The sequence below is a fragment of the Amblyomma americanum genome, chromosome 5, assembly GCF_052857255.1.
Source record: "Amblyomma americanum isolate KBUSLIRL-KWMA chromosome 5, ASM5285725v1, whole genome shotgun sequence".
Classification (NCBI taxonomy): domain Eukaryota; kingdom Metazoa; phylum Arthropoda; class Arachnida; order Ixodida; family Ixodidae; genus Amblyomma; species Amblyomma americanum.
In genome coordinates this window covers 150,202,233-150,346,052 of record NC_135501.1, presented here as the reverse complement: position 1 = coordinate 150,346,052, position 143,820 = coordinate 150,202,233, and the positions used below count along the sequence as shown (strand labels likewise).

Below are 143,820 nucleotides of genomic sequence, written 5' to 3'. Positions count from 1 at the left end.
AGCAAAAGATCCTCGGTCCGTGGCCACAGCAGTCGACTGCCCTCAAGGCATACAAGGCACTCTGCCTACTTGAGAGCGACTGCGATTGAGTGACAAATTGTGACAGCGTTGTGCGTGTGTGTGTGTGTTATGAGTTTTTCCCTTCTCTCTTCCTCCTTTTAGCCCCCTAATCCCTCTTCCCCAGTGCAGGATAGCCAACCAGAACCCCTTTCTTTTTAACATCCCTGTCTTTCCCTCCTCCTCTTTATATCTCTATTTTAATCTCATCCGCCCACGTAACCTTCTCCCGCCCCCTGCTACGCTTGCCTTCTTTTGGAATCCACTCCGTTACCCTTAAGGACCAGCGGTTATCTTGCCTTCGCATTACATGCCCTGCCCAAGCCCATTTCTTTATCTTGATTTCGACTAGGATGTCATCAACCCACGTTTGTTCCCTCACCCGCTCTGCCCGCTTCCGGTCTCTTAACGTTACACCTATCATTTTTCTTTCCATGGCTCGCTGCGTTGTCCTCAACTTAAGCTGAACTCTTTTCGTTAGCCTCCACGTTTCTGCCCCGTAGGTGAGTACCGGTAAGATACAGCTGTTGTACACTTTTCTCTTGAAGGAAATCAAAATATAGAGGCAATTCCGATCCGGTTGTTCGACCGCAGTGACTGGCTATGACGGGCAGTTGGTACTGACTGTTTGGAAAAGAGTATCTGTCCAAAATGCTGCAAACTGCCAGACGTCGAGCAGCATCGAGCAGGCGATAAAAGTCATCTTGTTGACCGGATTATTCGCATGACATATTTGGATTAGACACACTGTCACCTTGACGATTCTCAAGGCTCCAAATTCGCACATGCACCTCCTTTTGGCTATCAGATAAAGCGTGGAAAGTACACTGTGCTAAGCTTCTGCATCGGGCGCCGCGGTGGTTCAGTGGTTACGGTGGTCTGCAGCTGCTGACCCGAAATACGCGGGTTCGATCACGGACGCGACAGTCGCATTTCGATGGAGGCAAAATTCCAGAGGCCCATGCAGTGTTCGATGTCAGTGCATGTTAAAGATCCAGAGGTGGTCGAAATTTCCGGAGAACTGCACTTCGGCGTCCCTCATAGCCTGAGTTGCTTTGGGACATTAAACCACATTAACCTAAGCTCCTGCATCGCATTCGTTGTACTATTGTGGGCAACAGTAAGAGACGCCCCCCTTCCCCCCCCCCCCCCCCCCGTCCAAGTTCCCGACCCATGCCTCTCTGCATGGCGGTTCCACCTGACAAAGCACTTCTAGTTTCGAGAAGGGCTCACTACGCAGGTCTCGACACCAGACTTGCTTTGTCAGGTGGCGCCCCCAAGCAGAGCGACAGCGATTGGAAGTTGGAGGGGAACTGGAAGTCTGTTACTTTTGCCGGCGAAAGTATACGCACTGCTAAAATTTTCAGCACAGCAGCAGGTGCGAACTGGTTGCGGATGGGGCGAGGTAGGGGGGGGGGGGGGTACAGATAGGGGGTACAGCGTGTTGGATCTTGAAAGTGCAGAGGGGTCTTGCTCCAGTGCTTTTTTGTTATAGTTGGTTTCCCTTTAGACCACATTGAAGCTTGGAGCGTGTAGATGGGAAAAAATTCGGTAGGGACACTTAGGACTTCATCCGTGTGGGAATGCGAACGCATCACTGTCCCCGGGTGCATTGATGCATTGATACCCACTTGAAAAAAGATGCAGCGCAAAAGATACGAGCACGGGAGGTAGACACGACAAAGACGAATGCTGCTAACAACTGGCTTTATTTTCCGTAACAGTTATCAATATATGGGTGTACACATCGCATGCCCACACGACACTAGGGCGGCTCTTGGCTTCTTGACAGAAAAAAAGGGGGAAAAATAAAAGGGCGAAATTTGATTACATATCTGCAATCGCAAAAAGAATCAGTATCAAAAAGTAAAATCTGCGCAAAAAAAGGAAAGGGGGGGGGAACACGCAATGAAAATGAGCCTACAGAAAACGCCTAAAGAAAAAACAGGCACGCACGAAAGAGGCGGTGTTATGCTTACAGAAAACTTTCAAGAAAAGCGTGCTCGGAGGAGAACAAATTTATTGCCAAGTCGACAGAAGCGAAGGGGCAGGGCATGCAAAGATATGCTTTGCACCAATCCCATATCGCACTGACCGGCACGTCATCGCACGACAACGAGTATATCAACTATACTGGAGTGTGCGGCCGCCACAAGGCCACCGCAGTCTACAGAATGCCGACGGATAAAGACAGCAATGGAAAGCTCTGCGCGCCTAAACCCAGAGACGGAGACCAGTTGGGACGAAAGGCGCCAACTGCCGTTCGCGTCAAGCACCCTGTACCAGTAGATCTGAAAAAGGTCCTCATGTCGCTTCCAGACGAAGTCCTAATTGTCATACTCGGTCTTCTAGACTGGCACCACAGGATGAACATGCAGTCAGTGTGCAGGCGGCTGAAGGAGCTTGTGAGCGACGGCCCTTGGTTGCGCAGAGCACGCTTCACGCTTAACGACCTGCCGACCGTCTTCACGACCGTAATGTTGCAACTGCGGCCTGAAGCCATCAGCGAGCTGGACGTCAGCCACTACGTGCTCGCCAACTCCCAAAGGCTGGCGGAAGGGATTAGTCTCTGCAGGAACATCGTCGTGTTGCGCTGCGTTCACAACCGTCTCCTTCCCTCGATTCTGTTTCGACTGCTCCGAGACAACCTGCCAAGACTAGAGAGCCTGTACTGGTCACTGCTAGAAGAACCGCTCGATGCATTCCCTCTGCCCCCGATGGCGCTGAAGAACTGCAGCAGTGCAAATGTTCAGCCGTGCCTGCGACTCTAACGCGAATGTACGTTGAAGCGATCTCCGAACCCGCTAGCATCGAGTTTGTCGAAAATGCACTGCAGCATTGTCACGGGCTCCGGTTCCTCCATTTCCACGAGCGAGACGGCACGGTCTCTGAAGTAGCACGCAGGATTCTCGCCGCATACGGAGTTGGAACGCGCAAAAACTTCCACGAGATTACGTTCACCAGCGAATACCTGCCGAACTACGAGAAGCTGCATGCGTACCTTTCCGCGGTGAAAGGGAACCTTCTAACAGACTTCAGCGGGTGCGTCGAGGTGTACAAAAATGTCACTCTGAAACTGAGCAATGGACCTAGCTTCAACTGCATCACTCTCGCCGAACTGGATTCGACCACCGGCATCAAGAGCCACAAGCAGCTGACGGTCTTCATTGCAGAACTCGGGAAGGAAACGATTTCTCGCCTTATTAAGGCAACGCGCGGTAGGACATGCCGCCATCTGAAGGCCCTTACGCTCATCTCGCTGCTCGACACAGGGTACATGTTTAGGCACGATAACGTCCAGAACCAGGCTACCCTATGCAACTTCATCAGATCATGCGTTGCCTTGACAGAGTTGAACCTCACGAGGTTTCATTTCACCGAGGACTTCAACTGCTGTTCCGTGATCGCCACTGGAGGCCTCGACAACCTCCGGTCCCTGGCTCTAGTTGCTTGCGCACTTTGCAATCCAACAGGCCTGCAATTGCTCAGTCAAGCGCCTTTCAAGCTGCGAGAGCTGGACATCCGTCCTACCCTTAACCAACCAGGTGCCAAGGTGGAGTGCGACGTCTGTGAACGCCAGAGCACCTGCGACGACACCTCGCTTGCTTCCCTCCGTCTTCTTCGGCACCTGACGCGTCTGACACTGTACGAACTTGATCATACCCGCACGCTGGACTTCTTGGTCGGCTGTGGCTCGCTCCAGGAACTTCGACTCCGGAACATGGGCATGTGGCTGCCCGGCTGCCACCAGGACATGTCACCCATCGCCGACTTCTGGATGCAGCTTCGCACACTCGTGCTGCAGAGTTTCTTCGACCCCATAGACTTCACCTTCCTCAATAACGTTCCCGTGGCTTCGAACCTCACACACATGTGCGTGGGAATAGTGGTCAAAAAGTCTTCCGCGGAAGCCCTCACAAGCAAGCTCGCGCTGGCCTGCCCAATCGCATGCATCATTCACCTCCACAGAATGAGCTTAGCGTCAAACCTGCGGCAAGCCGCTCACTATGTTTACTCCCGGTTACATCGAGGAGACAACATAATTGGTGATACGATCAAGTTCGGCATTTCTCCGCTGGATAGGATCAGGCTGTGTGCTTTCGGTGACTGCATCGGGGCAGCCAAGCAGTACGGGATCAAGTAATACGATCGCCTTTGGCGTGATACGGAATGCGGCCCTGGTATTTTTCATCCAGCATGTGAATGTGAGCCGTGGCTACATGCACCTATCAGGCCACCAAAAAGCAAGTGCGCGTAATTTCAAACAGATGGAACGCTCAACAGAGGAGGAGGCTTTCAACTTGCGTCAAACACGCTGTGCGCGCCACTTTTCACATTCTGGTTCATCCGAAGACAATGACAAACCTTTGTAGTGATATACGCGGGAGCAATTGGACTGCATACAATGGAAGTAATCAAGTTTTACATCAGTACTGCCTTTCATACCTGTTGTTTACTTGGGGCATGGCAAAACTGATAGTTTTATGTGTAAGGCACTTTTATGTCGTAGCCTTGATCATTTTCACGTGTTGCATTTTAAACTGACGACTACTGATTATGTCAGTGGATAAGCGGCATGTCATTGCACCTCGGTAATGTGATGGAATTGTGTCATGAGGTCTTGCACTATGCTGCGTTTTTAACGCTTTTACCCGCTAACGAGAGGTAATAAAATGTCTTCAAATGCGAGAGAATTTGTTGTCTATTTGTGGCGTGTACAGACGCTATCACCAGAGCGCTTCCGCACGAAAATGACTATTCGAAAAAAAAATCGCTGTCACTGCTGCTCGAACCCAGCCGCTCTGTGTGCGAAGCGGGCGCGCAACGATTACAGCCACGAAGGGTTTTCGTTTTTTTTTATTGCTTACGAATAGTGCCGGAAAGAAAAATCTGAGTATGCTCAAGCCATAAAACACCAGGCTGTGTACGAGCCCACCATACGCCACAAAGCGTCGTTGGTTCATGCATGCTAGAGAGGCACGCAGTGAACGCGTTGTGGTGTGTACGAAGGTAAAGTGTGTTGGGGATGTGTACTGGTGTTAGACAACTATTACTTGAAAAAAAAAAGAAAGTTGTTGACGTTTAAACGCAAATGGTGTCCGATGTTTCCATTGCAACAGGCCGCAGTGCTCTCCAGTTTTTGTACCCCGGCTTAGGTAGTGAAATCTCTTCCGCATTGCGAAAAGCAAGAGTTGCGGTAGCATAGAAAGAAAATTGATTCCATAATACTCCTTTCGATGGTACATCTGCCATTGCTTTGACACTGTGCGAAAAGGCGCAACATAGCCCGAGCACGTCACAACAAAGACTGGACGGGTGCAGGTAAATTAAATTGGCTGACTGCACCTTTTTCCGCAACGGAAACCGTGCGCACACGCGCACACAGAAGGCAAAACGAATGTCATCGTGTAAAGAGGCCCAAATAAAATTGAGCAAAGAGAAACCATTCCATTCTGCGCTTATTCAGAGGCATTTCATTTTTTTTTTACCAAAGGCAGGTCAACAGTCAAAGCCGTATCTGTTTTTTTGGTCGCCAAAGCAGGTTGTGCGAAAGTACCCCTGGGAGCAAAAGTTTCCGGGACGCGATTTCTGGGGAAAATGTTTGTTGCAGATCGACCTCGTTACCCAGTCGCCTGATATTGTGAAGAGAGGATGGTGCATTTAGGCCTGTAATGCCTTCATACCATATCAGGCGACTGGGTGTAGCGAGGTGGATCTACAATAAATATATTTTCTAGAACTCACGTCTCAGAAACTTTTGTCTTCAGTAGTAACTGACAAGGAGCGATTCCTTCTCGCTGCTTATAATTATGCTTTCCAGGTTCTCAAGAGGAAGGGCAGGTCTGACCGGAGTAATCCCTCAACCAGACGCGTCCACATGGCTTAGTGCCTGCAGAAGTGGCAGGAACGATCTTGATGTATTCTGAGCAGCAGTTTAGAATCGCGTTATAGCTCATCTTGGCAATGCCTTTACGCAGCACAGCCACATCTTCACCGAAGGGTTCAACTACTCAAGAAACCTCTTTTCATGGTTTATGTGCCTTCAACAACCCATGCCTTTTCTCACCGGCGGCAGGGGAAGACTTCCTCTACGACAGCTTAGCTTGACGGCATTATAGAAACTGTTTCCTATATCCTGCGCCAAACCCCCGACCGATGGGTTATGTTTACCGCCTCCAAAGCACCCCTGCAGATCCTGTCCTACCTACTGAAGAACGCCAATCAGCCTATTTCCCTTGATGTCGGGTATTTACATCATTTGGCAATTGTCACATGCCATGCACTGCACAACATTTCAGTGCATACCAGCACACTGTGGCATTCTGGCCACTGAAAAAAATACACATTTACTACCGAGAACTCTTGTGAAATTTCACCGCTGTGACACATTTCACCGCTGGGACATATTGCTTTGCAGTCATCAACTATTCGCTTCTTTGGATCAGCGTCATCTGATGCAACCGTTGCATACAGCTACTTCTTTACAGAAGTGTTCGCACTATTGCTCCTTGCAAGCTACTCTAAAAACACTGCCGACCATGATGTAACGGAATTCTAGAGTAATGCTAAGAACATCACCTTATTGTTGCCACTGCTACTGCATGCACTGAGTAATGTTGCCAAGTCGGGTTTAGAAATTACTTCACTCACCGAAAAGGAAGCACGGCTCGAAGTTGTGGTGCTAACGAAACCTTCCTTCTTGGGAACTGCGCAGAATAAGCAGCAAGCTAAAATCATTCCCGTTGGCGTACTTTGATGCAACTTTCTGCGGGCGGTACAGAAACAGATCCAGTGCTGAGTCGTGAACTGCCCTTCGTCATGCATATAAAAAATTCCTCGGTGTCATTGTATGCGATATATGATGACTTCCTGTTGCTCAGTATCCTCAGGGTATTTTTCCACCGCGATATTCGTTTTCCCTTCTGGGTCCGCATCCGGCCACGGTTGCGGTTGAGAAAACGTGTGCAGTCAATCAATTTAGTTTCTCTAAGTCAGTGCAGTCGTTTGTGTGCTGTGTTCTGAGTCGACTTGAGTAGAGGTGTTGAATTCTACAGGTGGGATTAGCCTTGCTTATTCTGCCGCCTCTGTTATTGTTTACTTTAAATGAGTAGCACGTGAAGTAGCATCGCAAGGCACAGAAAATAATCAATTTTTCTCTTTCTGTCCCACTGTAACTCTGACTTCACGCCACGCGCACAAAATTCCACTGCGACGCTGGGTTATAAATAGAGTTTTATTTGTTCGTGTCAGGAGACAAAATCCTGAAACAGGACAATGCTAGATTTGGTCCAACAAGGTTCCATCAGATAACAAATGTCTAATGACATGACGCTTATCCACTTTTATAATCAGTACTTGTCAAAGTCAAAAATTTGATAAAACCCGTCGAGATCACGGCTGCGCCATGTAGTCTGCCACAAAATTGCGTTACACGCAAAACCGGTAGATATACCATACTACAAGTATGAAACCTTATTAAAGGCGGTGCTGATGTGAAAGTCAATTCCTTCCATTGTATGCAGTCATGATTTTCACCCATGTGCTTCGCGACAAGGGTTCGTCACTGTCTTCGATGTTGAGCCCGAAGCGGGTCAACCATAGTTTGCAGTGTTGTGCGGACGACGTACTCTAGGCGGAAATTTTGAGCCACGTTGAGTGATGTTAAGCCTAACACTTGCTCCTCGCTACGCACACTTGTTTTTCGGTGTACCGGAGGGTACATGTAATTAAAACACTTTCACGCGAGGAAGAGAAAAGGACCAACACAGCATTTGACATCACGCCACGAACGGTGGCGTTACTTGATGCTGTATTGCTTGGCGGCCCCGATGCACTACAAACAAGTTCACTACCAGGCATTGCCTGCTGAAGTAATACACAGCTCTTTCGTATCTATTTCTGCGTTGTCCCCTCGTTCGAACAGTGTATCGAGAGCGGAAATGTCCATCAGGTCTGTCTCTGGATCCCACACGTGTAGGTGAATGACGGCCGCGGCGGGTGCAGAATGGCTCAAGATTAGTTATGTTCTAAAAATTATGTTCTAAGGTAACAAACAATGAGAATAGCGCCCTCATAAACTGGTCCAACACTGTACTTTGCGCGGACTGCGAATGTGCTGGTGTTATTTCCCTCGTGGGGAAGATGTTATTATCAAGACACGGCTTTGCCCTGGGAGCAACCTTTTATCCTGAGAGGCAGCAACATTGTCATAACTGATGAGATAGATAAACTTAGTGTGATAGTGAAGAAATTACTTTTTCATTGAGCAGCCCCGCCAGCGCTGTAGATATCCGCTGGCACATAAATTTCGGCAGAGAAGACTGCTTACGTGCGGGAATTTGAAAGCATTACTGTCTCTGGGTGCATTGACACCCACCCACACACACACACAACCGACACATACACCCGCGCGTATGACACCACCCGCAACACTGTACGACGAAATGTTGCATTATAATTTTGATACAAAATTGTTTTTTTAGAAAAGGGAATGGCGCAGTAACTGTCTCACATCTCGCTGGACAATTAAAGGTGTATCTGTCATCGGTAGGAATCTCTGTCGCAAGCTAGCCTCCATCTTAACTACTACTTGTAAGCGTTATGCAGCGAGAATTTATATGACACGAACCAGGACGTTGTACGACGAACGGTTGCTTCACAGTTCTGCTACGAATGTTGTCGGGAAAACTGGCGCCACATTGACGTGAGTCAATTGGGTGTATATGTACAAGAATGACATGTATATGATTGTCTGAATTGCCGGTGCTCGGCTTGCTGTCAGCTTCAAATGACCACTTGATGAAGTCACGTGATTTTTTTGCCATCGCTGATATTTTCTGTACCATCTTCGAGTTCACACACCAAGACATGCACGCCGCCAGCTTTTCTCGTAATTGGACTCGTAATGCTATAGCGTTAAAACTTGACTGAAGCTTAACGTGGTACCCTTAAATGCATTACATGATCATTAGAGATCCCTCCTGCGCAAATACTCCTTTCCTTTAGCTTAAGCTACACGAACGCCTTTCAGCGATGTATCCGTGGGGCGCCCGTGTTGCGACACAAAAGGCAGCGGTTCCGTTTCCGCTTGTCTAATGTTTTCTTTACGGCGAAAGTGTTTTAAAACGTGTCGCGCTCACAGCTGGCGGGCAGTCGCTCATGCGGCTATTGGCACAGTGTCGTATAGCGGTTAAGCTGTACCTTCCAATTGCCATAACCCCACCCATGTTTGCTATATCCCATTCCCATATCCCACCCCAAGCTGCTACTTCCTTGGGGAGATCAGGGGAGTCCCCGGGCCCGCTCCTCCGCCTGTGGGTCGCTTTAGTAGCCATTCCCATATTGATTTCTTTCTACCTTCGGGTGGCAAAATCCCAATTGCCCAAGGGCCGCACCTTTTATATTACTATTGGAATTATACTTTAGTCGTTCGGGAGAGGCTTGTTTTTCTTATTCATTTTTACGCCTCAGTCAATACTATGTACGCCGCTACCACCACGGCAAGCGGCTGTTTCAAACACAGCCACCGGTGGAGCGCTTCTGAGACCCAGCTTGCTCTTCCCAAGCTCTCGTAACGCTTATTTCTGCGCACATAGTTCTTAGGGAGATTGTCTCTCTTGACCTGGCCTTAGCAACAGAAGGTCACATGGCCTCTCGCGACATATTTATTTTAACTGACGCCTGCCACTGAAGGTAGATTGCCTGCAGCCCTTCGGGCAGGTTGCCACTTGCCCACCCTGGAAGGTGACCTACTTTCTTTTCCATGACACGGACGGATGGAAGTCGGATTTCCTAAAGGACGAGACCACTACTGCTATCGATTTAAAATGGCGGCGACGATGTCAATGAGAGTGCCTCAACCCAACCACTTTTTGACGCGATAGCATTAACGATGCCGTACAGTGGACTACTCGGTGTCGGCGTCGGTGGGCCGAAAAAAGCAGGTGTGCCACGTGCCACCAATGTCAGGTGACCTTACGATGCCATCACAATCAGCCCACCGTGGCTGGTGACGACCTACCCGCCGTGCAAGGTGCCAGTTTATGATTGCTGGAGAGAGGTCACTTCACCCTACGTCGTCATCACAACCTGGCAACCAAGGGAGGTGGCAACCTGCTCACTGGGTTGTGAGCTGCCTGCCTAGCGTGGGTGGTGGAAATGAAAAGAATTAAAAAAATTCAGTGCACGTGTCATCTGCCCGCCGTGCCGCTGCGCATGAGCCTTCAGGGAACCTCGGAAGAGCGAGCTGGGTCTCGCAAGCCCAATCAGTAGCTGCGTTTGAAACAGCCACCTACCGGGGATGTGATGCATTAAACATTCACTTGACTGACCCATCATCTTAGATATGGGGGGCGCGAACGCTAAACGCCCTAGAAAGCGGTGCTTTCACAGCTAAACCGTTCCTGTTCTCCTTAATGGTTTGGTTGGAATGCGAAGGGATGACGCAGGGCAGCACTTTCGACCACATAGGGTTCTTTAACGTGCCCTGACGTCGCATAATACAGGGCCTCTGGAATTTCGCCTCCATCGAAATTCGACCGCCGCGGCCGTCATCGAACCCACGTTTTCAGGTCAGCAGCCAAGCGCCACAACCAATGAGCAGCCATCGCGGCGGCTGTTCTGTTTATAGCTTCATTCTAACATAGAAGGGTAATTTCATTGCTGTCCTGTCGCCTTGCTCTGTGTTCTAGTGCAGGCCAAAAAAGTTAATAACTGCTTATTGGTGTCTCCGTTACAAGCAGACGTTGATTGGCTGGATTGAAGCACGTTATGGCAGAGAGGACGCAGCCCAGATTTATTAGCGTCGCAGATTTTAACGGCAACTGCCTGGTGACAAAGCCATCGTCAACGGCCATAAAGTGCTAACGTGATGAGAGCAGAGAGGAAACGACAATGAGTCAGTTACAACATGACGTCACCCCCTACGCTTCTATTGTTCTAAGAAGAGAAAGCGATAACTGTAGGAGCAAAGCGTCAGAACTGTTCGCTTGCTTAACGGTCCTTCGATGATTGTCGGCAGAAGGACGCTATCGCCGATAGAAGTTTTGCAGTGTAAGCTGTTCGATCCCGACCCCGTCGTCAAATATCAAGGTCCGTGACCTGTTTTCAGCGGTCACGTGAGCCTCACGGGTCATGTCCCCAATAAACATCATACACATGAAACCACACAGTTACACGTACATGGCTCCTTTAACTGCTGTGCATCGGCAGTCAGATCGCCACGTAGCTCGCAAATCTTCCCGGTCCAGGCATGCCGCGGTGTAGTCACGCCGACTGTATGCTGCTTGGCACTGCATCACGCTCAGGAAGTCATGCTCCGCCACCAGGAGGACCTAACGCGGCCTGTGCAGAACGCGAGCCTGATCGCCACGGGCCAGAACGAGCTGCAGAGGACGTGGCGCTTCTACAAGTCCTGAGAGGACGTCATGGAGACAGGTACTGACAACGTGGCCACCGTGGTGAGCGTGCTGGACGACGCCGGCATCCGCTGGCCCAAGCCGTCAATCGCCGTCGTGAACGTCCTGCGCGCCATGGTGGTGCTCGCGACTCAGGTGGGCTGGCCCTGCATATTCGAGTTCGCTGTCCTCGATGACGTCGCCAGGAACAAACCGGTAAGGCAAAGGCATCCACGACGAAATCGACTTCTTTTTATTTCACAGGGACACGTTTTTAATTCGTTTAGCAAAAACACTGCAGACGAGTTGATCTTAGTCAAGGGAATAACTCATTGACGTCTACGTGCTAGTCATAATGGGAAGATTCTGTGAAAACTGTATGGCTTACATTTGTAGTCGTACATGTGAGTTCCTCCTACTCCGCCTAGCAGGATTTTCCTGGGGCTGTGGTGCTGATTGGTTAAGCCTCGCCGTTCCATCTGCTAGCCCTCCAGGTTAGCTTAGTTGCGGGAGCGACAGAGTGTCATAGGCATTGGTCCTACAAGAAAGCCTTATAGCCTCCCTCACTCGACGTATGAATGAGCTCATGTGGTGGTTACTCTGTAATTAATACTCTCAGGATGTTCAACTTTTGCACAACCAATCCGTAGCCCTGTACTGATGGATGTGTATAGCCCGGTATGTATTGGCAAACATGTCCAGCAAAAGATATCGAGCCTGTACGGAAAATTCCAGCAGAAAACTTGCTTTACAGTCGGACTCGCGGGCTCCTCTAAGCTACACTCGTGGTAAATGGGGTTAAATATAGCGAGTGTGCCCTGTTCTAACTCGGTTGCGACATTTGGGGCGAAAGTCTCATCCTCAATGTACACTCGGCAGCGACTTGGAGTCGGTGTACAGACATCCTCTTGGCCCCAAAGCCCATCCTGGAGTTGATGTTCTCAGTGCCCCAAAGCTCACCCTGGAGTTTGCGACGTCTGTGGTAATCCAGGAAGCTCTATAAAAGCTACGCATTTATAAGAGGACGTAACCATTTGACTGTACAGGACAGCCAGCCGTTTCTCTGGCGCTGCAGCCAGGACATTGCTATAGCGATCCAGGCAAAGACGCAGTCATATATCGCCCAAAGACCTCAATGTGCAGATATCGCCAAAGATCCATAAAATCAGAATCGGGAACTCAGAATCATAAATTTATTTCAACATCACACGGTGCGCATGCAATGCTGCAGGCGCAGGTAAAAAGTCTTCTGGAAGCTTGACAAGACCTACACCCTACTCAAATGCAAACAGCATATTCATCTATTTAAATACGCTATCGAAAATCGGTTTCAGGCATCAAATTCGCCATCACTGCCAATGGTGGATAGTGGCGAGTGGTCAAGCGCACCTAGCTTTCGCCCTTTGCTCTCGTTCAAGAATGTGTACTTTGTGGGAGATCTGTATATTTAGCTCTTTTTAGGGGCAGCCAGTGAATGTGTGCTGGTTGCACATTGGGGGTTTACAGCAATTATTCTGGCCATCTAAGTACAATCACGATTGGTGTGCTCGCAGGTCAAGGTAAACCCGTCGCCGCTCACCAAGACCATGCCGCAGCGTCGATGGCGGCTGCTACAGGACAAGACCGCCTACAGCCAGTACTTCGATATGCTGGTCCCCAACTTCAGGCGCGACTCACACTCCAGAAGCGAGCTCACTTTCGACGAGACGATGACCATCAAGGCCCGCACTTGAATGTGACTGCCTTCGAGAAGAAAGCCGGAGAGTTGGTGCGACACTGGGGCGATTTGAGGCCTACTTCTGCTAGTGCTACCAGCGGCTGTTTCTCTACAACCGTTGCTACTACAATTAGTACTAGTAGTACTAGTGATAGTACTACTACTAAAATTACTTCTGCTATACACTAATACGCAGCTGAGGGGGAAGCACAAGGACTGTACTCAGAAGAACAAGCATATCTGCAACCTGAGTCCCTTTCCGTGGTGTCCTTTCCACGGGAGACAGCTTGTTCCACACGGAGCTGCGCACATAAAGAAAAACGCTTGTCAAGAGATTAGCATACTCAAATCTCCAGCTGTCTTACATGACCTCTTAGTGTCCGATTCGATATTTCCTACGAAAAACAGTAACAGCGAAGCTTGTGATGGAGGTCAAATTGAAGATGTGGTTTCGAAATATTATAGAGAGCTGCACTCAAATGTCGGCCAATCAGGTTTCACGCGTAATCTCTTGCCGTGCACAGTTTGTCTCGTGTTGAACAAAGCCGGCTGTGTATATAAAAATAATGTATGTTTTTCTATCTTACAGACCCACAATGGGATCGAGTAAGGAGGCAAGATCCACTTACCTCTATCCCAGCGAGACTATTGACCATCGCTAGACCGCTAACCATAGATGGGAACACCATTTTCAAACGCTTCCGCGCCGTTCCTGAACATGCTACGCCATAAGCCGTGAAGGTAGAAAACTGAGCAGTGTATCTTTTGTTAGTCGGTCTTTCTCAAGCGTAAGGGTGACTTATGAACCGCTAGTGAAACAGCGGGGCTTAGAGGTTGAGAATGTCCGCCTCCTCTCAAGTGGCATGCACCCTGAAACATCCCGATTTAGCTCCACCCTCAGTACTTTGTGGCGACGATCAAGGCAGGAGTCACTATAAGGACGCTGCCTCATCATCCGACCTTAGTTCAGAGGGCGACGAAGAAGCGAGGAATAGGCTCAGAACATCGGTGGCTGCCTCAATTAGTATCTTATTTGGACCCGCTTTCATCGACTACGCGGATGTTTTGAAAAGGTTACTGACATTAAAGATATTATGTCTCATCGGCTGGGTTATCACATTATTTGGGCAGGATTTGATTCCGCCTTCCTTGCGAAGGGTTCGCCCGACTGTTCCTCCCAGTGATGGGCCGAAATATATGGTAATTTTTATATAAATGTCGAATGACGCTATGGTAGCAAAGAAATAATTTTCTTTCATTTTATTATTGTCATTGAAAAAACATGAGTATTAATAAAAATTAGTGTGCCATCTCTGCTCTATTACTGTCTCTGAAAGCTTATGGCGTGTTGGTACCTGCTCTTAAACTAGGATGCCGTATCTAGTTTTAACAAACAAGAACACTGGGCGACAAATGCACGGTTCATCCCAGAAAACACAGCACAGAAACGGGCGACCTCATTCCAGCATTAGAAGTCGCATTTAACAGCAATGCCAGCGTCCGTCCATCCGTATCACCAAACACTGGAAAACGTTTAACGCATGGTTAAACCTATTGATACGAGCCAAAGCTGATAAAAATGGTTGCACATGGTTTCCGGGCACGCGCCTCATATGTGGCTAGACAGCGGCCGAGCGCCAGCTAAGCATCTGTTATACCCGCGCTAGTCACGAGGTATACAACAGCTGTATTTTGCCAGTGCTCACCTATGAAGCAGAAACTAACGAAAACAGTGCAGCTTAAGTTAAGGACAACGCAGCAAGCTAAGGAAAGCAAAATGATAGGTGTAGTGTCGTGAGACCGGAAGCGGGCGGAGTGGTTGTGAGAACAAACGCGGGTTAATGACATCCTAGTCAAAATAAAGAGGAATAAATGGGCTTGGGCAGGGCATGTAATGCGAAGGCACGATAATCGCTGATCCTTAAGGGAACCGGAGAGGATTTCAAGAGAAGGCAAGCATAGCAAGGGGGAACGAAAGTTAAGATCCAAGAAGTTTGCGGAAATACAGTGACAGCAGCTGGCGAAGGACAGGGTTAATTAGACAGACGTGGGAAAGGCTTTTGCCCTGTAGTGGGCGTAGTGAGACTGATGACGATAATAGGTAAGACTAAGTGATTCCCGCGGTACTTGAGCAGGATGTACGGTTACAAAACTTGGATGACGATGTGTATGTCCACAGCGGGGCGGTTCTTCCGGCACGTCTAAGAAGTGGACCAGCAGGTGGCGATGCCTGGCATTGAATAGCTTAACTTATTAAAACCCGAAACATTACTTAGACTGAGCAAACTTGCACGAAAGGTCTAAGATTTACTAACAAAGCAGTCGGTCATAACATGGGGCGCTCAACATCTACCGAGCAAAGGCCCCATGCTGCGGACGGAAGGTGTTATTTACTCTCTCCCGCCATTGTCCCTAAAAAAACTGCTGTGTTCGTTTGCCTAGGATCCCGGAAACCCTTTTGGTAGCCAATTGGAAATCCGTTTGTTGGAGCCAGTAAAAATTTCTTTAAAATTTTAGCAGCCAATAGTACGCCGGTGCTCACGAGATTGCTTACTCGCCAGCACCGCGCGATTTTCGTGAAGACGCACGCATTACCGTTTGTAACTAGGCACCCAGACACAAATAGACCAGATGGACAACCGAACCGAAGCACAACAGAAAAACGACAACCGTCGGCTCCGCTTTGCAGCCCGAATGCGAACTTTCAAGCTCATGCCTCTTTTGGTGAGCGGCTGCGCGTCTTTCTAGCTGTTTACCAGTTACAATATTCGAACGGCTCAGGGGAACAGCCCGCACAACACGTCCTTACAAGTAGGCAAAGGAACAGGGCTCTCCTAGCCGCGTTGAGGTGCAAGCACAACGGCGCACGAACTCGACTGTGGGATATTGCCGCAGTCCCGCCGCAGAGACTGGAAAGCATTCCCCTTCTCGCCTGTTGGTTCGCAAAATTGGCGCGCGACATCTGCGGAACTCGCTACGCGACACCATGTTGCCCCCGGCAGCGAAGCGGGTTTCCCTTCCTACACAAACATAGGAAATCGGACGTCAGCCCAGGCGGAGTGCTCGACTCGCGAGACGAGGGGATGCAAGCGTTAGAGGATGGGGAGCGTTTCGCAGAAGTTCAGAGCTCATAAGGGCGCCGCTGTTAACAACGCTTTCCGAAACAGAGTCCAAAATACAAAGCGTGACATGCAATTGAATAGAAGAGAAATGAACTCACGGCTGCTGATGCCGTTTTCACGGACGCAGAATACGCCGCAGGTCGACCCGCAAGGCGACGTTCACCCGCCTTCTAAAGCGAACAAATATTCCGACGCGACTGTTGGAGCATCATGTGACGGTCATGGAGGATCACGGGAAAATTAGTTCAACACATAGCCTTGTCACATGGTGCAACTTGTCACATGCATGGTGGACGAGCGGTAGTTTCTAGCTGACCGCTTGCTGATGCTACTGGCGAGTAAACTCAACTTCTGGCCTGGGGCGCTGCGAAGTCTGGCAACATAGTGTTCCTGTATATGCTCTCGCAGGGAGCAGAGTTCCGCGTCTGTTTTCCCTTGCCGCTCCGTACGCCATTCGCCGAGAGGCGATAACATGATTTTCGTGACGTCAAGTTTTCAACCTTCCGTGGGGAAACTGATTTCACAGGCGCAGTGTCGGGCGACCCCTTGTCAGCTCGACGCCTGATGTGAGGCCACGCTGTGGGCTGCATTTCGCAGATTTTTCGTGGACACCTGTGGCGTCGGGTTTGGGGTTCTGCTGCGGTAGTGAGCGACGCAGTCGTCAGCTGTGACTGCGTGCAGTGCGCCGAACTGCACCAACCACACTGAAAACGGCAAAGCGTTTTACGAACTGTCATTTGGAAGGTCGGCGGCTGAAGTGCGTCGGCGATTGAAATGGCTTTTGAGGATTGGCCGCCTTAAGCGCGACCAAATATTGGAATTTAATAATTGATATGAAAAGATAATGCCTCTTAATAAAAATTAGAAAGGCTAATAATATCAAAGTGAAAGAGCACTTTCAAGGTCCCTTGAAGATTCGTCATTTCACTGCATTTAGCAACGGGATACATTGTGTAAAATGTTTTACGCAAGCAATTGAGTTTGAAATTTTTCGTTAGGCCAGACTCGCCTGTTCAATGCATTGGTGTTGCTTTAGTGTGCTTGCCTGCAACAAACTACAGAACCATTTTAATGTGGTTGTAGGGAGTTGCGTTTTCATATTTTCGGTGTATAATTCGCACAGAACACGCGGCGGTGCTAGTTGTGAAAAAAGTAATTCATCGCTATACTCTTTTTTTTCTTAAGACGAGCACGCGGACGAAAGACGGGACAGATGCTGTCCCATCATGAACGGGACTGCTTGCTCATCTGAAATTACTTGTTCCAAAAAAAAAATAGCAGGCCGTTACTAGTATTTTTCGTGAATTTGCGGCGGCTGCGTTTTTATGGAGGAAAAACGCTAAGGCGCCCGTGTGCTGTGCGATGTCAGTGCACGTTAAAGATCCCCAGGTGGTCGAAATTATTCCGGAGTCCTCCACTACGGCACCTATTTCTTCCTTTTTTCTTTCACTCCCTCCTTTATCCCTTCCCTTACGGCGCGGTTCAGGTGTCCAACGATATGAGACAGATACTGCGCCATTTCCTTTCCCCAAAAACCAATTATTATTATTATTATTATTATTATTATTACTGCGATTTGCTGTTAACCTAAAAGAACGACCTGCTGGGCAAGTTGGCAACGGTACATCTTTTTGCTTACAGGCGCGAAAACATACAACACAAGGTAGAAAGACGGGACGGAGCGCCACTCACAGCTGATTTATTTGAAGGCAACACGGACAAATATATACCATCGTACAAGGAACCAAGGAATGCTATCATCTTTAAAGTTGATATGATAGCGAACGAGTGAAAAAATTGTTCTATGCCTTATACAGAGATATGGAAGTGTCGCTGACGCCCATGCTTCCTTTCTATGCAATAAAAAAAGCTTCTATTAATTCCCTGGTTTTAGTATCTTTGCTTTTTGATAGAATTCGCGCACCGGAAAAACAGCGCTCACAAGAGCGTGACGGGCAGGACCTTATATGCTTAGGCATATTTGGGCCTTCTTTATCTTGCTCTACGTTTCTTTCGTGTTCCGTGATTCGCTCGTTAGCGTAGCGTCCTGTTTGCCTACATAGGAGCGGCCGCAGGAGAGGCTTCATGAAAACGTAACTCTTTATTCGATTAGCGATGGCAGCAGACGAGCATACCAACGCTAGGTTAGTCTAGGTAGCGGAAGGAAGAAAGCCGCTCTTCCCAGCCGGGTAGCCTTTTTTTGTAGCCACCGTCGGTGACGCATGCCTCGGTTGAGGCAGCGGTAGCGCTGTGTTTTATCGGTAACGCAGTAGAGCGTGTGGCCGTGTTACGCTGGGCCGGATGATAACAAGGCGGAGGCTGCGCGGAAATGTGCACAATGTGTGTTGCCACATCACCCCCCCCCCCCTTCCCCGTGGAGTGGAGAGCCCTCAGGGCTTGTAAAAATCTGTTTAGTGTGCCCGATGTCCACAGCGTGTAGTGACAGAAGCAGGCGGCGATGCCCGGTGTCGTGGATGGATGCCTGTGGGTACACTGGTATTTCCTGGTTTGGCGGAATCGTTGTAGGCTGGTTTCAGCCGGTCAGTAGAGACGCGGACGTCATTCCCGTTAACGCGCAGGGTGAAGGTTTTGTCGTCGCGATGGAGAACTGAGTAGGGTCCGCTGTAAGGTGGCTGGAAAGGCCTGCGAACGGTGTAGTCGCGGAGAAATATGTGGTGCACGTTGCCAGATCTTTGAAGAAGGGGCAGTCTTACAGCGGTGAGCTGCACGTGACAGGCGGAGGGCAGCGATGGTGCGTCGGAGCCGAGCGACGAAATCGGTAGGATCTGAACGTCGTGGTGGTGGATGACGGTGCAGCAAGAAATTAGCCTGGGAGACGGAGTGGTTCCCCGCAGACAAGCTCTGCGGGTGTAGGCTGGATGTCCGGCTTGAAGGTGGCGCGAAGACCTAGGGCGACGGCTGGGATGGTTTCGAGCCAGGTTGAGGCTCGATCATCCCGTTGGCGCAGTTGTGGTTGCTGATGGTTCTCGAGCGCTCGAACCCGATGGACAGCCCGAGGAGCCTGAAAAGGTGCGATTCGAACTGTCGTCCCCGGTCGGTGGTGACACGGCGAGGGGGCCCGAAGTGAGCAATCCAGCCGGCGAAGGCCGAGGCGACATCTTCCGCGGCCCATGCCTCAGGCCGTCGAGTATACCGATCGATGGCGGTGATGGATGGCGATGATCCATGGCGATCGATGGCAGTAGCGATAGGCTCCACCTAAGGTTAACGTTCCTATGATATTAAAGTGTACGTGTTGAAACCGACCAGAGGGCTGGGAGAATGCTCCGAGCCGCGAATTAATATGCCTGGTGACTTTAGCGCGCTGGCATTGAATGCAGGAGCGCGCCCAGATGTGGAAATTGCGCTGCATGCAGTGCCAGACATAGCGGTCGGCCACGAGGCGTGTATGGCGGGATGGCTGAGATTATGTTGAAGAGGCCACGGCGATGGGAAAGGGGCATGTAAGGCCTGTTTCGTGCTGTTGACATGTCGCAGTAAAAAGTCGTCGATCCAGGTATGGGGACTTGTTGCAGCTGTAGTGAGGATCCGCCCTTAAGAAGTTATCGCAGTTCCGACATCCGTAGTCTGAGGCTCGGCGAGGACGTCAGCTGTTATCTGCGAAGAGCTGCTAGCTGCCACCCGTGAAAGCGCGTCGGCGACCCCGTTGTCCTCGCTGACATGTTGAATGTCGGTGGTAAACTGGGCAATTGAAAACTAAACATTTTGAACAATTTGCCTGTCTGGTTCTATTTGAAGACGTAATAAACTTGACATCTCGAACCAAAAATTTTTTAAATTTTAACCCAAGGTTTCCAAGCCGACTCGGCTCCTTCATCAGGGGTGACTGAGAGGTGATGAACGGGCTACCTGTCCGGAATGGTGCGGGCGTTGAGGGCACGGTAGTCCCTACAAGGCCGTCACTCCTGATGAAGGAGCCGAGTCGGCTTCGAAACTTTGGATTAAAATTAAAACAATTTTTTGGTTGGAGATGTGCAGTTTAGAAACTGGGCTGGTTTCGCTGAACCGGCGGGAGTTTGTCGCGCCGTTGAGAGAAGGCGTAGGTTTATGGTCGGTGTAGATAGAGCAGGTCCGTGCTTCGAGAATGTGGCAAAAGTGTTGAACTGCTTCGTATATCGCCAGAAGTTCTCTGTGGTAAGCTGGCAAACTCTACGGGGCGGGGGCCGTGGTTTTATTGGTGGAACTGGCCGCAGGAGGGGGTCGTTTTCCGAGCTGAGAATATCTTGGAGAAAAACGCCAAGGGATGCCTGGTGTTGTCTATGCGTTGCATAAGGGCGGCGCCGACGGCGAAGTTAGAGGCATCCGTGAAGAGCCCCAAAGGAGCGTCTAGCGTGGGATGGGAGAAAAGTGTGGCGGTGCAGAGAGCAGCTTTGCATACTTTGAAAAGTTCCGTTAAAGCCGGTGTCCACGTGACGGGTTGGTTTCCTCGTTAACCAGCCAAGGCATCATGGAGAGGTGCCTGGTAGTCGGCTGCGTGCGGCAAGAAACGCCTGTAAATGTTCAGCCTGCCGAGAAAACGGCGAAGGTATTTAACAGTGGTGGGTTGGGGGTAATTTTGCTGGTCTGAGATGTGTGGAGGCAAAGGCCGAGTTCCCTCTGACGAAACTTCTTGGCCGCGGAATTTGACAACTGAAGCGCAGAGCGTACTTTTTGGGACATTGACGAGTAGGCCATGGTCATCGAGGCGTTGGAAAAGTAAAAAGTAGACGAAGGTGCGTGTTGTTACGTTTCGCCTACGGCGCGCGGTATAGCCGGCGCGGATGCAACGGACGCCGGGGCTTCGTTCAAAGTGGCGGTCATTTTGGGCCCGTTCAGTGCTGCCGTAACGCCTCCCGCCAAGCGCGTCCAGGTAGGTTTCAATGCCACGTGTCGTCGTGTGTGCGTGTGTGTGTGTGTGCATGTTGGTGCCCACGCTTGTCAAAGCGCGGCAGCCGGGGAGAGGAGCTCCCCAACTGGGGGGCGAGGAGGTCTGACCGGCGCCGGCCCGGCGGACGCGCCCGTCACGTCTGTACATGTCCGTGCGTCGCCGTCTCGTGCGACTCATCCCAAGCCGTTCCTTCTTGCCCTCGACTCCGAGGGTATAAAAGGCAGCTGCGCCGGACGCCAAGGAAGGACTTCGATTTCTTCCTTCGAGTAACGTGGTCGCCCTGACCGGCTGCTCTTTTGCGATGCCAGAATAAACAAGTTGTTCTGTTGACAGTCGACTCATCCTTTGCCGGGACCTTTGGATGTTTCCAGCTTTGCCCCAGGCCGCCAGGCCAACGCTACCCTTGGGGCTTGCAACCCATTTGCAACAACTGGTTGCCAGCGGTGAGATCCCGACAACGGAGGCCAGCAGCGAAGATATGCGGTCAACTGTATGCTGAGCAGCACAACGATCATCCGGGAGCAGTGCAACGAGCCCTGTGTGATGACTGGTTGCCTGCAGCGGAACGACTGCGCTGAATTCTTGGCTGCGAGGTTTGGTGAGTGCGGGACTTTCTTCTTCTGAGTTTTGCCAGGCTTTTGTTAGTGTCAGAAACAGAGCTGGTAATTGTGGTTGTCGTTGCTGCCGGGTTAGTTTGCGGCAAGACAATAGTAGGCAGTAGAGAAAGCAGCATTCGGAGCAGCCATGGATTTGAAGTCGTTGCGCAAACCGAAATTGCTGGAGCTTGCAAGAGAGTTGGGTCTGGATGTCTCAGACAAACTCAGAAAACCAGAACTGCTAAGGGCTATTCTTGAGTTGGAGGCTGAGGATGACGAGCTGTCGGAATGCCTTGAGACCATTGAGGAGAGGGAGCAAAAAGAGAAAGACGAGCGCGAACGTAAAGAACAAAAAGAGAAAGACGAGCGCGAACGTAAAGAACAAAAAGAAAAAGAGAAAGACGAGCGCGAACGTAAAGAACAAAAAGAGAAAGAGGAGCGCGAACGTAAAGAGCAAAAAGAGAAAGAAGAGCGCGACCGTCAACACGCTTTGGAAATGAAGCGTCTCGAGGTAGAGATGGAACGCGCTCGTAATGGAAGTCAGGCACACGGTGCAGGAGAGCGGGTATCGTTCAAAATGACTGACCTGATGCGGCCGTTTAAGCTTGGAGAGGACATTGGTTTGTTCCTGGTTAACTTTCAGCGAACGTGCGAGAAGCAGGGGTTCTCTCGGGAAACGTGGCCACAGCGCTTGCTCACTTTGTTACCCGGCGAGGCGGCCGACGTAGTCGCTCGCTTGAAGAGAGAGGAGGCAGAGGATTTCGACCAAGTGAAATCGAGTCTGCTAAAAAAGTACAGGCTGTCAGCGGAGGCGTTCCGTCGGAAGTTTCGGGAAAATGAAAAAGGCAGAAGCGAGTCATATACAGAGTTTGCCTACAGGCTTATGTCAAACATGCAGGAGTGGCTCAAAGAAGAGAAAGCGTTTGGTGAACACGAGAAAATTCTGCAGTGTTTCGGGCTAGAACAGTTTTATAGTCGGTTACCTGAGAACGTGCGGTACTGGGTCTTGGATAGGCCAGACGTTAGTACAGTGGCTAAAGCCGCCGAGCTAGCCGAGGAGTTTGTGACGCGTCGGGCTCGCGGAGCTAAGGACGGTCAAAAGGGTGAATTTGGCTCCAAGTCTGAGAGGCCGAAGTTCACACCCATGAGAGCAAGGGGGGACACACGTAGTGCGGATGCGAGTGAAAGCAGTCCGACCGAACGTAAGGAGACGGCGGCAGCCGAAGCCGAACGCAGAAAGGGGTTCGAGACGAGGCAAGCGCGCGTGTGTTATACGTGCCAGAAGCCGGGCCACTTTTCGGCGCAGTGTCCAGAAACAAAAACAAAAGTCGTGTTTTTGTCATTATGCAGCACTGACGAGAACATGAAGCTTCTCGAGCCTTACATACGAGACTTCCTCGTGAACGGGAAAGAGTGCCGAGTGCTTCGTGATTCCGCAGCTACAATGGATGTAGTTCACCCCTCTTACGTAGAACCCGATATGTTCACGGGCGAGTGCGCATGGATCAAGCAAGCCGTGGAAGCTCACAGCGTGTGTCTGCCCGTAGCAAAAGTGCTTATTGAAGGACCTTTCGGAGCAATTGAGACGGAGGCCGCAGTGTCATCTATGCTGCCCCCCCCCCCCAGTACCCGTACCTATTTTCGAACAGGTCCGATCACCTCCTGCGCGAGAAGGGGCTTTTGTTTGGTGAGGCTAGCGTTCAGGCCTTAACCAGATCGAGAGTTCGGGAGCTCGCTGCAAAGGCGGTAGTTGCGGGGCCGACGTGTCGAACAATGAGAAAGGGTCGGAGGCGCAGCAAGCTGATACTCAGAGCACGTCCGAACTGAATAAAATTGAGCCTGTAGCGTTGAAGGCACCAGGTACTGGAGAGGAAATGCCCGACACGGGAAAGTTAGAAGAGCTATCTGCAGATTTGCTCATCGCGCCTACGTCCGATGGACTTAATAGGTTGCTAAAAGTCAGCCGGTCGGCTTTGATAGCCGAGCAAAAAAAGGATGGCAGCCTAGAAAACATGCGCTGCAATGTCAAGGAAGGTATCGCCAAGAAAAATGCTCGTTTTGTGGAAAGAGGTGGGGTCCTGTACCGGAAGTATCTAGACCGCAGAGGAGTGGAGTTCGATCAGCTGATCGTGCCTCAGTGTTACCGTCAGGATCTGTTGCGCTTGTCGCATGGCGGTTCGTGGTCCGGACACCTAGGAGTTAAGAAGACTAAGGACCGTCTCTTGCAAGAGTACTATTGGCCAGGGTGTTTTCGTGACGCAGAACACTTTGTGAGGACATGTGACACCTGTCAGCGGGTTGGCAAACCAGGGGACAAATCGAGGGCGCCGTTGAAGTTGGTACCTATCATTACGGAGCCTTTTAGACGGCTCGTTATTGATACAGTGGGACCTCTGCCGGTAACAGCCACAGGGTACAGACACATTTTGACTGTGATCTGCCCAGCGACAAAGTTCCCTGAAGCAGTGCCGCTTAAAGAACTCAGCTCAGTTGAGATAGTCAATGCACTACTGTCCATATTTGCGCGAGTTGGTTTTCCTGCGGAAATCCAGTCAGATCAGGGCACAGTGTTTACTAGCGCTTTGACGACAGCCTTTCTCGAAAGGTGTGGGGTAAAGCTGTTACACAGCTCAGTGTACCACCCACAGTCGAATTCCGTTGAGAAGCTCCACTCCGTCATGAAGCGCGTGTTGAGAGCATTGTGTTTTGAGCAACAAAGTGATTGGGAGCTGTGTCTGCCTGGGGTTATGTTTGCATCAAGGACCGCGCCGCATGCGGCTACGGGGTTTTCGCCAGCTGAGCTGGTGTACGGTCGCTCGCTGCGGTCTCCGCTTCGCATGCTTCGAGACTCGTGGGAAGGCAGGGGCGACGACCCAGTCGTGGTCGAGTACGTTCTTAGTCTCCTCGAACGCTTAAGAAGGGCACAGGAGTTGTCAGGTGAAGCAATGGCAAAGGCCCAGCAGAGGGCCAAGGTTTATTATGATCGGACAGCCAGGGCCCGTCGTTTTGAGGTGGGCGATGAGGTAATGATATTGCGCACATCGCTAAAAAACAAACTCGACGTGCAGTGGGAGGGCCCAGCACGGATTGTTCAAAAACTGTCGGATATTAACTACGTGGTGAGTCTGCCAGGAAAACGGAAAGCACAGCAAGTTTACCACTGTAATCTGCTCAAACCCTATAAACAACGGGAAGCAGTGGTGTGTATGATGGTAAACGTTCCCGAAGAGCTTCCGATCGAGCTTCCGGGACTAGGCTCAGTGACGAACAGGGAAGACACTGCTCAGGTCATTAGTGACTTAATCATTAAAGCACCGCTGTCGGCTGAGCAGAAAACCGAACTACACCAACTCTTACAAGAGTTTCAAGGTCAGTTCTCTGAGAGGCCTGGTAGGACTTCTGTCCTTACTCATGATATAGAACTTACCTCCCCAGAGCCAGTACGATCCAAGGCGTACCGGGTGTCACCCCGCCAGCGCGATATTATGGAGGCTGAGGTAAAGAAAATGCTACAGCTCGGTGTTATTGAGGCGGGTGAGAGTGATTATACCTCCCCTTTGATTTTAGTTGAGGTACCGGGCAAGGAACCTCGTCCTTGCGTCGACTACCGCAGGCTTAATTCCATCACTAAGGATAAAATTTATCCGATCCCTAACATCGAGGAGCGCCTTGAGAAAGTTAGTAGCGCTCAGTTTATTTCCACCCTAGATCTTGTCAGGGGTTATTGGCAGGTTCCACTTACAGAAGAGGCTAGTAGGTATGCGGCGTTCATTTCACCAATGGGAACATTCCGTCCTTAAGTTTTGAGTTTTGGTTTGAAGAACGCGCCATACTGCTTTTCAAGCCTCATGGACAAAGTGTTGCGGGGACAGGAAGAATTCGCTTTACCGTATTTAGACGACGTAGCGATATTCTCCGCATCCTGGTCTGAGCATATGGCGCACTTGCGGGCAGTGCTAACCCGCCTGCGCGAAGCGGGCTTGACAGTCAAGGCTCCCAAGTGCGAATTAGCACAGGCCGAGGTTGTATACCTCGGTCACGTGATTGGACAGGGTCGTCGCCGCCCCTCTGAAATAAAGGTGGCCGCTGTGCGAGACTTCCCGCAACCGCGCACGAAGACCGATATTCGGTCGTTCTTAGGTGTCGCCGGCTACTATCAGAGGTACATCCCCCGGTACTCCGATATCGCGGCTCCCCTGACGGATGCTCTAAGAAAAACAGAGCCCCAAACAGTCGTCTGGAGCGAGACAAAGGAAAGAACTTTTAGCGCCCTAAAGAGCGCCCTAACAAGCCAACCTGTGCTACGATCGCCAGACTACACAAAAGGGTTCGTTGTTCAGTGCGATGCCAGTGAGCGAGGCATGGGCGTTGTACTGTGCCAACGGGAAAATGAAGAAGTGGAACACCCCGTCCTGTATGCTAGTCGTAAGCTGACCTGTCGTGAGCAGGCGTACAGCGCCACCGAGAAAGAGTGTGCGTGTCTCGTGTGGGCCGTTCAGAAATTGTCATGCTACCTAGCCGGCTCGAGGTTTGTCATTGAGACGGATCACTGCCCTCTCCAATGGCTGCAGACCATCTCTCCCAAAAATGGCCGCCTCCTGCGCTGGAGCCTCGCTTTGCAACAATATTCCTTTGAGGTGCGTTACTAAAAGGGGAGTCTCAACGGTAACGCCGATGGCTTAAGTCGAAGCCCCTAACGTGGGAATCCACCTCAAAGTTGTTTGTTACTGATGTTTTCTTCCTGAGGCAGGATTTTTAACATATTGCTTTTGTTTAGTGTTTCAATGTGATTATGTGCTTTCTAGTGCAATTTTCCAATTTGTGGACGCATTCTGAGTGCTGCTTGACTACTGTAAGGAACTAGGCAGTAGTATAAAAGGGGAAAGAGCCTGGCAGAGCTTAGTGAGGGTTGTCTCGTGCTTGCTGACTGAGCGGTTGCGTTTCGGCGTAGTTCTAACGCTTGCTGGGAACGAGCACAAAAATGGCAACTCTCCCGAAGTCACTTTGCAGTGTCCTGTGTGATCCTGAACCTGAGAACGAGGCCTTCTCTGTGCGCTGCGCTCAAGCAACGTCGAGGGACGACCGGTTTTGATTACGAGCGTCATCGAGCGACATCCCTCCGGACAGCGGATGCAGTCCCCTGACCATCGGGATCTCCTTCTCCCGGCGGGGCGGTCTGTAACGTTTCGCCTACGACGCGCGGTATAGCCGGCGCGGATGCAACGGACGCCGGGGCTTCGTTCAAAGTGGCGGTCATTTTGGGCCCGTTCAGTGCTGCCGTAACGCATCCCGCCAAGCGCGTCCAGGCAGGTTTCAATGCCACGTGTCGTCGTGTGTGTGTGTGTGTGCATGTTGGTGCCCACGCTTGTCAAAGCGCGGCAGCCGGGGAGAGGAGCTCCCCAACTGGGGGGCGAGGAGGTCTGACCGGCGCCGGCCCGGCGGACGCGCCCGTCACGTCTGTACATGTCCGTGCGTCGCCGTCTCGTGCGACGCATCCCAAGCCGTTCCTTTTTGCCCTCGACTCCGAGGGTATAAAAGGCAGCTGCGCCGGACGCCAAGGAAGGACTTCGATTTCTTCCTACGAGTAACGTGGTCGCCCTGACCGGCTGCTCTTTTGCGATGCCAGAATAAACAAGTTGTTCTGTTGCCAGTCGACTCATCCTTTGCCGGGACCTTCGGATGTTTCCAGCTTTGCCCCAGGCCGCCAGGCCAACGCTACCCTTGGGGCTTGCAACCCATTTGCAACAGTGTGGTGTTCGTCGCCGTTACGGGAAAAGACCAATATGTCGTCAAGATAGATGAAGCAGAAGTCGATGCCGCGGACTATTTCATCGATGAACCGTTGAAAGGTTTGTCCAGCGTTCCTCAGGCCAAAGCTCATGAAGGAAAACTCTAACAAGCCTAAAGGGTTACGTAATGACTGCAGTTTTCGGGACGGCGTCTGAATTGACATCTCGCCTCGTTTTGGTTCTTTTCTGTGAGGTTTTGATTGGTAATAAATATGTTCTCCCCGATCAACCGCGGCTGACACGATTGAGAAGTGCCCGGGCCGCACCCCGTGATCACGCGCGCCGACCAAGGCGGGCCTTGTTCTTTGTGGGAACAAATGAACAACACTCTGGCTGACACAGTGGCATTTATTGCTGCTGAAGCAATAACGCCAGCTAGGAGCAAAATACACGAATGGATCGAGGTCATCCGACTCAACAGCACGGTTACAAGAGAATGTTCGCCCACACTAGGGCAAGCGAGAAACACCGAAGCCGGAAGGGACGAGATGCTGGAGGGGGTTCCGAACACGACGCCTCGGCCTGATAGAGAAGAGCCCGCGCCGAGCAGTCGATGCGCGTCGAGTTCCCGAGCCGAAGATCGAGCGCGATGCGCGGCGTGCACGCGCAGCAATCACGCCGTTCGTGGCGCTTGTTTCACTGCGACGCCGGCGCCCTTCCTTGTTAGTTAGAAATTCGGGAGGGCCCATCGCGGGAACCAAACCAAAGGGGACGAATACCCTCAGTTAATATGTGGATACACCTGCGGCTTGCGACAAACATTTAAGGTATTCCAATATTTATATTCAAGAAGGGCAGGAAGAGGCGAGGGAAATAGCTGGGTGTTACAGCAGGAATATGCTACAACAGGATGGTGTTGCATTATTTGAAAAAAAAAATAACCCTTCTCTCCTTTCGGACAAAGTAGTGTCGGTGAGAGGTGGATCCGCGGCCCCGTGTGGTAGCATATATGCATGCAGCTGTGGGCTTCTAGTTTTCCCCCTCTGCGCCGTCAGTGAGGCTGACATGCTCACGGTGTCTACTCTTTCCTCCTTTCATTCGCTTCTAAACAGAGTGGATGTGACCAGACACGAGCGGATCGACCCACACGGGCGAGCACCCTTTCGTGTGCCCCATCTGCCAGCAAGCACATCTCGGCTACGGGAGGTGGTGGGTTCGACTCCTGCTGCCGGCCGGTTACCCACCGGTTTCCTCAAAATGGGTACAAGCCATTCGTCGGCCTGGTGCTTGGCTCCTCAGGGTGCATGGCTTGGAAAAGGAGGCCGCGCCTTCAAATCCCAACACTGTGTGAGGCCGAGTTCAAGGCACTCCTGCGTACTCTGCACTCAGCTGGTCCACTTGAGGGAGATGCCGCACGAGTGCCCGGAGTGCGGACAACGCTTCAGTCTAGCCCATCACCTGGCGCTTCACAGCAGGGTGCAACACCCTGTGGACGGTTGGGCTGCATCCCACCTGTGTCCCCGCTGCGGAAAAGGGTTCACATCCAGAGGGGAGACCTCGACCTCGACAGGCACCTGGTGACGCAAATGGGGGAGAGGCCCCATGCCTGCTCAAGTGACTGGGTGATGCCGTGAGACATGAGAGGGCGGTGCACCGCCGCCAGCACCAGCTGCACTTCCCGCACTGCGAGAGGGTGCTTGGACATGGCATATATGAGACGGCACGTGCGCGCATTGCACGGCTCCACTGGGGAAAAAAATTAAAAACTGTGAAAAAAATTAAAACGAACAAGGTGAAGCCAAGGCAGTCATCCTTAGGGAGCGCTCCTCGTGTGTCCTGTCTTGTTTTTTCGTGCAATTTTAACATCTGTGAAGAATTGCACAAACCAGAATGTGTTTTTATGGCAGAAAGACACCACACGAAGAAACGAACTTGACAGTAGAGAGCGCTAACTAACAACTCAGTTTTTATTGACAGATCGCTTCCTTTTATGCAGCAGCTGCTCGTATCAACAAAGTGAAAGAAAAGAATTCACTCCAGTCCTCCTCAAGGGATGACGGGATCTCATTTGATCTGATATGTCCGTGTGTGAATTGTTTTCTTTCACTTTGCTGATACGAGTAGCTGCTGTATAAAAACAAGAGATCTGTCAATAGAACCCGAGTTGTTAGAGCTCTGTCCTGTCAAGTTCGTTTCTTCCTGTGCTGTCTATCTGCACTCAAAACAAATTCGACTCAAGCACCAACTAGCCTGCAAACACGTTCTCGCAAGTTATAACTAGCCCCACAGCAAGCCTAACTCGTCCTATGCAATTGTTGGGGAACAATTAAGAATAATTTGCACCCCACAGCAAGCCTAACTCGTCCTATGCAATTGTTGGGGAACAATTAAGAATAATTTGCAGAACGCTGAGGACCTACGACTAAAGCAAGCGGTTTTGCTATCTCTCGATCGACAGGGTCGATATGCATGCGAGGGCAAAATAATAGTTTTCTTTTGAACGCTTTAATTGGGCAAATTCAGCAAAAACTAAACAATAAATTTTCCGTGACGAATTCATATGTTCATATACGGATGCACTAAAGCAGGCAAAAAAATGCACTGGCCTGAGGTGCAGTGATGACCAGAGGAACATTGCGTGTGACGTACGCTAGGTGGAGACTTCATTACTCACCGATACTTCACAGAAATTACTCCATGATTTTGCGGAATGCTGTTGCCATTGTTGTCGCAGCCAGCAAAAAAAAAATAATGCAAAAAAACAGCGCGAACAAACGGGTACTAGACGAAGAATACACAGGAACAAGCGCTGACTCTCAACTAAAGTTTTTTCACAGGAAGCACACTTATAAAAGGAAACAGAAAAACGAAAAAAACACAAAATCAGAACGCATGTGTTACTATGTGATGTCCAGATATGCAACCTCACAGTCACGCAGGAGCAGGGATGGTTGGCTGACACATAATCTTGGTTTCTTTGTCATGTTATACGCCTCGATAATTTCCCTGGTCAACTGGTCGGGGTGTTTGTACAAAATGTCAGTAAAATGCAAGGACGGAAAACATGATTGACACTCTCGGCAATGATCAACTAGATTAGTGGAGCGATTAGATTCTAATGAATTGAGATGTTCTCCGAGTCGTGTGTTAATACAACGTCCCGTTTGCCCAATGTATATCTGACCACAGGATAGGGGGATTTTATAAACTACCCCTTTGGAGCACGGCACAAAACTTTTAGCGTGCTTAACACCACAGGACGTTACAGATTTCTTGGGGTTGCGGGACTTATTTTCTACTGCTGAACAAATTTTACTGAGCTTATTCGGGGCCGATTGTTCGCGCTGTTTTTTTGCATTATGTATCACCAACTCGCCCGCTTATCTATCCTGTTGAAAAAAAAAAACGAAAAACAGATGGAGGACGCTTGAGGTTTGCCTTTAAGAGTGGAACGCGATAGCGTTATCGCACCCCGTTTGCACCGCCAACTCATTCGCTCGGCATGCTCTTGAGTCACACAATGACGCACCTTGAAGGCGGTCGCAGGGCCTACGCCCCCATGGTCCTCTATCTCGCATGGGAGCACCATGCAGACGCATGACTCCTCGCCAGCAGCTATGAAGCCCAGCGAGAGCAAATGTAATTGTCTGCTTTTTAAATATACCTCTTTTACCTCTTTAATAATCCCCTAGTGGTGTGGTCTAGGTACTCACCCACTGTAAGACTGCTACAGCACATTTACTTTTAACTACTTATCATACAAACCCAGATGCGCAAAAAGAAAAAGATTGGTTATCAGGAAATGAAAGGTGTGGTAACTGCATAACTTGGTGGACACCTAAACTGTGCTGTGAGGGAAGGGAGGGAGATGGTAGCAAATAAAGAAAAAAGAAGACCTAGTCGAGACCACCGGGGGATCTTGAACACCCCTGACATCGCAGAGCACAAGGGTACCGTTTGCATTTCGCCACCATCGAGACGCGGCTGTGTTGAACCGACCCTGTACTGTGGCGCAGTAGCCGAGCGCCCTACCTACTGAGCCACTGCGGCGGGTGCTCAAAAAGGCATCCGTGTGCTGTGTGAAGTCGGTTCTCTTTTCGACCACCAGGAGGTATTATTTCAGAGCCCCCCATTACAGCACCTCTTTCTTCTTTTACTTCCTGCGTGCGGTTGAGAAGTATGGACAGTTACTGCAACTTTAATTTCTTCAAATCAAATTTTCATTTTCAGAAGCGCAGATGACGTCCTAGACACATTTCGAAGTGTTTCATGGCGTCTTATAGCTGGGCGTCAACGAAGGTTGCGTGATGCTCAAGGCATGGGTGTAGGCCTGAGGTGGTCACCTCAGTGGAGGAAAAAGTTGCGCAACAAAGGTAGCAGGAAACGCGTGCCTGGGGTGATCACGTGATGCAGGACAGACCTGCCTCGGTTTCGGGGCACCTTAACATACACAGCTCTAGCGGCAGAAAAGCCAGCCCTGAGTGGACGAATGACCGCAAACTGCAGCTTAATTCTTTTCCCGATGGCGTCGACCTCGTAGCTGCTGTTTCCGTGCTTCTCCAGCTATTGTAATTTTCCATCTTCCTTATCAGTTTAACGCTCGCAGATACTCGGCACTGAGCGCTGCCGCCGTATCCATGAGAAGGAACCAGTTCAATTAAGACAGAAAGAGAGGCCTATGCCAACGGCCGCCTTATCTATCTGCACACGAAGGCGAGAAGGCGGACTAACACATCGCTAAGGCTAAAGAAAAAAAAACGGCGGGGGCTCGCCATGCATCAAGCAATGAAAGCAGCGATAGATATGAGCAGCGCGGGAAATATAGGCGGATGAACTGGGTGACCCGTAAAGCACTAGAAGCGGCGGGGAACGTGTTCAGCGCTGTTTAGCAGGAAGAGAAACTGTTCAGGGCGGCGGCTCCTAAAGCTGCGGAAGCAGCCAGGGTGGGCATATATGCGCGCTGCCCACGTCGAAGACTACAAGAAAATTAAGGCAGCGGTTTGTCCAGAATCCGAATGACCTGGTCGACACCAGAGTCTGGCTAGCGCCATCTATAGGGCATCCTAGAATGTGTTACGCCATTTCCTGCAAAGCATTTCATCTTGACGACGAGACGTACTACGAATTTTTTAACCACTACCTCGCCTGTACAGGTCCCATGCACTCCAATTCATCATAATGTTCCTGCCACTATGCAGCAAACATAGCCATGTTCTATGATGGAGCCGTCTGCAGCCATCTGGACACTACAGTTCCTGGCATATATCTGTAAGGGAAAGCGTAACAAATTGCAAACTACTACCCGAAGGGCATACGACGAGTTATAAGTGTTAGCTGGTACACGAAATGATTAACGCATTACATACACAACGGCGACTGTGTTTACATATTGCAACAGTTTGAAGAATGCTTTATGGTTTGTCAAATCTGCAGGCACGAACTTGGAGTATTTTGTCGCACAGCACGCTTACGGGCATGCCCCGCTCTGAGGGCCGGCATTCATACTATGTCCTTCCCGCCTCACGTTTTTATTGTGACTGAAATCCAGCTTTCTCACAATATTTCGTCGTTAGCAATGCAAAATCTTTTTTGTCAGGATAAGTGGCGATCGGCATTTGTGATAACTTTGAAGTTTTTTAACAGGAGACCACACAGCAGATCTAGTATGCTGGAAATGCAGTGAGGTATGAATCTCAAAATGTTTCGGGTGAGCCCCAGAAACTTCATTATCGATAGTAGTTCTGGAACAGCCTATGAAATGGTTTTTTAAGGTGGCTGTTCAACGCCCGCATTGTGTAGATTACAGGGTGTTCAGTGTTTAAAGGCGAGGTATGCTATTTGCAAAGTAATTTTCTCCCATTCCTTTCTGCATGGCTCATGGCGACGTCTACTGTCGGTTCTTCATGCTAACTCTGCCTTTAAACTTTGAATGGGCCCCATGACGTAAAGGGCTGTCATTGGCTCGTCATAGCACATCGCACCCTGTAACTGCTGGCATAAAAGAGCAACATATCTCACTCTTCAGCCTCCTCCGGGAACTTCTGTTTTCAAGGCGCAGAAAGTAGTCTTTTATGGGCGCGTTTATTTGGCCATCGTGAGCACCACGGCAAAAACTAGTACTGCAATCACCATTTAAAACCTGTCTGCTCGTAACGCATGTGCCGGTCTGGCGGTGCCACCATCGAATCCAGGTGGGCTCAAAACCCAACTTGACGGCCATCCACGAAAGTACAAGCAATAACAATGACGAAAAATAATGACCGAAAACATCTAATGAGATTGCACATAATGACACAATGAGTTTTAATACTTGAGATCATGTACGAAGCACGAATTATCCCCTTACTCATTTTTTTCGCATCACAACACCACGAGAATCACAACCTCAAAAATGTGGTTAATGGAGTTTGTGGAACCACGCTTTTCAAACAACTTCAACTTCAAATATTCATTTCCGAAGACGCGAACATCAAAGAGTCAATGTATGAACAACACAAGCAAGTGTCAATTTGCTAACAGAACGCCATTACATCGAATGATATTACATCGGAAACCATAAGACAGTAAAGTTGCGAACAAGAACAGCATCACTCAACTTCCAACCATGACCCCCCCCGTACATGGTCGCTGACTTTTTCCGCACTTCTTACTTCCTTCCTCATTAAATTTGTATTTCGTGTTTTCATGCAAAAATAAATTCAGCTCTGCATCAAACGGGCGCATTTTGTTTCTCCTCCACAGGTACAGGTGATGGCAGCATGGAAGGGAACATGTTACTGGCATTTAACCGATGGTAACTTCATTATAGTCTAAGTAACAACCACGCCATTTTCTAAACAAGACATTTTCTCTGGAGAAATAATACCCGGATGACATTTCTTACCTAAATATATAATTAACAGTAAAATTCGCTGTTTGTCAGCAAACTGGCTGTTCACTTTCATATCAGAGCCACACCGCCGTGCTTCATCATGCACCTTAGGCGCTCCAAGTTTCTTTGTTCCTATGGCAGAATGTTACAGGCGTTAGCCTCCTGTTCGTCACATATTTTTCATTCAGAAACTTCTCTCCGCCCTATTCCCAGGGTGCTCACACCCACCATGCACATCATAGATGAGTCGGTTTGTTGACAAAAATGCTCCCTGCTTCAACAACTAGATGACGCCACTAGGGTGAGCTCATCGTTTAGTTGAATACTAATGTTAGCACATAAATAACACAGTTAATAATACTGATAACAGTTCATATAAAATAACCGGCAAAGCTAACATAATCAAAAGCCTAATAAAATTGTCAGCTAATATTTTATATTGTAAACACTGATGTCAGAATTATTAACTATGTTATTCATGCGTTAGTATTATAAATCAAATTATATATGTAACATTACCTTTAATGCATCCATTTAATGAAATTTTAATAAAACACAAACTACGAAGTGGAAATGTGATATTCAGAGAATGTCGTCAAGAATACGTTGAAAAAACATAGTATGCACAAACATAGAAACTCTCTTACTAACCATGCAGAAGCAACAAAGGAAAACTTATTTCTATAGCGGTTATGCGGCAGAATGTTGAAATACCCCCCCCCCCCCCCCCGCCACTCCTTTTGAAGGCACAATCCACGCAGGGGAGATCACTGCACTTGGCACCATTGAGGGTCTCTACATCAGGTGCCGTTAAATTTAAACAGCCCAGTCACATGCTTGCCGGTACCACTAAGTAGGTGCCCTGCTGCCTTCTTCACAATGGCATGTTGCCTTTCACAGATAATAGACAAATACTGCGAAGGAGGGCATGAGAGGTCCGGCGACAAGTTGTTATGCATCACGTTTTGTATGTACCCCTCTTCGTGGTACTTTCCCTTCGAGGCTTGCCGCCTGAACCGTGCTTCACTTTTCTCCGTGCGTGTATACAGCTGGATCTAGTTATGAAGCTTGAAAGTCGGCTTCTTCGTCCAACCGTTGGCAATGGGGTGTAAAGGCGCGCTCACACTAGCGGGAAGCTTCCCGCACCGGCACAGCGTCAACGTCGACGCTGCCTCGCAGCTCCTCAGAATGACGCTCACACTGCGCGCGTTTTCTCGTTGCGGTTGTCTTGGAATGTGGAGAGAGGAGGCGCTGAGGGAGGACCCGAACGAGCAGAAAGAGAAGGGATAGTCACGTGACACTAGAGAGGACTGGAAAGCGCACCCTTTTCTCGCGTCGTCGTCTTGATCGATTGCTAGCTCCCCTCCCGTCGCCCTGGCAAAGCAGCCGCCGAGTGCCCGGCCGGCCGGACGCGCGCAGCCTCCGCCTCCGCCGACGGGGTCACTGAACTGGAACCGACGTCACGGTTCACGGTCGGCGCCCATTGGCTGTTCTCGTCAGCGGCACGGAAAAAATAGGTACCGAACCCATCGCTCTGCGGGACGGCACAGCAGGCTGTCCGCGGGAGAAAAACCGGCTTGTGCGGGAAGCGGCACGCGGAAAACGTCCTGCGTTGCGCGTTTTCCCGCTAATGTGAGCGCGCCTTAAGGGAAACCGCGCGGCACAAATGAGTTTTCTGGAGGCTCCATGCTCGTTCACTTACGGAGCTGAGCGCTCTGCATGCGCAACTGCGTTGCAGTTATCTGACAGACGTGCGCATGAGCTTCGTACAGTGGCTAGAGGACGCTGCGGAGCAGTGCCGCACTGAGCGCCGCCATGGCAGGTATGACGACACTGGGGAAACGAATGCGCTGACCGCACTGCCTGCTCCAAGTTTCCGCCGCGTTTTGTGTACGACTGCCAGCTGTGCTCTTGGGTTGCATCATGTGCTGTGCTTTCCAGTGTTGCAAGTGGCCTTTTCTGGTTTTATGAGCATAAAAGGCTTATAGCAATAGCGCACCCGCCGCTCTGAAGGGCTTAATTCAGGTGAGTTTTATTTTATTGTGGAAATTCACCCTTTGGCATCAGTGCAACCAAGGGTGGTCTTGACGCGCGCTTTCGCTCTCTCCACAACAAACAACGATGTGCAGCGAGCTAGCCGATACCTTTTAACGACAGCGAGGCTTCGTTCACAGGCAGCGTACTATCGCTCCAAGGTCTGAAAAGCACAGCAGCAACTAGAAACAGAAAGGAAGGTGGTACCCATATATCGCGATGACAAGCGCTACTCATCTCTTAAAAATATTTTTTCAGACGCTGAAAAGGGGGAGAAAAAGGCCGTCTTCCTGCTTCACCAAATCGACGGGTATCAGAAGAAATTCCAATCTTATCCCGAAGAAGTAATCAGAGATTGCGTCATATGGCGATTTTTTTCGCCGAAGGGTTATGATCATGCCCGTACTACTCTGCTAACACTGCCACATAAGTGCACACTGCAGCTCTACGTTGGGCCTAGCTCAACGTCTTCTGGAATGAGTTACGCCATGAAAGAAAGGTTAATTCAGGAAGCTTCCCTTCTCAGCCACAAACAGCACATGGCTTTATTAACAATCGATGAAACAGCAATAGATCCGAAGTGCATATATGATCGGATGTCCGACGTGGTTTTTGGGATCAGAGACAAGCCTGGAAACGGTGCGCCACGTACCAAGAACGAAACGCTTGCTAACCGAGTGCTATGTTTCGTGCTCCACGGAGTGGTCAGCTCGTACAAGATACCCTGTTCATATTACTTTACAAAGCAACTCAGCTGGAGAGACTTGTAGGCGTGGACGAAGGACGTCATCTCTGCAGCTGAGGAATGCGGCTTTGTAGTCATTCGTATCGTTACGGATAACTACTCAGCCAACCGAACGATGTTTAAGCACATGGGGAACGGTTCGTTGCCAACTATAGTGAAACATCCTATGGGCGATGAGAGAGTAATTTTATTAAGCTTCGATCCTTGCCATGTTTTCAAAAACATCCGCAGCCATTTTTTGGAACGGGAGCTCACAGACGGCACTGGCATCATCAGCGGTGCATTTGTGCAGAATCTGTATGAGCACCAGAAGGAAATGACAGTAAAGTTGGCCAGAAATCTGTCACGAAAGCATGCGTATCCGTCAAACCTTGAGAAAATGAGCATGCTACGCGCCGTGCAGGTGTTTTCGCCCCAAGTCCCCGCGGCTCTGGAGCACCTCCAGCAGAACTCGAGAGTCAGCTCCATTCTCTTTGCTTTCAAGGACGCAAAATCTACGATCCAGTTCATGAAAGTGATGAAGAAATGGTTCGACATTCATGACACAACATACAAGGGAAGTGACTGCAAGATGCCCATCTCCAAGGAAGACGATGGCCGGCTACTGTGGCTACAAACTGAGTTTTGCAGCTACGTGAAGAATATTCAAGACTGTTCCATCGCCACTGGCGTTGGGAACTTCACAGAGGAAACGTACAGTGCCCTACATTTCACCATGAAATCCACAGTGGAGGTAACTCAATTTCTACTGAGAAGAGGCGTCAGCTACGTTCTCACTAGAAAGTTCAACAGTCGTACTGTCGAAGCATTGTTCGGAAAATTGCGCTTTATGTGTGGAGGTAACGACGCGCTGGACTCAAGAGCCGTTACAGCAGCTCTGGATCACGTTGTAAAGAAAAAAGCACTGCCCTCGAAAGAAGCCGCTAATCAAGGTGAAGGCGCTGAAGAAGCGGCCTCCTCGGTTCCCCAAGATGTAGTTGAAGAACTGAAAGCTCTGCGAGCACATCTTCCAACTCCGCCTGCCTCTGTTGCTTATTCAGGCTTGGTGTACGTAGGCGGCTATATTGCCAAACTTATCAGTGATCTTGTGTGTTCTTGAGTTATCAGTGATCTTGAGTTACGCTTGTGACGACGAAAAAGACTAGTAGCTTCCTTTACAAACTTCTGCGTGCCCAGGAGAATGGTGAACATCCCTATCAAAAGCCCGAATTTCTAGCTCTCTTGGAAATTATTTCGACGTTTTTTGAAAAGGTGTTCAAGGATCTTCCACGATCAAATATTCTTGAAACCTTGCAACTAATCATTGAGCCACACCTTGAAGATTCTCCCCTAATATGCTGTCCGGAAGGTATTGACAGGAGCCACGCCAAACGCTTAGCACATCTGATATCTGAAAAGTTTCTCCGAATTCTTCTCGTCAATTACACAAAGAAATTGACAGACCAAAATGACAAGCCGTCTGGGTTTATCCACAAACCAACGCGAAAGCATTTCAGGCTCTAAACGACATCACTCGGAAGTGTCAGTCACACGACAATGTTGTAAAATTCATTACAGCCAGTTCTTGTTATTGCTGTAAGTTCTTTTAGGTATGGGAAACGTTGTCAGAGTTTCAAAGAGCAAATGATCTGTCTTATCTATTGTGTTTCGTGCAGTGCGAACAGATTGAACAGGTGCGTTTCAACGCATTCGAGCGGCAAATGCTATTATTGTCAGACTACATTTTGAAGTACCGACAGACACTGTGCCGGCCTTTGAGATGAAAATAAATGTTTCCTAATCCTGGTTGTTACTGAAATACCTTGCTTCATTTTTACTCGAGCCAGCCTCAACTGATCCAGCCGAGCTATGCGCCATCACTGCATGCCAACTTCAATGTGTTGAGATCTATCTGCTACGTCCCTCCTTTGCATCCATATGTAGCGATGGCTGCATAATACACGGTTGCCAGGTTCTTGTTCAACGCTGGGAGCAGCCGTTCCGTAACAGGTGCAAGGTGTCAGAAGCAGCGCGCGCCGAGGCTGCCTCCAGCGAATATTTCAGCGGCTCTCTTCGAGCGAAGAGGGTTGGCTCGCAGCGCCGCCGGAAAGATGCGGGGGTAGGTCGCAACTGCCCCTCTTGCACAGGCCGTAAGAGAGAGAGCGCGCTCCCCTCGAGACCGGCTGTGGGATGAAGCCGACAATGTTGGCGACGTGCGCCTGGTGGCACTCGAATCGTTTCCCCAAGAACGCGACTTGCAAATGCTGCATTCCGCTCGCGTTGCAATTCACCTCCTGCAATGGCTGTTCACGCGGCATAGAGGCCTCGTGCGTGTCGAGCTGACCTGTAACATCGCTAGGTGTGAGCATTTGGCAGAGGCCTTGACACGTAGCCATGGTGTGAAAAAGTTGGTGGTCCGCTGCTGCGAGGCAGTTGTCAGCATAAGAGGCCACATGGATGAAACGGTGCTCCAACTCATCAAGTCAATGACACAGATCGAAGAGCTGCTCTTTCTAAAGTGTGGCGAGGAATATGGCTCTTTGTTAGTCAGGGCATTTCCTTTAGACTGCACGGCGACCACATTGGTAACAATTGACGTGGCAGGCATAAAATTAATTAAAGAGGCAGCTACCGAATTCATCGCCCAGCTCATGCAGAACAACACCGTGACTAGTCTATGTGTTTCGGAAGGTGTCTTCTGGAATGATTCTTTCGCCGATTATTTGAAGAATAACCCGAGGCTCAAAACACTTGCTCTCAGATCAAAATTTATATCAGACACGCCGGTTTTGCGAAACTTTGTCAATGCCATTTCAACAATGACAATGTTAGAGGAACTGACTGTTGTGACATTGTACAACGGGGCTGGATATATTGACATTTTCGCCAAAGTTGTTGCCCGGAACAGAACCCTACAAAAGCTGAGCTTGGCTTCTTCAACAGGACCGCTGGAAGACCTATGTCCACTCTATCTTTGGCAGTTGACAGGCAACCAGCAAAAAACAGTGAGGTCATGGCTGCCTGCTTTGAAAAACAACTCAGTCCTTGAGACGCTGATCGTCCACTTTCTCGACTTGCAAGAGGAGGACTGCCACGCTTTTTTCCGTGCCTTGATGCACAATAACACCCTGACTCGAGTCACCATTCTCTACCTTCCGTTGCTTTGTGACCTCAAGGAGATTTGCGGGACGATTCAAAAGTGTGGTCTCACGAAAAGAGTGGTCATCAAGAATCACTACGTAGATTTCATCACACTCAAGGATATTCCCGACTGCCCAGAAGTTACGGCCGCATGTTGGTATACGTCTTATGGGAACTGGTTTTTGCGCTACGTTAGGCATTCTCTGGTCCTGCGGGTACATTAGGTCAGCCTTCTTCGTTATAGATTCAGACTGTTTGAAAGAAATCTAACTTTACCTGAGTGCGTTTATAGCAGGAGCTGCCAATCTTGAAGAGCTTTGGCTTCGTTTTAATTCTTTCCAAAGCCCTAAGTGCACTGGTAGAAGCAGTGTCGTTGAACTCCAACCTCAGCGCTGTAACCCTGAGAGACCAATTTTTCCGATGCCGACTGCGCGTTACTCGCTGAATTCGCAGTGCGATGTCCAAATCTCTATGACGTGAAAGTAGATTGTCAAAACAACACTAGTCTTCGCTTCCTGCGGCACCTGGCACCAGTGGTCGCTGGTAGTTACTACCTCCTTCGAGTCCAAGTGCCCTATTGTTATGGAGCCAAGCAAGAACACTTCACAGTGCAGGAGGTAACGAGACGCAACTCCAGCCTCCTCATCCGGGCAGCCAGATCCGTGCTGGGCGACATGACAAGCTATTGTGCGCGTGCCCTGGAGTTTGTGTCCGAACATCCGAAGCTCGCAGAAATGGTAGCAGATCGGGCGGCCGTGAAGTGTGACGAAGCAAAGGCAATGATACGGCGGGCGCTGCACAGCATCGCCGACATGAATGGCTTCTTGAGGGCGGGCTGTGTCGTTAAGTACCGGGTGGAGTGCTGCGCCCGCGTCAACGGCGAGATGCAGCTGGACGAACTGAATTACGATTGCTGGTTGCATATGAGGAAGTACATGATGGTGGCGGATAGCCAGGAACAGTGGCTTCTCCATCACTAATCCAAAGTTCGAGATACGTAGAAAGCTGCCCGATTCCTCCTGCTTTGCATTAGCTTCTGATATCAGCAAAATTATGCTGTACGAATGTTTTGCTTCCCTAGCACCAAGCCAAATGCGTGGCCGTTATTAAAGCGTGTTTTTTATCTGGCCTTTGTCACTTTCTAAAACTACCAGCTAAAATCCAAACAATGTTTCGGACACTTGGCCAGTGACTTTATTGGCCCCTAGAATTTGCTAGAATACGTTGCAGAGAATATTGCGTGCAGGTCGCAGATCATGCAGCAGTGTATTTTTGTTCGCTGCACAGAACATACAATTCTCATAGTATTATACAAGCTACATTTCGTAACCTCGTCATTGAAGGAAAGCGTCAGGTGTAAGAGGTTTTGCTGTAATGTCATTACCTGCGAGAGCTTACCTTCGGTTTAGAGAAGGCAGAACTTCAGGAGCGTACTCTTAGATAAGCAGGCAGTACAAGTCATTTTGACGCGATAGCCCTAAAGTTCTCGTGTCGCAGAAAATCTGGCGGCCTCGGCGGTGTCGTGAACCGTGAGGGAATCCACGAAAAATCCCCAGAGAATCAACCAAGGAGGCAGGCGGGCCACCGAGGTTTTGCAACCTTGTTGCATCATTACAACATGCCCACCGGATATTGAATAAACTGCGCACCGTATTAGGTGCTACTCAATGGTTGGTCATGAGAGGTTGCTCAGGAAGAGCAACCTGAGTCTCGAAAGGCCTAGCAGTGGGAGCACCTGCGATCACAGGGCACTGGCGCATTGGTTAACCTATGCGACAGGAGTGGTATGAGGACTCCAGGGATCTTTATGTTCAAAGTGGAGAATGACGAATTACCCATATATGGGCATTAAGGCTGTCGTGCCTTACCGTTAAGGCAAAGCTTAAGTGCCCCTTCTATATTGGTTTGTGTCTTGCTACTCATGCATTACGTCTGCTTGTCTATGCGCGTGGGCATTTTACGACCGACGAATGGATGGATGGACGAATGGATGGTTGGACGGATGGATGGACGAACGGATGCATGAACGGGTGGGTTAGTTGGTTGAATGGATGGATGGATGGATGGATGGATGGATGGATGGATGAAAGGATGGACGGGCGGACGGACGGATGGATGGTTAAGTGGGTGGTTGGGTGGGCGGGAGGATTGGTTAGTTGATTAATGGATGAACGGGTTGGTTGGTTGGACGGATGGATGGATGCATGAATGGATGTGTTCGTTGGGTGGAGGGATGGACGGATGAATGCATGAATGGATTCGTTGGTTGGATGAATGGATGACGGATGGGTGCATGAATGGATGGGTTCGTTTGATAGATGGATGGACTGATGAATGCATGAATGGATGGATGGATGGATGGACGGATGGATGCATGAATGGATGGGTTCGTTGGATGGATGGATGGACGAATGAATGCATGAATGGATGGGTTGGTTGGTTGGATGGATGGATGGATGGATGGACGGATGGATGCATGAATGGATGGGTTCGTTCGATGGATGGATGGACGGATGAATACATGAATGGATGGGTTGGTTGCATGGATGGATGGATGGGTGGATGGACGGACGGACGGACGGACGGACGAGTAGAATTTCAAAGGTCGTTCGTTTCTTCGAGGAAGGTTTACGAACCCTTCCTCTAGTGTCGTTCGGCTTGGAAGATGGACAGGAGGCGAGCTTGTATATGATGACAGCAGAGCATATATTTACAACATACATATACAGAGAGTTAAACTAGAAAAAGCAGAACTGAATTTACAAAAGAACAAACTTTGCGCTACTTTAATCATCGACCCGGCAGGTTAGAGACTAAGTAGCATGACGTTACATGCTAAGAATGGAGCCCCTGCTCAGACTGGACTGGACTGTATCCGCTCACATGCGCTTTTAGGCACTTAATTAACAAAGGACTAAGGGCGGTCATTTTCAATGGCCCGCCCTAAGCATCAATTCTCCAATCAACAATAACATGTGAGATAAGGACTACCCCGTGGGTTGGGCTTAGCCTCGAACCCAGGGTCTCGTTGACGACTCAAACTAAATCAAAAACAAATACGCCATTTACTCTCTCTCAAGTGAGAGTATCCACACGCTCTCCTTTCGGAGCTAACCCGACTGACCTCAGGCACACCGGCACCCATCATCGGTCCGCGTCGCCCGTCAGCCACAGAAGAGGGAGGGAAAGGGCCACGAAGCTGCTGTACTACCTGGGGCGGGACACAACTAATAAGCATGAAGGGGTTTGTCTGCCGCTCCGGGAAACCAGATTAAGGATCGCCCCTGTCTTCCCACATTCTTGGTGAGTACTGCCTGTCCGCCATGACAGGTGTCCGTCACGGTCCTCCTGGGAATAGGCTATTGTTCACGAGGCACGGCGGGACGCTGCGGGTGCCTCCCCGACGATAGCCCACGTCGTTAGGGTGGGGGGTCGGTGCGTCAAGCGACCCTTTGCTTCCCCCGAATGCACTCGGGGGCTCTCACTTGTACTGGGAGGGGGGGGGGGGGGCGCTTCCGCGTGTGCCGGCGTCCTGGTACGCAGCTGGAAAAGAGGGGCGGCCTTACACGCCCCCTCTAATACCCCTGTCACACGGGCACTTTCGATCCTCATTGAACTCGATCTGCATCGAGATTTTCGAGCACGCTCGAAACATCCGGTGCTACACGGGCATTTTCAATGCTCATTGAGAAGTTTCGCTCATGTGTGTTAGGTGGCGCCAAATGTTCCACCGACAGCCATAACATGCTGATGTCCGGCAACACTGTGCAGCCGGAGGCAGTGGCAGCCAAATCCGTAGCCAGATGTGATAGCGGTTGGCGCCAAAACCAAAAGCTTTGCTGTCACAGCTGTGTAGATTATTATGAGTCTACAAAGGAAGCGTGGGATTGCTCTTATGATGGTGGAGGCTGCTGACCTCAAGTCGAGATTGAGGCGGCTAAATGTCAGACAGACAGTGTGAAAAGGCGGCTCCTTTTTGCGAACGGGTTGCTTATCGCAGCTACGGTTGCGTGCGATGGTACAGTCCAGCGGGAAAGGTGGATGTACAATCGAAACGAACGCTGGTTCGAGGACACTCTCCCCCACCTCGGTGAACGGTTCTTTAAACAGAGCTTCCGTGTGACTCCTCCGACGTTTCGGTACATAGTCTAAGCTTGCCGGCCCCTGCTGCAGCGCGTCGACACGAATATGCGGTTGGCCATCTCTGTCGAGAAGCGCGTTGCAGTGGCGATGTATAAGCTGTGCTCCTCGGCAGAGGATAGGTCTGTGGCCAATCTTTTCGGCCTGGGGCGATCCACCGTGAACACCATATATCGCGAGTTTTGTGACGCCGTAGTGTGCCTACTTGAGGACAAGTGGATAAACATGCCCTCTCCAGACGCAATGGGCGACCACATTAGAGAGTTCGGCGCCGTTTGCGATTTCCCACAAGCGGTAGGGGCACTCGACGGTTGCCATTTCCCCGTGTCGCCGCCCAAGGAAAGCGCACCAGACTACTACAACTACAAAGGCTGGTGAGTTATCTCATATTTGGCTTATGTAGAGCTTACATGTTGCAGCCATAAAGGCAGCATTGCAGCAGTACGAATTTGCTAATGCAAAAGTCTTCAGTTCACAAGTCATTGTGCATGTCCATGATTTGTGAGGAATTCTTTTAATGCTGTTTTTCTTTTCACAGGCACAGCATCGTGCTGCTCGCCTTGGTAGACCACCGGTACCGCTTTCGGTACGTGAACGTTGGATCACCAGGGCGCTGCCACGATGCCTACATCTACCAACGCTCCCAGCTGGCAGAGTTTATTGAAGGGCCAACATTTCAGGCTCCAGCTGTAGTCTTCAGTGGAACAGCTGTGCCTCCATTAATACTCTGCGACCAAGCATTTCCCCTCACAACGCACTTGATCAAACCCTACAGAAACAGCGCCCACTTGGATGCCGATATGAAAAGGTTAAACTACCACCTGTCGAAGGCTAGAAGGGTAATTGAGAACGCCTTTGGCAGACTGAAGGCAAGATTCAGGTTCTGCATGAAGAGGATGGAGTGCAGCATGGATACAGCTCCACTGGTGATCCGCGCCTGCTGCACGCTGAACAACATCTGTGAAGCATTTGGGGACCAAGTTATGCAAGACTGGACCTCTGATGCACAAGTTTCCGAGGCCCTGTATCAGCAGCCACAGAGAGTCACAGATGACCAAACCGCAACTGGTGCTGCAGTACGAGCTGCAATACTAGAGTACTACAAGCAGCGAGCACAGAACTGAGGTAAACCGTGCTATCCATTTACAATAACCGTGTTTGCTGGCTGGCTAGTTGGTGCAATCCATTCACTTCAAGAAACTGTGTGAAAAGATAATGGAACACACAGGAGACGCAATCAAAATTTGAAAAGTTATACCTTTTTATAGGCTTCACAGCCAACAGTTTACAAAAAAATGTACATATCACATTCAACGGAACCAAATCAAAAAGATGCGAGGACAAGACAAAAAAGACACTGGCTGGCTTTATTTTGTCATTCGTCTTTGTACGCTGGTCCTGTAGTTTGACCATGAATTACCAACACGCCCACAATGCTTTGTTGCTACAGTATATATCACCCGAAAAATATCACAAACTGCTGCGAAACATACTCAGGTACTGGAAATATGCTCAGGTACTGGAACAGGTGTAAAAAGCATAAAACAGCAAGGAAGAAAAACAATAAAAGACAAAATTGAAAGGAGTAACCTCAGATATCGCACTGCATGTGGTTAACATAGCCATGATTATTGCAAATCACTCAGGTACTGCAGAAAGTGCGAAAAATGCTAAACAATAGTTAAAATCATAAGGAGTCACATTAGAAAATGTCATATTGCACATAGTTAACACAGCCACAAACCACAAATCACTGTGCCACATTGCGCAGGAACTGAAAAAAAAGCAAAAAAATGTGCACGAAAACAAAGAGACAAAATCTGGGCTCACATCGGATGATGTCATATTGCATGTGGTTAACACTGCCTTCAATATCACAAATTGCTGCGCAATATCACGCACGCACTGAAACAAGTGCAACAAATGCACAGCAGCAAGAAAGGAAAACAAAAAGAAATAGATAAAATCTGAAAGGAGTCGATACATAACGTCATATTGCACATAGTTAACACAGCCTTCAGTACCACAAATCATCGCACAACATTGCGCAGGTGCTGAAACAAATGGAAAAAATGTGCACAAAAAAGAAAAGAAACAACATCTGGAGTCACATCAGATGATTCCATATTGCATGTGGTTAACACTGCCATCAATATCACAAATTGCTGCTCAACATCGCGCAGGCACTTGCTGATATGAAAGCAGGGGCAAGACATTAAGAAATCCGACGAGTCTGAAAACTAATGCAAAAAAAAAACCGATAGGCAAAGTAAAAACCAAAAAAATAGAAACATACAACTCTGAAAAAATTAGAAAAATTCTTAACTTGATTCAAAAAACTTTGTTATGGCATTCACCATTTTCTCTTGCAGCGTCAAGTGCCGCTGCCTCATCTCCATCTCTCTGCTGTGACACGCTTCAAGGCTCTCACGCAGCATCCTCTGCTCCGTGAGCAAAGCTTGCCTAAAGTCAGACGAAGCAGTCCGCAGCCTTTTTTTATTATTTTGCTGCTCGCGGATGCCTGCCTGCCCCTCAGCTCCTCCATCTTCAATGGCCGCTGACTCGGCTGCAAAACCTCCGGCCCTGCTGTCGTCCGCGTTCAATGCGGGCTCCTGCCAATTTTCCAGTGCGGGGCTGCCATCCTCAGCGGTCCCGGTGTCGGCGCCCACCACCATGCCAAGAATGATCTGCGTGACAATTTATGATGTTCGCCTCTCAATGTCTTTGCTCCATAGACAAGCGAGAAGTGTGGGATCAAGCGTGTGTGAAACAAGGATGTCTCCAGTGACTAGCTGTGAACTGAAGCAGTGATAGTAGACGGATTTTGTTTCTGGCCCACTTATATTCTTTTGCCATCTAGTGGATAGAAGTTGAAGTCGCTTTTCACATGCGTTCCTGTCGACCTGGCCGTACAAGTCTGCTCTGCTGCTTTCGAAGCTGACAAGTCTCTACCAAAACGAACCCCCATTGAAGTTCTGGATCTCCGTAGACTCCTGCAGTTCTGCCTGGATAATACTTATTTCGTCTTCCAAGGACGCTTTTACCGTCAACTTCAGGGCACACCAATGGGTGCCTCTATATCAGTGACCGTCGCTAACCTCTGTATGGAATCCGTCGAGCGCCGTGCCTTGAAACGTTTGCATCACCTCCTAGAATTTTCCTGAGATATGTTGACGACTGCTTTTGCCTGATTCGTAATTCTGACTTAGCCGCCTTCTCTCACCATTTGAATTCTATAGAACGAGCAATAGACTTCACTACCGAAGAAGAAGCGAATGGTGCGTTGCCCTTTCTGGATGTATTGATAAGGCGGGACAGTAAGCTCAGTTTCAGCGTTTATAGAAAACCGCCCACACCGGAAGATACCCTAACTTTAATTCGGTTCACCCTGCTACACAGAAGAAATCAGTCGCTATGTCCTTGTTCAAACGATCGCAACGCATCTGCAGCTCCCTTGAAGACCAGACCATTGATTTTCAAACTGTACGACAAGAACTTTCAAGCAACAACTACCCGACCTCATTTGTGCAATCTGTGGAAAAACAGTTATGTCGCCCAGCAAGCGATACTCCTCTGCCACCCTTGAAACGTGCTGCCGTGCCCTATGCTCCCGGACTAAGCGAGGCTTTAGCACGCATCATGCGCACCTTTGGTGTTCATATCGCCCACGTTCCGACAAGAAAACTGCGCCATGCGTTGGTAAATGTCAAAGACCCCCTTCCCAAAGAAAAATATCCAGGCATAGTGTACAAGGTTCCTTGTTCCGACTGTGACTATGCATACATTGGCGAAACCGGAAATTTCGAGAGGCGGCTAAAAGAACATAGTAACGATGTACGTAACAAAAAAGTGGATTCAAATGCTATCGCCGAGCACGCAGTATCTACAGGCCATGACATCGACTGGGGTCGGGCACACGTGCTTTCAACGGAAAAGAAGCTATACCCTCGCCTGCACTTGGAATCATTAATCACCCAGACTACTAGTCACACCCTCAACCGCAACGATGGAAATCTTAACCCAATCTACGCACGCTCCCTGCGCCCTCTTTTCAAGCATATGTAATGCCACTGAGCTGCTTGCTTCATTTCAATGTGAACAAGGCTCCCGTACGGGAGCCGAAACGTCTGTTTTTGTTTTTTGTTTTCTTTGGTCGGCGCTCCTTCTTCTTCGTCAACATTGGCAATGTTTCTTCAAAGGTCATGTTTTCTTTGCTTACTGCCTGAGCAAATGCCTTTAGGTGCCACCTATGGCTGATTCTGTAGACATCATGACCGCACTTGAAACATAAGGTGGTTGATGCTTTGAATTATGTGATGGTTTGTAGCACTAAACGACAGGATGACAGCACTAACAAATATGTCGTTGAGATGATGGAACTAGAAATAAACATCACTATGGTTCAAATGCAACCTAGCACATGCTGTGTGCTAGGCAACGTGCAGCAGTGCTGAAAGACAGACTACAAATGTCAAGCTGTTTGCATTTTGTATGTGATGTCACCTTGACACGTTTATTTAGTATTGCAGTGTGCCACATATTTCATGACCACAACATCATAGATACTCCAATAAAGGCCATTTTTCAAAGTTCTCGGTGATGTAAATGAAAAGGTGAGGAAATGATCGAGCACAACATTTTTGGCAAGTGCACTGCCAATCTCAAATTTGATCTTCATACCTCCTCTACAGTGGCTCCCCCAGAGCAGCGGGTTTCTTGAACGAGTGAGGGGTCGTTCATTGGTAACGACCCCAAGAAAGAATGGATCCGAGCGTAATGGGGCCATTGGATGGCGCCCGATCCTGTGGTGGTTCCATTTTTGTTGAAGTCCCTAAAAGGATGGAAAGTTACGCAAGTTTACATAAAGGCAGAGCAGTGTGCATTTAAAAGAGAAAAGAAAAGCCCGTCATTAGGTGCATATTAAACAGAAAAAAACAAGCCTACCAGATTTTACATTCAGACGCCAGGCTTGAAATGAATGGAGACGTAATGAATCAAAATTGCACGCTAGCGCTAAGAAGCGGGGAGCCGCCTGGTGCTACCAAAGGACTTTTTTTTATCACTGCTTACAAATAGCTAAATGAGCAAGGCGGGTTCTCGGCGGTAATTTGCGGGCACCCTCCCCTAGGCGTCGGAAAATATGCAGGTGCCTTGAAGCGCGCCGAAAGTTCTTCGAACGTCTCTCTCATTGTCTGAAGACCATCGCGAACTCGCAATTGAAACAGCTTACAACCATGCTTTTATAACACTTCGGAATTCGACTGCCGTCGGTCCAAGAGTGAGTTGCGGCAAAAGACAGCAGGGAGTCGGTTTCCTCGTATTCACTGTGCGAAGAGTACCACTACTCCATAACAAAAAACTATGCGATGTCGTCACCGTCTACCATGGCCGACTCAAATCTCGTTAGGCACGAAATCCAGCGCAAACAAAAAATACACGCGAGAACTCAACACCTCCACGGTGAGCAGACGACAAAACCTGCCTGCACGCGCTCGATTAAAAATTGTCGCTGCTGACGCGCCGAACCTGCGCCACAGAACTGGTTCAGCACCGCGCTGGCAACACTTTTTCAGGATTGGTGCCGTGAACCAGCACTGAATCGAATGCAGCTATAGCGCAATGACATCTCGTGAAGCGTGAGTTCAAATCAACGAAGCAGAACAGGTGCAGGTGAGAAAGCCAGTGCCTGCGAAGTTGGAGGCCGTCTAAAAATGCTTACTTACCGGTACATCTGCGTCAAGTTTCTTATCTTGTGGCGCACCTCTGCTGATGTGCGATGGAACCCTAGGATCCGCAACGCCTCCGCGATTTCCGCATACACTGCGGCGTTCCTCTTCTGGCGCCGCAAATCATTCAGGCGGTCCTGCCAGCAGTCGATGAGAGCGGCTGTCTCGCGCTCGCTCCACAGTTTGCGCGCCGGCGAGCACGAGGACGCCATCTTTGTTTACACTGACGGCGAAGCTTGGAGCGTGGTGTGGAGATTATTTTCAAACATGTTTGCATATAAGCACGCATAGTACCTGAAAATGTTCTGTCTTGCATTTTAATTAATTAAAACAACAACAATTGTGGTTTTGTTTTGTTAACTAGTGTTTATTTCTATAGCTTCATGAGAGCGAGAGTGTTCTCGATTGTGCTTGGAACCTCAAGCACTCTTGAGGAATCGGCATTGAGTCAAGCAGGATCGAGCTCGATTGCGCTTGAAAGTGGCCGTGTGACAACCGTCGATCTGCATTGAGCTCGATCAGCATTGACTCAATGAGGATCGAAAGTGCCCGTGTGACAGGGGTATAAGAATATAAACCGAGCTTGCTATCAGCTCGTTCATGCTTACTAACAAAGAGGCCGCGACACTTTCACTTCACAAGTGTCAGCTCTCGCGGGGCACAGTTTCTCCTGGGTACTCGACCCTTTGAGAACCAAAGCAAAGAAACAATAAATAAAATAAACTAAACCGCAACATTCGTGCATGCTGCTGTACAGTTCACTGAATGGGCAGCAACATCGTGCACTGCGCAGAGTCCACATTCGAAGCACACACAAAGCCACATTGTTCATCACTGTTCACAAGTCGGCGCAACACACTCACGGGTACCGTTCTATGCAGACGCCAGGCAGAAGTCTCTTCGTAAGTGCCCGACTTCAATACACGGCACGCTGCTCACCGAGCGTCGGTTGAGTGGGAACGTTCACGCCTTCTCCAGGCTGGCATGGTGGTACCTGACTCCCATGTCAAGTTGGGGAGCCTGGATAGCGCATCTGTGTTTCTATTCTTGGTGCGTTTCCTATGTTTCACTGTTATGTTATAACGATGAAGTGGCAGCGCCCATCTAGCCAATTTTGCCCCGTGTGGAGTGCACGTCGTCAAGTATGACAGGGGGTTGTGGTCAGAGACGACATTGACCACGGCGCCAAAGAGCCAATAATCGAGCTTCTCTTGTAATGCGTGCTGCGCATGGTCTGGCCCCTCATGCGTCACAAATGCGATAAGCGCTTGGCTGGGCGGGTCCATCGGTACCTGCCAGTAGGCACGCCTTAAATCCACTAGCGTGATAAACTGCGGGCGGCCGACCCGAGAAATGAGCTCCTGTGAGTTAGTCATCGGAAAAGCATCTGAACGAGTTCCTGCATTCAAAGTTCGGTGATCAATATGCATTCGCACTGACCCATCTTTCTTTCCCACGCACACAACTGGGTGTGCAAATTCACTTTCTACAGGATAAATTATTCCTAACTTAAGTAACTCCTCCACTTGGCAGCTTACTTCTTTCTTGAGCAGTTCAGGCCTAGTTAATGGTGTTATGGATATATTGGGAGTGTGACGCCGGCCGGGGGGATTTGGCACCCATTGCAAGACTGGCAGCACTCTGAAATCTCCTTTTCCATACCGGGCCAATAGAAGTTGTGCTTTATGCGTGCCTTGGTCTTCCCTGGTCCCTGGTGTCCACCCCCTGGCGATTCGTGCGCCAAGGTCAGAACTTCATTTCGCCTCTCTTGGGGAAGCACCAGTTGTCGCACTTTAGTACCCGGTATTCAATCCCAATGGTGTAGCAATCCCTCAGTAACGAACATACCCGCCTTTCCGTGCTTAGAATTTTCTCTTGCCTTCCTCAAGCTCTCGTCAGCGATCTGCGCTGCTCGAAACATTTCTCGCTGGCTAGACAGTGAAACTGCATCTTCCCTCCCAGGTGGCTCTGCTTCCTCGCGCGGAACGTCGTCATTTGGTGCCCTGTCAACTTCGCTTACCAGTGCCTCACAATTTTGATTTGCCGCGTTTGTAGGTTTTTGATTTGCCGCCATACTGACTGCAGTACTAGTAGGTGTTGTGAACGCTCTATCACTGTGCTTCTTAAGCTGCTGCCAGTTTTCTGACGACAGCAAAAAGCCCACCTCCTCAGTAAGCTCATTGGTGAGGGCACATACTATGCCTATCTTTTGATCGTCTGCGATTGTTCCTGTATGAGATACACTTAGAGGGACCGTCGCCAATTTCGCCTGAATTGATCGCCCCCGATGGTTCCGTCAGCGCCTGCGGTAGTATGCTCTCTCTTATTACCGTCATTTCATCAAGCAATGCCTCGGTGCAGACGTCTCCGCATACAAGCTCTACGAACTATAGTCTCGATTCGGCTGCCCTTGAATTTTTCATAGGGACTCCACTTTAGCAGTTAAAACCGTGCCTTGGTTTACCGCTGCGTCCTTTATTTCTGTCTCATCTACCAGCACGACCTTTTGCACCCTCTTCCTGTGCCCATATGCTTGTTTCTGGCGCGGCTCATGTGCTGTTACTCGCGGGCAATCCCTAGCAACATGGCCCAGTCCATGGCACTGGTGGCACTTTAATGCGGGTTTTTCAGCATTATCCTGTTTTTGGCCCGTTTGCTGTACTGGCACTGTAATCTGTCTCGCAGCCCGCCCTTTACCTTTTGCATGCTCGAAGGTCTGTAGGGCCTTTGATATTTCTTTAGACTTCAGCCAACTCTCTCCTTCTCGAAGGCGCACATATTGAATGCCCTCAGGGCTGAGGCTTGCACTTTAATGCGATCGGACACCATGAGATCGGTCAAATCCTCTTTTGAGTCTATCTCTGTAGCCAGGATGTAGTACATTAAATACGTTTTCACGCGAGACGCAAACTGAGCCCATGTCTCCTCTTTCCTTTTCGCTGCTTTCTCAAATCTCTCAAGGTACTCAGTCGGAGTGAGTTTTAATTCTTCAATAACCACTGTTTTTACAGCCTCATAATCAGTGCATTCGGCTCGGTCAAGGTTACGAAGTAAGTATCTGACTCGCTCTGTCAGTGCCGGCAAAATTAAGTGCACTCGGCTACTGTCTGGAACATTGAAAGTAGTGAAAATTTCTCCACCTCCTTAAACTACAGTGGTACATCTGCATCGCATGGCATTCTGTAGCCCTTAAGGACTTTCACACATTGTGATATTGAATCTGAGCCTATACACCGCTCACCACTCTGTCCCGACCGAAGCGGTGACATTCTACCATTCGACAGCCCTATCTCCATCTGCTTAAGTGCCAGTCACTCCCTGGATTCAATTTCACGCATTCGTAGTTCCATTTCCACTTTTAACTCCATATGGCGAATAGCCATTTTTTCTGTATCAGTTCCTGTAGCGTGTAGTGACAATGTCTGTCACTGGTCGTCAGCCTGTAACCTGCTCTCCATACTGAAATCATCCTTCATAGTCGCTCTCTCGTTCTGATCCATCCCCGTTTCTAGACCACCCTCTAGCGATTGCTGCTCCTGGCGAGGATTCGACCTCATTTCATTCTCAGGATTAGATTCGCTATCTTTAGCGGCTAACGTTCTCGAATCGACCAGGGGCCTCACAAACTAACCACCATGCCTGCTTCAACAAAACGCAATAAATCCCACTCACCCGGCGCAGATCTTCTGTTGTCTGCTGCCCAGAGCCCGGATGATGCGTCCGTTCCACCAGCGTTGGCAGCAGCCGAGGTGGAGTCCTCCCTTGACAGTTCCTCGCTGCTCCGAGTCGGATGGCCTGTGGTTTTTACTGCGATACCTGGCCTTGGTGATGAGACGTGCCGAATCCTGTCGGCTGCGTCAGTAGAATTTCAAAGGTCGTTCGTTTCTTCGAGGAAGGTTTACGAACCCTTCCTCTAGTGTCGTTCGGCTTGGAAAATGGACAGGAGGCGAGCTTGTAGATGATGACAGCAGATCATATATTTGCATCATACATATACAGAGAGTTAAACTGGAAAAAGCAGAACTGAATTTACAAAAGAACAAACTTTGCGCTACTTTACTCATCGACCCGGCAGGTTAGAGCCTAAGTAGCATCACGTTACATGCTAAGCACGAAGCCCCAGCTCAGACTGGACTGCATCCGTTCACGTGCGCTTTTAAGCACTTAATTAACAAAGGACTAAGGGCAGTCATTTTCAGTGGCCTGCCCTAAGCATCAATTCTCCAATCAACAATAACATGTGAGATAAGGACTACCCCGTGGGTTGGGCTTAGCCTCGAACCCAGGGTCTCGTTGACGACACAAACTAAATAAAAAACAAATACGCCATCACTCTCTCTCAAGTGAGAGTATCCACACACTCTCCCTTCGGAGCTAACCCGACTGGCCTCAGGCACACCGGCACCCATCATCGGTCCGCGTCGCCCGTCAGCCACAGAAGAGGGAGCGAAAGGGCCACGAAGCCGCCCTACTACCTACAGCGGGACACGGCTAATAAGCATGAAGGGGTTTGTCTGCCGCTCCGGGAAACCAGATTAAGGATCGCCCCTGTCTTCCCACATTCTTGGTGAGTACTGCCTGTCCGCCATGACAGGTGTCCGTCACGGCCCTCCTGGGAATAAGCTTTTGTTCACGAGGCAGGGACGCTGCGGGTGCCTCCCCGACGATAGCCCAGGTCGTTAGGGTGGGGGGTCGGTGCGTAAAGGGACCCTTTGCTTCCCCCGAATGCGCTCGGGGGCTCTCGCTTGTACTGGGGGGGGGGGGGGGTGGCTTCCGCGTGTGCCGGCGTCCTGGTACGCAGCTGGAAAAGGGGGGCGGCCTTACAGGAGGTATAGATGAATGCATGAATGTATGGATAGAGTGATGGATGCATGAATGGATGGGTTCGTTGGATGGATGGATGGACGGATGAATGCATGTATGGATGGATGGACGAATGGACGGATGGCTGCATGAATGGATGGGTTTGTTGGATGGATGAATGAATGGATGGATGGATGGATGGATGGATGGATGGATGCATGAATAGATGGGTTCGTTGGATGGATGGATGCAGGAATGGATGCGTTGGTTGGATGGATGGATGGATGGACGGATGATTGCATGAATGGATGGGTTGGTTGGATGGAGGGATGGATGCATGAATGGATGGGTTCGTTGGATGGATGGATGGGTTGTTTGGTGGACGGATGGATGTATGAATGGATGGGTTGGTTGGATGGATAAATGGATGGATGAATGGGTGTGTTGGTTGGTTGGTCGGTCGACGGATGGATGGATGGAATCCACCCGCGGCGCTATTGTGGCGTTTTCATATCCCACCCAATTCATTCGCGCACTAAATAAGCATAACCTAACCGCACGTCTACGTGCCTTGAGTCATTTCTACAGAGGCAAAGCTCGTCTCTTAAGAATACAGTGTGACATTCCTTGTGTGCTACGAGGTACATTCTTTGTGTGTGCTACGAGGATCCACGTTCGACGGCGCGGCGTAGACGGAGACCCAGATGACAGGCATCATCAATTACCCAGCCATGCTCGTTGAGAGTGACAACCAGAACGAAGTGGTTTAAGCCCAACCGGACCCAACCGGACCCGCCGCCGCCGCCGCGGGGAAACAGGCTTTATCCTCCCCAATTGGCGTGGCGGTTTCAGGGGCGGCCCTCCCGGGCACATTCCAGGACAAGGGAACTGTCAGCGATCCAGAGCGCGCCGTACCACAGCCGACGCTATGCGCTACCGCGAAGACAACATTCTTTCCCTCGGACTCAACACGTGAGGGGGGGCGAGACCACGATGCGGTGGTATGTTTGTGCGCCCAAGTGAAAGCCCTAGCCCCCCCTCCTTCCCCTTACGACGTGGGCTATCGCCGGGAAGGCACCCACAGCTTCCCGCCGTGCCTCGTGAACAAAAGCGCATTCCCAGAAGGGCCGTGACGGACACCTGTCATGGCGGACAGGCAGTACTCGCCAAGAATGTGGAAAGACAGGCGCTAGTGAACAAAAGCGCATTCCCAGGATGGCCGTGACGGACACCTGTCATGGCGGACAGGCAAGACTCGCCAAGAATGTGGGAAGACAGGGGCGACCCTTAGTCTGGTTTCCCGGGAGCAACAGACGAACCCATTCATGCTTATTAGCTGTGTCCCGCCGTCGGTAGCGCGGCAGCATCGTGGGCCCTTTCGCCCCCTCCTCTGTTGTTGACGAGCGACGCGGACCGATGGTGGGAGGCGGTATGCATGCCTGAGGCAAGGATTAGCTTCGAAGAGAGAGCCTGTGTATACTCTCACTTGAGAGAGAGTGGTGGCGTTGTTGTTGTTTATTTAGTTTGTGTTGTTAACAAGACTCTGGGTTCGAGGCTAAGCCCAACCCAAGGGGTTGTCCCCATCTCGCATGTTATTTTTGATTGGAGAATTGATGCTTTGGGCGGGCCACTGAAAATGACCGCCCTTAGTCCTTTGTTAATCAAGTGCTTAAAAGCGCATGTAAACGGATGCAGTCCAGTCTGAGCTGGGGCTCCATGCTTAGCATGTAATGTGATGCTACTTAGGCACTAACCTGCCCGGTCGATGAGTAAAGTAGTGCAAAGTTTGTTCTTTTGTAAATTCAGTTCTGCTTTTTCCAGTTTAACTCTCTGTATATGTATGTTGTAAAATTATGCTCTGCTGTCATCATCTGCAAGCTCGCCTCCTGTTCATCTTCCAAGCCGAACGACACTAGAGGAAGGGTTTGTGAACCATCCTCGAAGAAACGGACGACTATTGAAATTCTACTGCATACACGCTCAGGACGACATCGTTCGCCAAGAGGGCCTTCGGCGCCGAAGCCCGACGGCGTGCAGCTTCTGCCAGCAACCGCTCGAGCCCAACTCCGGAGCCACTCCATCGCCCCCATGAAGTCGTCGGCACGTAAGCTCGGACGCCCCAGCCTCTGATGTATATTCTTAATCATGTGTAATTATTGAATATACCTGTTTGTTTAAACTGAGCCATACGGTGTCTCTTTGCCTCTCCGTCCCGTGTGGACCTGCGCATTATGGGGGTCATCACACTGGTGTCAGAAGTGGGGTCTCAAAAGCAAATGTCCTCTGAATGCTGCGACATTCATGACTTCAAAATTGTAATCAAAAGGGAATCACGGGACTGATTGTGGGACTTTTACCCCCATTTGAGAGGCTTGAGGCACCGGAGGGCTTGAAAAAAAAATGTCTATCTGAGGGAGCTCCCACTCCACAGCCGTCGCTCGGAGCAAGCATGCTGGCATTAGGAAGCGTCATTCCGACGTTTACGGGAGATAAGACAGGGGTTCCAATCTGCGATTTCTTTTCCATGCTAGAAGAGATTGGGAAAATGGGGGGATGGTCCGATGCTCAAATGCTGGGAATGGCGAGGTGTAAGATGGCAGGAGCTGCTCATGATTTTGCATGGCGAGACGAAAAAGTAAAATCCACAAAATCACTTGCGGAATTTAAGAAGCTCGCGTTTGAGCATTTCGACACTGAACCACGTCACGTGCGGGTACAGAGGTTCCGTGACGCCGGACAGATGGTAGGGGAGGACGTGCGAACATTTGCGTCGCGGCTTCAGCGCCTAGCGCACGATACGTTAAGCAGGGAGGAGGAAGGAGACCAGCTTAAGAAGAAATACGCGGAGGATATACTTAATGAGGAAATGACCGCTTTGTTCGTGGCTGGTCTGCAAGACCCCGTGCGCCGGTTCGTGCTCTCGCGCAAGCCGAGCAATTTCGACCAAGCCGTGGAGGCCGCATTGGATGAGGAACAAAATGAGGCGTTAACGACAGCCGCAGCGAGAGTACGCGTCATAGAGAGAGCGGTGCTCAACCCTGAGGTTGCTCTCTTGACAGAGCGGTTAGATCGCTTAGAACAGCTGCTATCTCAGCAGGTAGAACGCCAGGTTGAAGCGCGCGCTCAACAGCGCCCATTCGCGGGAAACCGGAGACCGCCACAAAGCTACAGGCGCGGTATGCGAGATTTTAAAGAAATCGTATGCTTCGCTTGCCAGGGTCGCGGACACATCGCCAGGTTCTGCCAAAACGTGCGCCGTGGGGAGCCACAAAGAGAAGCAGGCGAGACACGCCCTAAGCAAGCCTACAGCGGGGCTCCAGATACCGAGACAAAAAACTAGTTAGTCCTCCCCAGCCTGAGGAGCGTGGGGAGGGAGCAGTAGATGATGAGGTGGTGGTAGTTTGTGTGGCCGACGAGGCATGCCCTGTTGTGCGTTGCAAGTTAAATGGTTGTTGTATGGAATTGTTGATAGATACGGGGTCAAAGGTGACATTGCTTAAGGAGAGCAGTTTTAACACGCTTCGAAGGAAGGGGGACCGCGAGGTGTTGGAAGCGTCTGGTGGTATGGCAACCAAATTTGTAGGCATAACGGGGGATCCTCTTGGCATAAGTGGACTCTACCGGTTACACTTCTCTCTCGGCGGAATTGCATTGGAGCACCCCTGCTACGTATGCCCGGACACGGTGTCTCTGCCAAACGGAGTGTCAGGTATATTAGGGCAGGATTTTTTGAGAAAAGGGAAGGTAGTAGTCTCATTCTCTGAGGAAGAGGTTAATGCGGGCGGCTCAAAAGTTCCGTTTTTGAACAGGAGAGGGGCTGAGATTCGCATTACCGATATTGACACCCGTCAAACAGTGGGATCATTGGAGAAGGTATATTCGCGGGTTGCCGTCCGGCTGGTCGAGGAGGCGGTCGTCCTTCCTTGGTCGGAGCACATTTTGTACGCGTTTGTGCCTTCAGATGTAGAGAGCGGCGCCGTGGGAGTGCTTGAGCCGGTCGACTCTCTCAGCAATGGCCTGAAGGCAGCCGCGTGCCTCGTGACAGTTAATGACGCCCACAGAGTGCCCCTACGGGTGGCTAACTGTAGCCAGCAGCCACTGAGCCTTCCCAAGAACAAAACATTGGCTTTCTTCACCTCTGCGATAGAGCAACGTGAGCCCACCGATACGGTACTCGCAACTGTAGAGCATGCTAGTCCTTCGGCTGCTCTAAAGGTGTCGTTCGATCTTTCTCACGTAAAATCCAGGGAGAGGGGGGCTCTGGCTGGTTTGCTGAACGCCTACTCGGAGGTATTCGCCGCGTCCAACCTGGATTTGGGCTGCTGTGGCGTTATAAAGCACAGGATAGAAACCGGCACTTCATCGCCCGTTTACCAGCGTGCGTACAGGATTCCTTACTCCCAACGTGAGGAGATGGAGCGGCAGGTGCAGGACCTGATTGATCGCGGCATTGTCGAACACTCAAAGTCACCCTGGGGAGCACCAGCACTATTGGTGGAAAAGCCAGATGGCTCGTATCGATTGGTAGTGGACTACCGCAAACTAAATGCCGTAACTCGCATCGATCCATACCCCGTCCCCAATATACAGGAGACGCTTTCTCATCTGGGCTCTGCCAGGTACTTCACGGTAGTGGACATGGCGGCGGGATTCTGGCAGATAGCAATGGATCCGGCAGATGCCGAGAAAACGGCATTCAACACGCCCTCAGGGCACTATGAATGGAAAAGAATGCCGATGGGTCTGGCCAACAGCCCTGCTGTCTGGCAGAGAACCGCTGATGTTATCCTGGCAGGTCTTCTGGGGAGGCTGTGCTTCGTGTATATGGATGACATTATCATATACAGTGACAGTTTTGATAACCATTTGCGCGATATTGAGCAGGTTTTGGTGCGACTAAGAGCAGCGGGTCTCAAGCTGAAGCCCTCTAAGTGCCAATTCCTCAAAAACGAGGTGAAATACCTCGGGCACGTTGTTTCAGCTGACGGCGTGCGACCGGACCCTGAGAAACTAAGGTGTGTCTCGGATTTTCCATCCCCGACTAGCGTCCGCCAGGTCCGGCAGTTTCTCGGCCTGATCGGTTACTACCGAAGGCACATAGAGGAGTTCGCCAAGCTCGCTAAGCCGCTCACCGCCTTAACAGCCAAAAATGTCGCCTTTCGCTGGGACGAAAACGCGGAGAATGCTTTTGGGGCCCTGAAAAGGAAGCTAATGAGTGCACCGCTGTTGCGCCACCCGGATTTTAGTTTGCCCTTCGTTATGGCCACAGATGCGTCAAAGTTCGCAGTTGGTGCCGTGCTATCTCAGGTTATCGAGGGCAAAGAACATCCCGTTGCTTTTGCTAGCCGACAGCTGAGCCCCACAGAGCAAAAGTACGGAGCTACGGAAAGGGAGTGCCTCGCCGTTGTCTGGGCAGTAAAGCACTTCAGATGCTACCTTTACGGCCGCAAATTCAAGCTAGTCACAGACTGCCATCCTCTGAAATGGGTGATGAGTGTCAGGGACCCTAGCTCGCGACTCGCTAGATGGAATCTACACCTGCAGGAATACTGCTTTGAAGTTGAGCACAAGTCAGGAAAGACACATCTGAATGCTGATGCACTCAGCCGCACAGCTGCCGTGGCAGCTATAGATGAGTTTGTCCCCGTAGTCGACCCCGCCGAATTACGCACAGAGCAGTGGAAAGATCCTGACCTGAAGCGAATAATCGAAAGCTTAGAGGGCGCACCGTCTCACCCCGAACAGCTAGGTTATTTCATTGACAAAGACGGCACCCTGTGTCGGCGCACGAGGCCAACCAGGAAAGGGAGATTAGAGAAAACCGCTTGGGAGAGAGTCGTCATACCTCGGTCGTGGACAGAAAGGGTTCTTCGCGCGTTTCACAATGCGCCATGCGCCGGTCATTTTGGCGTAGCGAAGACACGCAGGCGTGTGGAGCGTTTGTACTTTTGGAGTGGCATGCGACAGGATGTTAGAGACTACTGTGCGAAGTGTCATTCCTGTCTCGAAAGAAAAACACCCAAGGGACGAAGACCAGCTCCAATTCAGCCGTTCCCTGAGGTTTCGGCTCCCTTCGAGCGGACAGGTATGGACATAATGGGCCCCTTGCCCACGACCACTTCCGGAAACAAGTACATTTTAGTATTTGTCGATCACCTTTCAAAATACGCGGAAGCGGTAGCACTCCCAGATCAGAAGGCAGACACGGTTGCAAGAGCATTTGTCGAACAGATCGTGCTCCGACATGGACCCCCGAGGCAACTCTTGACAGATCGGGGAACGAACTTCGTGTCGCAGCTAATGAGGAGAGTTTGCGAGCTGCTTAAGATCGCTAAGAAGCAGACAACACCGTACCATCCGGCTTGCAACGGCGCGGTGGAGCGACTGAACCAAACCGTGGCCGGGTTCCTGTCGCATTTTGTTTCGCGCGACCAGCGGGACTGGGACTTGTGGCTCCCGTATGCAATGTTTGCCTACAATTCCGCAGCACACGAGAGCACGGGCGAATCGCCATTCTTTCTTCTCTACGGCCGAGACCCGGACCAGCCTAGTGAAGTGCCAGAGGGCCCCCGTCGTGTCCCATACGCTTCACTGGACGACTATAAGGTTGAGCTAGAATCGCGCTTGCAAGTGGCGAGGGACATCGCAAAGGAGTCCTTAAAGAAAGCGGCGAAGCGCAGGAAGGAGGTGCACGATCGCAGTGCTAGAGACGCGCCGTTTAATGTGGGGGACAGCGTGTACATTGAAAACTGCCAAAGGCAGATTGGGCTAGCTCGTAAGTTCCAGACGAAGTGGAGAGGACCGTGCGAGGTTGTCGAGAAGCTTTCTCCGGTAAACTTCAGAGTCCGAGACGTGAACCGGCGCTTGATAAGGATACACGCAAATCGCCTCAAGTCGGCACCGGTTCAGTGTTCACGAAATGAGGAAAGGGAAAGCGCGGATTTTGATGGGGACAGAAGTGAAGCGGAGCGCGCAGATAGTTCGCAAGAAACGCCCTCTCCTGCATTTGTTCGGCAGGCGCCCGAGGTGACGGCCGGAATGCCACCGGATTTACTTCATGCATTGCTAGAAGAAGAAGCGCGCGAGGTTGCCGCGCAGATAACGCCAGGAGAGGCTCCTGCCACGAGCCCTCGCGAGTCCCAAAGCAGACAAAGGGGCACAGACTTACTTAGTATGACTCATGAAGGCCGATATCCGCTGCGAAATCGGAAAGCTAAGTCGGACTAATGGCGTAAACAGAGCGGAGTTGTGAACTGGTTAGAATTGTGTAATGCCGCAGCTCATAACATTGCTATGTGCTTATGTGTTAAGTTATCGGAGTTGGTAGTTAAACCTTTCTGTCATTAAGTAACACCTTCACAGGAGAGCATGCGGAGCGCATGCAGAACCTGCCCTACTTCCTTTCGTTATCTATATTTTTGTCTGTGCCGTGATCGTGCTAGAAGTGGGAGCTCCTTTGTAACTGTGGTAAATTTATTTCGTCCAGTTTGGACTAGAAAGGAGAGGCTTGGGTGCTGAGTTTCATGTTTATCTGTAAAAGAAGATCAGTGCTGCCCCTGGAGACGCCAGGTCTGACAGCGGAGGCATATGGTGTTGTGCAGTGGTGTTGAGTGCAGCGAAAAGTGTTTTGTCGGACGCACTGTGCGAGGCGATTCAGAAAGACAAGGGGAGCTGCGTGGACTCAAATGTTCGGAGAACATTCTTCTGGAGGGTGAGCGAGTGTGACATTCCTTGTGTGCTACGAGGTACATTCTTTGTGTGTGCTACGAGGATCCACGTTCGACGGCGCGGCGTAGACGGAGACCCAGATGACAGGCATCATCAATTACCCAGCCATGCTCGTTGAGAGTGACAACCAGAACGAAGTGGTTTAAGCCCAACCGGACCCAACCGGACCCGCCGCCGCCGCCGCGGGGAAACAGGCTTTATCCTCCCCAATTGGCGTGGCGGTTTCAGGGGCGGCCCTCCCGGGCACATTCCAGGACAAGGGAACTGTCAGCGATCCAGAGCGCGCCGTACCACAGCCGACGCTATGCGCTACCGCGAAGACAACATTCTTTCCCTCGGACTCAACACGTGAGGGGGGCGAGACCACGATGCGGTGGTATGTTTGTGCGCCCAAGTGAAAGCCCTAGCCCCCCCTCCTTCCCCTTACGACGTGGGCTATCGCCGGGAAGGCACCCACAGCTTCCCGCCGTGCCTCGTGAACAAAAGCGCATTCCCAGAAGGGCCGTGACGGACACCTGTCATGGCGGACAGGCAGTACTCGCCAAGAATGTGGAAAGACAGGCGCTAGTGAACAAAAGCGCATTCCCAGGATGGCCGTGACGGACACCTGTCATGGCGGACAGGCAAGACTCGCCAAGAATGTGGGAAGACAGGGGCGACCCTTAGTCTGGTTTCCCGGAGCAACAGACGAACCCATTCATGGTTATTAGCTGTGTCCCGCCGTCGGTAGCGCGGCAGCATCGTGGGCCCTTTCGCCCCCTCCTCTGTTGTTGACGAGCGACGCGGACCGATGGTGGGAGGCGGTATGCATGCCTGAGGCAAGGATTAGCTCCGAAGAGAGAGCCTGTGTATACTCTCACTTGAGAGAGAGTGGTGGCGTTTTTGTTGTTTATTTAGTTTGTGTTGTTAACAAGACTCTGGGTTCGAGGCTAAGCCCAACCCAAGGGGTTGTCCCCATCTCGCATGTTATTTTTGATTGGAGAATTGATGCTTTGGGCGGGCCACTGAAAATGACCGCCCTTAGTCCTTTGTTAATCAAGTGCTTAAAAGCGCATGTAAACGGATGCAGTCCAGTCTGAGCTGGGGCTCCATGCTTAGCATGTAATGTGATGCTACTTAGGCACTAACCTGCCCGGTCGATGAGTAAAGTAGTGCAAAGTTTGTTCTTTTGTAAATTCAGTTCTGCTTTTTCCAGTTTAACTCTCTGTATATGTATGTTGTAAAATTATGCTCTGCTGTCATCATCTACAAGCTCGCCTCCTGTTCATCTTCCAAGCCGAACGACACTAGAGGAAGGGTTTGTGAACCATCCTCGAAGAAACGGACGACTATTGAAATTCTACTGCATACACGCTCAGGACGACATCGTTCGCCAAGAGGGCCTTCGGCGCCGAAGCCCGACGGCGTGCAGCTTCTGCCAGCAACCGCTCGAGCCCAACTCCGGAGCCACTCCATCGCCCCCATGAAGTCGTCGGCACGTAAGCTCGGACGCCCCAGCCTCTGATGTATAATCTTAATCATGTGTAATTATTGAATATACCTGTTTGTTTAAATTGAGCCATACGGTGTCTCTTTGCCTCTCCGTCCCGTGTGGACCTGCGCATTATGGGGGTCATCACACTCATCCTTTCGCAGCCCTTACATATAAACTGCTTTCGTTTAGGCGCCTCCGCACCACTTGATTGATTATTGTATCAGGAACATATGTTGCGCACATAAATGCGAACATGTGTTGAAATCAAGTGTTCCTACTCTGAACAAATCCAGCCGAGAAAGAGAACGAATTTTTTTTAGATTCTCAATTTTTAATTTTGAACAACTAAATAAGGACAATAAGAGAAGTTATAGCTGCGATAAGCAATGAAACTTTTATTACCGACGTAAGCTCGTGTGGCAGCGAACCTGTGGCGATTATTGGTGACACAGATTGCTTCAAATAATTTGAATGCCGAAGAATTACATAGTGCACCGGCAGCAAAACCCGGCGTTGACGTTTACCAGCAGCAGTGGTCCCGAAAATTGCAGATGATGTCACCGTGGTATCGAAGAAAGATGATTTCTTTCGAAGGTGTGGATAATTGGAGCCAGGACTATTAGACATCGATGCGAGGATGCAACGCATACCTTCTTGACTACTGAACGAGAGTATAAAGTTGAATGTACTATACGGGTTGCCTTACGACAGCATGCTAATCGGTACATGTGGCATTTGAAAGGAAGAGAAAAAAAATAAATATTACAAAAAATCTTCCGCATTCAAAACGCATAATAGCCTGAAGTGTCCGTAATTTTCTGATATAAAATAAAGGCACAAATGAAAAGCGACGCAATAATGTGATCTCACTGCACTCCCGGTCGTGTTGCCGACCGAGCTGGGAACGCGTATAACATTGTCTCGGTGCGGGCTGTGAGAGTTCGAACACCTAACAACCATATTGCTGAACGTGCCTGGAAATTTGTCGCAGTACTCTGGGAGCGGATGTTGCTTATAAGAAGGCTAAAAATGCATATACCCATTCCAAGAAGAGAGAACGGCGTGGAAACATAAGACGAGCGCCGCTGCGTTCGCTCAAATTCACTAGTGCACTTATGGACCGGCCACCAATGGCGCTGCCGTCGCTTCGCACCCTGCCTTAGAGTAGTTTGCACCTTTTAAAATAACTAAAACATATAAGAGTACACATGGTGCTCTCGCACCTTTATGTACCGCATATGAGTTTTGTTTGTCGAAAGTCTAACTCAAATGAATGTCAATAATCACTTGAGAGCTCCTGTGGTCTTTTGAAAATTATTCAGAATGCCCCGTGAAACACCCTGTGCATTAAAAAAGTCTGCATCACTGATCGCTGAACGCTCAGAGCCCCACGTGCATAAATTGGGGACAATCGATGTTTAACTGAATGTCGCTCAGTACCGAGAAGAATCGGAGAAGTAGCATCATGGCCTGTTGATGTCTGGTCGGGAGTGCAGCGACACAGTATGCATACTGATTAGTAGTCACAGCGAGAATGTGGCTTAAATTACAGCATTGGCGTAATTTTCCTCTAGACGTAGTTTCATTTTACTCACCTCCTTTATTTTGCGAAATAATCAGGAGAGTGCGATTTTGGGTCGCGCGAGAAGGTGCCTTGGTACCATTCTAACATTGTGAAGCTGGCGATATATGCCAGAGGCTCGTGTAGTGTGCGATGTCATTGCACGGCAAAGAACCCCAGGTGGTCGAAATTAACCGTAGCCTTCCGCTACGGCGTCCCTGATAGTCTAAGTTAACCGGTTTGGGACGTTAAACCTCTCTGCATGATTTCAGTTACCGAAAAAGAAACTTGTGTAGGTTTATGCCATCGAGAGTGGTCCTCTTAAATCTTAAAAGGGCTTTCAAACACCTTCTGAGGAATGCAGATGAATTCGCTCAATCATTACATTGTGTTGTCATGTAAGCATCAGCCAAATAATACACTTCTACACGCAGCAGAGGGCCCACCATCACGCGTGAAAGTTGGTGACCCCTTTCCGGCGACTTTTTCATGCTGGCACCCTCCTCCGTCGCTTGCACCAGCGTATAAAGTAGAGAGGTGGCGATTGGTTAGATTCTTTCAGACATCAGAAAGCTTCCATGTCCGCGGCCAGTAAGCCGCGTATCCCCGGCGGGTCAGGAAGCCCCGCCTCCGGAACTGGGGGGCCGGTGGAGGCCCGCCGACCTGAAGCTTGCAAAAAGTTACGAGAGGCAAAGGCGCGTAGACGCTAAAATTCAGATTTTGACTGCAGATAACTCAGCTTGTACAAATATCATTAAAAAAATTCTTGCTGGAGAATATTCCTGAAGCGGCATGCTTTAACATCCCAGGCATACCGCAACTTTTTTAGCTCCCCTTTCAGAGCCACTTTAGGCCCTACGTACGCTGGCTGCAATGTCTTGTGCCCGGAGGAGCATCAAAGGGAGGCGCACCCAGTGTTCTCCCGAGGTTCCAGTGGAGTGGCTAAAACCCCGGAAGCATTTAGGGTGTGGCCACTGGGCGGCGCGTTGGTCCCTGCTCATCCACTAGAAGAATGCACGCGTGTGTGAATGAGGCAGATAGAGCTAGTGCCCGCAGTGAGGCTGGTAGAGGCGGTGCAAGCAAGATGTGCAACAAGTAGGACGATGTGCGTGAACTCTCCCATGGAAGACCGCTGTTATAGAGCGTGGGCTTAAAAAGCGACGAACTTAATAGCGCAAAGTACTCCTAAGCTAATGTGTTCATCGTGTTTTATAGTACAGCGTGCGTAAGAAGTGTGCGGGACACTTTGCGCGTGACGCAAAAAGTTTGGAGCCGGGAGTTCCTTCACGGTCTCCACGTCCTTGGGCATATATACTGAAAGAGTCCTTCTCACCGATCGCTGAACGCTCGGAGCGCCACGTTTGTGAAATAAGAAAAAACTAGGCAGTGGGTTATGCAGTGGGTTATACAAGCGAAGCGCTTCAGTTATGCTTGGTTTGACGTCATGGTTATGCTTCGTAGCTTAGCTGGTATTGTATATATAGTTTATCTATAGCCGTAGACCTGGGTACTCAATGGCATATGTTTACGAGTTAGACACAGAAGCGACAGTATTAAACTTCTTTACTTAATATGCTGCACGTTTAGCTTTGGCTTTATCATTTTTTCGCTGCTGTGCAGCCAACTTCCAAGCGAGTACTTCTCGATCGGACGAATTTAGTTTCTCAGCTTTTCTGCGTAGTCTAGCAGCAGCCGCACTTTCCTTCCCTTCCATGTCGAGTGCGCACGTCTATTCTCTAGCAAGCGCATTATGCAGCTTTCTTGCGCATGCCCAAGACGCACATGTGCAGAGGCGCGCGGTTGCGCCGAAAGGTCAAGCGACGGCTGCGGCAGCAGCGAGGAGCTACCACCTGCGCGGCGCGTGACGTCACTCGTTTTCGCGCATGCGCATAACTCACCAGTTCGGCTCACGCCAAGCTCGGCTCCGACCCGCGTAGTGAAGCTTTTCGCTTCATAATACATGTTTAACTCAACGCTGCTCAATACCAAGAAGAGTCAGAGAAGCAGTATCATGGCCCGGTGACCTTTCTGGTCCCGAGGGCTGCAACCTAGTATGCTTACTGATTACTAAAGGACGTGACTGAAATGGCTGCATTCACGTAATTGTCCTCTACACGTAATTTCATTTTGCTCACATTGAAAATATCTTTCAAATTTGATAGAGGCAATGAATTTGACAGAGAGCGGGCATAACGTTTTTATATTTCTTCTGCGTGTAACGTACGCCGCTAAAGTTCTCCCGAAAAAGTTCCCGTGTGGCCACTAACTAGATTGCGCAAAGGAGCAGGGACGCAATGTTTATTATTTCTGTGGTTCAATACGACGAAGGGTCATTCTGCACCGAAAAAATTCCGATGCGTATGTTGCCGACCCAACGCCTAGCCTCATTCAAGCCTTACCTCAGTCATTAAGTGAATCCATAATATTCGGATACTGTGAAGCGACCTAGAGCTATCTGCGCAACCACCAATGGCTGTTTCCTCGAACCCTTCCACACGCGTGCTCTGCGGCGCTACGCGTACAGTCAGTTTCAGGTTGGACTAGGGCCCAAGGCAAAACGGTCGAAGTAGTAGTGGCTGGTAAAACCAGGAATTTTCTGGTCAAGTGCTCTATGCTTCAGTAACAGGCTAACACAAATGTATAATGCCTAACAAAGCTTTATATCAAGAAACTGATTGTTCTACGTTCAGGTTATAGGAAAATAAAAAGAAGACAAATACACTTATCATGTAAAGATGGCTTTAGCGCCTACGCACAAGCAGATGTGAAGAGAAAATATGGGTGCTGCTAGTAGAAACTTGAATAATTTTTGGCCATTGCACAAAGTTAAATAACGGCAGGTAGAGAAGGAAAGCTTGTTTTATCTTGCAACACTTCAGAGCAAAAATCGATTACAATTTATACAAAAGAACTGTCCGAGAAGCGTTGGCTTCACGTTGCTCAGTTACGTTGGAGCATCTAGGAGATGCCGCATTTTTAAAATCCAAGAAATCAGCGTTTTTCTTCATCATCAGCTTTTCTCGATCCTTTTGTCACCCGGCACACTGCTGGAAAAGTTTTGTGTGGGCGTTTCTCAGCCATATCCAGCCTAAAAGCAGCCAAAACATCTATGCTGCCATGTTTGCGCGCTCCCATGCAGGAACTAGTGCTGTGAACATGGAATAAAGATCTAGAGCACGTGAACTTGCAAATAGCCACCGCCCCCCCCCCCCCCACCCAAAAAAAAAAGAAAGCTACAAGCGGTATACTGAGGGGACCATATTAGTACAAAACAGGGCGCTCGTGAACATATATTTTTAGAAGGACGCTTAGCAATGTATATCCCAATTATGTAACCAGAAAAATAATAAAAACATGACAACGAACGTTACGAACACACGAGCGCGTAGGTACGCCTGTTATGCGCAGCTTTTCAGGACCGGTGAAAACTTGGAACGATGGCAATAAGACTCGCATAGAGTTGCTGGTCCGGGCTGCCGCTCTTTCTCTTATGCTTCTTTTGTTTTACATTTTCTGAGAGGAACAATAAAAGGGTAAAACGGTGTACAGTTCATCAGAGGAGGAGCACTAAAGACGAATCGACGCAGTGAACAGCCGCGAATGAAATACCAAAGAATGATACGCTAGTAATAGTTCTCAAAGCAGCTGAAGTGGTGGTGAGCGCTCGTTAATTAGTAGAAACGAGCAGGAATCGTGTTGGACTGACAGTGATATCTCGCTAGGCGTTTATCAACGAAGAAAAAAAGTCACGCAAAACTAAGAAGCTCGAACAGTAGAAACTAGAAAAGAAAGCAAATCATTTGACCAGTCCTATATCTGGGAAGCCGCGGTGGCGGTAAGTTCAGTAGAAGCCATCTCGTCATTCGCCGAAACCAGTCGCCAAGTATTTCCACCAAGGGGGTTTGCAAAGTTTCCACTATGATACTGCATTCCAGTCGTAAAGCTGACAATCAGTTAAGGAAAACTTGATGCTTTGGGCACGTGATGCGATGGAGCCGAATTCCGCATCATAAACAGTCATCTTCCTGTTCGTAGTAGTCTTGAAAAAGGATACCTTCAAGACCGTCATAATTCGCACGTATAACACGTTTTTGAATCATCCCGTTAAAACATAAACACCCCTATAGTGAATGGCCGCTATCACGAAGTGAAATCATATGAAAGTCTTTCACTGTCCATTTTCCTATTGAAGTGCACGAAATCTCAACTGCTCTTCAAACGTGCGTTGTTAAACAAGTCACAAATAAAAAATTTTAGCTAACACTTTCACATACAGGTGGAAGAAATACGAATGGAAACACCAAGTTTACGTGAAAGATTAGAATTTGATAAATATGGAACAGCATCTTTTTGGTCAAACTCTCGACTATCACAAAACTGTAGAAAGTGTAGTGGGAGTGCTTCGAGCAGGGAAAAATTACTTGAAAATGTAATTGCTCGTATTATACTTCAGAAGTATTGTTTAATTGCGTGCCGGCCGATAAGGTGTTCCCCTTCATATTACTCACAACTGTACTTAGACAAGGCACGCGGGCTGTCACAACCGCGGCGCCTCCTTGACGAGCGTCTGGTCGGCGGCGAATATGCGGCACGGGTTCTTGAACACCATGCGGCTATCGGGCGCACACTTGAATGCCTGAGCGAAGTCGGCGCTCCAGCGCAGAGTCGCATTGCAGTTCACGGGGATCTTGCTGCCAGTGCACTGCAGGTAGCAGGAAGACACGTAGAAGAGCTGCCGCGGCGACAGGTCCTCCAGGCCCGGCAGCGGAAATTCCTCCTCTTGGATCACGGAGGATGCGTTACCTCCAGGGCCTCGTCTGTCCTTCCTTGCAGTCGCACCATAGAGGGCGCCAGCGGCTTCGATGGCGCTGGCGCCCTGCACGTCTTCGAGTGGCGGAGACCAACCGGCGGAGACGGTGCAGCAGTGCCGGAAGGCGGCCGCCGCCTTGGGCTTGAAGCTCCAGTAGAGTTTCGAGGTAGCGCGAGCTAGGGACGTGGCGAAGGTGCCGTACCTGTTAGCGAGCCCAAGTATAACAGTGAAAGGGATATTAAAAAGCTCTCTGAAGCGGGGCTCGCTCAGCCTGTTACGGTTGCTTGTACAGCAGTCACACGAGGGGGAGGATTAATATACTGGGCGATTTAATTTTTCGTCATTGGAGGCAAATTGGAGCTGGCCTGCATCGATAGACCGCCTCGTTAAAAGGAAGAGGGTCGTTGCAATGAAAACATTGCTTTTAGAGCTTTGACAAAGTAATAAAAAGGAAAAACAGGTGTCACCACCAGCAGGTGTTCTCGCAAGTGCAGCGACGTCAAGAGAGCTTTCAGTGAGGGATCCCTGAGGCTGCAGTAGACCACAATTCAATTCTAAGCTGTGGTCACGGAATCCCTTTTTGATCTTGACGTCACAAGTTGGAAACCTTGCAGCGTTGAAACTTTGAAATCCGCTTTCGCAGCATTAAATGGATATCTTGCTTCCGGACAGACATAAGCACCGCCAAAAATAGCCACAGACGGCTACTAAAATCACGGGAAGATGTCCTCGGTATTCGTTCAATTTATGTCCAACTATTTTCGCATGAGTGACTGCACGTTGGCACGTATACAGTATTAGTTATCCCCTTCGTTACTGGTAGATTTTCGCGATGTTTTTTTTTGTTCTACGGCAGCAGTATGGCGCCAAACATATTCCTGGACCCGCACAATCTTGAAAGCAGTGCCAACATTTAGAAAAGGTGTGGCAAGGGCCTCAGATTTAGTGTGTACGCACTTCAGGTATGCCGGCACGTCTTGGAGATAGTAGGGAAAGGTGATGCCCGTTGGCAGTATGGCAGGGTCGCGCCCCGACAGGAAAGGGTACAGCCTGCTGCGCTCAAGTTCCTTGCCCAGCAGCCAGGACAGCTCCTCTCCGATGGTGGCGTATGCCAGGTTCACGGTGCGCCAGTTGTGCACGATGTCCGTGTGGATGTCCCCGATGTCTTCTACTACCTGCGTGGCCGCAGCGGGTATGACTCCCAGTTTTCGGAGCTATTCGGAGGATTCTGAAGATAATTAAGTCGTTTCGACGCCTTCTTCAAGTTATTCCTACTCAAGGTGGTTCAGTTAGAAAGCGAGATGTTGTAAAAAAGAAGCCTTCACTGTAGCCACCGCGCTTCCCCAACTACAATTTCATAACCCCACCAATATTCATAGCAGTTTTACATACGGCCGGGTGCAGGCGGTCTGTGTAGGGGGAGGTGTAAGTTTGTAGGTGTATGTATGTATGTATGTATGTATGTATGTATGTATGTATGTATGTATGTATGTATGTATGTATGTATGTATGTATGTATGTATGTATGTATGTATGTATGTATGTATGTATGTATGTATGTATGTATGTATGTATGTATGTATGTATGTATGTATGTATGTATGTATGTATGTATGTATGTATGTATGTATGTATGTATGAATGTATGAATGTATGTATGTATGTATGTATGTATGTATGTATGTATGTATGTATGTATGTATGTATGTATGTATGTATGTATGTATGTATGTATGTATGTATGTATGTATGTATGTATGTATGTATGTATGTATGTATGTATGAGCGCTTGTTACTCTACGGTGATGACGTCCAGTCTGCAACGAGCAAATGCAATAATAATAATAATAATAATAATTGGTTTTTGGTGGAAAGGAAATAGCGCAGTATCTGTCTCATATATGGAAGTTCCTCAGCAAAGTGGAGTTTTGGGCCAGTTGGTGATTCATGATTTGCAGGTTGGCTTAGCACGAGGCAAACGAGGACAAAAGAGGTAGACAGGTCAGGTCGGTGACGATTACCTAAAGGAGTCTTCGGCCGCCTGCTGCGCAGATTGTAATGAACTTCAAGGCACCGTCTTTGTCTAAAGTAACCGGGCCATGGTAGTTTCTTTCATAGCCGCGCAGCGAAGCACCTATGGCAGCTCTTACTATGTGTGTCAAGTAAGGTAAATGCTTGTCCGGAACATTCTGACACCTTTCGGTGTCAAGGGGTGCCGCCAATGCTTCGTTTTACAGTTGAGAAGCAAAAGCATGCTGCTTGGCCACTTTTTGCAAAGGGCGTACGTCTGCAGGCCTCTGGAGTCTTCGACAAGACACCAGAAGGGTTGGTAGCCGTCGGGTGCCTTTGTGTTCGGTCTGTAGCGTAAAAAAATGTAGCGCAGAAATAATCACAGTGCACGAGACCTGTCGATAAAAATGGGCTGCCGCCGGTCGCTGGTGATCCTATCCCTGGACATTAGCATATTAAAGCAATACCTAGTTGTGTCTTTCGCCTATGCAGGTGTTCACGGCATGCGTTTCAGATGGCTGCATTTGATAGCAATGTGCGTCTTATTGGAAACGTCAAGCCTTTTTTTATTGCGTGTTTGAGTCGTCATGTTCATTTCGGGGGAATGCGTGACGGCCGCCCAGAGCCGCATCTCCATCGTTGGGGAAGCTGGAAGCGCGTGTTTTTCGACAGCGCGGCCGATTTTGCGGCGCCTCCTGATTAATTCTAACCAAGCTACGCCGCCACGGTTGTTGGTTGTACCGGCGACGCCGGTCTCATTGCCGTAATGCATATTTTGATGGTAGCGCCACCCTTCTTCTTAGGAAGCAGGCGTTTGTTATAACTGCGAACGTTGTAATTAGGCTCGACTAGTTATGTTTTCTACACCGAAAAGCAGTGATAGGCTGCGCATACAAGAAGGGTGCCAGTAATTACAGTGGGGGGCCAGCGCTGGACAAGTAACAAAGACAACGAATTTGGAAGCACACGTCATCGCACTGCGAAGGAAACGCGTGGACATGCCTAATTTAAACCGGTCTATGGACACATTTAATGCGCCACCGCGCCTATCTAATACGGAAGGCATGAATACTATTTCTGTATATGCACATGAATGGACAACAGTTATTGCTCATGTCTAACAGAGCCTTCTATCCATAAAATGAGCAGTGCCGAAGGGCAACTGCCAACACTGCAAAAGCTTGTCAACACGTATGAGAAGAGGCCCAGCCGCGTGAACTGCTCAGATTGGAGTGCCTGTTCACTTAGACGCCGGTGCTATTGTTATGCTGAATCCTAGAAAAAGAGGAGGAAGGCGGAGGAGAGGCTGAGAGTTGAGAGGAGTAAAGGTGAAGAGCGATGGGGGTGTCTCAGATTGGACACCTATGGCGCACCGCAAGTGGAGCTGGCGGGTGCCGGCTTGAGCAAGCATTCGAGTCGCAGCAGGAAAGAAAAAAAAAATGAGCCGATGCTGAGGCAAGGATTCAATATCGAGCGTTAACGCACCTAACATGCGTCGTTGGTTCGAATCCCTGCCGCGAGCGAGAACTAGCTAGTTTAAGCTGCACGAAACGCGAATTCGTATGCCATCACCCCGAAAACTCTGCGACAAACGGTAGAGCTGCAATTTTCATATGAAAATTCATAAAGACGTTAATTAGGGCGCATAGGCTGCCGGAACTAGCAAGTTTATTCTGCACGAAAGGATGAATGGTATCACACCATCCGGAACATTCAGATCTATTAAAGTCCCTCCTCCTCTACGGCAAACGGTTGGCGCACAAAATGTCGGGACTAAATGGCCTGACTTTGACGCTTGCCAGACAGGGATATATATACCCGATCGACATGGTTTAGGTTTTAGTTGTGATGCTCGGACATCACTCTTGATTTGATAGGGTTTATTTATGCCATCATGCAGCCACTTCGGTTACCATGGCAGCCACTGGGTTACGATTTGCGTTATAACGCATAAGGCCCGTTTCACATGCATGAGATTTCCGCCTGCGGCTCTGCGAATTCTGTCGGTCTGCGACTGGGGATGGCCGTCGGTCTAACCGCAGGCGGCCTGCGATCGAGTTCCGTCCGGTTGGAATACATTCGCAGCGTCCGTGTGTTCGCACTGCGACTGACCAATGGGGGGCGTAGAGACGGCTCGCGACGTGGGGTCACTTAGCAGCGTTTGCTGCGGCGGAAGCAGGACTGTTTATTCTAATAAAAAACATACGAAATATTGCCTCCCTTCTAAAATTACGCTGGTCATAACATCAACAGATTCCATATAGCGTTTCTGTAGCGTTTATTCATGGGATGCCTATGCGAACATCAAGCTACCTTGCGTGTGGGATCTCTGACCGAACAATAATTGAAAGTTGGTTTTTGGGGAAAGGAATAATAATAATAATAATAATAATAATAATAATAATAATAATAATAATAATAATAATAATAATAATAATAATAATTGATTTTTGGGGAAAAATGGCGCAGTACCTGTCTCATATATCGTTGGACACCTGAACCGCGCTTTAAGGGAAGAGATAAAGGAGGGAGCGAGAGAAGAAAGGAAGAAAGAGGTGCCGTAGTGTAGGGCTCCGGAACTATTTCGACCACCTGGGGATCTTAAACGTGCACTGGCATCGCATAGCCCACAGACGCCTTTGCGTTTCGCCTCCATCGAAACGCGAGCGCCGCGGTCGGGTTCGAACACGGGTACTCCAGATCAGTAGCCGAGCGCCCTAACCACTGAGCGAGCGCGGCGGGTACCGATCGAATTCGCTGTGAACGCGTTGCATGTGAAAGCACTGACTGAAAATCGCACTGCAGCGTGGCCGACAACGCCGAATATTTTCGTTATATTCGCAGCATGTGAAAGGGGCCTAACGCTGAGGTGTGTACGGCGCTTTCGCAAATGGCGCAGAGGGGTCGAGCGTGGGTGTGTACACGTGACTTCACAAAAAGGAGGCGGGAAAGCGCGCTAACGGATCGCTGTTGTGAATGGCCTAACGCGCTTCCCTAATATTCTCTCTTACTCCGTACGAGCGCGAAAAGTATTTTTATGTCTGTCGTCCGAGCTTTAAAAAAGGTCATCTGACTACTTTCGTCTGCTTCATAACAAGGCCTCTGCCACTGATCTAAATTACTCTCCAGCGCCATCTGCGATCCACACTACTCTCGAAAACTTAACAATTTCTTATGGCCATTCATGATTCTAAGCCTGCCCGCTTCGTTTACCTTGTGTTAGAATCAACTCCGTTGTCCTAAGGGGTCATCGGTTATCAGGCCCCCGCACCGCAAGGTCTCCTCATGTGAATTTTAACGTCTTGATTTCAGATTGCATTAGTTAGTATGCGTGTTCTACTGCTTGCCCGTTTCTTTTCATGTCTCGCAAAGTTATCCCTATCTACTTCCTTTAAGTAGTTCCTGTGACGTCATGAGCTCAATTTCAGTCCTTTTTCTCTTTGTACCTGATCAGTTCACCATCAACATCGGCCTGACTACGCCCACTGCAGGGCAAAGGCCTCTCCCAGGCCTCTCCAATTAACCCTGTCCTCTTCGCCAGCTGCGCCCACCCTATTCCCACGAACTTCTTAATCTAGTCCGGCCACCTAACTTTCTGCCGCCCTCTGCTACACTTGCTTTCTCTTGGAATCCACTCCGCGGCCTTTAAAAGGGCCTCGAAACACATGATCAGTGCATTGTTTTGCCTGTTGATAGAATAAGTTATAGTGATGCTATTAGCATCGGTGGTACAGTGCATACTGCGGTTTTTAACTTTTTAATTAGCTCGAAAAAACAAATTCATGGCTCTGACGGTGTCAGATTATAGTGGCGGTATTTAGCAGTTGATATTACATCACTGGGCGGGAGCTTAATGATTGGACAAACTGTAAATATACTGCAAAATGTGTTTATAAATAGAGATACGCTTTGTCATGTTTTTGCGTTTTATATTGCATCAAAAAAGCAGATTGTTCCCCTTAGATAAAAGCGCTGTAAAGCAAGTAAAACAAAAATACACCACCAGAGGCTCTGGGTGCTTTTTCCATCGAAGGACTTAGCGCATCTCTGTAAACATCCTACGACCTAGCATCCTACACTTATGCCTACTCTCTATGCATCTGAGAACGGCTTTGCGCCATCGATCCGATCGAGCCATTGCACTCTACAAGCGTTCGTTTCGGTCCCAAGGAAGGATAAAAAAAAAGCAATTTGTTTCACATTTAGCAGTGCGCATCGTCCGCTTGTGGAGGATCACCGCCGGCGCCGCCAGATGGCGCCACGTTCCCGTCAAGAGAGCTCGCGCTTTGCCCGCCGTGACCAATCAACACGTTCCTAGCGACGGGCCATGGTAGGCTGTAAGCAGTAGGGTTACGCGCTATGCTAAATGAATCTAGCATCTTGCGCAGGCTGTCACTCCGTCGCGGTATCTCGTGCTGGAGTACGGATTCAGTTCGGATCACCTTCGGATCCATTAGTCAGGAAACGTCGCTGATAAGTGTTTCCTTCTGCGCCGTCGACGTGACGATGAAGCACCGCTGGGTCAGGCGGGCGCTCACGTGGTTTTTGTAACCACGAAAGCGACGCTACCAGCATTGGCAAGAACCAGTTACAGCGATTAGGCAACCATGGTGTGCAAACTTCTGTGACGTGCTCGTATAGGCTGTTTTGATTGGTCCCGCCCGGTGTCGTCATCGGGAGAGTGAAATAGGAATGGGAAGCCGTGCGAAAATAGAGTTGAGGGCAGCATTTTTGTTTACTTGTATTTTTAAACTTCATTGAATATCTCCCGCGTCCATGCATCGATTCCTGTAAATCTTTGAGTCAGCATCTCTGTGACAAAGAATCCATCTGAAGTATCGCCGGCATCCGTTCAAGCAGCGTTTCGTAGCCCCTTTAAGGACCAGCCATTATCTTGCCTTCGCATTACATGCCCTGCTAAAGTCACGGCACCTTATTCTTATCCTCCAAGCATTTTCCTTCTCATGATACAGATCTGCGGTTCGTTGCCTAATCTACTAAGGTCTCATCGTCCCTCTTAACGTTACCGCTATCAGTCTGGTTTCCACAGCTCACTGCATTGTTTTGAATTTGATTTCAAACATATTCGTCAGTCTTCAGGTTCCATCAGAGGTAGGCTGCACCGAGCCACGACCACACTTGGCGAGAATTGCGCACCGTCGTTAATGCTCACCTCTCTCGCATGTGGCGACTGCGACCGCAGCAGGAACTCCAGCGTGCCGTTGAGCGATGCCCAGCTGTACGTGGTCTGGGTCAGGGTGGCGAAGTACGTGCGCCGGATGCTGCGTGCCATGGCCTCCACGTCCCGGCGCACGGCCTCCGTGAACTGCTCCCGCACGAAGAGCGTGAAGGACACAACGCCGAAGTACCTAACCATCTTGTAGAAGCAGAACAGCTGCGAGGAAGGCACAGCGATCGGAGATTGGTATTTGTCAAACCGACTCCCAGACGCGAGAGTCACGAAGGGGCCTGTCTCGCTACCCCGACACGACGCCGACGCAGAGCCGACAACGACACCGATGATCGGCCGACCGGGTCGGCAGATCCTGTCCCTGGCAAACCAAGCTGTCACACTAGGCCGACAACGACACTAACGCGTCCGACGACCAGACGTCTTCGTAGTGGGACATGCTTTGACTCCCGCGACCTTGAGGAAAACAGTCTTCCGACCTTGTCGTCGCGAGATCGGTCGCCGAGCTAAAACATTTACCAGACACGAACACGATTCTGGTACATAACTGTTTGTTTACGTTCATAACAATCTCTGGGGTAGATGAATGTCCAAAAAGGTATCATTTATGAGAACCGTTGGCCAATTCCAAGGTGCTCGTTGAAGTGATAACTACGATACAAGCAAATTTCATCCTAAAGCCGCTTGCTGCTGCTGCTTCGTGCGGCTGGCCTGGCATCTGCTACATCCGCTCGTGAAGGTATCGCGGAAATCGAGCATAACTTTATTTTATTATGGGACGGGTTGGCAGTAAAGGGGTGACTAGAGAAGTTCCTTTATTATGGCGCTGGCTAGTTCCGCAGCGGCCTCGATGAGAAACCAGCTATAGGCTTAGCGACGACCAGGGCAGCCGGGAAGCAGCGCAATTCGTCGCCCTGGCGTTCCCGCAGGCGGCGTCGTGGCCGAAGGCGCGGCTGTTGCGCAGGCATGCTGTCGTTGCTCGAATATAACGGGCAGCCTTTCTGATAGCATGGCTGTTTCTTTTTTTTTGGTGCGAACGTGTAGTAAACCGAGCCTGCTCGCAGGCCATCCAGCCTAGATCCCTTCCGCAGGCGTAAAAAAAAAAAAAAATTGAGCTTAAAATTGTTTTTCACGTAAATCATAAACGCTGATACAGAGAAACGTGGTAAATCTGTCATTTCTGAGGATCATCGATCAACACCGAGTTGCTGAAAAGTAGCAACTTCGATACGAGCAAAATTTCTCGCCAGAATCGCCTCGCAAGCTGCCGCTCACCCGCCGTTGCGGTCCGGCTCGCCTGGCGCCCGCGGCGGCCCGCTATCTCCGCAGCCGAAGGCGCAGCGGAAATGGACCATAATTTTAGCTTATGGTGAAGTTATGCTGTTAACAGCAAAGCGATATTGAGATTGGACCTTTTATTATAGCGCAGGCTACTTGCGAAGTGGAATGCGCTGCGCTTTGACGCGACGACCAGGCAGCAGCGCAGTTCGTCGCCTGGCGCGACCGCGGGCGGCGCCGTTGCCGAAAGCTCGCTACTAGCTTAAGCATGCTTTATCGCTGCTCGAGTATAGCAAGCGGTCTTTCTGATAATATGGCTATTTTGTCTTTTCTGGCGCGAACTTCTACACCAAGCCAACTGTAGCCAGCTGTAATCAGACCGCTGCGGGTGGCAAAGCGTACGTTTTGAGCTCGAGTGCTTGAGTCGAGCGGCGCAGCGATGCTTGCTGCTCTGTGTGTCCCTGCTTGCAGTGGGGCTGCAATTCGCAAGCAGCGACCGGTGCAGCGCGCCGGCCGTGTTTTCGCACATGGGTCGCCTGCTTTACTTCTGTCGCGACACACTGCGCACTGCTTCTTATCACCACTTCTGATGGCGGCGAACCGCTCTGTTCTCCATGGCGTTGTTGGTATAGCAGTAGCTTCTCATACCGGAGGTTCCTAGTTCGAATCCGCGTGGTCGAGAATTTTTATTGTTATTATTTTAGCCTTAAATAATTTCTCCCGCCATGTGTACCCGCGAAGGACTGGATTTATTTTTCGAGCCATGCCTTTCTGACTCAGTAATAAGTGCCGCTCAGCACTGGGCTGCACTCAATCTAGGTTCATTATCACGATTGTTAAAAAGTTTCTTTTACTATGATGGGATTTATCTAAAAGAGTTTAAATTGAAGTGCCCCGGCCCATGAATTTCCCATAGCAGAAAACGGCAAAAGAGCGAGAACGAGAAAGGGCCAAGGTGGCGGGAGGTCTCGCACGTTGTCTCGCTAGTGTGACATAGAAGGTGGCGGACCATCGGCCAACTACCGTCTTGTGGGTGACCTGGCGCCGACGCCAACAGTCAGCCGACTGTTTTTGTCGGCGCAGCCAGACATCATGACGACACGGTTTTGGCAGACCGAATCGGCCGGCTGTTGGCGCAGTGTGACAGGCCCTTTAGAGCCATTCACCAACCTCATCCATACGCAGCAATAAACCATCAAACACAATATCGACACCTTGCACTCATCTTCATAGCTGAGGAAGAAGTTATTTCAGCCCGACGTCTTTAAGATATAATACTAACAAAAAACAGCCTTCATCAAAGATAAGTCACGCACTTTCCTCTGATATTCATAGCTGAGAAACAAAATATTTGAGTCCGAGGCCTTGTGAGTACTCCGAAAATTATACACTAACCGAAACTACCATTTGCCTGAACTGACATAAATGGTTTGGCGGTGGGGGGGTCTAAGGTCCCGGAAGCTTACTTGGGTTACGAGGGAGGTCATAGAGGAGTGCTTCGGTTTAACGCCTTTGGGATGCTTGGTTTGGCTGCGCCTAGAGCATCACATAATATTTGTATATCAATGCGCTATACACGCGCCAAACGCAATAGAGAAACCGTGTATCCCTTCCGATAAGAGGCCACTCCATCCCCGTTATCCACCCACCTTGTGTTTTTGCACCGGGTCGATGGTGCCCGCGCCGATGCTGTGGTACGCCGTGGCCAGCTCGCGGTTGGTGACAGGCGCCACGTACTGCACCACGTGCCAGCCGAGGACCAGCTCAATTTCGCTCGGTGCGTAGGTGCTGCTGTTGAGCACGGCCCAGACCACGTCGCGGTTGTTTGTGAGGAACCTGACTGCAGCGAACTTCAGCGTCCTCCAGTGCCGGTATTGCGACAGTGCGCGCTTAATGAGCTCGGTTGCGTTCACGACTGCCGGGTTGCTTCGGTCGTTGAACGACACCTGGAGAGCACGAGTCGTTGTAAACGAAGTGAAAGGTAAGGCACCTCTGTTTGACCTTATTCGATCACCTAACACGATTGCTAAGATTCGGCTTTATGGCTCCGGGGCGGTGTCGGCAAAGACACCATGCTTAAAAATTTCGTCCTTAGAGGGGACTTATGACAATAAAAGTCTGCGCAATGCGAGGCTCGCTTCATTCCGTCCCTTCTGGGGTTTGTTTCCTTGCGGTGTACTTTTTTCTAGTTTCCTTGCACCTAACACTACACAGGATACTCTAAATGGACGCGGCCATCGCCTTGGCGCAAATACACGCTACACAAGATCCCAACGTCACTGAAATCTGCACCGACTCCCAAGTTGCGTACAGTCACTATGAACAAGGCATTATGACACCACCCGGCCGACGCATTCTCGCATCAGGACGCATGCTTACCGAGGAGATAACCCTCACACGGGTTTCTGGGCATGCCTCGATCCCCGGTTATCAGCGCGTTCATGCGCTGGCTCAAGGACTGCCCCTCCGGAAAATCAGACACCCAAACCCACGCAGGAAACATCGCGGGCTGTCCTTACATACCACGAAATCATTACTCATTACAAACTTGAGCGAAAATAGCTCAAAAGACGAGGACAACAAGGAAAGAAAGCAACACAGATTGTGCGTTAGCAGCCGGTTGGTTTGCCTGCATGACATTGAGGTTCGTTTCCTCGATTCCACGTAGTTACACGTTTGTTAGCTTTGCTATCTTGTTTGTTTGCACTATTTATATTCCTTGCTTCCTGTGAATAAGCCTTCAGTTGTGAAAAGGGAGGATTGTTGGGCGAGTTGGTTCAGTGTGTGCTGCTTCTCGCTTACTGAACAGATAATCCACACACGGGTTTCTGGGCATACCGCGATTCCCGGTTGTCAGCGCGTTCATGCGCTGGCTCAAGGACTGTCCCTCCGGACCCGGGAAGATCAGACACCCATCTTGTCACGTTTTTCGTGCCGTTTTCAATCTTGCTTCAGTTGTGAGTTAGCGCTGGTCCTGTTGTTTTCTTTCCGTGTTCTCGTTTTTTACGCTATTTTCGCTTAAGTATGTATCACCAAATCGCCCGTCTTGCCATCATCATTACAAAAACAGCCGCTTCATCCTCCCCTCAGGCCACCATACACTAGGTTCAAAATACAATGCGAACCGCCGTGGCGGCTCAGTGGTTGTGGCGCTCAGCTGCTGACCCAAATGACGCAGGTTCGATCCCGGCCGCGGCGGTCGAATTTCGATGGAGGCGAAATTCTAGAGGCTCGTGTAGTGTGCGATGTCAGTGCACGTTAAAGAACCCCAGGAGGTCGAAATTTTCGGAGCCCTTCACTACGGCGTCCCTCATAGCCCGAGTCGCTTTGGGACGTTAAACCTTCATAAACCAAACCAAAATACAGTGCAGTCTGGCGTGAATTGCAGGCAAGTTTAGACTTCGTTCATTGCTACAACCCTACCTTGACTCTCCCAGTTTGCTGAACATGCGGGGCGGCCAAGGCCACCTTCATGCTCTGCCTGTGGGAATGCCCAACCCATGGCAGTTCCCCCCAGACCAACCCATCCCATTCCTCACAGGAGGCCGGTCTTTGAGCTGCGCTACCAGCTGGCCAATAATGGCTAGTGGACAGAGCTCTCCGTAATGCTCTCCTCCCGTGTGCTTATAGGAGCTAATACGGGACGGAGAGACGGCGCCACACCGGGCGCCGTCCGTGATCCCCTCTTCGCGCCGCAAATGCACGAGAACTGCGAGTCAGTCGGTTGCTGTCCTTTGCTCGCTGCGGATGTCTGGAACTTAATGCTCAATGCAGTTCATTTCGTAGATTTTGCGTGTACATTGCATTTTCGTGTGTTTACATAATTATTTAACGTGAACACGAAGCCGGCTACGTCTACAAATGTTTGTTGACCACGGTCATTCGAACCTTGGCAACCGTCGGCTAACTGCGGCGTAAATGGAGCCCACCGGCAACTCCCGGCAAGCCACACACGACTTTGGAGCATCCCAAGCGGTCTCCCCTGTCTCGATTTGCTTGCCGAAATTCAGGCCGACTGACCCCTACCTCTGGCTGGCGCAAGACAACGGAAATTTTGTGAGAGCCCGGATCACATCGTAGGCTTTCAAGTTTCACCACGTTGTGCCTGCGCTTCCCCCAGACATTGCCGGAGTAATCCGAGGCCTCATTCTTTCTCCACCCCAGACAAATCCTTACGACATTTTGACCGCCGCGCTACGTCTACAGACTCTTCAACAAGTAGCAGTCTACCCTTGAGGATATTTTGCTCCTTTCTGAAAATAAAGTTGGTCGGCCTCTTCCTCCTCTAATTTCCTTACCAAGCAGCGGAGGGCGTCCCAGTGACGCTATATAGCGATCGAGACAGCGTGATTGTTGCGGTCGCGAACAACCCTCCTCCCTCTTTGCCCTCGGGAACTCTTTGCGACGGTACATTTTGTCGCGGCACTCCTCTTTTTGCCACCGGGGCGAAGCTTCGCGAGAACAGTTCCCGCGAGCTCGTCCCATCCGGCGTCGGGGTTTCTCCCCTGCCCTATAGTCGGCGAACATCCGCTCGTAACCCTGGTGGTGAGCAGTTCGGCAGCAGTGCTCGCATGTAGCGGTTGTATTCAACTGCATCTATTTTCGCAGGCCTCTGCCACACAGCAGCTGGAAAGCCGTCTACAACAAATGACCATCGTATCTGAAAGGCATCAGTGCGAATCCCCGAGGTACCACCGAGGACGGCGCCCGAGACTGCGCAGTTGGACCCACCTGAGCGACAGCTGGCTACTTAAGCCCACCGCTGCGGAACTGCTGTCCAGTTCGGCAGCAGTGCTCGCATGTAGCGGTTGCATTCAACTGCATCTATTTTCGCAGGTGAGCACGAAGCAATTCATTAGCACATTTAATGAGTAGGTTGTGTTGCGCAGCTGCCGAACACAGCGAAAGGTTTTGGCTGTGAACGGTTTGTCTTTACCGCGTCTCTACAATGTAAATCATGGGAGGGAAAGCCGAGATCGAGAAACTGCTAGCAGACTTTCGCAGAGAAATGCGTGCAGACATCAGGGAACTAAAAGACAGCACTCGCTTCTGTAGCGACACCTGTGATGAGGTCAAGGAAATAGGCAGCGATGTCAAGGCCCTCAGAAAGGAAATACAAGCCCTCACTGAACAAAATAAGCAACTAAAAGTCTAAAACCAAAGGCTTGAAAAACGCCTTCATGAGCTCGAGCAGTACTGTCGGGGCAATAACTTGGAAATTAAGGGTGTTCCAGAAGATCATGGCTCGGCTACCATTGTAAAAAAAAATCAGTGAACTGGTGGGTGAGGACATTAATGACGCAGATATCGATATCTTCCACAGAGTGTCGACAATGAAGCAAAGTGATAAGAATATTGTCGTCCGGTTGCAAAGAAAAAGCAAGCTAAATGGAAGTTTGTCTGAAAAAGCGGGGGAAAAATTTTTGCGTGCAAGGATGAATCGTCTGATGTCATTCAAATTGCTGCAAAAGATGGCATTGCTCTTATTCAGTGATTGTACCCCCAGTTTTTTGCTTTATCAATTTCATTTGTTAGTTTGTGCCAGACATGTCAATGGATGACTGTATTGAAAGCGATGCACTCAAGGAAAAGCTCAGTATTTTCCAACCATGTTTCTCTCTTTTTTACTTGAATTTACGAAGCATTCGAAACAAACACGATGACTTGGTTAGTTATCTTGATGAACTACAAGTAAATTTTGATGCGTTGTCGTTTTGTGAGACATGGCTAGGTAAAACTGATTCCTCGCCCCAAATTAGAAACTACTCGTGCATACGATCGGATAGAAGTGGTAAAGGTGGTGGTGTTGCTGTTTGCCTGCGGCGCCAGTTCGCAGGTGAGATAATTGATGACATTACCGATTCAGATTGTGATATTAAATGCTTGGGTATTGACGCAAAAAATTTCATACTTGTGGTTGTGTACAGACCGCCAACTGGCTACAAGCGCTGTTTCTTAGCTAAGTTCGAGGTGGTTCTGGAATACTGTAAATCCTATCAAAAACCATTATTTGTCAAGGGTGATATCAACATTAATACAGTGTCTGAAGACATTTATTCACACGACTTCAACAATCTTGTTGCTTCGTACGGATGCGAAAACACAATACAAGGACCAACTCGAATCATCCCCAGTTGCTCTACATCCAATGACGTTTGTGTCACGAACCACAACACTTCAGAGTTCGTTTCTGGCACGCTCTCCTGTGACATCAGTGATCACCTACCTCTTTTTTTCGCCACGCATTGCCTATCCCATGAGGTTCATAACGGCAATTGTTTTCAACATAGAAGTATTAATGAGGTATCAATTAATAATTTCAGAGCTTTAATCCAGCAAGCGGACTGGTATCCCGTATACCTAGAATATGAAGCAAACAGACCAGATGAAACGTTCTTAAAAATATTCAGAAATTGCTATGATTCTGCATTTCCCCTTGAGAAATAAAAAAATCGTAACAAGAAAATAAAGAAACCATGGATTAATAATGCACTATACAAAAGAATAGTAGCTAAGAACAAAATGTTTCACAGATTTCTTGCCACTAAAGACGGAAACATTTTTGCTAATTTCAAGAAAATCTGAAATAAATTAAATGCTGACATCAAACAGGCGAAGTTAAAATATCATGAAACCATGTTTTCAAAAACAAAGAGCAATGCTGCAAAAATATGGAAACAAAACAACGCCCTCAGAGAAAAACGCCTAAATTCTGACCCAGTAGAACAGATGTTGGTGAATAATGCTGTTCTCCACGGGAAAGAGTTAGCGGATGAAATGAATAAGTATTTCATTAATACAGCATTGTGCCTTCAATCCCTAGCCAACAAAAGAACACAGGTAGGCTCAAAAACAAACTCTATAGTCCTAAGTGCCGTCATACCTCCAGAAATTGACAAAATCATAAAGCAACTGAAGCCAAATGCGGTGAGCGGTTACGATGACATCCAAGTCTCAACTGTCAAGTATGTGTCATCTGAAGTAACTCCTCTATTGTCACATTTAATAAACATCTCTATCAACAGAAACTTTTCCTGACCAGCTTAAAATAGCTAAAGTGGTACCTATACACAAAGGTAGAACACGAAATGATTTCGTTAATTATAGACCAATTTCAATGTTACCGGCTTTCTCAAAGGTATACGAAAAGTCTATAAATAATCGATTGACTATGTTCCTGCAAAAATATAATCTCACCATTTCAATTCGGGTTCCAAAAAAACAAGACACCTGAAGAGGCCCTGCTGAATGTAAAATCATTAATTATAAAAAATTTTGAAGCAAAAATGTTTACTTTGGGAATTTTTCTTGATTTACGGAAGGCCTTTGATTCTGTCAACCACGAAATTTTGCTTCAGAAACTTCACGGGTATGGAATTCGAGGCGTTGCATCAGACCTCATTAAAAGCTATTTGTCATTAAGATACCAGTTCATAACCTCAAAGTAGAGCACTCTGAAAACTTAGAAATAAAACTAGGAGTACCTCAAGGTTCCATACTAGGTCCCACGCTCTTTTTGTTGTATATAAATGATATCACAGATAATAAGTACACACCTGATATAACTGCCTTTGTTGATGACACTAGTTTATTTTTTACAGGTAAACACGCAAATGACCTAGAAAAAGCAGCTAATCTTTACCTGTCTCAGCTATCTATTTGGCTCGAGGACAATAGTCTGCAACTAAATACGCGTAAAACAAAGTTCACTTTTCAAACCAGTCAAAAAAGTTACTAAGGAAAGCCTCACACTTAAATTCAGAATTGAACACATTTAACAGGTACATTTTCAGAAATTTCTAGGTGTCTGGTTCAGTGAAGATCTATCCTGGACTCCACATAATAATCACCTTCTAACTGATCTTTCCCGTGCTGTGGCCTGTATGAGCCGTATAGCTCCACTTATCCCTCTCTGGCTGAAAAAGACTTTATATGATACGTTATTTTACCCACGTCTACTTTACACAATCTTAGATTGGGGCACTACGACTAAAGGAAATTACTACAGGCTGCTCGTACTGCAAAAAAGCGTTCTACGTCAATTTGAGATTTATAGAGGTAGGATACGTGACCTACCAACCCAGCCACTCTTCTTAAGACATGATATATTACCGGCCAACAAAGTGTATTATTCTAAACTAATGCAATTAATCCATAAAAAAACTTTACACTAGATTTACAGATATATGGCCACACTATAGCTTTCGAACCCATACACATAAAACAAGAAAAGTGAGAACAAATTATTGGAGACAGGATGTTTATTATCAAGCAACAAAGTTATTTAACCATCATGAGTCCTACATTGATATTACGCTAGCATTTAAGCCCTTAAAATTACAGTACGAAGTATTCCTAATGATCACTGATGATATCTTTTGTATATAGCTGCACTCATATGCCCATGCAAATCACCACTCTTGCGAAAAATTTTTTTTCTTCCATGTTTCTGTCAACATGTTATCCAGCGGTTTCTATTTCTCGCCAGTGTGTTGTCGCGGATCCTCTGATGTGCTTTCGAACGTTGCGTTAATCGACAGCCAACATTTTGTGTTCATATGTACTTAATATTTTATGTCTATGGGTACACCGTTTCATCAGGAGAAATCCCTGCAAATGTATTGAAGTTTTGCCTGCTCCGAACTAAGAATGGGAGTCGAGGCCTTGTCAGGCTCCATGCCTTCTGCCTCGTCTTCCACTTTCAACTGAAAGGAAATAAAATGGTCTGAGTCTGAAATCTGAAGACCTCAGCTCCTCAGGTTGGTTTCTTCCTATCCAGTGTTATTTTTGCTGCAGAGATAAATGGCATTTGATGTCATCCAGTCCGTGTTTTTCTTTTGTTCCACATAAGAAGGCCCTCCGTGGTCGGCGTGCGCTTGGTACTGCTTGTGATCACGGGGTGGGGTCAACGCTTTTACTCCCCGCTACCCCTATTTCTATCCCACAGGACAGATACTGACGTGAAGGGCCCAGTATCTATGGAAAATAAGAGTGGACATCTTCAGATGAAATGGCAGCTATCGAAACAGATCTGATGCACAATGTGTACAAGTCAGTTTCATCCATGTTGCGAAGTTAGTAATATTTTATGCTTACGCCAGCGTATGCTTTAATCAGCCGAAGAGAGCCTGATTTTCATTAAGACTGAGTGCTAAGAAGTTTGAGTGAGATGGGTGTCCTCCTCAGCGAGTGCACGTATTTGAACATATGAGACCCCGCCACGTCGGCCTGTCATGTCAGTAAACATCACACTGACCGCGAAATGAAGTGCGTCAAGTTCCGCAAGAGTTTAGTCGGAATAGATTAAAGCAGATGATAGGTTTGGGCATGTTGGTGATTCATTCTTAAGCTGGAAGTCATAGCTTGACTCGTGTTCCTTTGTGCGCTATGACTTCCCGGTTTATTCGAAGTCCCACTGTCAGGCTGGGAATGAGGACACCCAACAGTTCGGAGATACGACTGTCCAAGCCTGAGTGGGAGGTAAAAAAAAATCCGAGTGCAGATGAGTCTTCGTCCAGGTCCACCTTAGTCTGAATGAGCTGAGGTTATCCCGGGTTTTCTAGGCTAATTTGAAATAGATTGCTGAGAAATGTTACGATCCCAAAATAAGTCGTCGTTGCTAGAAATATGCCTTCAGCTGAATGGAATGGTGATTAGTTATGTAGTATTAGAAGCAGCAAGGTATACCTATAAAAGATACACAACGCTAGGCAAAGCGTGCCGCCAAGTCATATGGGCAGCGAGCGTGTCGGTTGCACGAATCTGAGGCGGGGGGTTGCGCTATCTAAAGATAGAGTGATGAAACTTGTTTTCAGAAAACTCATTTTGTCCTAACTACGACACCTGATTCGAATGTAATTAATATACGGGCAGCTGCCTCAGGTTCATAGCACAACAGCAACCTTTGTGGTGCCTTTTGTAGCTGTGTTCGCAATGTCGTCATTGTGAGGGATAAATTAAGCCATTGCATTTGTTGGGCCAGCCAGTTTTGACGATATAGTGGAGTAGCATTAAAAAAAGTTGAAAAGTATCTTTCTACAGCAGTTGAAGCAGGAACTTTTCATACTAATTAGCAGTACAAGTACAAGTCGAGCCGGGGGCTGTAAAAGTAGTAGGAGCAGCAGTCGTAGGCGCTCCGGCAGTAGCAGTCATAGCGGTATTAGTGTATAGCGGATGTAATATTTATAGAAGTATCACTAGTACTATTAGTATTAATTGCAGTAGCAGTGGTGGTAGCGAAACAGCCGCTTGTAGCACTAGCATAAGTACGCCTCAAATCTTCCAAGTGTCGCACCAACTCTCCGGCGGCCTTTTCGAAGGCAGTCACATTCAAGTGGCGGGCCTCGATGGCCATCATCTCGTCTAACGTGAGCTCGCTGGTGGAGTTGGAGTCGCGCCTGAAGTTGCGGACCAGCATGTCGAAGTACTGGCTGTAGGCGGTCTTGTCTATTGTCTGCCACCACCGAAGCCGCAGCATGGTCTTTGTGAGGGGCGACGGGTTTACCTTGACCTGCGAGCACGCCAATCGTGATTGCGCTTAGATTGCTTGAAAAAAAGCTGAGCTAAACTGAGCTAAATATAGATTTCCCAAAGAGTACACTTTCTTGAGCGAGAGCAAAGTGCGAAAGCTAGGTGCGCCTGACCTCTCACCACTTTTCACCATTGGAAATGATGACCAATTTTATGCTTGAAACCGAACTTCGATATCGTGTTTAAATATATGAACAGGCTGTTAGTATTTGAGTAGGGTGTAGGTCTCGACAAGGTTCCAGAAGGCTATTTAGCGGCACCCGCAGCATTGCATATGTACCATGTGATGAAATGAATTTCTCATTCTGAATTTCTGGTTCTGAATTTATGGATGTCTTGCGATATCCATACCTTGAGGACTTTCAGAGTTAGAACCGGTTTAGTTTTAACCAACAATCAGTACATGCACATATTTGACAAACACAACAGGATGTCCCAAAGCAAATGGCTGCCTGGGGACCTCCTTTACAAACTTACAAAAAATCAATATTTACAAACAAGCCGCCGCGGTGGCTGAGTGATTACGGCGCTCGGCTACTGGCCCGAAAGACGCGGGTTCGATCCCGGCCGCGGCGGTCGAATTTCGATTGAGGCGAAATTCTAGACGCCCGTGTACTGTGCTATGTCAGTGCACGTTAAAGAACCCCAGGTGTTCGAGATTTCCGGAACCCTTCACTACGGCGTCCGTCATAGCCTGAGTCGCTTTGGGACGTTAAACCCCTATATTCCAATCCTATAATCCAATATTTACAAACAACAGCGGATAAAGTTGAAACTGATTGCATAACGTAAATAGCAAACCACGCGAAAATGTTATATGATGCAACTGCAAATGAAACATGATTATAGTAAATGCAGATTAGGGTAGAATGCGTCTTTGCCTAGTTCTCCGTAGCAATGACTGGGCTGCAGCGCCAGAGAAATGGCTGGCTGTCCAGCACAGTCAAACGGTTACGTCCTCTTATAGATGCATAGCTTTTATAGTGCTTCCTGGGGTGCCACCGACGTCACAAACTCCAGGATGGGCTTTGGAGCAAAGAGGATGTATTTACGCCGACTCCAATTTGCTGCCGAGTGTGAAATGACGAGGGCACCTTCGCCCCAAATTTTGCAACCGCGGAAGAAGGCGCACTCGCTATTTTTACAGCCCCTTTTCCACGAGTGTAGCTTAGAGGAGCCCCAAAATCCGGCGGAATTTTCCGTGCAGTCGTGGTATCTTTTGCTGGACATGTTTGTCGGTACATACCGGACAAAACACATCCATCAGTATAGTGCTACGGATTGGCTGTGCAAACGTTTAACATCCAGGGAGCATTAATTACTGAGTAACCACCACTTGAGCTCATTCATACGTTGACAAAGGAAATAAGGCTTTCTTGTGGGACGTGTGTGGCTTAGTCGCTCTAGTACCTAAGTTAGCCTGGAGGGCTAGCGATGGTACGGCGAGGCTTAACCAATCAGTACCATAGTTTAGAGATCCAGGAGTAGGAGGAACACAGTTGTACGACTTCGAAGATAAGCCATACAGTTTTCTCAAAATCTTTCCATTACGTCTAGCATGTCAATGAGTTATTCATCCCTTGATCAAAGCAACTCCTGTTCAGGGTTTTTGCTAAACGAATTAAAAACGTGTCCCTGTGAAAAAAAAGTCGATTTCATCGTGGATGCCTTTGCCTTACCTGTTTGCCCCTGGCGACGTCATCGAGGACAGCGAACTCGAAGATGCTGGGCCAGCCCACCTGCGTCGCGAGTACCACCATGGCCCGCAGGACGTTCACGACGGCGATCGACGGCGTGGGCCAGCGGATGCCGGCGTCGTCCAGCACGCTCACCACGGTGGCCACGTTGTCAGTGCCAGCCTCCATGACGTCCTCGCAGGACTTGTAGAAGCGCCACGCCCTCTGCAGCTCGTTCTGGCCCGTGGCGATCAGGCTCGCGTTCTGCGCAGGCCGCGTTAGGTCGTCCTGGTGGCGGCGCAAGGCTGCCTGAGAGTTGTGCAGTCCCACACAGCGCATACGATCAGCGAGAATGCCCCGAAGCATATGTTTGGAGCGGGAACATTTACGAGCGACGGAAAGATCTTACGGCCGATGGCTTTAATAAAAATATTGTTGAAGAGCAGTTCAGGCCGTATCACACACTCCCCTCGTCAGCAGTTGAAGGAGCCATGCAGGTGTAATTGTGTCCTTTCATAGGTATGTGATTAGTGGGTACATGACCCGGGTTCATGTGACCGTTGAAGACAGGTCATGGACCTTGATATTTGCAGATGGTGTCGGGATAGTTCAGCTGACACTCTAAGACTTGCCGCGGCGACCGCGTTCTCGTGGCGAACAATCATAAAGGCGCCGTTAGGGAAGCGAACAGATTCTGACGCCTTGCGCCTAGTTATCGCTTTCACTTCTTAAAAGAATGGAAGCGCTGTGGGTGACGTCATGTTGTAACTGAATCCTTGTTAGTTTCTCTCAGCTCTCATGCCATTATTACCCTGTGGGAACTGACGTTTGGTTTGTCCCCAGCGTAATGCCTTTAAAACCTGCGGCGCAATTAATTCTGGGCTGAGTTCCCACAGACAGACCGTGCTTCATTACAGCCGATTAGCGTCTGATTTGCAACATCTATGAACAATCAACAGTTTCTATTGACTTTCTTGCCAGTACACTAGATCAAAGCAAGGCGACAGGACTGCAATCACGTTAGTCTTCTAAGTAAGAATGAAGCAATAAGCAGAACAGCCGCGGCGGTGCCTTAGTGATTATGGCGCTCGGCTGCTTACCCGAAAAACGTGAGTTCGATTCCGTCTGCGGCGGTCCAATTCGATGGAGGCGAAATTCTAGAGGCCCATATACTGTGCGTTGCCAGTGCACGCTAAGAGCCCTTGGTGGTAGAAATTTCTGGAGCTCTTCACTTCGGCGTCCGTTATAGCCTGTGTCGCTTTGAGAAGTTAAACCCCCAGTAAACAAAACCAATAAGCAGAACAGAATGTTCAGGTGTTAAAGCGCCGCTTTATAAGGTGTTTAGCGTTTGAGCCTGCCATATATAAGTGTGTGGGTGAGTCGAGTAAATGCTCAATGCGCCACTGGCCCTGCAGGTGGCCGTTTCAAACGCAGCCATCGGTGGCGCTAGCGAGACCCAGGTCGATCTTCCAAAGCTCCCTGAAGGCTCATGCGAGCGACACGGTGGGCAGGAGACAGCAGCACTGGATTCATTTGAATGAATTTTATTTCAACCTTCCACGGTAGGCAGGTACGTCACAACCTGGTGAACAGGTTGCCACCTGCCTTGGTGTCCAGGTTGCGATGACGTAATGTCAAGGGACTTCTCTCGGCCAATCATTAACTAGAATCTGCCTCGGGAGGCATTAACGCAATCGCGTTAAAAGCTTGTTGAGGCACTCTCTCGGAAAAAAAGCGACATTGGCTTGGTCGCTGGCATTTTAAATCGATAGCATTAATGGTCCCGTCCTGGAGGAAACACGAAGTCTGTCCACTCATGCCACGAAAAAGAAAGCGGTTTAGCTTCCAGGGTGGCCAAGGGGAAACCTGGTTCAAGGGCGGTGGGCAACCGGCCTTCAGTGGCAGGTGACAATTAAAATTATGAATTGTCGAGAAAGGTCACCTTACAGGCCAAGAGACAGACAGTCTGTGCAGAAATGAGCCTTACGAGAGCTTGGGAAGAGCAACCTGGGTCTCAGAAGCACAAACAGTGGCTACCTTTGAAACGGCCGCTTGCCGCGATGGTAGTGGCGGATCGCTTAACCGCTGTGCACCACTGTGGCCGTAATTACATTAGCAATTCCCTGAGGTCTATAATGTGACGTTTTAAAACACCTTCGCCCAAAAGAAAACATTAGTCTGTGGGAACAGAACTACTGCCTCGCTGAAGAGCATTCGTCTAGCTTAAGCTAAAGGAAAGGAGTACTTGCGCGGGAAGGATCTGTAATGCTGAGGCAATGTATCTGAGGGTACCGCTTTAAGCTTCAGCCAAGTCATAATGCGAAAGCATTACTAGTCTCATTACGAGATAAGCCGGCGGCATGCATGTCTTGATTTGAGTACTCGGAGATGGTACATAAAATCTCAAAGATGGCAAAAAAATATCGGCTGACGTTATCAAGCGGCGGCCGTATCACGCTCACAACAAGCTGAAAACCGCCGTTTCAGACTATCATATACATGTCATTTTTCCGCATATACACCTCAATGGCCGACATCAATGTGGCACCTGTGTTCCTGTTAACATTCGTAGCAGAATTGTGGAGCAACAATTAGTCTGTTTAGGGGGGTTTAAAGTCCCAAAGCGACTCAGGCTATGAGGGACGCTGTAGTGAAGGTCTCCGGAAATTTCGACCACCTGGGGTTCTTTAATGTGCACTGACATCGCACAGTACACGGGCCTCTAGAATTTCGCCTCCATCAAAATTCGGCCGCCACGGCCGGGATCGAACCCGTGTTTTTCGGGCCAGCAGCCGAGCGTCGTAACTACTCAGCCACCGCGGCGGCTTAACAGTTAGTCGTCATACGGTTTCTCGTTGCGTATCTCTTACGTGTGGTAGTTAAGAAGGAGGCTAGCTTGCGACAGATTCAAACCTACTACATATGCGCCTTCAATTGCATCACTTCCCAGACTCTATACCTGTTCACTTAAGGCGCGCTTTAGGTGTCCACCGAGATGAGAGAGAATTATTGCATCATTCCCTTTCCTAAAACAAAACAATTTTGTATCAAAATTACGATGCAGCCTTTCATCGTACCGTGTTCCGGGTGTTAGCATGCGTGTGGGTGTATGTGTGGGTGTTGCGTGTGTGGGCGGGTGTCAATGCACCCAGGGACGGTAATGCTTTCGAATTACTGCACGCAACCGATCTTAAGTCTCTCTGCTGATTTTTTATGTGCCAGCAGAACTACCACGCTGGTCAATAAAAAAATGATTTATTCACTATCACATTAAGTTTTTGTCATCAGTTATGACAATGTTGGTGCCTCTAAGGGGTAAACGGGAAAGCAAGCGCCTTGATAATGACACCTTCACCACGAGGGATACATGTATCGGAAATTAATACCAGCACTTTCGCAAAGTCTACGCAAAGTACACGACTAGTTTATGAGGCCGCTATTTTTATTATTTATTATGGTAGAACATAAGTTTAACAGGCTTAGCTGGTACGACATTAAAATACACAGTATTTGAGCCTGGACTTCAACTGTGAGGCGTACACCGCCGTCGTGCTTGTCGTTCGCACCTCGAGGACGGAAATGTTCTGGGGGTGCGAGTACCGTCCGCACACGTATCGGCCGAAGTCCTCGCACGGGTCTACGGACGTGTCCATGCTGTCGAGCAGGGCTTTGCTGTAGCGGCGGCATCCTTCGGTCTGGCACGAGGTGACCCGTTTGCGCGCCTCGCGGTTTTGAAACAGGAGGCTCGCAACGACCACGCCGAGCAAGACGGCCACGCAGCAAGGCGCCCCCACCAGCCCCGGTCGGCTACAGGCTTCCCGCAGCAAGGACTTGGGACCCTTGTCGCCTGGCTTGGGCAGCGGTGGGACAACAGGCCTGCGTGTGTGGGGTATATATTATTTATTTGTGCATACTGCAACCTTATTCAGGCTATAGCAGGGGTAAGCGGGAGAGAAAAAAAGTCATCTAGAAAAATACAAACTTGTAAAAATCAAAGAAAAAAATGGCACTAACAAGAGATGGCCACAAAAAACTCTTTAATGGCTAGCGAGCGGACGTTTCCAGGCAGGGAATTCCAGAGCTCATTGACCAAGGGAAACAAGCTGTGTTTGAGCGCCTCAGTGCGGCAAAAGAAAGGGGTAAGGTTCAGGCTACGGGAACTTCCCGTGATGGAAGATTCGCTAAAGTTCAAATTATTGTTTAGTGATGGAATTGAAGCGCTGAGAATGAACTAATCCGTGGAAAAACTAATGCGTGTAAAATAGTAGAAGGATCTGTAATCACCAATGAATAATATAGAAGCGTGTTGTCTCAGTTTATCAAAAAAAAAGAAAAAACGTTGACGAGAACGTTACTCACAAAATAAAATAGACTTAACACTAACGCTCCGTTCCGGAGCCAGACTGCTCCACAGGCAATTTACAGACTTACGGTGTCCACTGACGCTTCGGCTTCTGGACTAGTACATCGACAAGGAGCCAGCAAAGTTACAGAAGTACGCTTTGCCGACGTCCAGAATAATAAGTAGGCAAAGTCCTTGTCAAAAGCACACAGCCCAAGAGCTCTGCTTCTGAGCACTGCAGCGTTGCGCCTGCCCTATACTCATCATCATCAGCCTGACTACGGCCACTACAGGGCAAAGGCATCTTCTATGTCTCTCTAATTAACCATTACTTTGCCAGACGCGCCCAAGGTGCCCCCGCAGACTTCTTAAGCTCATACGCCCACCTAACTTTCTGCCGCCCCTGATAAGCTTGCCTTCCCTTGGAATCCACTCCGTTACCTTTAAAGACCAGCGGTTATCTTGCCTTCGCATTACATGCGCTGCCCAAGCCCATTTCTTCCTTTTGATTTCGACTAGGCTGTCATTAACAGGTGTTAGTTCTCTCACCCACTCTGCCCGCTTCCAGGCGCTTAACTTCACCTTCATGATTTCTCTTTCCATAGCTCGATGCATTGTCCTTACCTAAAGTCGCACTCTCTTCGTTAGCCTCCAGGTTTCTGCCCCATAGGTGAGTACCGGTAAAGACAAGTGTTGTATACTTTTGAGGGATATTTGTAAACTGCCATTCATGGTCTGAAAGAACCTGCCATATGCACTGCACCTCATTCTTATTCTTCTAGTTATTTCCCTCTCATGATCCGGATCAGTGGTCACTACCTGCCCTTGTAGACGTTCAGCACTGCAGGACACAGTTTATCCCTTGGGATAAACAGTTCCTCTCTGGGGAGCATGCACGAAGGCTAACAGTTGGCGTTTCAGGAGAAACTGCAGCAAGACTAACAGTTGATCTCTCCACCGTTAGTCTTAAAAAGAAGCAATGGTTGTGGCAATGTAGTTCGTCCCCAAAGGACCAACTTTTCTCGAAAGGGATGAAAAATCTCTTAGGGTGTAGATTCCAGTTTTCTGCCCCATAGGTGAGCACCGGTAAGAACAAGAGTTGTATACTTTTGTGGGATATTTGTAAACCGGCATTCATGATCTGAAAGAACTTGCCTTATGCGCTGCACCCCATTCTTATCCTTCTAGTTATTCCCTTCTCATGATGTCGATAAGCGGTGACTACCTGCCTTAAGTAGACGTATTCCGTTACCACTTCCAGCACCTATAATCTCACGATGGCGAGAGGAACTAAGTCCTCAACCCGACCAAGCTTAAGACGGTCAAACGTGCTTAAAAGCGACGCGACACGGCTTGAAAGGAAACCCATTGGGCTTATAGTTTTGACAAAGACTGTAATCTACACACTCATAGTCATATTCATTGCTCCTTCCACAGTCATCTTCGAGCAAAGTGCTCAGTGTGCCTGGACACCTATGACCGTACTCATCAGACTCGAATTCTAAACTGCCCCATAGGGAGCCGATAGAATTTCGGCCGCCATTCACAACTCACGCTGTGGTCCCCGCCCGGTGTGCTTCCGTGGGTAGGCCGGTCGTGGCCACCGGCTGCTGCTGTTCCTGCTGCGGCTGTTGCGGGCCGGGGACCGATTCCGTAGTGGGCAGCGCCAGAGTGGCCATGTCGGCGGGGCCCTTGTCCAGTGCGGTGGATACACCAGGCTTCTGCTTGGCCTGCCTCCTCTCCGCTTTGCTCGCCTGGCGCTTGAGGTCGTCGGCAAGAGCGGTGTACTGCGGCTGCTGCTGCTGCTGCCCGCGCTGGCGGTGATATGACACGACATGCGAACGCATTTTCGCTGAAATCAGCATTGATTTCTCGTTTGATTTGCTTACCGGTTTGACAATAGTTTGAACATAAATCATTGAACTGAAAGGTCACACAGCCGAGCTGTATCAAGCATGGAAAGGAAGGCAACACATGTAAGAGAAGAAAGAGAAAGACAGGAAGAGGGAGAGATGGTAGACAAGCAGCATTGATTAGAGAATGAATGCGAGCTGGCAATAGTCGCGCACGAGACGAAGCAAATAATGGCATATAATAAATCCCATTAAAACGTAGGCTGCCTTTTTACCATAGCAGAGCGGACGCAAAGGGAAGGACATCGTAATCGAGGATGGCAGAGGCTAAATGAACGTGGAAAAGTTCGGCAATTTTTTTTTAATGGTGTGGTCACCGTTCGTCGAAGACGTGTATAGATGTAGGTCATTGGACGAGGCATCTGTTCCGCTGAAAGCCTGACGATGGCATTGACTTATTATCACCGGTGGGATTGTAACTTTCTTCGCCTAATTAATTATTTAAGAGGTGCTTGAATTCTCCTGTATAAGAAGAGATAGTGCAAAGAGTTAAAATTTGTGCAAATATTTGAAGTGTGCTAAACCTAACAGCCACATCCGCATAAGGTCTAGTATCTTCGGACAGTGCTCCCATGTGGATGTGTTGTGAATTATGAAGAAAGGGAACGTGATGCCTTCAGGGGACACAGTTGGCAAATAGGAGAAACAATTCCTTAATTGCAGCACTTAAATGGAATTCCTGAAAAGAGATAACCGAGGTTTTAACGTGGTCAGGCCTAATGCGAATTAGGAGCGCTAATACTCTGGCTCTCACTTCTTGGCTCGATTTAGACTCGAGGCTCGATTTTCAAGGTCAAGAACCTTCAGCCAAAGATCGGCAAAATCGGTGAGTGGGGGCCTCAGTCACTAGGCCTGGAAGGGCCGCTTATGCTCCGCCTTAAGGGTATGACGCGGTAGGTTAATGGATTGATGCCCATATATGCGGAATTGGTCATCCTCTATTTCACATTCATAGATCGCTGGGAGTCTTCATGGCCCTCCAGGCGCAGTGGAAGAGCGGTTAAGCGGTGCCCGACGCTCTGCGATGGCAGGTGCTGCCACTGGTGGGGCTTGTGAGAGTGGCGTTGCTCTTCTCAGTCAACCTCTCGCCACTCATCATTAAATGTATTCCTACCTACCATTATTGCATTTTATTATCGTTCTGCTTTTAAGGACTTTTGGATATTTTATTGCTTTTTTTGCTTTCATGTTGTCCTCGCATATGGTCATTTGTTACTCTGTTATTGCCTATCGACGTCTTCCTTTTACTGGCCATTCAATTATAGTCTGTTCCCTGGTACATCACCTGTCTTTTTTACCTTAGTTATCTTTCTGTCCCGTGCAAGCCCGTCAGCCACTTTTCACACACACATATATATATATATATATATATATATATATATATATATATATATATATATATATATATGGGTGGTCGAGCGGACTAGTTGGTGAATCATGCATGAAAACAAAAACAGCGCAAACTTAAGGCATGGATGGAGAAAGATAGGATGGCACAGCGCTGACTTCGACAAGTTCTTTTATTGCATATATATATGTATATATATATATATATATATATATATATATATATATATATATATATACATATATATATATATATTGTGTCGGTATGCAATAAAAGAACTTGTCGAAGTCAGCGCTGTGCCATCCTATCTTTCTCCATCCATGCCTTAAGTTTGCGCTGTTTTTGTTTTCATACATGATTCACCAACTAGTCCGCTCGACCACCCATACATAGCGGACAGTTAGCTCAAAATCAGGTGGACAGGCTGTGATGGCGGAAATTCTTCAAGGCCGACCAATGGATTAAAGAAATGACGTTCCGGCCCCGGCTTACGGGGGCCTTGTTCAGGGCCCGCGTAAGCCGGGGCCGGAACGTCATTTTTTTAAAAGATTGGTTGGCGCTTGAAGAATTTGAGCCATGAACATGCCTTACCAGACGGGTTGCCGTCGAACCCTGAATTTCACAGGCTGTGATGACATCCCAGGGTCACGTTGCCTACACGTGGTGCATCAAGGTTTCTTCAGTATCAAGCAGCCATCAGACAAACATCGCCGAAATCGCTGTGGGGGCTCTAGTGCTAACGCGCTAAAAATTACGGCATAATTGGACATATGATACAACAATTCTACGAGAGAAGTAGGATTTACCCTCGATAACTACTTTGATGCTTTTCTCCTAATGAATGCTTTTATTCTAAGGCAAGCCTTGGCAGATGCAACCGAATTAATCTGCGGGGTGAAGATAGACGGAGGGGGTCGAGTGTGGAGGAGCTAGTACGATAGAGAGCACCGCGTACTCTGCCAGAGGGGATTCACATCAGAATTCCATTATAAAAATGGTCTGCAGATAGCCTATAGGCTTCTTAGACTCTACTTCCTTCCTATAGATATTTATTTGTCTATTCATAGTCTAAAGACAGTCTATAGAGAAGTCTGCTAAAAGGGCTTGGCAATAAATTCATAGAATGTCTATAGACTGTCTATAAGATATGTATTTCCTAAAGACTATTCACTAGCATTTGTCCATATACAGTCTATAGACTTCATAGAAGTCTATGGAAAGTCTATAGACTGTTGAAAGAAATCTTTGTAAGGGTGGCCTGCTGGCAGTGCCTCTCGATTTAGCTGTTTCCTCAGTAAAAACCATCGAGTTTATCTGTGGTAGCCGCTTGGAGTATCTGGTAATTAAAATTTGAGGGGCACAGAGGGCTGGCTATGGAAAGAAAACAGGGGCGGGGCCGTTGTACTGGACCGTTATGTCCTTGCGCTGAAGTTTTACGCTGGTCCGCGTGCCAAGGGGCAGAGTGGCTGCCCTGAAGAAGCACTGAGCATCGCACTCACCGTTGATTTTGTCGACCGTTTTGTCGGCATTGCGGTGCGGCAAAGGTGGAGCCCGCCGGTCCGATGCGCGTTCTGTCCTGGCGTCACCTGTACCTGAAAATGAAAACCCACAATGTTGAAGATGTCCCAGAAACATCTATCTTAAGTTGTGCTTCAAACTGCCTGTTCACAGGCACGACAGGCACGGTGCGTTATCCCACGTCAAAGGAGCCTGACCATTTGTTTTGTGGAACCACGTACATCATATCACGACGCATAGCAGAACATTATGGCAGCTGTTGTGACATGCAGGATAATAGCTCCTGTGCCAAAACGAAAGTCAGTCGGCACTGGTAATCGCTGGTATACGCTCGAAGGTTGGCATGAAGGTTAACCAGTTCCTCGGACACTGTCAGATGTCACGTGAACCTTGTGACTATGTTCTAGCAGAAGTAATCGCTACACAGAAGACTAGCGCCGTCGCAAACAAAATGGCATGACCCTTCGGTTAGAGCTTAACGCGCCCTTCTACACTGGGTCCACATCCGTAACCCTTCGCAAGATCACACTTTTGATGTTGCCCTGTCACTCCGGCGCACTCTGCCACTTTCTAGGGAAATCCAGACATGCTATAGTCGAACAGAGGTCAAGAGTGAAGCAGCAAATGCCTTTCAAAAGAGCCTCTACAGCCGATTGTTTCGACCGATTCTTTGTCCTGCATTGTCTTGTGCTCTGTCCTGTCAACTTTGTTCCTCCATGTGCTTTTTCTGCACCTAGAACCAATTCTATCAATGCAATAACTAGACCGCAAAACCTTCCTCGTGATTCTCCCGTTTGACCGATCCCCTTGGACCTGCTAGCCTGAAATAGGAGGGGCCGGCAAATGAATGGGCAATAGTCACAGCTTAATGATTAACTGCGTTGTCCTGAAGAACAGTCGACGCCATTGGCTGGAGGGCCTTTTTGACGGGCATCTAGCGCTTCGTTCTTGATTTGTATACGACTATAGTTTAGTTACTGCTGGATCGCTGATGGCTCCTGCATTCTTCCAGCTTCCTGTTGCCACGTCTGGGCATGATACGTCAACTTATGTATTCCAGAAATAAGGCACCAAAACTGGAAATGGTACATATGAGGAAAAAGCCACAATAACAACGCTCAATAATGGATGCTTAAACATCACAATGAGTGAAGGAACGGAACAGTAAGTACAAGGTCGCAGGAAGAAGGAAACGCAAGCAGTAGACCTCTTTTATGATTTAGGCCGACTGGGGTTGTGGAATCTCTAGTAACACCGCTCAGAACACGGAATACTTTTGAATTTCGCCTCCTCCAAATTGCGATCACTGGACCGTGATATCGATTCCGCAATGCAGTATTCAGCAACCGAACGCCATGGCCTCTGAGCCCGCTAAGCAGCTCTGCCTTCAGTCATTGCATCCTTCGCGAAGCTGCAGTGGGTTTACGCCCGCCTAAAGCTCTCTAACGTACGTACAGGAGTGCGGCGAACTTGAAGACAGGTCGGCGTCGCGGCAGCGTATGTCAGCGGCGTTGCCCTGACGCCTTCTTGGGCACTTGCGCTCACCGGTCACAGCAGCAGCAACTCCTGAGGCTCTCGCAGCAGAAATTACGTGGTGCCCAGGCCGCTGGAGCGTTCGGAGTCCTCGACCTGTGCGAAGAAACTGAGCTGTTTCGGACGCCGTGGAGCACCGCGCCGAAGCCGGGGAATCGCAGGGAGCCAAGAACGTCGCACTGTCACGAGCAATCTTCTTCTTCTTTTCTTTGAAGGCTAGCGCGTGGCGGTTGTCTACTTCACGCGGGAAAAGATCTGATCGCATCCCCCGCGTGCGAAAGCAGCGCCTACATCCTATAGGCCAGTGTGTCGAAAATGGGCACGTTGTTAACGTACAGTTATTCCAGGAGGAAGTTCGGGCCCGGTCAACACTGGACGGTGATTGTGAGATGAACATTCAATCCAGCGACATACTAGTCGACTGTTCCTATCGGAAGACTGTTCAAAGGGGAATATTTGCGATGCGAACTTGAGGAACTGACGATGATACGTGGTGCAGACGCCTAGCTCTTAACAGCCTCTACTGCCTTCACGAGGTCGCACTCTAAACACAAACACGCCCATATATATGGGTGTAAAAAGGGAGTAAAGTGTCCTCTAGCGCACCCAATTTTATAGAAGGGAGAGCGCTAGAGGACAGCTTATTCCTCTTTTTACTCCTTTCTTTTTAGAGGAGTGCAAAGGGAATGGCACCAGGGCCGCCAACACCTTGCGGCAACACCGGAGTAATTCGGCTACAATACGGCGGGAAACCACTATGTGGGGAAGTATGAAGACGCCGTTGATAGCCTAACCAACCAAACGGGTGAGAGCCAGTCCTTCTGGCGGAAATGTTTCATTCCAGAAGCGACCTCTAACAAATGCAGGTCAAAGGCCTAAAGCCACCGAGGTGCTAAATAAAAGGGCAACTGAAAAGTCGCTAGAATTTGAAAAGCCGCCGGCATCCTGCAGGACGCAGACACCTTTTAATCCGTTCCGACATAATTTCCTTTCCTAATGTATTTCCTCAGAGCAACATAATCACGAATTAAAAATAACGCGGTTGATCCGTGTTAGTCCCTGTGGCGCGCGAAGTGGACCGGAGGGGGATAGCAGTGAGCGGTAATCGGCAATGTGGCACCAGGACTGGGACCCCTCTCTCCCGCGCCTCACCCAGGCGCGCTTCGCTTTCTGCTTGGCTGCCGTTCTATAGCAGGTAGAATGGGCCTTTTTAGTTTCGGTGTTATATCATTGATGCTGCCCGCGTTTACTGCGTCGTCCTTTAGTGCTATAATCGCATACAACTCGAGAACGCAGCGGCAAATGCTCCGAAAAGGAGGCCCACCAGGCAGTGGCGTTGGCCGATTGTAATGACGTCTCAGTCAATTCCCCTTGCACTTGCGATATTGACCACGCAGGGGGCTGGTAGGTGCGAGGGATCAACTGCGACGTTATGACAATTGGCGGACAGCAACGGCTGGAAGGAATCTTTTGAGGAGCGCTTGCCGCTGCTTTTTGGAGTGGTGTTCGAGTGCGGAGGTCGAGGAAAATACTGGGGAATTTTAAGCACCGGAGAGTTTGTTGCTTGAAAAAACGAATCGGATACGATTTTTTCTGCCGCTAAGAGCCAATAAAAGTTTTTACATTCCGGCGTTGACGTTTGAAATTCGTGTTCATGGCGTGACGTCAGAGTTGCATTGGAACGGGAATAGAATATATTTATTTATGTGCCTTGAGATGCTTCTTGACGTGCAACTGAATTAAAGTTGAGAATAACAGTGTAACACAGCACACATATGAACGCATTGTCTTAGACAAACTAAACTGAATGACTGCACACTTTTTCTCAACCGCACACAAGGCAGAGCGAATATCCTGGCGGAAAGAGAACATACGTACGCAACAAGAAATCATTATACAAGATGTTTCACCTAAGACTTTACAAATTAAAAAAAATAGGCGTTTTGATTTGGAAGAGCGCTTTTTTCGGCATAGTATCTTCAGCGACGTAGTACATCATAAATCATGTAAGACGTGCTAACTAGCGGGCTGGTTAACAAATAATTATTATTAAGCCGTTTTACTATCACTAATAGCCTCCTTATTTTTTGAGAGGCGTGTAGATGATATCCATATCAGTTTTTATAAATTCGGAAATACGGCGACCCTCGGCGCTGTGGCCCGAAAATTTTGGGCTATTTCGACGAGTTTCGTGAACTTGCTTGAGTTTCGAGAGGTTGCTTTGCCTGCAATTAAGCTTATCGAAAGCGCATGTATTTGGGTGCTACGTTGGGCCACAGCGGCGAGGGTAACCGATTTTTCGAAATTCTAGAAACTGGGATGGTTTATTACGTAAGGTGGGCTACACGCTTTTCAACAATCAATGAGACTAACGGTAATAGTTAAAAAGTTAATTATTAAGTATTAGGTAACCATCCTGCTAGCTCGCACATCTTAGCTGTATTTTAATGCACTACACCACTGACAATGCTGTGCCGAAAAAAGCGCTCTTCTAACTCAAAAAGGCTATTTATAAAAATTGTGTAACGTCTTAGGTGAAATGCCCTGTATATCGCTTACATTTACCCCCAGGTAATTTTGATTATGACGAAAGGCCGCTATTCATGACTCAGCGCCGGATCGGTTTCTGTACTGGTCACAGAAAGTTGGATGAAAGTACGCCACAGAGAATGGTGCTTACTTGTTGCTTCTTCTTCGATGTTGACGAGAAGGAAGTAGGACTGTGAGTTGTTTCACCAACAAAGTTTCGTTTCCGCAACAACTTCAAGCCGCCGCTCATTTTTAGTGACTGGATAATTCCTAAACCCGACGTGGCAACATGACTCAATGTCGGTGCGTGCAGAAGCAGTGGGAACGTAAACGAGGCCGTAATCGACGCGTAGCCTTACAGGGGGCACTTTTCAGGCATAGATTGATATTGCCTCGTTTCACGAGTTTCGAATAAGCCGATCTATACGCCAGAAGTAGTTTGTGGGTGCGAGGTGAATATCTCCAGCTTACGTGGTTGTCCGTGAGTATAAAAAGGTTCTCAAGAAACCAGATCTCTTTGCCAGTGGTCATTGCATGAGTCAATACCAGCGGTGAAAAGCACCCTTGTACAGTAGCTAAAATTTCAGATGCCACCTGCTTTAGGCGGGATGATGAACAGTCAACAACAAAAAAAAAAAGAAAATCGCCCACAAATCTAAAACATTCTAACCACAGGGGGATTGGTAAGTGGATGCTGGAGGATCCTGTCGGCGTGATATAGGTACATGTTACTATGTACAAGTGCCATGGAGGACCCGATGCGTATTCCCTGTTTTTGAATGGGCGGAAGATCTTTGCAATGTAAGATATTGGAGAGGAGATAAAACACCAGCAATCCTAAAAGAAACTGTTGACCTAGAAGCCAGATTCATTATTAAATGGCAATGCATCGAAATGATGGTTGGAGTGTTCAATTATAGCAAGTAGTCTAGTTATCTAGAGGCAACGAGTAATATGAATCCTTTACACGGCTCATGTCAGCAAGCGATTTCATGCCAGTTGCAAGATCATCTGAGCTTTTGCTAGAAATGAGTCATTGATCGTCAATGCATTGCCACGAATACTGTTACTTTGTTCACGCTCAAAGCCGCTGGCTCTAGGTTTTATCATTTTGTTTGCGATGCGAGATGCGAGATGCGACTAGACTTTTCTCTTAACTATCACAAGCACGCGCGTCTGCTTCCACATTGTTCCCGATTATTGTGTTGCCTTGGCGTCTTATCTCGCTGGTTCCTCGCCAGCTTTGAGTGCGACCAAGAGCCGGCAGGTGTTCTGTTCTACGACCACCGAGCAGCCTTGCTGCTATCGCCTCCGCTCAGTCATTCAGTTCTTTGTGGGCGCGGGTCAGTCCAATAAGCAGTTCAAAGAATCGTGGCAATACAGACCCGCCCCCTCTCTTACCGACATGCGAGACCGTTTTAGTAAACATTCTGAAGCTGTGAGGAGCAGCGCAGTCATAACACATATTGTTGCGCTACCATGTTCCTGTTATCCCAATCACATGGGGGCTTTCTCTGAGTAAAGAAAATTGGTGTTCTACAATCTTACTCACTATACTTCGCGAGTTCAAGCTTGAAGGCAGCAGATATTCCCGCGATTACGAGTTTGGGGTCGCACTATTACTTGAGGCATCAGATTCACAACAACAGCCGCCGCGGTGGCTGAGTGGTTATGGCGCTCGGATGCCGGCCCGAAAGATGCGGGTTCGATCCCGGCCGCGGCGGTCGAATTTCGATGGAGGCGAAATTCCAGAGGCCCGTGTGCTGTGCGATGTCAGTGCACGTAAAAGAACCCCAGGTGGTCGAAATTTCCGGAGCCCTTCACTACGGCGTCCCTCATAGCCTGAGTCGCTTTGGGACGTTAAACCCCCATAAACCCATAAAGATTCACAACTCTTTGGTATGCCTGACTTGCACTGTTTGCGATTTTCAACCTTTTCTTCGTGTCTCGTGCACACGCAGCATTCGTTTGGGGGTGTGGTCTCAGATATATTACGAAAAAGTTAGCGCGAATCGTAGCCGAGGGACAGAACAAAAGAGAGACATATAAGTTTGCCAATGCTGGGGAACGCGCGTCTTTCGGGTCAGCAGCCGAGTGGCATAACCGCTGAGGCACCGGGACTGCCCGGCAATAATTTCACTTTAATTGTAATTTAGCTGACAGCTGCGCGCAGCATCATTAACCAAAATTTCTTACCAGTTGCCTCTGCTCCGGGATTCTCTCCGACATCTCCCAACATCAGCAACACAAAAAAAGAGAGAAAAATTGAGCGGCACTCTGACAAAACGCGCCAAATGCTGAAAAGTTCAAATTTTCCGGGCACTATCAAAAGCGAAATGGAAAGGGCCTTGGACGTGTTTCTTGAGAGTGAGAACAGTGATTCGCAACACAGGACGTGTCGGAACTTTAATAGGAGAACCCGCACAGTTCTCAATGCCTGCCTTAAGAAATGCAGTACGGTGGCGACCCGCATGTTTCAAGATATTCGTCTCCTCTCCCTTTTCTGTTGATGCTCCAGTATCCCATTTCCCCGGTGTTGGAAGGGTTCGCGTGTTGTTTACAGCTTCGATATTGTTTCCAGCCACCTTTGCAAGTGTATGCTTTGAATGAGCATTTGCGAATCTTCAGAGATTCGATAAACATTGCCGGCGCTCGACCGTGACTGCAGCCCACATCCTTGAGTCCTGTAAAGAAGCCTTCGTGAGAATAATGGTTGTGACTATGCAGCATGCTTCGATCTGAAAATTTAATTAAGCCATTCCCGATATTTCTGCATCTTAAGTAACACCTTGGTTTGGATTAACGTTCACAGTAAAATATCTTAGACACGGCGCGAAAAGAGAAACGAAAGGTGAATAACACAACAGGAGTGGTACCACCTACGACTCAATTGTTTTCTTCACACACGTGAACGTTTTTACAAGACAGTCACAATGCTTATTACAAAGCATTTCCTACTTTTTTAGAGTACAATGTATTCCAATGGTTTGTTCTTTTGGCAGGTGTTGGCCATTGGTCTTGAAAGCTATTTCATTTGCTTCTTCTCGTTTTGTAATCTACTTTAGTTTAAAATGGACTGCAAGAAAAACTTTGGAGATTATTAACGGTCTTTTCTGAGAGGTAGAAGTTGGGGCGAACGAAAATGGCTGAAATAATTTGAGCATAGCGCGGCGCCGTATGGAAAGAAAAGCGACAGGGGTAACGTTGAGGAGCTGTAAGAGAGCGGAGTGGGTTAGTGAGCGAACGCTATAGTTAATCGTATCGAGAAGGTGAAATGGGTATGGGAATAGCATGGGATGCGAATAGAAGATAATCGATTGTATTTTTGGGTTCCAAGGGACGATAAATGTAACAGGGGCGACAGAGAGCCATCTGGTATATAGGGTGAGATGAGAAAGTTTGCAAGGGTAAGGTGGCCTCAGTTGTGACCGAACAGCATTAGTTGGAGATGTCTGGGAAGGGCCATTGCCTTGCAGTGTGCGAAGCTTCACTAATGGCGGTGATTCTTATAATCATTCCTTTCGAATGAAGAAAAAGGCATACAATTGCATATTGTATTTCTTTTTTGCCCCCGTGACCGGCTACTGCGAGGTTATCAAGTACGATAATAGTACCATAACATGGTTCATGCATAAGCCTTCAGGAAAGAAGACAGGGCTTGCAGATTTCGCTATACTGAAAAGTAGAAGTTACCTCGAACACAGTGCAAGAGTTGCACTGTTGTGTGAGCATTGGGTTGCCACGACAACGGAGTTTGCGAAAGCATATCTGCACTGCTCTGGGGTAAATTTATTTATTTATTTCTTGTACCCTCAGAGGCAGAGGCATTTTTCAGGGGAAAGTGGTACATAAAGTTACAAAAACAATGTATAGTGTAGCAATGTAATTGGTAGTACAGAAATGAGTGGCTTCTGGTTAGAAAATTTTATTTAATGACTTCTTGACGCGCTGGTTAATAAAATATACTAACAGTGCATACAGTGCAGCAACACAGTATAGGAAATGGTGCACAAAAAATTTAGACGGTTTCGCCCTCATCGTCTTAGTATGGCATAGGCGAAAACTTCCTCGGTCACCCGCTGACAACGCAATATGAATGGTATCCAAAAGGGCCAGGCCTCGGTGGTTGTTCCGGTTCGGCAGCGAGCCCTTTTGAAAACATGCAATATGTGACAATGGGATACAACTTGCGCTTGCGGCAAAAGCGCAAGCTTGTCCGGGACTCACGTAACGGACGCGGCACAGCCGCAAGGCGCTTCCTCCGCGGAGCGATGAAAAGTGCGCAGTTTTTGCAGTACGGAATGACACTTAATATGAGAGGCACCATCACGGAGTGCAAAAACTGATGGCAAGGCACAACACACGGCGTGCAGAGGTAGTGGGTTCGGATATTAAGGCGAAAGCATTTAATGGCTCATGTTGCGTCCGTCCGTCCGTTACGCTCTTGCGCCCATGGCCTTCGAGATCACCCGCCGTCCTAGCATTGACAGGTAATCTCGGAGGCCATGCTGCGCCATTGGTAGTTCACTGCGCATGCGCGAGGTGGGGCCACCGGCGCGCGCGCCGCGCCCGCGCTATACGCCTCGCAGCTGTCGACAGAGTCGGGTGGCGCTCAAGCTCTCTCCAAGCGCTCGCTTCAATGGAGTCTGAGAATGCGGGCAAACGCAAGCTCTTAACACCTAACCACACATCAGTGACACAAGCAGCAACATCGCGCTAAAGGCTTTCGCCTCACCGCACTTTAGGGCAACAAAGAGCCTCCCTGAATTTTTAGCGGCGGCAAATGGTTGCCTGCTTTTTTTGCAGTGTAATGTGCCGTTCTACTCTGGGTTCCTAGAATTCAGTGAACGCTGGCTTCATGTATAGAAAATACAATGGTTACGAAACGTTCACTTTAACACTTTCTCTAGGATTTTCTTCATCTCAAGTTTTGTCTTGCATTTTCTCAAGTGTTTCTTGGCACTTAGTTTTGGAACCCTCACGCCATGCGTATTTCTCATCATCTTGAATTTCATCGCCACGTTAGCTAGAGATTCACAATCAGAACGCGAGATGCTAAAGACGACAAGAAATCTATCTGAAGTCTTTTTGTAAGAAGAAAGTTCGTTGAGCTTACTGTCGGTGCAATTCGGCTGATTTGACCCTCCGTTGGGGTGAAAGTCCACGTGCCCCGTAGAACTCATGATTCCAAATTTATAGTCCTTGAGGTTGCCAGCGTTGGTGTGAATGATGTCAACGAACTTCGCATCTGTTTTTGACAGCTCCACCTTTGTCGACCGAAACAGAGGACCAGCGGGGTCTAGACCTGAAAATTGAAGCGTAGACCATAAACTCGGTCGCCCTATACCTGGGCATGAACAACGTTTCGAAGTCTAAACCTATATTGTGCTCTAGGTACAGCTGTGGACAACTTAACCGAATTAAGAAAGCGACACTAAGGAAGTACTGCGCTTGCGTGCACTCACGAACACATGAGTGAACACTGATGAACGCAGCCCTGAGACTCCTGCCCGCGTCGCCTTTCGAGTGGTGCGATCCTGAGGTGATCACGCTTGTTAAAACACATTTCGAAAACTAGGGACATTTTTGGGGAGTGGGAAGGTTTCAGAGACACAGCGAATCGATAATACAATAAAGACCTCAAAAATGGCATACCATTTAAGTTTCGTAATAGCATGGAGGGAAGTAATAGAAGGGAGCACGACGTCATACGCTCGCCCTCTGAAGGCAGTCTTCCTTTGGCGACGCTGTCCCCCACGAGGGTCTTTTTCTGCACGCAGTTTTATAAATTGGAGCTTCCTGCTTTCCATAGCGCAATGTAGCTTAGTTAGTGGTTTTTCTTTTGCAGACGTTAGGTCGGCGGAATGCGTACCCGGCTAGAAACTACCGGGCTTTTGCCACGTGAGGGCATTTTCCCAATATGCTTCTTGTTTTATTTTTGATGTCTAGGGTTATAAGATGTTACGTGACGCTCCCACTTGAGTTTATTTTCTGGTGCCTGAGTTCTTCCTCTGCAGTCGTTGATTACGAGCAATATCCTATGAGGAAAATTTATAAGCAGGATGCTATGAACACGCAAAAAAATTCCCGTCTTCTCCGATCGACTCTTAATGCAATTTCGCAAGAGTCCTCATACATTATGGCTGTGATTTTTAACTGCTTTCAAGGTCTCAAATATACTTCTCTTGACCGATATCTGTCATACGACACTGTTATGTAAACAAGTCGGCACATCTTACGAACTTCAGAGCGCACATTCTTGCAAGCAAGCGAAAAGAAGCACAATTTATGAACCCTTATCAAAGCTGCCCGAAAACAGTACGGTGCCCATTCTTAAAAACGATTTATTGCATGCATTTTTAATACCTATCCTGATGTGGTTTGCACAGGATTTCTCAGGTCTGAGAACATTTTAATGCACCCCCAGTAGAGGACATTGGGCTGTGTATGATAAGAAGTTGACAGCGTTTAAGTCGCATCCCTATGATGTGGGCGCAGCGCCCGAAGGCGGTGTCTTGCTACCGGCTGACGTTCTCGAAACCTCACTGAAACGGCGAAGCATAGATACGCAATCACACAGATAAAAGGTCATGCTCTGGTAGCGCTCCTATTTAGGAATCATGATTAACTAAACAAATTGTCCATGTTGTCTGCGGAACCGTAGCTGTGACTAATAGCCGGTTCATTAATTGAGGCTGTGCGCATCCATGACCCTTCAGTCGCGCCACGTTTTAAGGTGGTGATATAGCTACGCATAACCACGTAACCACTTTTTAAACTTTCAGTGCATTATTTTAAGCTAAAAAAAGCAAATTACACAAAATCTACTTTAAAGACAATTGAAGCCAACCTTTCTCAGCTTGTTCAACAATAGAAAATGTTTGTCCAAATCTAAGTGTAAAAACTGGGTCATTTGAACCGAATAACAAATTAGGCTCATTTAAACATTATGTTTACGCGGACGGAAAAACTGCATACATCATGCACGATTCGAACCATAGTATATCCCCAGTGTCGCCTTTTAAATATTGGCACAAGCTAGCGGAAATGGACAGTATAATGAAATTATACGTTTCACTACACACGTAAGAGGTGTGGAAGAAAAATGATTTGGTTCAAATGCGGACGAGCCGAAATAACGCTCTGTGCATTTTGCGTCCACGCATACCCTTGATAGAGTGCGTAGTTATGATTAATGACTTGGACAGAAACTTTTCAACCACGGCATGATGGTGGCAGTCCTACCTGTAATTCGGTTGAGTAGGCTTCCCGTAGCCTTGTAATAGTGCCTACCACAGAACCCAGCAGCCTGCGCCCCTAGACTGAACCCCACAAGGTGAACTCTGGAGTAAAAACGAGTGCCTTCGGCAGTTTTAGCCATTTTGTTCAGTAGCAGAGACAGCTGGGCTCCCGGAACCGGGGTGTTGGCTGCCGCAATTGCGTAGTTGGGGGGTGCTGCTCCAGGGCCCCAGTCGACGATTATGACGTTGAAGTCGTGCTGGAAGGGTGGCCACGTTCGGGTATGCAGCCAAGAGAAAGCAATATTTTAAAAGGCCTCGCACCATCATCTACTATGTAGGCTTAATCGCTATAGCTGCAAATATCTTCTTAAAACTCCTATGTAAGGCCAAATTACATTTCCTGGAGAGTGATACAAGGAGAGCGATACCAAAAAGTAAGATTATGACTCTTAGAAAATAAGTGCACACTGGCAAACGTCAAGTCGGGCAATTCACGGAAGGTATCGACACAATTTATGAATATACTAAGATGGCGGATTTGGCTAGTTATGTACGACAGTGATAATATTCAACGCGGGTGAAGCAGGGCACAGTGAGAGAGTGTCTTGTTTCGCCCACGCTGAACCTCGTCCTGAGCGGTAACCACGTGCCCCAGCCAAAAAGATTTGTGACTTGTCGTGGCTCGGCCCATGGCTCATCAAATGACAGCCCTATCGTACAAATATTTGCACCAAAGTTCGAACGTTATATCTCGCTTCTTGTCTCTAACCGCCCAGTGGATAGATGGGTTAGATGATGACAAAGTAATGAAGAATGGAAAGACGAGATCTTACCCTTGGTGGACACCGTAGCAATTAAGCACAAGCACAAAGTTTAGGGGGGGGGGGGGTGTACTTTATATGCATTCATGTAGAAAGCATCAGTGAACATAAGATTTTTACAAGTTACAGAGAAGTAGCCGATTACATCTACAATTACCTTTTCTGAAATGTATCTGTTTTGAGTGGTACGTTAAAGCTTCCGAACATTAATTAAACAGTTACAAAAAGTAATCAATTGGTAGCACGCAATTTTTCTTCTAGCTGCTATTATCTATTATGTATATATATATATATATATATAGCAGACAAGTTAAATGAAATGAGGGGCCCGTTAGACAAATTTATGAAGGGAGCTAACAGTCACCGAAACCAAGGTGCATAGGGGAACGTTAATTTTTTTTTTTTATATGTGTTATGCTTATCAGTGAGATAATAATACTTGGATTAATAAATAGCTTAAAGAAAATTACTTATAAAGCAGCAGAAAAAACAACCATGCCGCCGGTGGGATCCGAACCCACGACCTCCGAATATCGCGTCCGGTGCTCTTACCAACTGAGCTACGGCGACGGCTGTCCAATCTGCTGCTCTCGTGGGTATTTAAGTTTACTAGGTGTAAGCGAGCCTTGAGAGTGTTCACCAGCGCCACCCTCGACCATAGCGGCGGACGTAGCACGTCCTGTAATACCGCGAGCGTGACGTAGAACGTCATCTAACGGCGAAGGCGGAAACTGTGCGAGAGCCCTCTTATGCTACCTATGGCATCAAGACTGCCAGAACCGAGACCCTCGTTAAACTATTAGCAGACAAGTTAAATGAAATGAGGGGCCCGTTAGACAAATTTATGAAGGGAGCTAACAGTCACCGAAACCAAGGTGCATAGGGGAACGTTAATTTTTTTTTTTTTTTATATGTGTTATGCTTATCAGTGAGATAATAATACTTGGATTAATAAATAGCTTAAAGAAAATTACTTATAAAGCAGCAGAAAAAACAACCATGCCGCCGGTGGGATCCGAACCCACGACCTCCGAATATCGCGTCCGGTGCTCTTACCAACTGAGCTACGGCGACGGCTGTCCAATCTGCTGCTCTCGTGGGTATTTAAGTTTACTAGGTGTAAGCGAGCCTTGAGAGTGTTCACCAGCGCCACCCTCGACCATAGCGGCGGACGTAGCACGTCCTGTAATACCGCGAGCGTGACGTAGAACGTCATCTAACGGCGAAGGCGGAAACTGTGCGAGAGCCCTCTTATGCTACCTATGGCATCAAGACTGCCAGAACCGAGACCCTCGTTAAACTATTAGCAGACAAGTTAAATGAAATGAGGGGCCCGTTAGACAAATTTATGAAGGGAGCTAACAGTCACCGAAACCAAGGTGCATAGGGGAACGTTAATTTTTTTTTTTTTTTATATGTGTTATGCTTATCAGTGAGATAATAATACTTGGATTAATAAATAGCTTAAAGAAAATTACTTATAAAGCAGCAGAAAAAACAACCATGCCGCCGGTGGGATCCGAACCCACGACCTCCGAATATCGCGTCCGGTGCTCTTACCAACTGAGCTACGGCGACGGCTGTCCAATCTGCTGCTCTCGTGGGTATTTAAGTTTACTAGGTGTAAGCGAGCCTTGAGAGTGTTCACCAGCGCCACCCTCGACCATAGCGGCGGACGTAGCACGTCCTGTAATACCGCGAGCGTGACGTAGAACGTCATCTAACGGCGAAGGCGGAAACTGTGCGAGAGCCCTCTTATGCTACCTATGGCATCAAGACTGCCAGAACCGAGACCCTCGTTAAACTATTAGCAGACAAGTTAAATGAAATGAGGGGCCCGTTAGACAAATTTATGAAGGGAGCTAACAGTCACCGAAACCAAGGTGCATAGGGGAACGTTAATTTTTTTTTTTTTTTATATGTGTTATGCTTATCAGTGAGATAATAATACTTGGATTAATAAATAGCTTAAAGAAAATTACTTATAAAGCAGCAGAAAAAACAACCATGCCGCCGGTGGGATCCGAACCCACGACCTCCGAATATCGCGTCCGGTGCTCTTACCAACTGAGCTACGGCGACGGCCATAGGTAGCATAAGAGGGCTCTCGCACAGTTTCCGCCTTCGCCGTTAGATGACGTTCTACGTCACGCTCGCGGTATTACAGGACGTGCTACGTCCGCCGCTATGGTCGAGGGTGGCGCTGGTGAACACTCTCAAGGCTCGCTTACACCTAGTAAACTTAAATACCCACGAGAGCAGCAGATTGGACAGCCGTCGCCGTAGCTCAGTTGGTAAGAGCACCGGACGCGATATTCGGAGGTCGTGGGTTCGGATCCCACCGGCGGCATGGTTGTTTTTTCTGCTGCTTTATAAGTAATTTTCTTTAAGCTATTTATTAATCCAAGTATTATTATCTCACTGATAAGCATAACACATATAAAAAAAAAAAAAAATTAACGTTCCCCTATGCACCTTGGTTTCGGTGACTGTTAGCTCCCTTCATAAATTTGTCTAACGGGCCCCTCATTTCATTTAACTTGTCTGCTAATAGTTTAACGAGGGTCTCGGTTCTGGCAGTCTTGATGCCATAGGTAGCATAAGAGGGCTCTCGCACAGTTTCCGCCTTCGCCGTTAGATGACGTTCTACGTCACGCTCGCGGTATTACAGGACGTGCTACGTCCGCCGCTATGGTCGAGGGTGGCGCTGGTGAACACTCTCAAGGCTCGCTTACACCTAGTAAACTTAAATACCCACGAGAGCAGCAGATTGGACAGCCGTCGCCGTAGCTCAGTTGGTAAGAGCACCGGACGCGATATTCGGAGGTCGTGGGTTCGGATCCCACCGGCGGCATGGTTGTTTTTTCTGCTGCTTTATAAGTAATTTTCTTTAAGCTATTTATTAATCCAAGTATTATTATCTCACTGATAAGCATAACACATATAAAAAAAAAAAAAATTAACGTTCCCCTATGCACCTTGGTTTCGGTGACTGTTAGCTCCCTTCATAAATTTGTCTAACGGGCCCCTCATTTCATTTAACTTGTCTGCTAATAGTTTAACGAGGGTCTCGGTTCTGGCAGTCTTGATGCCATAGGTAGCATAAGAGGGCTCTCGCACAGTTTCCGCCTTCGCCGTTAGATGACGTTCTACGTCACGCTCGCGGTATTACAGGACGTGCTACGTCCGCCGCTATGGTCGAGGGTGGCGCTGGTGAACACTCTCAAGGCTCGCTTACACCTAGTAAACTTAAATACCCACGAGAGCAGCAGATTGGACAGCCGTCGCCGTAGCTCAGTTGGTAAGAGCACCGGACGCGATATTCGGAGGTCGTGGGTTCGGATCCCACCGGCGGCATGGTTGTTTTTTCTGCTGCTTTATAAGTAATTTTCTTTAAGCTATTTATTAATCCAAGTATTATTATCTCACTGATAAGCATAACACATATAAAAAAAAAAAAAATTAACGTTCCCCTATGCACCTTGGTTTCGGTGACTGTTAGCTCCCTTCATAAATTTGTCTAACGGGCCCCTCATTTCATTTAACTTGTCTGCTAATAGTTTAACGAGGGTCTCGGTTCTGGCAGTCTTGATGCCATAGGTAGCATAAGAGGGCTCTCGCACAGTTTCCGCCTTCGCCGTTAGATGACGTTCTACGTCACGCTCGCGGTATTACAGGACGTGCTACGTCCGCCGCTATGGTCGAGGGTGGCGCTGGTGAACACTCTCAAGGCTCGCTTACACCTAGTAAACTTAAATACCCACGAGAGCAGCAGATTGGACAGCCGTCGCCGTAGCTCAGTTGGTAAGAGCACCGGACGCGATATTCGGAGGTCGTGGGTTCGGATCCCACCGGCGGCATGGTTGTTTTTTCTGCTGCTTTATAAGTAATTTTCTTTAAGCTATTTATTAATCCAAGTATTATTATCTCACTGATAAGCATAACACATATAAAAAAAAAAAAAAAAAAATTAACGTTCCCCTATGCACCTTGGTTTCGGTGACTGTTAGCTCCCTTCATAAATATATATATATATATATATATATATATATATAAATATATATATATATATATATATATATATATATATATATATATATATATATATATATATATATATATATGGACTAAAATGAGTCATCGCGATGACTTATGTTATCTCTTATATTTCTTACGCTGTTAATTTCGACACGTAGTTGAGTTTTCTTCAGTAGTTTTCTCACGTCCCCTCGTGAAAACATAAGCACGGACAGTGAAGACTCATTCGGCGAATGCGCTGGACGGAAGGGTGGAGTTTTAACGTACGGATACCTTGGACACCTGCTCGCATTTACGCAAAGCTTCGAGCTTCGTTGTAGTTTGCGCTCTGAAAGAACAACGCTCGAGCGTTAACAGCCGCCTATGGCTGCGAGCAAGCCATAACCGGATAACTCACCGGTGTAACTCACACAACCGGAACTTGGTTTCTGCCACCAAGTTAAGGTTCTCTGAGTTATACTGGTGGTTACAAATAGTTTTCCGAATAGAAAGTCACTGATTACTGGAAAAAGTATTTGGATTACCGAGAACTTTATCCCTGCCAAATGTAATCAATGTACTAGAAAATTCTAAGAAGCCTAAGTAATATATTTCATGTCACCCGCTACGTAGAAATCTGGTATGTAATCACAACTCATGGGACAGTGGGATTATTGTAGTGCGCATGTGAGTTTCTATTTCCTGTTCCTATTATAGGTGTTCACCAGTTTATGACACTTTAATTCGTCTGAAAACGGCGCACAAAAAAACACGAAAAATACAGGGAGAACAGGAAGAACAAGAGCACTCCTTCCGGTTCTCCCTGTGTTTTTCGTGTTTAATTTTTAATTTTAATTTAAGTTTAACACTAACTTTTGAGCTCATGTGCGATGTGCCTCCGCTGCAAAAACTTTTTCTTTGTTTTTGTAGAAGCCCCAGCCATTTTCATGCCATTTTTCCGAGCTTTAGCCACTGCCCTATTCTGAAATGCATGCTTCAGAAACAAGCTCTGCGACGGAATTGAGACTATGAAATTAAACAGAAATGGTGCGCAGAATTCGATAAACACGCTTAATGTTTATGTAACTGTTTTTTCTCTCACGATCTTTCACTTAAGGCTTGTGTCTCATCAATCATCGAAAAATGCGCATAGCCTTCGTTGATTACGTGAAAGCGTTTTACTGAGTGGAAGCCTCAGCAGCCATGCAGGCATTGCGGAATCAGGGGAGTAGGAGAGTCTTATGTAAAAAAAATGCGTATAGCATCGTACCAGTATTCCTCAAGAGAAAAGCATATAACAGCTGTAATTTACCTGTACTGATCTATGGGGCAGAAAAATGGATGATGAGGAAAACGAATCAGCTTAAGTTAAGGACAACGCAGCGAGCCATGGAAAGAAAAATGATAGGTGTAACGTTAAGAGACCGGAAGTGGGCAGAGTGGGTGATGACATCCTAGTCAAAATAAAGAGGAAGAAATTGAATTGGGTAGGGTATAAAATGCGAAGGCATTATATACCGCTGGTCCTCAAGGGTAGCGGTGTGGATTCCAAGAAAAGGCAAGAGCAGCAGGGGGTGGCAGAAAGTTAGGTGGGCAGATTTTTGCGGGGATAAGGTGACCGCATCTGGTACAGGACAGGGTTAATTGAAGTGATTTGGGAGCGGCCTTTGTCCTGCTGTGGGCGTACTCAGGCTGATGATGATGATTTCGGTGAAACCTTGTGCAGTCTTTTGCCACAGTAGAGCCCGCTTTTAACTATTTGTTCGCCGCATGACAGCCTTATTTGTTTGCGCACTATTCAACCCAACATGATCAATCAAACAGAACGCTGCGATGCGTTTATCAAAGGACGCCTATTCAAGCTTAGTACGAAATGGTTGGACGTTTGTCAGGCGCACGTAATAATAAAATGTACGATTTTATCATCCGTACGACAATACGTTCACAAAGATTTGCTTACGTATTGAATGAAAGCATCCTTCATTTGGTGCATCCAAGCAGCATTCCCGCTTTCGGTGAAACCGTGTATTATGGCGGCAAATGGCTTCGTCATATTCCAAGAGTGACGTTTATAATGCCTCTTCCATGTGATGTGGTTGACGCGCACTCCCGTAGCATTGCGACCGCCAAAAAAGGTCAGCCTAGTTCCGACTGCGTAGGGATTCGCGGGACCACCAATGGGAAGTGCCAGTCTGTTCTTCGTATCGAAGCAGCCAAGTTCGTGAAAGCAAGTGTGGTTCCCACGCTGAATGTTAATGAAATTCAGCGCCTGGAGATAAAAAAAGATTAATGAAATGGTGCTCATTTCTGGCGACAAGAATCGTTAAAAATTGCGTCTGCTCCGTTTATTGCTGCTACGCTGCTTTTAGCCCACGCGTAAGCTGTAAGGAATCAGTTTTGTTTAGTGTGCTGGCGTAGCCAAGTACTGTAACAATTTAGGGTGTACATGACGAGGAGGACCGGGGTGAGGGGGCGGGGATCGACACTGACGATGACGCCTTAATGTCGCCTAGCCTTTTATATTGCCGCTTATTACTGTCAAAGAGCGCATATTGCATCCAGCAATTAGACTCGCGACTGATAGGTGGGGCCGAAATGAACTTCTTCCAGCGCAGTGCACGGCCATTGCGTCTCCCATTGGTTGCATGCTTAAGGCAAATTCTCCTATTCTTCTTATAGTCTGATATGAGTTTATTCGCAACATCGGCTGGACATTACCGGCTTTCAGTGGCACATACTTTAGGTTAATACGGAAACCGAGCACTGAAAAAAAGTCAAAATAAAACAACATAATACTTTTTGACTTGAAAAGTGCTTTGTGGATTTTTCAAATAGCTAGCTACTTAAGCAACACAGAACAAGTTTCTAACACATGCACATATTATCTCTCTGGGTATTGTGAAAATAAAAACGCATTGACTATTGAACTCTTAAGCAACCGCAATGCAGCCCCAGAGAAAAGTGATGAGGCGGATAGTAGTAAGCCTGGCACTACTCTTGAATTGTAACCGGCCTTCGTCAAGTATGATAAGAAGCTTATCATGATTAATCGGGCGCGCATAAGGACTGCGGTACTCATTGTAGGGAATTAAGCATCGCGTGCTCGCGTTTGAGTTTCACTTGGCAGTACAGCAATTTCTTCTAGATTGTTGTCCTATAACAATGGAAGAACAAGTTGAATGTTTCGTACTTATATTCCTACCATGGAACTCTATTAGGTGGGCAGGCGGGCTGTAACCGCCCAATGTATTTACAGGATAATTTACAACATAACTAAATATAAGATAGCATAACATAATATTTAACATAATATAACAGCATAAGTTATTTACAAAATAATTTTTTCCCTGCGGCACCTCTCGTAAGGATGGCGTTTCTGTGCATCAGCGATGAGGCGTAGTCGAGATAAATAACTCAGTAAATAAGAGGTGGACATGGATCTTACCTGTTTCACGAGAGTCGTCTTTACATCGCCTTTAAGCTTCCACATCAACCTGCTGACCATTCCACCAGGAAACAAGACACGCGGCGATGGTAGTTTTGGGTTAGTTTTCCTCCTTATGTATTCAGATAGAATACGATAGGCTACGTACAGCGGCAGCCTTCGCAGTGCCTGAAAGATGAACAAAACAGCGTTCAGTTAGACATATTCGAAAGCAAACATAATACGCGCGTTTAATCTTTATAACTATAAGTTAAGTCTGGCTTTCAAACGGGAGGTGAAAGAAAATCTCAAGTTTTTTCATGAATTATCAGATCTCGATAAAAACACACATTCCTACACCACCCGTTACACAGAACCGTGGAACGTGGTCACTGCGCGGGTAAATTATTCCAGGCAAAAAGTGTCATACACACTGCCAACCCTTTTAAATTCATTTCACAAATCAGGTATAGATTTGCATACGATTTCTGTACGAACCCTACGCCAACATTTCATTAACAATCCTTGCTTACAATAACAACTAAAAGTGTTATCTTGCCTTTTGTTATGTTTACCTGTTGTGACTATCAAGTGTGCGTGCATTAATTTTGAATATTGTGCTTTCTGCGAGTTTTTTTTTTTTTGTCGTTGTTGTCCTATCGCTGCCTGCTTTGTAGGGAGGCTGCGGGCTTCAGTCAAGTCGCTTGTTGTCAAGCGGCTTTTATCCGCAGTCTCCCCCATCACTGATGGAAATAAACAACTTATTATTATTATTATTATATTTCAATGGTCTTCACTGGTCTTCGCAATGAGGTGCATATGCACTCGATGAACTCTCGACGCCGTATCCAATACATGGCTTTGATCTTTCTACAGTGATATCTGCTTAGGGCACTTTATCATTCATGAAATGCATACAACATTGTTTTTTGCGATATCCGAAAACTAGCTGCCAAAGCAGCACACGTAAGCAGCCCAATATTGAAAATGGATGGTTTCACTCTGATCCTTTGTAGGACCACCATTTGCCAATTATTGGGTCAATCAGCTGTGGTGCTGGGGTCAATCACCAACTCACTCACGATAATAGTGCCAAGGGAGGCGGGGGCTCTCCTTAATGAGTCTTTGAGGTCGAGCGGCAAAGCCACGAAGCCACTGCGGCGCTTCAACATTCCCAAAAGAAGAGACCAAGCAATACTTTTTTACACAACGACCACCGATGCAAGTCAGTTGCCATAAACCAATACATGGATCGGCCGGCGCCATTGGGCGATTCTTAATGCCCCTCAACTCGGTGGGAATGGAGGGAATACTGGTTCGCGAACTACCGTTGAAGCCTCAAGGACCACTGAGAGAAGCATCATACTCTCTATGAATATGAAAGAGTGGTTCAAATAAAAACTGTCTGTTTTATATCATGAATTGTTGGTACGTTCAGGGGTTCGTGTGTTAATTTTTTTGCTCAAAACGAACAAACAGCTCCCAACATTATCAGACGTGAACAAACAAGACCATTTCTGCTGCGCGCCAATTCAGTGAGCTTCTCCCGGTATTGCATTCCAACGCCCCCTGTGGCGACTGAGAGGAAGACCAGCACCGCAATTATAGTGTAGCAAAAGTGGCTGCGAACTGAACAAAGGCCGTTTACAGATTCATTAATGCTCTTCCGGCCAAAAAAAATAGCAGTGTTTACATTCCCTGTGTGGTGCGCAAATCTCAGCGTTAGCTGCCGACTGTCCGCGCGTGCACAGTGTGCATTGTGCAAGACTTGCACGCTCCCACACGCGGTGTCTATTCGCCTCAGCTTCGGCTTCTCGTGTATGACCACCCTGTGCAACTGGGAGCGGTTCCGCGTCCGTGCGGCCTGAGCATTTGGCGATCACGATGGCAGCCGTGACTCGAAACATGATTCTTTGGATGGAAACAGCGCAGCAGACGGGACCAAGGAAGGAAGACACAAACACGGGCGCTGTTTCTGTCTTCCTTTCTTGGTCCCGTCTGCTGCTCTGTTTCCATGCAAAGAATGTACAAACTAGCCCGGCTTACTCCTTTGTCGGAACATGAGCGTAGAGCGCTTTTTTACCTTCCATGTCGACCGACGTAAGAATGGCGCATGGTGCCACGTACTTACACTCACTCGCGCGACATTACCACCCCGCGCAACGCGCTCCTTCGCAATGGTGCGCCGCATGTTGCTTCCCAGCCAGCCATGTCGCGCAAATAAAACACCTAAACGATCAAAATTGGCGAAGTCTGCACCCTCTTACTATGACGGCACTCCCTTTCCATGGCTCCACTCGCGAGCCGATGGTGGCGGCGTCTACCTCGGATCTCGCTAGCAGCGATTCCTGCATTTGGCCGCAGGTGGCTGCGTACCCTAATGAATTGTAGATTTTATTTGGCGCTTCTGCCTATGTGTGTAGGTGTGCGCGCTTGTTTATGTGCTTGATTATGTGTCTGTGCACGCGTGCTTGAGTTGGCATGGGTCTGTGGGCTTGAATGTATATGCCCGTTTTGTGGCTGTGCGCGCTTACGGGCGCGTGTGCGTCTTAATTTACGTGCGTGCATGTATTTGGGTGCGTGGGCGTGCACATGTGTGTGTGCGTACGGGCTCATGTGTCTGAGCGAGCGTTGGTCTGTGCGCGCGTGCTGGTTTGAGAGCGCGTGCGCGTGTTTCCACTTCACAAACTACAAAATTTCCGGGAAGAACCTAGTGTGTTTGACGACACATTAGATTTGTTGCAGCGTATTTGGAGCACGCTTGTATCAAGTCTCTAAGCGCTGTTAAGCCTATTCTGTGGGAATCGAAAATCGCCTGGCACAAATCAGATAAACCACTGTCTTAGTGCTGAAGCCACTGCGGCCCCACGAAAGAGCGCATACTGCAGAAAAGGATTTAGTCGCTTGCTCTTCACAGCGAATCTTCTGGGAACTACCTCACAAAGCCACAAACTATGCTCTTCCGATTCCGCGAGCTCAAGCATTTTGGCGAGCCACTTTGCTCTTCCTTAGATGGACATGCGAAGACTTTCTTTTCAGTGCTTCGTAGAGCACTGCACGCAACAGTGCAGCAGAAACTCCCAGTTATTGCAGCAGAAAAGCACAGTCACCGTCAACTCTGCCCTGAAGGCCCACCTGTCGTTTGCGGCGCATGCCCGGCAATGGAAGCTGCGCGGTGCAATGCTTCAATGTTCGGATCGAATCTCCCACCACGCCTCGGAAAGAGAGGAGGAAAAGGGAAAAGTTGAAATCTTGTCAGTGTTTTAGCCCGCTTGGGGTTTTAACGCACACGCGACATTATACTCGGATACAATTCAAGAAAGAATAAGCCAGTGCCCTGAAAAGAAGGGCTTCCGGCCAATGACGTCGAAATGTTCTCATGGCGTCTTGGTTTGTCGCTTTGAACCTGCTAGCGTGATGTCGCATGAGGCTGGTACAAGCAAGAGGATTAACCGTGACATCATGACAATCGGTCGATGCCACTGGATGGAGGCCTTTCTTTGAAGGGCATTTGCCCTTTCTTCCTGAGTTGTACCCGTTAATAGCGCACCTTTGATAGCCGCCGTACAGAGCTCTGCAGCGCTTCCACTGCACAAATGTGGGGAAACCGGAGCTCGTGATTTTCGCTGAACTTTCTAATAATAGCCACGGCTGTCTAATGATGCTTCGAAAATGAAGTTCCCAGCGCTGCCCATCGTCGTCGCACTATCAAAGTCAGGAAACAGTGAAGAACCTCAAGTATTCCAATGGCCCTTCTTCGAAAGAGCTTTCAAATAGAAATAGTACTTGCTTCAAATAGCACCATTTCGCTTCCACAAGGCTCAAATCCTACTATTTACGCTTAATATAAACTGTTTATATTATACGCCGACCACTATCTGTCGTATCGTATTTACAGGGTTGGTCAAAACTTCCCATGCCGCAGGTTGAGCTAAATAATCGGGCACTTACAGCACCTATGAGACTACCGATGCCCTCAGAAGTGATTATGTGCCTTCTGGTCACCGTAAAATAGATTTTTAAATGCGGAGGTGTCGTAAATGTCCCGCTAAATTGCGAAAAGGCACACCATGTGGCCTGCGAACGTTTGACCAACCCTGAGTGAGTGAAAAACTTTTATTGAACATTTGCGTAGTTCGGCGGCAGCAGGATCCGCGTCGTCTTCATATCAGGCGATCCCGGATCCCGTCTTCGCAAGGTCGGGCCCTCATTGCAGGGCTCCGCAGAGCCGCGCTGCCTCGTAAGCGTGCTGCACCAGGGTCCTTTGGACCGTGAGCTCACTGCTGACGAGCCGGCTCTCCCATTGCTCCGCACTTGTGTGTTTGTGTTGGTGGAATTTTATGTTTCGCTCACACTCCCATGTGATGTGGTACAGCGTTGGTACCGCCCCACACCACGGGCATGCGGCTCTGTATTGTGTCGGAAACATACTCAGAAAAGCGCGTGTCTCAGACACAAAACACATACACAGCCTGGTTTGGATACCCGGACATGCAGGTATTAAGGGAAATGAAAGAGCGGACGGCCATGCTCGAGCGATGAGTTTCCGAGCGGGATTACCGGACGACTTTTGCACCCGAGCCTGCGACGGGGGGTATGCAGAGCACCTGGCCCTATACAGGGGCTTAAGGTATAAATATCCTCCGCCACACAAGGCACTAACAAAGGAAGAGGCTACCGGGTAGCGCAGACTGCAGAACGGGTATTTTTCCAAATTTACATATAATAAACAAGATGTTTTTGACCAACCCTGATCATTTCGCAACGACAAATGAAATTCGCTGTGTTAGCTGCATGCGAAAGATTCCCTAAAAAAATTCTATCGCCATTGACGCAACGCCTACTGAGATTACTCGTGTGACAGGGGACAATATTACTTACCCAGGAACTTATTGAGATAAAAAAAATGCCCTTATTCAATATCTTAATTGACTGTCCTGGTGTCCTCGCCCGCAAATATGACGGCGGTTTCGTTTGCCACTTATACAAAAGCAAGTGTTTCTCTCTGTTTTTGTTCATGCAGACCTAAGATCCGCGTACTGATGACGTCCAGGAAGGGCTCATTACAGCGCGAGCAGCAGGCAGAGAGAGAGAGCAGACAACAGGCATAGCGTAGCGCTGTCCTGTTGTCATTCTCTACGTGGCGTCCCGTATTGCTGCAGAAGACACTTCTAAGACTAAGAACAAAAAATCCGAGCCTTTACTTCACTATTGACGCCGTAATTTAATTCCAGTTTGCGTGTACGACCTCTGTCAAAAATATGAAGCAAAAGGGCACTTCTTTTAAGCCGTACGTTTAGTTGTACTATCGTAACCCTCAGGAGGTACACAGCCTCATAGCGGGGAAGACAAGAGCCTTTCTTACATTCGAGATATTTGGAATGGTGATTGCCCAAATCCATCTGCACTGCATGCCTCAGAAGCAAGTCAAGTAGGTTACATACCTCTGGAGAAGGTCCTGCGTGTTCAGCCACAGATTAAAGTTGTGGGACGCGGTTTTACGGAGAAATGTATGTTTCAGCGTTACGTCGCTATCTAGTGAAATTTATTCGTTTCATAAGATGGAGTACAATTGGCCACTCATGGATATATGCTTACCATTGATCTACTCTTGCTGTCTGCTCAGAAGCGTTTTGCCGCGAACCCCCTTAAGGCACTGTACAGTCTGCACATACTCTCCAACATGTTCGAAGAGGTTGTGGAAAATGCCCGAATCACTTCTGCAAGATCTATTTATAATCTGCTGTAAAGAAATAAAGCTTCGGGCGATTACCTTAATCAGTTTAATCAAGGCTATTGTGAGGTCTACTAGTGCTGGGTTCCACTTTTCCCTTCCTGATCCATCTTTGCGCAGTAGCGCAATGCCTGTTCCGAGAATTCCTTTGCCATATCCGGCTTTGGTGGTGGCTGGCGTTACACTGATGACGACTGTAAAGAAATAATAGCATCGTAAAAGCAATGTTCTCATGAACACAAACGCACACGTCACGAAGTTTGCTTTACCTGCGTTGACCTAATTGTGAAAATGGTGCTCTGTGCTTGTAGTCGCTGGGGGCCCTTTTCAGGTTGACAGCCTCGCACATTTGTTGATACACAGGCAGTTCTGAGTGGTAAGTGATATAATCTGGTGGCCCGATTAATTCGTATTTATCAGCGGATTCGTTCGGTCCTGTGCTTTCGGTGTATGTTCAGAACTGCCGATTGTCATGTCCTTGGGCAGAAAAGATAAAATTGCCTCACAATACTTCTGAAACTTAAGACCGTCATGTCCTGAACTTTGTGGTCAGAAGCCCTCTGTGTTTGGCTACGCAGCTCCAGTGCTACGTTAAATATTTTCTTAGTCCCGTAACTAAGCTTCTGATGTAGTTGTTAATTAAATTCTTTTGAGAAGTAATTATGCCGTAATGATGGCGCTGCAAAGAGCCGAACATTCAGTCCACGTTCCTTATTCCCCAAAAGTGACACCGTCTGATCTAACTTTTTTTCCGGGAGTTGTTGGAAGAGTTCACGCGTGGGAGAAAATTTTGATGACAAAGTGCATTTGCAAAATGCAAACAGTTTATTTCCATGCACTCAAGGGGACATGATAGGCAACTTGACAATGCTTGCTTTTCCTGCTTGCAACAAAAGCAACTGAGCGCTGATGTATTGACTAAAAGCGATCGGCGCGATCCGAAGTGACGCAGAACTTGCTACCAGATGTGTGCGCGAGGTGCTTCGCAGGATTTCTTAAATGCAACGATCGCATTCGTAGAAAGGTGCTAAAGCTACAGATTTCTCCGCGATCTGCTCGTGCCCCTTCCACGGTACTTACAGGCCGCCGATTCTGAAGCCATCCCAGTCACTACACAGAACGACGTTTTTGGTTTCTTTGGAACCCGCATGGGCTAATTATCCCTCGTGCCTCGGTTCTGCCGTATATTGGACTCTGTGATGAGAAGCTCCCGGAATTCCTGCACATGTAACATCAGGCCTAGCACGTGAATTGCGCAGACGCAGTAGTCGAGGTGACCGTGTGTAGGCAGTGAGCTCAGCAGAGAGGAAAAAGAACAGAGGTCTTGAGGCTGTTTCGCACACAGACACGTGACTTGCGTAGAAAATATGGCTTCATGAGGCCCGAATCCAAAAAGGCCATGTGAAACGATGGCAGTGTCAGGTACCTGCTTTGCAGTTGTGAGTGCATGCAGGGTGAATAAATTAGTCTTGATAATTTTTTGTCGTACCAGCACGGAATATAGGACTTAAAACTGGTTACGACAGACTGTCTGAACGCGTACCCAGCTGTTGACTCCTGGGGCATGGTGGTCTTCAATATAAACTTGCGTTGTGGTTCGGTCAATTTTAAATCTGCGAAACGTGCAACGCGGCACGCAAAAAAAAAATTAGCGGTCACTTAATTGCATTGCAGTTTTGAATGCGATAGTGTTATACCGCGAAATCTGCTTGGCATACGCTGCTCCTGTGCAGTCACCGATACCACACCTTCAGCTACATTTAATCCCGTAGTCGCCCTCTACGCTTGCGGGGATTTTGCGCAACGCTAGACACAAGCGGCATTGATTATGGTTCCATTCCAACTCAGTGCGTGGTGCTGTCTAGACAAGTCTACCTACAACCAAGCTCTCAACCGCGCTCGGTTATGTCACGTGACCAGCGCACCAGCGCACCTGCCAACTGGCAGCGCATCTGCAAACTTGCCCATGTGACGCAATCACCGTCTCGACCAATCAGCGGATTTTATGAGCAGCCACGCAGTTTTTTTTTTCTGCGGTGGGGCTTTTAATGATGTTGCAGGAGAACTCATCGCACATCGTCCCCTTCTAATCCAATCAATATAAAACCAACTTCTGCCGAGTCCTGTGGCACAGTGTTGTTCAGTGATGTTAGCTGCTATTCATGCCAAACAATGCTTTCTGTGTGAGTGTACTGTGTACATACTGTGCGTGGGTAGAGAAATTGTAAGTTGGAGCCGTTGTGGGATGGATCATGCCAGGTCGCAGGTCTCATTTCTTTCCCTATTGCCGTAGTCATAAAAAGAGTAATGCTGCTCTTTCGTATTGATCTGTGAATTGTGGCCTACAGATCGGACTGAATTTATTCCTTTTAGAAAGCCTTGCTGACACGCTGGAAAGACGGATTGGGTAACTGCACAGAGGCATTAATGTTCGTGGCCTCTTATTCGTCGCCTGTCGATGCTGAGGACCTTGTTTGTGAAGGCCCTGTTGGTCTAGGAAGCCGTCAACTGCACGAGGTCATGTTGCATTTGTAAGCGCCGCATGCGCTTTACATGTACTCGAGCTGTGTTATACTATTGTTGTCGTCTTTCGATGGCGAAAAAAACGAAAGCGTGAATTGGCTTCTCACTCTGCCGGAGACAAGGTGATAATGGAGCGACATTAAAGAACGGAGTAGAACGGAATGGAAGTGCATGTTGTTGCAGTTGCTGCGCTTACCTGAGGCTGAAATAATTAGGAAACCAGCCAGCAGAGCTTGATGCATGTTGACAGTTTCGAGCTGCGGGAGAAATAGCTGCAGAAAAAAAAAATGTCCACAGCTGTAGTTGTTCCACTTTTCATGCCTCGTTCCTGAGGTAACTCCTTCTATACATTCTTCTCGGAGCGCGTTTCCTTCACTAGTGTAGCCTGCCCACGAAAATAACTCACTGTTTCTTGCTTTGTTGACTAGTTATTAAAATCCTAGCATTTCTTCTTAAAACATGATCGCAAATGTGGTGTTTTTGCATATTTTAGTTCATAAGTAAATTAGTGCACAAGCTATTTGTTTATGTTGAGGCGATCGTGAGCGTAGTTTATTAAGTTGAAATGCCTCCACAGATACAACTCTTACTGTTTTAACAAGAAGCTGACTCGTGAGAGTACGGAAATTTTTTTTCGACAGTTTGTTAACCTAATGTCACTTACCGTGGCTCTGCTCTCTCAGCCGAAACTATTCTGATTTGCTTCAGCTGTGCCTGCTAGCGTCACTGGCTTCAAGAAGCGTTCTGCCCTAGCTGAACCGATTAGCTTAAGCATATTGTTTACAACAAAAACGCAAAAAATTAACTGCGTTGCGGGTAATAGTCGCTGAAAACGGCAGCTTGCCGAAATATTTGCCAGTATTCATACAAATGAAACTCAAGGTTTTGGCACTAGATGATTATCTCCTTTTATATGATTAGTGTCAAGTGATATTTTTTCTCATTTCAAACAATGAGGTGTTCATGCCATTTTCCGGTAGACATAAACTAGCTTTATTACCCACTGCCACATGATAAGCTTATCATGTGTTTGAAGGCTGCATTGACGCGTTTGGTTGTATCATGTTCTAGAATTCTTGTGACATCTCGCTGGGCGGCTTCCTAGAATTCTGGGCTGTTTAATACTACTCCTACCTTACATGACATTTACCTTCCTATCACGATCCCTCGTTTGCTGGTTGCAGGATGTCTTGTTTTGCCTATTGTTAACAAGCTTTTCAGATTTCTTGACGATTACTTCATTCTTCTCTACAGTAGTGACTGTTGTTTTTAAACTTCACAATGAGATGTGCTTTCGCCCTTCCAACAGTGCTTGCCTCCTCTTCTATGGACTCACGAGTCACCGGGTCCCAACAAGCTGTCAAAGCTTTGCCACATATTTTACGCTCCTGCAGCGCATAAGCTAGTTTGCACAATCCAGCTCCAATGACCGTTCACAACGGGCAAAGGTAGGGTTGTGTATAAAACTACCCTTAGCTATGGCGAAGAACAGGTTGGCCATACTGGGCGATGTCTTAATGAAAGGCTCATGCATCATTTCAACGCTGTCTACAGAACTAGGAAGGGGCATATGGGAGTGCGTTATTTAAACTATCCCACTCGTTCCTTCAAGCCATTGTTTTATGAATGCACTGTTCTCGTCAAGTACGTACATCTAATCATCTGTGAAATCATAGAAGCCACCCACATTTTGAGATTCGAAAAATGCTGTTCCAGCCCTCCTTTGACAGATTTACAAAACCCGAAGTAGATTATCCTAGACACATGTAATTGGAGTAGTGTGGTGGTGTTCTGTTTTTTTTTTTTTAAATGCTTTATCAGTTCGCGACTTCCGCCATTCTTTAAGCTTTTTAATATCACTCCTCTTCGCCCTGTTTATCTTTTATTGTCTTTTTATTTTTGCTGCTTTACACTCTCAGGACATTCCAATTTATTATCTTTGGTTAATCATATCCTAAGTCTGTTATCTGAAATCAACCTTACGTCGTTCCAATTAAATTTCGTGCTTCGCCTTATTCCTATACGGGAACGCAGCTCTTTCCTGTTTAATTCCCTGCTCAATTCTGCCTGAGTTATATTAGTCTTCTTTCAGAGTTGAACACTCAGTTGCAGCCAGCGCGATGGCGTTGTTTGTTCTCTTTTCGCCGCTGTTGACGCTGCGATCGCCGCTGATATTTCGCGCTGTTTATTGTTTTTCGATTCTATAGATCACCAATAGCCCGGCCAGCAATGGCTGCTATAAGTAGTATTCTTCCCAAGCTAAGTTGGCTGGTGCTGCGCAGAACATGTAAAGAAACTATTCATGCCAGTTTCACTCGGCGCCAAAAGATAAACATTTCAAAGAGAAGCGTTTAAAAAGTGCCGTAACATACGATGCTAACATAACGGCAAGCCGCATAGTTGTCTAACTAGGCTGACACGATATTTAGCTTGTGCGTTACCCCAGGAAAAAAAATAGTCATTTTTGACTACTTTCGTCTAAGAGCTACGGCGTTTTGCCTGTACAGATATATGGAGTAAGCATAAGCAGTATTATATTAATTGCACCTGCCTGGCGATGGTCCTTCTTGCAGAGATTCCAAGAAGCGGCCGGTCACAGCTCCATTTTGCTGCGGCTCCCAAGCGTCACAGGCATCCTCCTCCGCAGATGTGTACATGACGTTGGCAGACTGCTGCATTGTCTTCTGTTTTAGCGAAAGTGTTGGAGCTACGGCGATCAATCATTTCGTCGGTGGCTGTCAGCACAACTGTGATGTCACTGCTACGGAATATTGAGGTAGCGGTCGCCCTCACCTTAGATTGTGCCAGGTATAGTAGCAGAAAAAAAAATTACAGAACGAATACGATGTGGGACACGGCAAAGCTGTGAAAGCATTTAAGCGATTATACTTTGCGCATTTTGGTTTTGTCAGCTTGCAGCACATCCATATCTAAACTCGCACCAATTCATTTCGTCCTATCTTGGTTTGTGTATTCGCAATGTAGACTACTTTATTGATATGGGAGTTCATTTGTGAGGACGGATGTGTGTGGGGATTCCTCCAGCTAGAATGTGGGGTGTAGAGTTTGCACGTGAGTAGTGCTTATGATGAACAATTAGCATGTCCACTGCGTCTTCGAATTCAACTTCACCATCGCATTTTTGTTCCGCTGCGGCGTAGGTTTCCAGTGGGTGGAGTCGTTATGAAGGGTAGTGGTAGGTAGGTTAGTTGTGGGTAACTCATTTGGAAGGTACAGTTGGGTGGGGTGTGTAGTGGGTGGCGCTTCTGGAGGGTAAATGTGGGTGGGGTGAGATTGGGAGGGGTATCGAGAGTGTCTATACATGGGCGGGCTTCACCTTAGCTAGATTGCTGCGGAGGGGAGGTGGCTCGAGGGTGGCGTTTCAAGCCGAGGGCTGCCAGAGGGCTGCTGTGCTGGACGCTTGGGCTGGAGGTTTTAGCGTCCACTGATGCCAGATTCCTGGGGTGGGGAAACAGTAGCACCGCTTCTGCTGTGAAACTGACATTGCTATACCATAAAATGAATATGATTTAGTTTATTATTTCATTAAAAGGACGGGGTCTAGCATTTGTTTGAACGTTGTTCAAATATTGTCACAAGCAAACATAATTTGTTGTATCGTAACTCACATCACATTGTGCAACGAACACCAGTCTTCGTGCTTTGAAAAATTTTGTGGTTATTTAATTTTTTTTCCGAGTATCATGTCTTTAGAGTTTTGTCGGGCTAAATACATGTGCTTCGATATGTCGTGCTTCAGGGGTTCTCTAGACACACTGGCTTCCACTGTGATAGAGTTTCTGCGACCGTCCGAACTTGACCAGCTTTGTGCTTTGGGATGAATGCATGGGGGTTTGTCACGGTTTTGCTCAGTGGGGCGTGTGCTATTGAAGCCATCTCAGTTTCGCACCCAATCAATAGCTCTCCCAACGAGAAAGATGGCAATTGGTTACTTTCTTCTGTCCTATGCTGTCTTGAGAGACCGGAAGATAAGCTCATGACCCTCGGGACAGAACAGTGGTTATTTAGCATGAAACGTAAACAATTCTCGGTTTTGAACTGTTAGGACTATCCTGATTTTCACTTACATTACTTCATTTTTTTTGTGCTTTTGCTGAAACATGACTCATCTCTTCGAAACCGAAATGGAAGCTCCCAGTATCTAAACTTCGTACAAACTATGACTTCCGAACATTGGACGCCCATGTTGGACATCAGGATTGGACGCACATGAGAATGGTTTATGGCGGGTCTCGAGAATATATGGTCATAAATACAGAGTTGAGTGTGCGAAAATGTAGATGTGTGTATAACTACGACGTGCTCTGTCCTTGTTCATTGATAGATGGTCAGTTGCAGTGACCTTTTGAATTATTCTATGGCTTAAAAATAAAATAAACGCCGGTGGAATTGACTGCGGCGCAAAAACGCAAGTTGGAGCTCAGAATTACACGCCGCGGTGGCTCAGCGGTTAGGGCGCTCGACTACTGATCCGGAGTTCCCGGGTTCGAACCCGATGGCGGCGGCTGCGTTTTTATGGAGGAAAAACGCTAAGGCGCCCGTGTGCTGTGCGATGTCAGTGCACGTTAAAGATCCCCAGGTGGTCGAAATTATTCCGGAGCCCTCCATTACGGCACCTCTTCTTCCTTTCTTCTTTCACTCCCTCTTTATCCCTTCTCTTACGGCGCGGTTCAGGTGTCCAACGATATATGAGACAGATACTGCGCCATTTCCCTTCCCCAAAAACCAATTATAAGCTCAGACTTCACCTGCCGCGTTGGCTCAGTGGTTAGGGCGCTCGGCTACTTATCCGGGGTACCGTGGTTCGAACCCGACCGCGCGGCAGTGTTTCGATGGCGGCGAAACTTAACAGGTGCCCATGTGCTGTGCGATGTCAGTGCACGTTAAAAATCCCCAGGTGGTTGCAAATATTCCGGAGCCCTCCACTACGGCACCTCTTTCTTACTTTCTTCTTTTATTTCCTCCTTTATCTTTTCCCGTACGGAGCGGTTTAAGTGTCCGCCGAGATCTGAGACGGATACTGCGCCATTTCCTTTCCCCAAAACCCAATTTTCATTTTTAGCTCACAGTTATCAGCTGTGGAGCATTAAAACACCGACGCAGCCGGAGCGCTAATGTATATAACCGTAGGAGGGGCTTCGGGCTGATTTAGACAAAGCTTGGATGTTTTAATCGGTACAAAATCTCGTTACATCACGTTATTTGCTTTTACCACCATTTATATAGGCTCGACGCATTGGGGCTCGAACCAGTGACACTGCACTAAGTCTCATATGGGTGGAAAAACTTTGCGAGTCGTAGCTTGTAAAACACACGTGAGGGTGAAGTGGAGGGCGCCGCTGGCAGGGTTTCCAACCTATCGATATTTAGGGCTTAAACGTGTAGTTAATGGAGAAAATTTCAGAAATAAACAACTGCGTAATGTCTCCCGTAGTACAGCATCTAAGGTATTGTTACATGGCGATGAGCCGAAGATCGACGCGCGATGAATGCTGACAATGAGGTGATTTTAATGGCCGCTGGCCCAGCGCGAGCGCTCCGTTGTTGTTGTCCTCATACTATGGCACATGCCCACATAGGGGGATTGGCCAAGAATTGGGGGGCACAGAGGGTGTTTGAGGTAAATAATTCCTGGACGAAATTAAAATGAATGGTGAAGACGGAAGAAGTAAACAAAAAGGAACGACGAAATGAAACGGGAAATGCAGAACGCACGCAGGAGATCTAGACTGATGTTTATAGCCAAGTAGTTAAATGATAGTGATAATTGTAAGAATAAAAATAATATTGAAAAAATTAAAAAAAAAATTAACAAGGTACCGCCTTGATTCCATTAAAAAATTTGGCACGGCAGTAAAAGCAGACTTGTGGCTGTACCCAAGTATGGTGGTTCCAAACGATTATAAGACTGGGCTGCTCAAACAAAGGCCAAGCTGTTGTAGAGGTTTTTCTAAAAACCGTCTTCGCATCATGGTGGACCGGTGACAAAACAACTCCTCCGTACCGCAACACTGCCAGCTTCGTCGTTTTCGTCACACTACCCGGGGCCACCGAGCGATCGTTCAGGCCGTTGAGGAGACGCACAAAGTGGTGATGGGCTTCAAGAAATTGGCCAACAGTAAGGTGAAAGTGATGAGGTGCTGGCCGCCACGATGAAGGAGATGGGCGAAAGAATCCTGGTTCACGAAGCTTCAGGGCCGCAGGCCGCCAGGAGCCGACGGGCGATGCCCCTGGACGCGCCGAACGGCATGGACAGGCGTGCTGTGCCCTCCCAGGCGGGTGGCGTCTCGGATCGGTGAGGTCGGAAGGTGTGGTCATTGCGTCCGCTAAATTCGTCGTGTCAGGTAGTAGGGGCGGGAGACAGGGGTGGGGGGGGGCGGTAGAGCTGCGAGGTCGGTTCATGTCTTAAGGGCTGGGGCACGGCACGGCGACGCAGGCCAAAAACTCACGGCGGACGACCACGGTTGACGGAGGTCGCCGATGCTCCAGGACCAGGACGGGGATCATTCCCCAGCACCCTCACACCAAATGTTACGTAGTGGCCAGCTGAAGCATGAGGCGCAATAAACTATGGCAGAGGTAGGATTTAATGGCTGCTGGCTTAGCGAGAGTGTTCCTGTTGTCCTCAAGGGGATAATGGCGCATACCAACTGCGGGGGATTGGCAAAGACACAGACGGCGATCGAAATGCGCTCAAAACGGTAGACTTAAAACATTAATAAACAAAAATTAAATATGAAAATGCAGATTTGTTGTAGAAATTAAAAAAAAAATCAAACACTGTGTGAATGGTGACTGAAAAAGAGAACGAGGCTAACCGTGCCGTGTTTAGGAAGCTATGGAGAATTTTGAGATGAATTTTATACAAGAGTAGCCAGGAGATGAAATTCAGGAAACCTTTAGGGTGTAAGTCTCCGAGTGGATATAATATATTTTCTGAAGAGCCAGAAGTACACCATGGTTTATGAGGCATGCCATTGCAGGGGTCATATTTATTTCACTCCATCTCCACCCCCTGATTACTTTTAATTGCTCACGGACGTTTCTGGCAATTCGCCTGCATTCAATGCGGCCGCCCGCGCCGAAATGGAATCCTCGCGCTCAGCACCCGAACGAAATACCAAGGCGGGTTCGAGAAGTAACTACCCTTATTGCGAAACAATCGAAAGACTAAAGATGGCCTCGAATGCAGGGGGAAAGAATAACTTGACAATAAAAATGGAAAAAGGGATAAAAGAAAAATAATACTCTATACTTCTCGCGCCTGTTACCGGCGAAACAGCTGTAGTGGGAGGTGCGCCACAATCTGCGGGGAGCGGTATTTTGAAATGGGGCATCCTCTTCCTTCCGTTACGGTTCTGCCATTGGTCCGTGTACCCGGTGACGTACCCGTGAAGAATGACGTCGCTCCGGGCGTGACAGAAACCAACAAATGATAACATTCGCATGTACACGCAACGCGCTCATGCTGGACAGCAGACCGGCAATTACGAATGACGCAGCACTACGACACGTTTCACTTTCCTGACGAGCTTTTTCGACGGTACTTCCGCTTGGGGAATTGTCGCTATGATTGGTTGATTACTATCCACCTCCTGTTGCTTTCTGCAAGAGTCACGTCACGACCAAATAAAACGAAAACGAAATGAAGAGTTATAAAATATGTATCATGATGGCTTTGCGGTGAGAAATTGCGCAAAATACATGGAGGATAAAGATGGAAACATAGGTAGAAGGGTTCATTACGAGAGAAAAGCGGAGAGTTCGGCGTGAGCAATGATTATCTGGCCTACTACCCTGCATTGAGGACTGGAAAAGTAGAAGAAAGAGGTTATAATGATGGGTGGCTGGGGGGGGGAGGGGGCGGGGGGGTCAGATTCGAATGTCTCATCTCAACCATGAGTTGAGATCCGAATTGCTTGGACAGCCTTCCAAGTATGCGGCCAAATTACCAGTAGAAGGCGAAGGTGCGAAGTATACAAAAGAACCCCGCAAGGTTTATAACAAACCACACTTTATGGACTGCGCCCAGTGCAAGGCCAAGCAGTGAAGTATACGAAAGAATGACATCGGCTCAATAGGATGCCGCGCTCTTGTCTACTGCAAAAAAAGATGTATTCTCGGAAAATTTTATTCTACCTAGGGTATCATATTTATGCAAATATAATTCGTCTAGTCCAGACAAAGTATTCAATGTCAGGGGCATCAGACGCGTTAGTGTCTTGAAGTCTTAATTTGTACGAGGGTTTTGTACGAGGACCCCTCACTTTGGTTTTGAAGAGATCAGTCATGCTTCTGCAAGAACAAAAAAAATGATGTGACGAAATTGAAATTCCAGCCATTAGCTGAAACAATTCAAAAATGAGAATTGTCATGTTTCATGAAAAATATCCATAGTTCTGACTCGAGCTTAATGAGCACATGTTGCAGATTGCCAAGGCAGCTTACTAAAGAAGAAATGATTTATTTCGCCTCTCTCGTTCAGAGTGACAGCTTGGGCGCGAAATCCACACAGCTTGTAAAACACTCGCCCCAAAAACACTGATAAACGCCCAGGCTTTCAACGCCGAGCACAAAGTTTGTCAAGTCCAGACGGTCGCATAAATTATACCGCAGCGAAAACAAGTTTGGCTAAAGAATTGTTTTCGCTGCGGTCTAATTTATGCGACCGTCTGGACTTGACAAGTTTGGCTAAAGAATTGTACCCCGCCGCGGTGCTCAGTGGTTAGGGCGCTCGACTACTGATCCGGAGTTCCCGAGTTCGAACCCGACCGCGGCGGCTGCGTTTTTATGGAGGAAAAACGCTAAGGCGCCCGTGTGCTGTGCAATGTCAGTGCACGTTAAAGATCCCCAGGTGGTCGAAATTATTCAGGTGCCCTCCACTACGGCACCTCTTCTTCCTTCCTTCTTTCACACCCTCCTTTATCCCTTCCCTTACGGTGCGGTTCAGGTGTCCAACGATATATGAGACAGATACTGGGCCATTTCCTTTCCCCCCAAAACCAATTATTATTTATTAAAAAATTGTTTAGGCACGATGAACTGAAGCTTATGCGAACGTTTCCATAAAGGCCACGCCTGTTCATCGCTGACAAAAGGCGACGACGAAGATTATTTTCGGGAAAAAATTAAAAGCCGGCAATTTATTGCAAACGTCAAACGCTGTTTTTTGTTTGTATGCTAAGTTCAGGGTTAGAATAAAAAAAAATGTTTGCCTTTGAAAAGACCTGGAGAACGCTAAAGTGAGTGTTTTGACTCGCGTTTGTAATGTTAGAAAGTGTGCCTTGTCTTTTTTGTCTTTTTGCATCTGGCTCCTTCATCATCATCCCTAATCGTGACCCTCTTTTTTCTCCTCTTCCCGTCCCCCAGTGCCGAGTAGCAGGCCAGATATTCATTTTTCCGGCCAACTTCTCTGCCTTTCCCGTCAATAGACCCCCCCCCCCCCCCCTCTCTCTCTCTAAAGTGAGCGCTCGGCCGCGTTCTGTTTACGGCATAATTTTTTGCTATCATGAGATATTACTTTCAGATGCTTTGTGCACGCGCCTGGCAAATGTCGAGCACCGAAATTATTGGTGGCCGTTGCTCGAAAAATTTCACTCAACACCGAAGTAAATAAAGACACAGTCTGCGGGCATCGTGTGCAGATATAACGCAGAATATTCCTGCGGCGATTTAGAGCTGCCGCATAGCAGGACTGGCGCCGGCCACTACCTAGCACTGCAGCGACTGAGACCACAACCAGGCAGGTGCAGTGAATATGATCCTGCTTAACTTATTCGCTGCACCTATACAGGCATAATGCCGTGGCTGTTAGACGACAATATTTAAGAATACTAATTCTTTTACTCATTTAACGCAAAACTGAATACCATTGACTCCTTGGTGGTGAACTGTGTGGCTGCGGTGCATTTTAACGCTGTGATTAATCTTTCCAGGGCACACGTAAAATACACGGACAGAGGGAGAGTAGATACGACAGACGCTGCAGAGGTGAGTAATAGTGTTACAACCCATCAACTAGCCCCGCTGTCTACGGCCAATTGTGGATTTTAAATGGGTCTAATTAAAAGGTTTGCTTTTAGTGTCGGGTGACCTTGCCATGATTAGTTTGTGTACTTGTTGTGGGTAACTATACCCAACTTAGTTTGAGAAAAAATTGGTGAAAGCACAATTTTAAATCTGCACTGAGGAAAAATTGAAGTTGGCCTGTATTGATGCATTACCGCGCCCGAAAGAGAAGGGTTTACTAGTGCTGAAAAACGAGCTTTTATAAGCTAGAAAATATCTAGAAACACAATACAGCTACCTCAACCATCGACCTTTTTCGCAAACAAAACTGCACTGATATCAAGACAGTTTTTGTTAGTCTCGATCCTTGAGGGTATACATACCTAGACGCTAATCACGAAGTCCTTTATGTTTTGACCTTAGGAGCTCGAATTCATTGACTGATGAAAAATAAAGTTACTTGTTTAAATTCACTTTTCTCAGCAATCAACTCACCTTTTGTTGCCGAAAAAAGACGAATTTAGCCAAAAGAGCGATAGAATAAGATTTTATTAAGAACGAAACTTGGATGAACATGACCACAGTGCTCTTAAAATGCACTTGAATCGTGTCATCTCCGAGGCCGAGTGCTGGCTTAACAGATAACATTAAAGAAAAATGTCAACCGTCAGTATCTGAAGGAGTAAAACCGCTGAAATGAACTTTTGGAAAAAGTGTTCCCTTTTTCACTTACGTTTGGCCACCGAATAAGCGTCTTTCGTCGGGTTGTCTAGCATTTCCTTTCTTCCAGGAACCCCGCTTTATATTCGTACTTTTCCTTACGTGGTTGCGACGCTCGATCACTTTTCCTTTTCTTTGTATTTGTGTCATCGCTTTTTTGTCGTTAGTTCACTTGCAGTTGCTGTCTGTCACCGCTTGAAGGGTCGTTGTTTCATCCTAACGGAACCTGCTATGCTGGTCCTTGGCCGAGAAGTGACAGCAGCTCGAGAAACAGAAAAGAAAAAGACAGAAATCCACACAAAGCGCTGACTTGTGCCAGTGAATTTGAAGCTCAAGAGAGAAATAACACATGCCCGCCCTGTACAAGAATAGAAGCATAAAAAAACACAAGGAAAGGATGCGAATCCGCTACATACATATGGTTATGAGAAAACATGTCCTTCAATATCCTCTTTCTCGAGACCGCTTGCTACTAGTTCGAAAGTTGGTTTTTGAGGGAAGCAAATGGCACAGTAATTGTCTCACATAAATCGATGGACACCCGAACCACTCCGTAGGGGAAGGAATGAAGTAGGGAGTGAGAGAAGAAAGTAAGAAAGAAGTACGTCTCGCGTTTCGGGCCCCAGCGTTATGCGTTAAAACGCAAATCGTAACCAAGCCCTACCACCACAACTAGAAACTAAACCATGTGGATCCGGTGCGTGTATATATATATATATATATATATATATATATATATATATATATATATATATATATATATATATATATATATATAATATCGTAACCAAGCCCTACCATATCGTACCCCAAGCCCTATATATATATCGTAACCAAGCAAATCGTAACCAAGCCCTACCACCACCACTAGAAACTAAACCATGTTGATCCGGTGCGTGTATATATATATATATATATATATATATATATATATATATATATATATTTATTTATATATATATATATATATATATATATATATATATATATATATATATATATATATATATATATATATATATATATATATATATATATATACACTTAGTCCCTATATTAGTGTAAAATTTATAGGCCAACCGTCTGCCGCAGAATGTTCGGGATGGTGTCGTACGATTCAGCGTTTCATGCAGCATAAACTTACTGGTTCAGGTAGAGTCTAGCTCGCTGGCAGGGATTCGAACCGGCGACCAATGTACCCCTAATTCCAAGTCTTTACGAATCTTTATTGAACATTGCTGCTCAACGGTTTGTCGCAGAGTGTTCAGGGTAGTGGCATAAGATTTCGCGTTTCATGCAGCACAAACGTACTGGTTAAGTTAGACGCTAGCTCGCGGCAGATATTACAACCGGCGATCTAAGTTAGGTGCGTTAATGCTCGATATTCGAACGCTGTCTCAGCGTCGGCTCATTTTTTTTCCGTTTCGCCTCCATCAAAACGCGGCAGCCGCGGCCTGATTCGAACCCGGGAACTCCGGCTAAGTAACCGAATGTTCTAACCACTGAGCCACCGACACGGCTTGCTACTAGCTCACTGTCACGGATTTTGTTTCTGGTTCTACGACCGGCGCAGAACGTGTCCAGCTTTCCCCATTTAGGGCGTTGACAGCAAGCTATTTCGCTTCAGAAATTCAGTTTTTGGTGGCGATGTATATATCAGAAAGGCCGCGTTTCCGGTCCTCTGGGCCATCACATCATTAGATGCGTATGCCAGGCATCGGGCCCTTTTTCGTGGAAGAGTTTAATAAATATTTGTACAAATTTCGTCTTTATTATTTGAGAAGCGGTCATTCCAACATCGAAAAGAAGACATCACAGGAAAAAAATACAGGCAGTGTTTGAAAGCAGTTTGCTTTCATTCGCGGATCGCTCTAAAAAAATACAGTTCACCTACGTCAGTGTTGCATGTGATCTCCGGTACCATAAACACACGGTCTATGCGGTCTTAGATGTAGCGAGGTGTATGTAAGCACTCCTTATCAATACATACAACATAATGATAAGCTACATGAAATAACTTTAATCGCAAATTGTACCGATTGTTTCTGAGGTGCATCGAGTCATTGCGCAAATATCTGTTCTGTAAATACGGACATGAAGTGTACGCGATCGTTGTGGACCAAAATGATGTCTGTCCAGCAAGCAATGATCGTCGGTATACTAAAGGCCGGCGCTGAGACAGGACGCGCTCGTTCAAGCCAGCGGCGCCAAACGGAAAAGGAGAAGTAGTCGGAAGCGCTCGAGTGTGACTCCAGGGTCTGTGGGAAACACCTAGACTCTCAGCCAATTTTTTGTCGAAACATCAGCGGTGGACCTGTTCAAAAATTTGGAGTTAAAAAACGACGCTAAAAATCACCTCGGCATAAACGAATGGCTTTTGTGCTTAACATAAGTGGGTAAACTACGACATGGGAAAACTCAACAGCTACGATCGTGTTTCAGGAAGCAACACTCATTTTAATAAATAGTCAAACAAGCGAGAACCAATGAGTTCTTGGAGACAAGCGACGTTAGTTTTGAAAGTGTGCTCCGAGCAGAATGCATGGTAGACTCACGTGAAGAGTATGACGGCTCCACCTGTCATGATTTTTTTCTCTCTTCAGCACTTTCTACAGTCTGGAGAAACGATCGACATGCATCAAGCAGTATTTGCTGGAATACTTATTACTTCTGCTTCCGGTAAGTACAGAGGCTGCTGTTACATAAACTTTTGTTTGTTCTGCAATTTTCTGTCCTTTCATTTCGCTTCACTTATCCGCTTGTTGCAGGTGCACGGGTCGATGAAGGCACATTTAAGATTTTTTTTTGCATCGTCGCAAATCGACAAGAATAGTATAATGCTGCTAGATTTAATGGAAACCATTTCCGGCGCCTGCGTTGGAAAAGGGTTGAAAACTAACCAGGTCATACCCGAACGGTAGAGAACGAATCATCAGCACCAGCCGACTGCGCAAAGTGATTTAATGACGCCATATGTCATTATTGACGCCATAATAATGAGGCAATAATGATGCCACGTGTAGCGCAGTTTTACGTGGACTGCAAGGACGGCTGTCCCCCTCTTTGTCCAGCAGACATGTGGAGAAGTTTACAGCGACCAACTTTCTCCAATCCTTCCCGAATAGGGACGAAGGAAAAGGTACATAACACGAGGAAGGATAATGTTTATGGAAGCGTGACGAACATAACCCGACAGTAACGGGTCGAGTACCGCGTCGCGATGAGCAAGGTCATCCGAACTCAACGACTGCGCGTTTACATGAACTAGCTACCAGCGAGCCAAGTCACTCTTTGATTGACCTTGCAGGCGCAACGGTGCGAGAAGTAAATGAGTTCCTGCATGAACTCCTAGAGATCTAAAAGCGACACAAAGACAGAATGGACGCGTCCTGTCTTTTGTGCTTCTTCCATATCCTCGTTTTAGCTGCGCTGTTTCAATCTTTGCAATTTGCAATTGCAATTTGCCCAAACCGAAGTTTTGGTTTTGAAGGGAATTAAGCCCTCTCCGCCTGCAGAGGGGCCAGGTGAGACACCCACCCTTTGCTGTTGGGATGATTCAGCCCGATGGGCTAGCGTTTGCATGATCCCAAAGGCAAATCTCAGCTTGACACACAAGCTCTACCCAACGATTTAAAGCTCATGTAAACGCCCATTGTAGAAGCGGCTGCCATATTTTGCAACTCTGTTTTTATCAGGCCTCTTCGTGCAAAGTAGACGAGGTTCGTGTTTGCGGAATATCGTTATCAGCGAGCAGTGAGCTTTGTCACCTATTGTAGCTAAGTGCTGCCTGTCTGCTAGTCTCCCGCACACGCCTGGTTGTACCACTGTGGAAGCTTTCATCTACTGTTTAGTTCTGTGTTTTCCGAAGAGACCGTGTGTTGTCCATTCACAACCACTGAGGAAAATCCGTCGGTTGTGTCGTTACTCGCCATGTCACGCGAACAGGGGAAAAATAAGAAATATTACTTGTCAAATTTATTACTAGGACCTGGAAGAGAAAAATATCAGATGTAAATAAGCTGGCAGTCGCCATCTTTCACGATGAGTGTGGAATCGATTTGTCCAAAGGACTATAGAGACAGTAGTAAGAATTGGAAGCCATTTGAAGTACCCATGAATATCAAGAGCCTCGACCAGCTATATAGTAATGAACGACCCCGTGTAGTTCAGGTTACGGGGCGCTTCGCATCACAAGAGTGCTGCAGCGCAACCGACTTTAACAAACATTGCATAATGTCGTGAAATTGACGGCCCCCTAGACTAACAGGGTCTTCACACCGAAGACAAATGTGTCGAATCAACAGGAGCAAATAGGGGCAAGGAACATGGATGCCTCCAAAACAGTTTGCCAATTTGTCGTCCTTGCGTGTCAGCAAAGTGGTTTAAAAAAATGAGATTCACCCAGTTCTATCGGCGACAGTGCTCAGAACAAGTTTCTGTGAGTGCGGCAGTGGATGGTGGTGGTGGTGAACAAATTTATTAATGATAGGGAGAGGTGTTGGGGGTAATGACCTGAAGGGTCACGCCCTTACAACCACTAGGTTGGATGCCTAGTCAGGCACCCAATTGGCGGTTGCTGCCGTCCGGGCGCGCTGCGTTAAGGCCCTTTGGGCCTCGAGGGTGCAGCAGCCGGACAGGGTCGCCTCCCAGTCCTCTCAGATGGGGTTGGGGATTGGGGTTAGGGATGGGTTCTGCTGGCAGGCCCACACCATGTGGTAGGTGTCAGACACCTCGCCACAGTGTGAGCACCGCCCGTTGAATTGAGGATCGAAATGCTTTAGAGTTGTCGGGCACAGCATCGTGTTAGTGAGCAGGCGCAGGAGACTCCGCTCGTTGGCCTTCCCCAGCCCTTTGCACGGGGTGGGAAGGGTTTGGTGCGTGGATTTGTAATAATCGCATATTTCCTTAAATGTGTAAACCGGATTG

The 143,820-nt window shown here is 48.1% G+C and overlaps 4 protein-coding genes across 4 annotated transcripts; 1 reads left to right on the top strand and 3 right to left on the bottom strand.

Moving 5' to 3' along the window:
- Positions 1 to 44,273: 44,273 nt before the first annotated feature.
- On the top strand, positions 44,274 to 46,902 carry LOC144132813 (uncharacterized). Its single transcript, XM_077665475.1, has 3 exons — positions 44,274 to 44,789; positions 44,954 to 45,540; positions 46,788 to 46,902. The coding sequence occupies exons 1-2, from the start codon at positions 44,464 to 44,466 to the stop codon at positions 45,537 to 45,539; spliced, it is 912 nt and encodes a 303-aa protein (XP_077521601.1). The 5' UTR covers positions 44,274 to 44,463; the 3' UTR covers position 45,540; positions 46,788 to 46,902.
- On the bottom strand, positions 46,526 to 50,378 carry LOC144132814 (uncharacterized). Its single transcript, XM_077665476.1, has 3 exons — positions 50,139 to 50,378; positions 49,096 to 49,246; positions 46,526 to 47,102 (listed from the first exon to the last, which is right to left on the bottom strand). Exons 1-3 carry the CDS (start codon positions 50,351 to 50,353, stop codon positions 46,737 to 46,739), a joined length of 732 nt encoding a protein of 243 aa, XP_077521602.1. The 5' UTR covers positions 50,354 to 50,378; the 3' UTR covers positions 46,526 to 46,736.
- Positions 50,379 to 70,244: 19,866 nt separating this feature from the next.
- On the bottom strand, positions 70,245 to 102,001 carry LOC144134258 (endothelin-converting enzyme-like 1). The gene is made up of 10 exons (XM_077667213.1): positions 101,779 to 102,001; positions 100,305 to 100,397; positions 97,099 to 97,358; positions 94,769 to 95,078; positions 91,206 to 91,511; positions 89,291 to 89,506; positions 80,646 to 80,942; positions 77,701 to 77,922; positions 71,475 to 71,692; positions 70,245 to 70,719 (listed from the first exon to the last, which is right to left on the bottom strand). The coding sequence occupies exons 2-10, from the start codon at positions 100,332 to 100,334 to the stop codon at positions 70,245 to 70,247; spliced, it is 2,334 nt and encodes a 777-aa protein (XP_077523339.1). The 5' UTR covers positions 100,335 to 100,397; positions 101,779 to 102,001.
- A 4,825-nt stretch (positions 102,002 to 106,826) lies between these two features.
- LOC144135146 (pancreatic lipase-related protein 2-like) lies at positions 106,827 to 128,415 on the bottom strand. The gene is made up of 7 exons (XM_077667888.1): positions 128,342 to 128,415; positions 125,662 to 125,816; positions 119,910 to 120,077; positions 118,425 to 118,733; positions 111,631 to 111,883; positions 109,502 to 109,690; positions 106,827 to 107,069 (listed from the first exon to the last, which is right to left on the bottom strand). Exons 1-7 carry the CDS (start codon positions 128,385 to 128,387, stop codon positions 106,828 to 106,830), a joined length of 1,362 nt encoding a protein of 453 aa, XP_077524014.1. The 5' UTR covers positions 128,388 to 128,415; the 3' UTR covers position 106,827.
- Between the last annotated feature and the right edge of the window lie 15,405 nt (positions 128,416 to 143,820).

What these genes read in the sequence shown, in the direction of transcription:
- LOC144132813 (XM_077665475.1), top strand. Translation starts at nt 44,464, where the DNA reads ATGCGGTTGGCCATCTCTGTCGAGAAGCGCGTTGCAGTGGCGATGTAT. An exon ending in TACTACAACTACAAAGGCTG is followed by an intron (nt 44,790 to 44,953) that starts GTGAGTTATCTC and finishes TTCTTTTCACAG; the next exon opens with GCACAGCATCGTGCTGCTCG.
- LOC144132814 (XM_077665476.1), bottom strand. Translation starts at nt 50,353, where the DNA reads ATGGCGTCCTCGTGCTCGCCGGCGCGCAAACTGTGGAGCGAGCGCGAG. An exon ending in AACTTGACGCAGATGTACCG is followed by an intron (nt 49,247 to 50,138) that starts GTAAGTAAGCAT and finishes CCATCCTTTTAG; the next exon opens with GGACTTCAACAAAAATGGAA. An exon ending in GGGGAGCCACTGTAGAGGAG is followed by an intron (nt 47,103 to 49,095) that starts GTATGAAGATCA and finishes ATTGTCACGCAG; the next exon opens with ATCATTCTTGGCATGGTGGT.
- LOC144134258 (XM_077667213.1), bottom strand. Translation starts at nt 100,334, where the DNA reads ATGCCGACAAAACGGTCGACAAAATCAACG. An exon ending in AGTCGCCACATGCGAGAGAG is followed by an intron (nt 71,693 to 77,700) that starts GTGAGCATTAAC and finishes GCGGCCACGCAG; the next exon opens with GTAGTAGAAGACATCGGGGA. An exon ending in GACGTGCCGGCATACCTGAA is followed by an intron (nt 70,720 to 71,474) that starts GTGCGTACACAC and finishes GCTCGCTAACAG; the next exon opens with GTACGGCACCTTCGCCACGT.
- LOC144135146 (XM_077667888.1), bottom strand. Translation starts at nt 128,387, where the DNA reads ATGCATCAAGCTCTGCTGGCTGGTTTCCTAATTATTTCAGCCTCAG. An exon ending in AGACGACTCTCGTGAAACAG is followed by an intron (nt 118,734 to 119,909) that starts GTAAGATCCATG and finishes TTTTATCTCCAG; the next exon opens with GCGCTGAATTTCATTAACAT. An exon ending in TCAGCCGAATTGCACCGACA is followed by an intron (nt 107,070 to 109,501) that starts GTAAGCTCAACG and finishes GCTTCTTTACAG; the next exon opens with GACTCAAGGATGTGGGCTGC.